Below are 143,599 nucleotides of genomic sequence, written 5' to 3'. Positions count from 1 at the left end.
ACCTTTTTGGTTCTTTTATTACTAATAAAATGTTATTATGATCAGACACATGCTGTATATGACTTTAATATTTTAAATTTATTGAAACTTGTTTTATGGCTCGGCATATGGCTTAAATTAGTGAAGGTTACACATGCACTTGAAAAGAAAATGTATTCTTCTGTTGATTGGAATAACTTTCTATAAATGCCAAGTAGGTCAAAGTGATTGATAGTGTTGTTCAAGTCTTCTGTAGTGCACTGATTTTCAGTCCAGTTTTCCTATCAGTAGTAAAAAAGGACTATTGAAACTATAATCATGAATATGTCTGTCTTCTTTCAGTTCTGTAAATTTTTGCTTAGCATGCTTTGAAGTTGTTATTTGTTGTGTACATAAAATTGTTATGTCTTCTGGATGAATAGACTCATTATGAAGTATTCTTTTTGTCCCTGGTAATATTTCTTGTCCTAAATCTACTGTGTCAGAAATTAATGTAGCCATTTGAGCTCTCTTATGATTATTTTTAGCATGGTATACCCCTCCCCCATTTATTCTTTTACTTTTAACCTATAAGTTACTTGTTTTTATCAGTGTCTTTATAGTGTCTTTCTTGTAGACAGTACATACATGGTTTCTTTTGTTTTGTTTTCTGTTTTTAATCAGTATTGTGCTGAAGCATGTTCATATTGGCTCATAAGAGTCGACTGGTTGATTATTAACTTTATAGGAATTTTGCAAGCTGGTGGATGTCATGTTGCAGCTTGAACTTGGCCATAGTGGGAGTATTTGCACCACATAAATCAGCAACTGATACAAATTAGGACTTGTATTCCTCCAGGGAGCTGGTTGTTGAGCATTTACCAGCAGCCCACTGATTTTGCTTTTTTCCAGTCTGATGTTATCTGCCCGTAATTTAAACACTTTGACTATTTACATTTATTGTAATTATCAACACGATTATGTCCAAGGCTCTCATCTTTCTATTTATGTCATATTCTCTCTGCTCTCCTTTCCCCTCTTTTCCTGCCTTACTTAGATTATCTTTTAGTATTTCATTGTATCTCCATCCCAGGTTATACCTTTTTTAAAAAAATTTTTTGGTTTCTATAGGGCTCATTATACACATTTTAACTGATGACCATCTAACTTCTTTTTTTTTAATGGTTTTAATTGATTTTTCTTAAAATAAATTTATTTACTTATTTTTATTTTTGGTTGCATTGGGTCTTCATTGCTGCACATGGGCTTTCTCTAGTCGTGGTGAGTGGGGGCTACTCCTTGTTGTGGAGCATGGGCTCGAGGCATGCAGGCTTCAGTAGCTGTGGCACGTGGGCTCAGTAGTTGTGGCTCGCAGGCTCTAGAGCACAGGCTCAGTAGTTGTGGGGCACAGACTTAGTTGCTCCACGGCATGTGAGATCTTCCCAGACCAGAGCTTGAACCTGTGTCCCCTGCATTGGCAGGTGGATTCTTAACCACTGTGCTACCAGGGAAGTCCCAATGGCCATCTAACTTCAACTAAGTTTATGCCTTTTCATGTCTACTATAGCCACTTTGCAATAATAAAAATTTATTTCTCCTTCTCACCCTGTGGATTAATATTGTCAGATATTTTACTTCTTTAAACTCCACAGAACACTATAATTTTTTGCTTTAAACAGTAATTTATCTTTTTAAAAGTCAAGATGAAAAGGGCCTATTTTAAATTAGCCCACATATTGACCATCATTGGTGTTCTTCATTGCTTTGGGTAGATCTGAGTTTCCTTTGATACCATTTTCTTTCAATTTGAAAAGTTTGAACATTTCTTAGTACAAGTCTGCTGGCCACAGATTCCCTCAGCTTTTGTTGTCTTTAAAAGTCTTTATTTCCCCTTTTAAAGATGTCTTTTCACTGTCTTCTATATTTCATTGTTTTGATGAGACATGTAAGATAAGTCTTACCTTTGTTCCGCTGTATGGAAGGTGTGTTTTCTTATGCTGAATATTCTTAAGATTTTCTCTATCACTTAGTTTTCAAGAATTGGGTGATAATGTGGCTTTTTGTTTTTGTTTTTGCTTTTGTTTTGTTTTGTTTTCCTCTTAGAGTCTGTGAGTTTTCTTGGATCTGTGAGCTATCAAACTGGAGAAATTTCAGCCATTATTTCTTCAAATATTTTTTTGACCCCATTTCATCCTCTCCTTCTGGGACTCCAATTATACATATGTTACACTGCTTGATTTTGTCCTTCAGATCACTAAAGCTTTGTTTATTTATCTTTTCAGTCTGTTTTCTTTCTCTGTTTCAATTGAATAATTTCTACTTCTATATTTCAATTTCACTGATTCTTTCTTCTAAAGCATTTAATCTATGGTTAAACTATTCCAGGGAAGTTTTCATTTCAGATAATTTATTTTTCAATTTTAGATGCTTTTTAATATCGTTGTTTCTCATTATTTTTATATCTCCCATTAAGCCCTTAAGCATATTTATGATTACTGTTTTAAGGACTTTGAATATTAATGCCACCACCTCTGTGATTTCTGGGTCTGTTTCTATTAAATAAGTTTTCTCCTTGTAATTGGTCACTTAGTCTACTTTTTCATGTCTAGTAATTTTTATTTGATGCTAGACATTTTGAATATTACAATATTGAGTGCCTGTGTTTAGTTATCCTTTAGAACACTGTGAATTTTTCAGTTTCAAAGCATGCCAATTTTTCCTCGAGGATCTTTTAAATCCACTCCCTTCTCTCTATTTCTACTGCAACATAACTGGGACAGGTCCTCATCAACTAAATAATACCTTTCTAAATGACAGACTGTGGGAGGAGGCTGAGTGACGGTACATATATCAGAAGAACAAGAATACCTCTCAATGATCAACAGGGCTCTTCAATTACAACCTTTCTACTCCATATCCTGTGCCCTGGGCACCTAAAGAGCTTTATTAATCCCCTTCACCATACTCTCTCTCATCTCTGAATCTTCCCATACACTATTCCCTTTCTTTGGCCCACTCTTCCTTTCCACCTCTTACCTCTAACCATACTTTGCCTCCAAACTTCTACTCATCCTTCAGTTCTAAAAAAATATTCCTTCTTTCAAAAAAGTTTCCTTCCCTACTTTTCCACAGATGAGGTTTGATGGCCTGGGATTCTTTCCCAATAGAACATTTCTCCTATTACATGGTTTTGTAACTGTCTGTATCCTCCACTAGATTCTAGGATGAGGCTCATGAACCCCATGTATTCATGAGCTGCTATAATCACTATCATCAGTGTTTAGCACAGGACCTGGCACTTGTGGGATGCTCAATAAATATCGGTTGCATAAATGAATGTACAGATGAAGAAATAAGGGTTATGTTTACATTGAATGCTCTTGGCCCCATTAATGGAAATAACAGAATCAGAAACTTATAGGAAGTCAGAGTTAGAAAAATCCTGAAGGAACTTAGTCTAATTTTCCATTTGGTGCAGCCATCCCCTTGCCTCTCCCTAGTAAATGGTCAGCTAGGCTGTGTTGAACCCATTCAATAATGGGAACTTACTCTTTGTCATGGCAGCCTGTTCCATTTCTGAACCGTTTTCCTGTTAGAAATCACACAGAATCTTCTGCATAACTTCCATCCATTGGCCTCTGTCTTCCCTCAGAATCTGTGTAGACAAGTGTCCTACATTCCAGTGATAGCTGTTAAGTATCCAAAGACTTCCTGCATCTCCCAAGTCTTCTTGATAATGATAACAATGACCGCTATATCAGCTGATATTTATCAGGTATTTACCTTCTCATTTGAATTTGAAAACAATCCCCCGAGATAGTTCATATTATGAGTACCACTTTAGAGATGAGGAAACTGACACTCACAGGGAGATCACAGAGAGAGAGATGCAGGAGTCCCAGATGTTTGAGTCTCCTCAGCTCAGGATCTAGACTCATGAGTAATGGAGCCTTCAGAGGGCTCCAGCTCCAACTACCATCTGACTGCAACCAGGTGAGAGACCTGGAGGGAGAACTGCCCAGCTTGAGCCCAATCCACGCTCAGCAGAGTTAGAGATAAAAAATAGAATGATGACACGTGTTTTTAGCCACTAACTTTAGGTTGGCTTCTAATACAGCAATAGACAACCAGACCACTGACCTCATCTCTTGCTGACCAGAGTCAGGGAAGACTCTGTACGCTCAATAGATGTCACCTGTTGCTCTACCATGGCCTCCAGTGCATCTATTAGAGTGATGGGCACTGTACCTCAGACCCAATGTGGTAGGAGTACAGGACAGGGGTGGACTAAACCCAAGTCAGGGCAGGTGTTACAAGAGAGGAGTTGGAAATAAGAGTGTTCTGAAGGAGGAGGAATTAGAGTTGAGCTGTGCTTGGAGAGTTATTATTTTTCCTGGGAGAAGAACAATCTAGGCTGAGCAAACAACTTAATGCATGGACCCCAAAGAATAAGTCATACCAGGGGGAACAATGCTTTGTTCCCTGGGGTTGAAGCATAGGACAAATGGCGAGGGGGCCAAAAAGACTGGGAACATGAGGAGGAGCCCATCCAATGTGATGTCTTTTGAAGGACAAAAGCAGCTTCCTATTGGCAGGATATATCCAGGCTTTGGGCACACCTTCATTTCATTCTCCTGTGGTTTATCTCACCCAAGTGTCAGAAACAAGAGGAATGGCCCCACCACCTTTTCTCAAGAATGAACAAGGGATTTATGAGATGCTAACAGAAGGACTGCAGCACTAAAGGACAAAGCCCTGTTTTGGCCATTGTTCCATGACATTTCCAGAAGTTGACGTTATAAGGTCTTCCTTAGGCAGACGCTCCTTCCGTGCGTGCTCAGCCCAACATCCCATACTGTAGGCGGGGTGCTGTGGGGTGCACGCCTGTGCTTCTGGAACACAGCCAGGAAAGAGTAAAGCAGGGGAAGGCTGTCTCTCCCAGGTGCCCAGCAAGGGTCCCTGAGTGCCCAGCAGTTTGATTTGCATGTTTTCTGTGATGTTTGATCTTCTTACACCCATCACTGGCCAGAGCCTAGAATTTAATGAACAGAGAAAAAAGAAGTCCATTTTTGGTGGTGGGTTTCACCTTGGTCAACCCTGAAACAGGGCACAGATGACAGTCAATACCTGTAAATCACTGGCCTAACCATAAATAAATTTGGACCAGAAAACCTAGGTGCAACTGAGAAGTGAGAACCCACCATCAAGGGAAGGTGGAACATACCCTTAAGAGAATTAGGCTTTGTCTTCCATTGAATAAAATAAACCTTCCCTTGGGTATCAGTTTCTAAAGGTCTGCTTTTTCCTAGGCAAGAAGTGAATTCAAGAGCGTCCATCCCCTGAGTGAGCAGATAAAATGAAAACCCAAGCCTTCCCTAGGACTATCACAAACACAGACAGCAAATGAGTTTGGGAGCTCTGTGAAGGCATTTGGGCCAACAGAGATTTTGTGCAGAAAATATCTGAGGTCAGATTTGTGATGGGTGGTGAGAAGAGGTGAGAGGGTGGGCAGACCAACAAGAAGGTGATGCAAATGGATGGTTGAAAGGGCAGCAAGGCTTGACCAGAACAACATGGGAAAGATAGCGGGGGGGGGGTCTGATCCATTACTGCAGAAACAGGAAGAGCTATGGGGAGAACCGGCTTTCCTAGTGATGAGGACTTGATTTCTGGGTAGCCCCCTTGCCTTCCTCAGTGTTGGGCACCCCCACACACTGCTCAGGTCCCTGTCCTCCTTCGACAGAACCCACCCCAAGTCCTTCTTCACTCATTGACAAGTGCCTCTCCTGCCACCGACCCTCCAGGCAGAGACTGGCATCACAGTTGGGCAATGGGCTAGATGTGGGGCCATGGAGGAGAGCCTGGGAGAATGGCGTCCTCTGGTCCTGGCTGGGGTCCTGGTGTCTGCTTTCTCCCGGACCACAGCATAAACCATCCACCCCCACCCACCCCACCACCTTTGAGACTTGTGCCTGGAGCAGCCTTGTGTGTGGACATATTCCAGCATGGACATCTGGCTTCCTGGCCCCAGATGGTCATGGAGACGGCTCTGTGCTCTGTCCCTCCCACCTGCAGATCCTCCCCGCGGGCCGTGGGTCAGCCTCGATGGCCTTGTCCCCTGGCTGACTGCTGTCATGTCTCCTCTCCAACCACTGGCTCTGGCCCCATTTCCCTCCAACCCACTGTCCGTGCCCTTTTATCTCAAACTCTGCTCCATTCACATCAGGCCTCTGCTCAAAATCTCCAGTGGCTCCTCAACACCTGAGAAAGTGAACCTGCTCCAGTGGGGTACATCTGCTTCACCTGGGACACTTTCAAAACCAAACCCATTTAGTCTGAATGTGAGCCTCTTGTCCAGCACTGAGATGGTCTAGAGCAGGACCAGACTGGGAAGGATGCTTCAGTCTGGCTTGAGCTGGTGTCTCTCATATTTCCCAGGCTGTATACACCCCCACACTGACCTTGGGAGACAAGTCCTATTGCCTGTTGATGTTCAGAGGAAAAGCCCCAGCTGTGACACTTCTTGCCCCACCAAGACCCATGGGTGTCTCTGCTCCACACGCCCTGCAGCCTGCCTTGAACTGGTTTCTAGTTGAGCAGAACTCCATGTTGCCTCCTGCCCTCTCTCCCAGGCCACCTCCTTCCAAACCTGTTTCCTATGTCATTGATTCCAGAATGAGATGTTCATTTGCTCTTTGAAAATAACATTCAGAACCATTTGAACAAGCCCCTTCAGCTCAGATGAATCACAGGGGACAGAATGAGAGCTCAGAGCTGTATTTCATTTACAGGAGCCCCACTGTCCCAGAAAGCACCCAGGGCTTCCCAATTGAAATACAGCTTCCTCCTTAATTTCTTTCCACAAGCCCCCTGCCCACTGCCAGCTTGATTTAAGCGTTAATTCATTCCCAAAGTGAGCAGCATCTGCCAATCGTTCTCATTATTTTTCTGCATAATGTTATCATATATAAGGACTTGGCTGAGGGATGCTCACAGCCCAACCATTACTCACCACAACACAAGGTCTAGAAGCCCAGCCAGAGTATGTGCTACAGAATCAGGTGTCTGCTGCATTCTTCGAGTGACTGTGGTGTGATTTCTTCTCTCCTAGGGAGAACAAAACTCAACCAGATGCCCATGATAATGTTTCCTTATTATTATTTTTTCTCCACGACCCAAAGCAATCTAGTATAATGGAGGGGGGGGGTCCCTTGCTGTTGTGGGGAGGATGTGAAATAATTCAGTTCACAGACTGAACAATATCAAAGCACGACTTCAACAGCATAAAGGTGAAGTGTTCTCAAAACACTTGGGTACTCTCCTGACTCAGCTGCTTTCAGTGATGACAGCCCCAGGAAGCCTGCTGGTATTAATAAGATGCACTGGAGGTGATTTGAGGTCCTAGAAAGGTCTAGCCCATGTCTATAGCTCATTTAGTGTCATTATCCAAAAAAAAAAAAAGTGCAATATCTTGTAGTTTTCCAGTTCTAGTTTGTGTAGAATGTTCTCAGCCACCGCACTCTGGGTGATTGTCTCTAAAACTACCAGCAGTATGTCTACACACTGCTTCTTCTCAAGATGTGTTATCAAGACAAAGAGACCAAGTGAACTGACTCAGCATCTCCAGCACCAAGGAGAGCTCCGGGGACCTTCTGGGCCGGGGTTTGAGTAGAGTGGCAAGCACCAGCCTAGGACCACTGCAGACTTGCCCTGCACCTCAGCATCCCCTGAACCTTCTCACCTCTGCTTCCTGCTTTGCCATCTTTGACCACAAGCCTGGAAAATCACAGCCTCGAAGGCAGAAGATTTTGCTGCCTCATTTCTGCCAAGTTCAAAGCTGAATATTTAGGAAACGCAGAGAGAGCTGTGGAGAAGAGAGAACATAAAGTGCTGGGTGCAGACAGATCAGAGGGGAGAGGGGTACTTTCCAGTTCAGGTACTCACATGCCAAAGGTGAGTTCAGGGAGAGACGAAGGGAAGAGCCCACTGGATCATGAGGCAAAGTCGCCCAAAGCTTCTCTCGCCAGGAACGGTGCCCCCCTTCCCTTTACCAACGCAGCAGACACTCACGGGGACACACTACAGATGCTGTAGGATGAACCCTCCATCAGGAGGTGTGGGGCTGCCAGGAAGACGTGAAACAGAAATAAGGAATCACAGATGCAAAAGAAGGAAAAAAGAGGCAACTCTCTGCCTTTGCAACTGCCCTCTGTGCAGGGAGTTATGTATTTAGAGTTCCCCTTTTTTCTAAGTTTTATTACCACATGTAATCCTGACAGCTGCTTCACCTTTATCTGGCAACCTGAAACCAAAGCAAAACACTATTCTGGGGACAGTCACTTTAAAACGAAGTCACTTCTTTCAAAGGCCAGCTGGGCTTCCAGATAGAAAACCAGCTGCCTCAGAATTAAAAGGTGATGCCTCCACCAGACTTCTGTCACCAACCGCCCAGATTATATGGGGGGAGGAGAAACCTGAACCTTCCTTCTGGATTTACCCCTCCCAGCCTCTAGCTCCTCACTTTTTTTAGGGACAGATACAGGACAGGGAAAAATAGGGTTGGATTCAATCCTAGTGACTACACCTCACTCTGATCTCCCAGTGCTCTGGGCTGAATTCTGTCTCCCAAGTTCACACACGATGAAGTCCTAAATAACCTCCAGGATGCCAGGATGATACCTTATTTAGAAATAGGATCACCTAAGCTATGATAAGTTAAAATGAGGTCATCCTGGAGCAGGGTGGGGCCCTAATCCAATAGGACTGGTACCTTATAAAATGGGGAAATTTGGACACAAAATCACACACAAGGAGATGCCATGTGAGGACTGGGATGATGTTTCCACAAACCAAGGAACCACCAGAAGCCAAGACACAGGCCTGGGGTGTCCTTCTCCAGAGCTTTCTGAGGGAGCATGGCCCTGACAACCCCTTGATTTTAGACTTTCAGCCTCCAGAATGCTGAGACAATAAATTTCTTTTGTTCCAGGCTACTCAGTTTGTGGTACTTTGTTCCAGCAGGCAATAACCCAGGTTAAAAAGCAAAAGCCAAGAGAGATTGATTCAAGATGGCAGAGTAGAAGGACGTGCTCCCACTCCATCTTGCAAGAGCACCGGAATCACAACTAACTGCTGAACAATCATCAACAGGAAGACACTGGAACTCACCAAAGAAGATACCCCACATCCAAAGACAAAGGAGAAGCCACAATGAGATGGTAGGAGGGGTGCAATCACAATAAAATCAAATCCCATAACTGCTGGGTGGGTGACTCACAAACTGGAGAACACTTATACCACAGAAATCCATCCACTGGAGTGAAGGGTCTGAGTCCCACGTCAGGCTTCCCAACCTGGGGGTCTGGCAATGGGAGGAGGAATTCCTAGAGAATCAGACTTTGAAGGCTAGAGGGATTTGATTGCAGGACTTTGACAGGACTAGGGGAAACAGACTCTCCAAATTTGGAGGGCACACATGAAGTAGTGTGCACATCGGTACCCAAGGGAAGGAGCAGTGACTACATAGGAGACTGAACCAGACCTACCTGCTAGTGTTGGAGGGTCTCCTGCAGAGGCAGGGGTGGCTGTGTCTCACCGTGAGGACAAGGACACTGGCAGCAGAAGTTCTAGGAAGTACTCCTTGGCGTGAGCACTCCCAGAGTCCACCATTAACCCCAACAAAGAGCCCGGGTACGCTCCAGTATTGGGTTGCCTCAGGCCAAACAACCAACAGGGAGGAGGGAACACAGCCCCACCCATCAGCACACAAGCAGATTAAAGTTTTACTGAGCTCTGCTCACCAGAGCAACAGCCAGCTCTACCCACCACCAGTCCCTCCCATCAGGAAACTTGCACAAGTCTCTTAGATATGCTCATCCACCAGAGGGCAGACAGAAGAAGCAAGAAGAACTACAACCCGCAGCCTGTGGAACAAAAACCACATTCACAGAAAGATAGACAAGAGGAAAAGGCAGAGAACTATGTACCAGATAAAGGAACAAGATAAAACCCCAGAAAAAAAACTAAGTGAAATAGAGGTAAGCAAACTTCTAGGAAAAGAATTCAGCATAATGATAGTGAAGATGATCCAGGACCTCAGAAAAAGAGTACAGGCAAAGATTGAGAAGATGCAAGAAATGTTTAACAAAGATTTAGAAGAATTAAAGAACAAGCAAACAGAGATGAACAATACAAAAACTGAAAATAAAAATACACTAGAAGGAATCAATAGCAGAATAACTGAGGCAGAAGAATACATAAGTGACCTGGAAGACAGAATGGTGGAATTCACTGCTGTGGAACAGAATAAAGAAACAAGGATGAAAACAAATGAAAACAGCCTAAGAGACAACTGGGCCAACATTAAACGCAACAACATTCACATTATAGGGGTCCCAGAAGGAGAAGAGAGAGAGAAACGACCCGAGAAAATATTTGAAGAGATTATAGTCCAAAACTTCCCTAACATGGGAAAGGAAATAGCCACCCAAGTCCAGGAAGCACAGAGAGTCCCAGGCAGGATGAACCCAAGGAGAAACATGCCGAGACACATAGTAATCAAATTGGCAAAAATTAAAGACAAAGAAAAATTATTGAAAGAAACAAGGGAAAAACAACAAACAACATACTGGGGAACTCCCATAAGGTTAACAGCTGATTTCTCACCAGAAACTCTACAAGCCAGAAGAGAGTGGCATGATATATTTAAAGTGATGAAAGGGAAGAACCTTCAACCAAGATGACTCTACCTGGCAAGGATCTCATTCAGATTTGATTGAGAAATCAAAAGCTTTACAGACAAGCAAAAGCTAAGAGAATTCAGCACTACCAAACCAGCTCTAAAACAAATGCTAAAGGAACTTCTCTAAGTGGGAAACACAAGAGAAGAAAAGGACCTACAAAAGAAACCCATAACAATTAAGAAAATGGCAATAGGAGCATATATATCCATAATTACCTTAAACGTGAATGGAGTAAATTCTCCAAACAAAAGACACAGGCTCGCTGAATGGATACAAAAGCAAGACCCATATATATGCTGTCTACAAGAGCCCCAATTCACACCAAGGGGCACATAAAGACTGAAAGAGACGGGATGGAAAAAGATATCCCATGCAAATGGAAATCAAACAAAGCTGGAGTAGCAATACTCATATCAGATAAAATAGACTTTAAAATAAAGAATGTTACAAGAGACAAAGAAGGACACTACATAATGATCAAGGGATCAATCCAAGAAGAAGATATAACAATTATAAATATATATGCACCCAACATAGGAGCACCTCAATACGTAAGGCAACTGCTAACAGCTATAAAAAAGGAAATCGACAGTAACAGAATAATAGTGGGGGACTTTAACACCTGACTTACACCAATGGACAGATCATCCAAACAGAAAATTAATATGGAAACACAAGCTTTAAATGACACAATAGACCAGATAGATTTAATTGTTATTTATATGATAGTTCATCCAAAAACAGCAGATTAGACTTTCTTCCCAAGTGCACACAGAACATTCTCCAGGATAGATCAAATCTTGGGTCACAAACCAAGCCTCAGCAAATTTAAGAACACTGAAATCATATCAGACAATTTTTCTGACCACAATGCTATGAGATTAGAAATCAATTACAGGGAAAAAAATGTAAAAAACACAAACACATGGAGGCTAAACAATACATTACTAAATAACCAAGAGATCACTGAAGAAATCAAAGAGGAAATCAAAAAATACCTAGAGACAAATGACAATGAAAACACAATGATCCAAAACCTATGGGATGCAGCAAAAGCAGTTCTAAGAGGGAAGTTTATAGCAATATAAGCCTACCTCAAGAAACAAGAAATATCTCAAACCATCTAACCTTACACCTAAAGGAACTAGAGAAAGAAGAAGAAACAAAACCCAAAGTTAGTAGAAGGAAGGAAATCATAAAGATCAGAGCAGAAATAAATGAAATAGAAACAAGGAAAACAACAGCAAAGATCAATAAAACTAAAAGCTGGTTCTTTGAGAAGATAAACATAATTGATAAACCATTAGCCAGACTCATCAAGAAAAAGAGGGAGAGGACTCAAATCAATAAAATTAGAAATGAAAAAGGAGAAGTTACAACAGACACTGCAGAAATAAAAAGCATCCTAAGAGACTACTACAGGTAACTCTATGCCAATAAAATGGACAATCTGGAAGAAATGGACAAATTCTTAGAAAGCTATAACCTTCCAAGACTGAACCAGGAAGAAATAGAAAATAAGAACAGACCAGTCACAAGTAATGAAATTGAAACTATGATTAAAAATCTTCCAACAAAAAAAATTCCAGGACCAGATGGCTTCACAGGTGAATTCTATCAAACATTTACAGAAGAGCTAACACCCGTCCTTCTCAACTCTTCCAAAAAATTGCAGAGGAAGGACCACGCCCAAACTCATTCTATGAGGCTACCATCACCCTGATACCCAAACTAGACAAAGATACTGCAAGAAAATAAAATTACAAACCAATATCACTGATGAATATAGATGCAAAAATCCTCAACAAAATACTAGCAAACAGAATCCAACAACACGTTAAAAGGAACATACACCATGATCAAGTGGGATTTATCCCAGGGATGCAAGGATTCTTCAATATACGCAAATCAATCAATGTGATACACCATATTAACAAATTGAAGAATAAAAACCATATGATCATCTCAATAGACGCAGAAAAAGCTTTTGACAAAATTCAACACCCATTTATGATAAACACTCTCCAGAAAGTGGTCATAGAGGGAACCTACCTCAACATAATAAGGGCCATATATGACAAACCCACAGCAAACATCATTCTCAATGGTGAAAAACTGAAAGCATTTCCTCAAAGATCAAGAACAAGACAAGGATGTCCAATCCCACCACCATTATTCAGTATAGTTTAGGAAGTCCTAGCCATGGCAATCAGAGAAGAAAAAGAAATAAAATACTGCAAATTGGAAAAGAAGAAGTAAAACTCTCAGTGTTTGCAGATAACATGATACTATACCTAGAGAATCCTAAAGATGCCACCAGAAAACTAGTAGAGCTAATCAATGAATTTGGTAAAGTTTCAGGATGCAAAATTAATGCACAGAAATCTCTTGCATTCCTATACACTAATGATGAAAAATCTGAAAGAGAAATTAAGGAAACACTCCCATTTACCATTGCAAAAGTAATAATAAAATACCTAGGAATAAACCTACCTAGGGAGACAAAAGACTGGTATGCAGAAAACTATAAGACACTGATGAAAGAAATAAAGACGATACAAACAGATGGAGAGATATACCATGTTCTTGGATTGGAAGAATCAATATTGTGAAAATAAGTATACTACCAAAGCAATCTACAGATTCAATGCAATCCCTATCAAATTACCAATGGCATTTTTTACAGAACTAGAATAAAAAAATCTTAAAATTTGTATGGAGACAAAAAAGACCCTGAATAGTCAAAGCAGCCTTGAGGGAAAAAATCGGAGCTGGAGGAATCAGACTCCCTGAATTCAGACTATACTACAAAGCTACAGTAATCAAGACAATATGGTACTGGCACAAAAACAGAAATAGAGATCAATGGAACAGGATAGAAAGCCCAGAGATAAAGCCATGCACCTATGGTCAATTAATCTATGACAGAGGAGGCAAGGATATACAATGTAGAAAAGACAGTCTATTCAATAAGTGGTGCTGGGAAAACTGGACAGCTACATGTAAAAGAATGAAATTAGAACACTCCCTAACACCATACACAAAAATAAACTCAAAATGGATTAGAGACCTAAATGTAAGACTGGACACTATAAAACTCTTAGAGGAAAACCTAGGAAGAACACTCTTTGACATAAATCACAGCAAGATATTTTTTGATCCACCTCCTAGAGTAAAGGAAATAAAAACAAAAATAAACAAATGGGACCTGATGAAACTTAAAAGCTTTTGCAAAGCAAAGGAAACTACAAAGTAGACGAAAAGACAACCCTCAGAATGGGAGAAAATATTTGCAAATGAATCAACAGACAAAGGATTAATCTCCAAAATATATAAACAGCTCATTCAGCTCAATATTAAAAAAACAAACAACCCAATCCAAAAATGGGCAGAAGACCTAAATAGACATTTCTCCAAAGAAGACCTACAGATGGCCAAGAAGCACATGAAAAGCTGCTCAACATCACTAATTATTAGAGAAATGCAAATCAAAACTTCAATGAGGTATCACACCAGTTAGAATGGGCATCATCAGAAAATCTACAAACAACAAGTGGTGGAGAGGGTGTGGAGACAAGGGAACCCTCTTGCACTGTTGGTGGGAATGTAAATTGATACAGCCACTATGGAGAACAGTATGGAGGTTCCTTAAAAAACTAAAAACAGAATTACCATATGACCCAGCAATCCCACTACTGGGCATATATCCAGAGAAAACCATAATTCAAAAAGACACATGCACCCTAATGTTCATTGCAGCACTATTTACAATAGCCAGGTCATGGAAGCAACCTAAATGCCCATCGACAGATGAGTGGATAAAGAAGATCTGGTACGTATATACAATGGAATATTACTCAGCCATAAAAAAGAATGAAATTGGGTCATTTGTAGAGATGTGGATGAATCTAGAGACTGTCATACAGAGTGAATTAGGTCAGAAAGAGAAAAATAAATATCATACATTAACACATATATGTGGAACATAGAAAAATGGTACAGATGAACTGGTTTGCAGGGCAGGAATTGAGACACAGATGTAGAGAACAAACGTATGGACACCAAGGGGGGAAAGCGGCAGGGGGGTGGTGGTGGTGTCATGAATTGGGAAATTGGGATTTACATATATACACTAATATGTATAAAATGGATAAAGAATAAGAACCTGCTGTATAAAAAAATAAAAATAATAAAATTTTAAAATTAAAAAAAAAAAAGAAAGCAAAAGCCGAAAAAGAAAAAAACCAGGGAACGGGGATCCTGCACTTTGCTGCTTGGGATGCCACTGGTGATGCAACCATTGTCTCCTGACAGAGTTGGTGTTTTAAGGAAGATTGTACGGTCAGTCCTGGGAGCCAACCAGTGGCAGACCAGATGTGTTGGAGGAGCAACACCCAGTCTATTAAAAGTTACCCTCTGCAGAAAGAAGGTCAACTTTAACTCCCCTAAAGCAGGGTTTCTCCATGTCGGCATTATTAACATTTGGGTCGGATCATTCTTTGTCGTCCTCTACCTGAGAAAGGTGTGGCAGCATCTCTGGCCTCCACATGCCAGATGCCAGTAGCACCTCTTCCCTAATTGTGACAACCAACAATGTCTCCAGGCAGCGTCCCCGTAGACCAGGAGACTAGTAGGATCTAGAATCCTGTGGTCTTTTCCAGCCTGGGTGGTTCGTTGAGTTGCTTTTGTGGTAGACAAGTGTTCATATTTGCTGAATTGACTTCCTCTTGAGGGAAGTGATGTGGGCCCTTAGGTCCCCGTAAACATCTTTCCCTGCCCTCTCTACAGTTAGTGGTGACAGTTGCTGAAGAAACCCTGTGTCACAGGCCATGTCCCTCCAATGCTCCAAGAGGGGGAAACAACTCTAGCCATCCTCTAGCGCCAAAAGGTTTCTGCTGGGCTTACACATTTGGACACCCATCATGGTCAGCTCTACCAAATGTATTCAGCTATACTGAGACCCCATATTTATGTCCTTGGCTTCAGCTCAAAGGCAAGGGCTATACACACTAGCAAATGGACTCTAAAATCCCAATTTCCCCCTCTCACTGGTGAGAAAATTGAGTTTATTTTGATGGCATCCAGGCTGTTGATTTGTTTATATCAGTTAAATGACCAAAGTGGTATTGTTTTTTCTGCTTGTTAAAGACAGTTACGTATCCCATTCATCAATGTGTCTCAGGGAATTAAGCCCCTCACAGACTGAGGAGAGGTCCTCCCTGGGGAGTCCTTGGTCACCACAGCCATCTGCAGGCTCACAGCCTCAGAAGCCAACGGAGGATCCCAGGGGTGAGTGAGGACAAAGACAAAGGCACCGCTCCGAGAGGAGAGGGAATGGAAGCGCATCTGTCCCTGCTGTGCTGGATGAGGCAGCATGTAAATCACCTGTGGGTCCTGCAGTGGGCATGGGGTGGGGGGTGGGGGAAGGGTGCCACCTGCACTCCGGAGCTAATTAGGGGGGAAGGATGCTCATTCGGATTCGAAAGGAATCCTCTACCCCTGCTTCCAATCGTTGGCACATCTGCATCCTTGAATGTGTTTTCCTTCTCAGAAAAGATGGCCGAGACCTCATTTCGCCAACTCCGCAGACCTTCATTTGGGGTCCTGAGGTGCAGGTCAGCTCTTTTGTGTTGCCTGATCCCTGGGACCCCAGCTTCCTGCCCCCTTCTCTCCTGTCTTCCTGAGGCTGGATGTTGGCCTTGGCAATGGATGTACCTAAAGAGGGGCCAGGAAACTTAGCAGCAGGTGAACTGCGCTGCAGAGATGTTTCTGGAGGTCTGTGAGGCCATGGCTGTAGGTGGGCAGATGGGGTGAGGCACTGGGTTCAGCTCGGCCCCACCCCCTGGGCTAGGGCCCTGCACAAGCCAGGTGAGCTCCTGGTATCTTGGGACAGCTGATGGTGTGTAGGACTTTGGCAGTGTGTTCAAGGGATCCCCAACGCTGAGACCACAGCAGGTGTGTGGACAGGCGCTGTCCGAAGAGGAACGCTCTGGGCTTAGAGTGTGATTTCCTGAAAAAGAAAACGGCCTTAATTAAGGTCCCTGCTTTCTCAGACTCAACCAGAGAGCCTGCAGCCCTGGGAGCAGGGAAACCTCTGTCACTGAGGCAAGGGCATCCTCTTTGAATCCACATCAGTGAAGCAAGACCCATGCCCACCACCAGAGCAGAGTTCAGCCTGCATCCCCTGAAGGTGAGGACAGGCTTTTCAACCTGGGTGCTGTGGACGTCTGGGTCTGACTGGTGCTTTGGGGGCCATCCAGTGTGTTGTAAGATGTTTAGCGACATCCTAGCTTCTACCCACCAGAATCCAGGAGCACCCCCTCCACAGCGTGACACCAAAAATGTCTCCAGACATTGCCAGATGTTCCCTGGGGGGGTAAGACTGCCCCTGATGAAGAACCGCTGGGCTGGTGGCAGGGTCCGTACTCACACATCATTAGCCTGATCTGAGCCCGTCTTCTGCCTCTGTAAACTCTGTGTGTTCTGTGTGTCCCCTGGCTCCAAGGATGGAGGCCCTTCCTTGGCACAGATAGGCACACAAATATAAGCTTCGTGCCTCTTTTCCTCTCGGGGGCAGTTTCCTCTGCAGGAAATCTCTGCAGATGTGAGCTGGACTCAGACCGTCCACAAAAGCACAATGGGGAACCCCCAGCCTGCTCTTGGGGGCAATTGTGGTCTCCGGTACAGTGTTGTGAGACTGTCCCCGTTGGCACAGACTCGGCTACAAGCAGCCCAGGACCCACACCCGGAGACCTGGAAAAGTTTTCTTTGTGGTTGAACTGGGAAAGAATTGGTTTGGAAATAATGAATATCCAGGGAGGAAATCTTAGAATATGTGAACCATGACATAGACATGAATACCCATATTCTTAGAGTAGGTTTCAGATAATACTGTTAAAAAATAAATAAATAAACAAATAGCATTTAGAAAAAGTCATTTTGAGGTCACGGCCTGAACTAATGGTGATTCTTTTGTCTCTTTTTTTTCATATTATGTTTTTTTTTTAATAGCAACATCAGAGTACTAAATATACAAAGCAAAGTTGATATAGGTGCTGCATTGACAATATTTTCCGAATTACATAGTTTTGAAATACAGAAACAACTTAAAAAAATCTGGAATAAAAGTTCACCTGTATGGAAATCACACCCAGCCCCCCAACCCCCACCCCAATATATCATGTAATTTCTGTTTATTAACATAATTATGAGATGCATTTAAAGAAAAACACAACAATAAACTACAATAATTTGTTTCAGGAAGATGATATATAAATATGTCTATAAGGACAGTTGAGGCATAGATATATATGTATAACACTTAGAGAGAGAGGCTTCTGTTTTTCTGTGGAAAAATAACAAGTGATCCATGTAAAAGTATAAATAAACAGTAAACAGTTTATTGTATCAGAAAATAATTTAGGAAAATCAAAATAAACCCAGTGTTTCTATACATGAGTGGGAGGAGGGGAGAAAAATAAAGTTCTAAAACATTCAACTTAACAGCTGTGAAAATGAGCCAGGGTGGCCATCACCATTGACCTTCTTGTCCTGTGGTACAGGTTCATGGTTTGTGAGTTTCCTAGTTCCATGGGTGAGCTGGGGAAGAAGAGGGAGAAATGTTTCCATGTTTAAATGTATGTACTTAGACCTGGTGAATTCAAGTGTGGTTCAATTACACGAGGGGTATCGCAAAGAACATGGAGCCTTCTGGTTCTCAGGTCTTTGACCCTCAGATAGATGCCCCACGTGAAAAATCCAGCCAAGAGTTTGGATGTTCCTCTGAGTATTCTGTGTATACCTCCCAAACACCCAGATGTGCCCAGGGGCCCATGCTTGATGATGGATGTGAAAGCAAAACATCCAAATGGTTGACTGCATTTTCCACTTAGTCATAGAGGCATTCTCATGATCAGTGAAGATTTGAGTCCATGACAAGTTACACTGGCAAAGATGTGCTCAAATGCTAATTGGACTAACTTTTTAAAAAACATACATTGGAGCCAGATAGGTCAACCATGCTTGCCATGGACAGATCTCTGCGACTTGCTCTCTCTCGCTCAGCCCTTCATGAACAGGTTCCACTGAATTAGACAGTAATTGAAGGGTTTCCGATGTTTCCCTTCTGTTTGGTTATTGATATTTTCTAAATGTTTTCAGTAAACATTTATTCCTTTTGAAAAAAAATATAAAAGACTTCGGAAAGATAATCAATGTGTAGTCTCACATTTCCTCCAATGTCCAGTTTAATGCGTTCTGGGTCTAAGTCATGTTCAAGGGTTTAACTCATGTTCAACAGTGCATGTGTAGAGAGACAGAACATCAGTTAATCTCTTGTCGATCCATGTATCAATCACGAGTTAAGTAAACTTAACAAAGTCATTCAAGGTCAGGTGAGGCTTGGCTGTTGTTCTGCTTTTCCTTTAAATAATTTTAGCTAAAGGTTAACTGTGTTCTGGGCTCCATCGCCCACCATCTTTTTTCTCCAAGGGGGGGCAAGAGGAAGAAAGGATTCCAATGGGTTTGCCCAAAAAAAGCAAAAAAACAAACAAACAAACAAACAAAAAAAACCCCACAACACTCTCTAGTTTTTAAGAAACCAATTATCCAGAACCCAATACTGATTACAATATTTTCCCGAAATCTCAACGTTTCATTCCCAAACTTTGCAAGTTCCCACATCTCTTCTCCCCACTACTGGAGAACATCTCAGGGAGCAGCAAATGCCATGGACAGTGCTCATCTTCCCACCAAGCAGAACACATAGGCATCTCTGAAACCTTTGCTGAACCCCAAGCCATTCCATGTCATCTTGTGCTGGGAATTCATAAAAGGATCAAATTTATGGTCAGTCGACTGAGAACTGATTTCGTTCAAGTCCTTTCACCCTTCTGGCTTCAGAGGAAGCAACCCAAATGCATATGAAAAGCAAAAGAACAAAAATAATGAAACAAAATGTGTTTTCTGTAGGTCACGACAGTTCGACTCAAGGCGTGTGTGGCCACAGGTGGGCTCTGTAAAGCCTGCTGATTTTTCAAAACCAGCCACCCATCCCTGTCTTTAAGGCCCTTGACTGGCAGTTGTGCTTGTATGTGGAAATGGCACAATACTTAACAGTGCCTTAAATATCTCTCCTTTCCAGAACTTTCATGTCAGTTCATGTCTACTTGCTGTAAGTTCATCATGAAAAAAATACTCACGTTGCCTTGTAGACCTTAAGTTGTAGGCAGTCTCAACAACACTTGATGTTAGAAATCCATACTCCTAAGGGAGAGATAATACAGAGTGGAGTCCAGCCTAAAATAGCCTTTGGAGGCAGAGGGAGAGAGTTCTTTCTGGTGGTAGCCGCTGTCACAGGAAACCTTGTCAAGAACAATGCTATTGGTTCACTGCTCTACTGCTACGTGGATTCCAGCAACATAAAACTTCAGAAAAACCCCTCTCTCCTACTCCAATTAATCCCCCAAAGGCTGGAAATTGGGTTTGGGGTGTCACAATGGCTTTGAAAGTGTCCCTTTTGGCTTGGGACAATGGTGGTTGTTCTTGTAGTTTCCTGCATGGTGACTTGAAACAAGTGTATCGGGGGTCCTCAGAGAGTTCCCCATCCCAGACTTTTAGTGGCAACAAGTCTTCATGGTACATGATGATGCCCAAAACTAGAACTTAGGATTCGTTTCTCCCATGAAAAAAGTTCTCCCCACTTCTCTGGAAACAATAACTTGCCACATTCAGTAAGACTGGCATGAACAGCCAGTTCACCAATCCAAAAGCTATAAACATCAACACTAAAGAATTTATTGCAGAATTTCAAAAGTCCAACAAAACCTCACCAGTGTGGACAGTCGAGTTTGGGTCCACATACGAATGAAGCTTCTGGGGAGTTATTTGGTGTTGCAAATATTTGGGTGTCGTTAAGAATCCAGCTCTCCAGGGGATTCTATTTTTAAGACAGAGACCACCTAGGACAAAATTAATTAACTTTATAAAGAAGGGTTTCCTACAATCTGACCTTCTCTTCGTCTACTCCATGACTCAGCAGATATTTTACTTTGAGATTCAATATAGGAGCAAGAGTTAATTCAGCCCCAGGGGATGTCTTAGCAACCCTCTCGGCTTATTCTATTAACCCATTTAATTTATGTGCTCCATGGTACATGTGTGATCTGATTCCTACCTACATGGAAGAGATAACAGGGCCATTTACAGGTTCACTGACCCTTCCCCCACTACTCACTAGCTATTTACACTCCCCCCACCCTAAGTGTTTCTAAACATTTGTGTCCCTCATGGCAGGGCCGGCCCAGTTCATACCCCCCTCTTAAGCTGAGGCCGTTCCATATAAGACTTAGATTTATGGATTCATTCAAAACTACTCTCTTGATTCTATGCCCAGTAACTCTTGGAGCATTTAACAGGGAATCCATCAAGTGGGAAACACAATGGGGCTCCTGGAAGGATTGATGTTAGCATTCCAGCTCCAACACAGGCACATATTATAACCCAGATGACCATTCTCTTCAGCTGCCTTTACAGTTGGGTGTGGGCCGTGCACTTACAAGTGTGAAGTGTGGACCTGTCGCTGTCGTGGTGTCTGGGAATGCATGGAGAGAAGGCCCTCGCCCCCAACCCCCCTCTGTCCACGCACTACTGCCTTCAAGAGCCCACACAAGCGTCTCACCTGCCTTCTCCTTGCCGTTTTATATTCTTGGCCCCGTTGTGTGCACAGCTTTCTCATCGGTGCAGACTAGCTGTTGAACCTACTCAACTACAGTGAAGCAGAGTGGAAGGGGGTACGTGTGAGCCCACCCCCCTACCCCGGGAGGCTGGCTGCTCTGGCGGCGCTGCTCCCCTGACAAAGTGCAAATGTTACAGCTGCCCCTTTGGCATAAAGAGAGACTGGGCCCATAGTTAAATTTCCTACTTGCATGCTCACGTGATGACCGATTTGAACTCTGGAGTTTGGCTATAGTAGGGTTGCTGGTTGGTATCTTTCTAGAATCATTTGTGGTCCAAAGAAGCTCAATCTTTCTGTTTGTTTAGTGGGTGGGGTGATCTAAAAAGATTGCTTCTCTCCCTACACCTCTGTTTAGCCCACTCTTTACATTCAAATGCAAACTCGAAACCCAGAAATGCAAAACTGCCCAACCATGCCTCACAGTTTTTGGAATGAAGGGCTGGGAGCATATTTCAAAATGACAATCAATCATTTAAGACCTGGATGGAAGCCCCAAGAATAACGCTGAGTGTAACTAACACAGAGATCTTGGCTCAGAGTAGGCGAAAAAGCACAAGTTGGGAAGAATAATCAAAGATTCTCAGATGGTGAGAGTTTGGCTCATTTATGTGGGCTGTGCTATTTACATTGGAAAACAAACAAACTATCAAAAAACAGTACGGCATAGGAAATTGACAAACTGCACCAAAGTAACCACTCCAAAATTACATGAATCACAGCATGTTTTGGAATAAAAGCAGATGTTGTTTAAGAAGTATGTTACTGAGTATGTTCTGTATTGAGGTTGAACTTTGGAAAAGGCAGCTGCCTTCTCTAATGAGGAGGAGTGGCTCTCCCTGGGGACCCTGGTGTCCAGTGGGCCTCCTCTCTGTCCTTGAATTCCTTTGTCCTCCTTGAGGCTTGGTTGACCTAATGGTGACTTGACAACCTAGGGATGGGGAGGGGACCTGGGAGAGAGGGGGACAGCCATCCAGGAAGAGACCAAGTTCATCACCTGGGTGATATACCTCATCCTGGTCCCATCTCTCTGTTTCCCCTGTCATGTCACTCCTTGCTAGAATGACTGAGGGGTGGAAGAACGTGTCATGACTAGGACATCTTATTCCTTGGCACTGCATTTTTATCCAGGAAATAAGAGTAAGGCGTTCTTGCTCCCTCAATCCCAGACTGACCTTCAGGAAGCAAGTGATGATTTCCCAGTTGGAAATGATGGCCAGATGAAGAAGCCCAGACAACTCCCATTTCTCTTTCTTTCTTTCCTATGATTCTGCTCTGCTGCCTTCCTATCATTCATCGTTCTCTTGAAATTATTTTGTTTGCTCTGTGTCAATTGTCTTCCTCTACCTGGCATAGAAAGTAAAACCCACAGGGGCAGGACCATGTCCATCTTGCTCCTCACTGATCACCAACATGGCAGAGGTTCAACAAGTCTTTGTTGAATAAGCAGATGGACGGATTTTCAGCTAATTGCAGGAGCCACAAAGAGATGTTTCTCTCTTAAGTGCATATGCGAGTAGTGCCTTCTTAAAGAACTCCCATGCTGCAGCAAGAATGAGAGCTGAATCTCAACAGAACTCAGTATCTTTTCCCATCCTAACTTGTGCAATAGCTCCTTGGAAGAGCCAGGGTAAGAGAGCCCAGTGGAATGTCAAGACTCAATTGGGCTGAGATCTCCCTGATGAAAGAGTGTCAAAATGTGGACAAAGAAAAAGTGTGTACGGATGCCGTTTTGAAATGAGAGGTTTGAGAAGATCCAGCCTGACCATAAGAGAGCTGCTGGTCCCAGCCCTGAACCTCAGCCCTGGTTCCTCTTATTATCTTCCAAGATAAGCATCTTGAGCTACTGATGATGGTGAACCATCTGGGAGAAGAAGCAAAAGAGATGGAATATCTCTATGGGCGATAGAGTCAAATAGAGACCATACAGGGCAAAAGTGTCTATTTTCTATTGTGTCCATTTCGTGAGCTAACACATGGGAGTGGACATCCACACACAGAATTCCTGAAGACCAAAACCTGTAAGGAAAGTTCTGATTGGTGTTGAAATGTGGCCGAGAAAGAGTAACAAACTTGTCAGAAGTAAGAATGTTTGAAGAGGGCAAGGTCCCTGTAGTAATTACTGAATTCCTGGTGGTCAAATTCAGAAAGGTGGCGGGATCTGCTGATGAGTGTAGGTTTCTAAGTTTAAAATGTTCCGTGGAGGACTGAGATGAATGTCTGGGAGTTGAAGGCAACACAAGAAGTCCACCCGCACTCAGGACTGGGAAGGACTGGAAACACTTCGGAGAAATCATGGCTTCCTAAGTGGCCTCTCCTTGGACACTGCTGGACTCTGAGTCTGGTAGGAAAAGGTCAGGAGGCTTTCCTGATCTTGCCTGGAGCATCTTCCCCTCGGCACTCAGAACTTGTAAACGAAAGGAATTACACCCGTTATTTCAACCAGATAAAAATGGCATCAAGTACACATAGAAGTGATTAAGCCTAGAAATAGACTTGACCACACAGCAGAGAGTTCCTGAAAGCCAAGCCCAGTTGTTTTAAAAGTTTTAAGAGTCAATAGGTAGGCAAGGGACAGAGGTGATGTGCTGCCCAGGGGCTGATGATTGTGGGGTTTCAGACTCCCTGAGGGGATAAGATGGAGGTGGACAAATCTTTGGGGACCTCACCAAACAATAGGTGAGTACCTTCCTTTGAGTACCTTTCTTGAAGAAGAAAAAAAAAAAAGCTAAAGCAAATGTAAGAACTGGGGCTCTGGGGCCTAAGAAGTTACAGCTCTGAGGTTGATCACAGAGGGATCGCTGATGGATTCTGAAATCCAAGGAGCCAAGAAGAAGGAACACTGACGGACCCAGGACATCACCCCAGGGCTGAGGAAGGGTAGCCGGGCCAAACTCATCAGACACAGATACATACAATGCTTGGACACGTGTACACGGGGCCTGATTCAGGAAAAAACCCCACGTTGTATCGTTTCATAGACTTGACTGTGGGTGGAGCTGAGTTTTGTAAGCCTGCTCACTTTTCATTTGCTGTCTCCTAGTATAGAGATCGTGTTTCCAGGTAACCATTTAAAAAATAAAATAAAACATCTCTACACACACTTCCTCCATCATCATGAAATGGTAGGCTTCCCCAAAGTGGACTTGTCTTGACAGATGTTAGACTTCCCGGTGGGGAACTGCAAGTGTGGCTTGTCTGGTGGCCTTATGTGCGTCCCCCAGCCCTGCCCTGAGCACGAGCCAAGGGGCTTGTGTGTGTGTGTGTGCGTGTGCGTGTGTGTGTGTGTGTTGGGGGCGGGAGGGGGTCGTTATTTTCAGGTTCCTTCGAAAGCTCGGTACCACCCGGGGCTCAGGCATCCCGAGGGCAGCCCGAGGTCCGGGGAAAGGGCCGAGCTGCAGTCAGAGGTGACGCAGTAGTAGCTGAGCTGCATCCCTGCCAGGAATCCCAGGCTCTGCTGTCGGTGGTAGAACAGGCCCCACAGCTACCACCTCCGTCTCAGAGCATCCGACACAGAGCGGCAGGTCCCACGGCCCTGAAGGGTGCTGACAGCCCTCAGCTGGCACTCACACCAAGCTGTGCTCGCCTGAGTCAGGAAGGCCCCAGAGCCTCCCTCCAGCGGGAGAGTGACCGGAGGATAATGAGATGGGTGAGCTGGATGCCGGGTAGAGAGTGGTGCGCCGTGGAGTGCCGTGCAGTGAGTCTAGAGCCTGGAGGCGATGGATGCCAGGGGTGGATGTTTGCAGCGTCCTGTTCAAGCTTTGGGGGCAGATGGGGAATGACAAAACGAAAACCAAAAGTCCAACTTTCCTACTTTTTGAGCAGTTATCACCAATACCGATCTTAATGGGTGCGACAAAAATGACGTTTTCCCTCCACTGGCATCATTTTACTCTCCCATATTTCAAAAGGTACCAAAGCCAACTTTTCAAGCACATTTCAAGGTGTTGCAGAGGGAGCCTGGTGGAAGAATCAGGTCACCGGCCTGACCAATAAGTGGGAGGGGGGTGGGGGGAGTTAGTTCCCTGCCTGCCAAACTGGTCTGTGGCATTGCAGGACCTACTGGTGAAATCACTCATAGGGGACAGGCCACATGCACCGAATCTGGGGTCCCCATAAGGAGGGCACGCCCTTTGTCTAACTGGGAAGCACGAAGCCCAGATGGACCCCCCATCCCTTACAGCGCCCCCCCACTAACCGCACGATGGGGCATCAGGGCGCCTTTGTAAGCTGAGGGCTGGGAGGGAGTATTTTCAATGAAGTGTGTGGTTGGGATCCTCTGTAAAGAGACTCCTGTCTGGGCCCCTATTTCCACTGGGAGGCTCCACAGTAGAATTCCTGATGGCAGGGCACACAGGTTGACCAATGGGAGCCGACAAGAGACAGCATCTTTGCCACCATCTGCACCAAAATTTAAAGTCACTCTTGGGCTCAAGAAAGAGCAGGCAACCTCTGAGTGCCAACATGTGGGAAAGAAACGCAGAGCTCACTGACCCAGGGATCCAGTGCTCCTTGCCTAACGAACGGGGAGCTCACATATTTCTGAGTTCTGCTCTGACATATGCACACACATTACAAGGATATATTCCTTTAATTTTTGCAACTGGAAAATTTCTTTAATTCGGTCTATGCTTGTATAACACAAAGATGGCCAAGAATCCACCAGCCCCCACCAATCTGACGCTCAGGCCCATCTGTAAGTGGCCGGCCACACACGTGTGCACATGGCTATTAGGTAGCTTCTTCAAACAATTCAATGAAAAAAGATTGTATTTATATGTATATAGATTACATATATGTATGTATGTATATAAAACCATGGCATTCTTCATTCTGGCCCAAGATAATAAATCACACATCGCGCCACTCACCAAACACCTAGCAAACGCAGGACATGCCATTCAAGGGCCAGTTGGCGTGCATCAAGGCCACCTGGCATGGATGGCAATGGGACACCAGGTCACCAGGAAGAAGACGCTCTCTCGCGGAACTGCATTTCCGATGTATGCATATATATGTGCGTACGTGTGTGTGTGTATGCGCGTGTGTGCCTGTGTGTGAGTTTGCAAAGTAGAAAACACCAGTTCATTCTGTTCATACTAAGCATGTTAAAGAAATCAGATTTTGTAACCGAGAACACATTTTTTCTTTAAAAAGGAACATTGAAGGTCTTCAAAAATTGCTACAGTACAAAAAAGGGGTGTGTGTGTATGTGTGTGTGTGTGTGTGTATGTCTGTGTGTCTTTATATATTTATATATGTACATTAACCAGAAATAGGAACTCTATCGGAAGAGATGCCCACTCCTGTTTTCTGTAAGATTTCTCCTCGTGGTTCGCTTGGCTTCGGCTTTGTCACCAAGTCTCTCGGGTCAGTACATGGCACATAATGGTATTATTGGCACAGGTTCAAAATCGCAGTACAAATCCCAGCTTCCGGTGTGTCCTCCTGCCCTTTCTCTGTCTCCAGCTCTTTCTCTTGGATCATCTTCTTTCTGTTCCCCAAAGAAGCTCTCGGAGAAGGCAGTTCCCCATAGGCGTCGGCATTTTTATAAAAATATATTTGGCCTATAGCGTCCTGCTCTGTGAGTTCCCCACCGGCAAACAGAAGTGGTAGGTGGGGGGACCCTCCCCTTAGATAGTTTAGTTTTAGGTTTTGTGTTTTTTTGTAATTTGTAATTTTTTTTTTTTTTTTACAGGTTCACCAACGGAATCCTGCATGGAAAGAAAACAAGGAGAGATTAAATGGCAGCGAGCCGAGGGCAGGAGGTGTCTACGCGACCCCTCTGAGCCTCCGTCACTGAGACCCAGGTGCACGGCTCCCTGGCTAATGACACCCAAGTGTCCTGGGGATGCCAAGGCTGTCTCACTGAACCTGGTCACCAGGGGCTGGTACACACGCTAGGAATCCCGGGGGGAACCTCGTGTTAACTACGGTAACTGATGGAGTGGTCCTCCTGCCTGCGTGGGAGGGGGTCTGGGCTTCACGAGAGGGCGCTGGGCCCACCCCCAGCATTAACTCATAAGGGGTGTGGCACCCCAGGCCTGCAGGTGACTGAATGCATCCAGCATCCTGCTCGCTCCCTTTCCAGCTCCCACCACCACAGGCAGAGGGACCGCCAGCTCCGCAGAGGGAACCCCAGCTCCACAGAGGGGCTATGGGAAGCAATGGAGTCCATTTCAATCCACTGCTCAGCTGGACACTCGCTGAGGCTGGGACTCAGGAGAGGCTAATGGATTGCATCAGAAAAACCACCTCCCGGATCTCCCCAAGAGGTGATCTTGCTGGAGAGAGAAAAAACGTGAACCACCATGCTTGCAGGCCAAGTCAGCGGGCTGCAAAGAAGCCGGTGGCTCTTGCCCAGCCTGGTGGTGCCACCTCGGAAAATGGGGACCCCAGAGTCATCCTGCCTCAGTGACAGACCCCTAAGTCAGCATCCCCCAGGGAGTCAGAGAACTACAGCCATCCCGGGCACGGCCAGGTGAGTCGGGACGCCCCACAGCTCGGGCCGGAGGGGCTTTGGCTCAAAGCTGCAGCTCCATTATGAGGATGGGGCCATGCCTCTCTCTGCTGTCACTCAGAGCCCTCACCTGCACCCACACTGCAGGAAATGCGGACCCTCAAAATGGTATAAAGAAGAAGGTCATGGCACCCTTCTTCTAAAGAGACTAGGGGGTAGGGCTCTTTCTCCTGAATCAAATAAGCCCCCTGGGTGATCCTCGACAGGACAGAGGGCTGAAGGGCATCCAGGTGGGGGGACACACCTGCAGCCCGCAGGACAGCATCTGGTCAGCACTGACTCCGTCATCTTCTCCAAGGACATCGGCCTGCCAAAGTCTATTCCACGTGGGGAGGGGTGGCAGTGCCTGTTCCCTCTCCAGGACCCCTCCCAGTCTGGACGAGGAAGGCAGGGCCCCTGCTCATCACCTTGCCTTGCCTTTTACCTCTAAATGACACCTGTTTGGACAACTCCAGGAGGCCAAAATGGGGCATCTACTCATCTCTTGTGGGATGGCCTGCCCTGCTGTCAGCAGGGGTGTCATCACGTGTGATGAAACGGACATCCCGTCAGATGTGTGCTGGACCACTTTCGGCAGCATTACTCCAGCTGTGCACCGGCCCCTCCCGCCCCCTCCGCTCTCTAGGATTTGGGGGTGGGAGGTGGTTAAAACAGAGAGGAATGTCCCTCTTGTATGTCTGTTTTCTAATCTTTGGAAAGTTAAAAAAATGTGGAGACAAATCCTATGTGATCCCCCCTTATATGTGGTCCCTAGAGTTGTCGTGGAGATGAAGAGTGGAATGCTGGGTGCTGGGGGCTGGAGGAGTTACTTAGTGTTTAAGGGAGACAGAATATCAGTTTGGGATAATGAAAAGAGTTCTGGAGATGGATGGTGGTGATGGTTGTGCAAGCAATTGTGAATGTACTTAATGCCAGAGAACTGTCCTGTTAGAAACAGTTAAAATGATCAATTTTATGTTCTGTGTATTTTACTACAATTTAAAAATTTTTAAAAATACATTGAAAAAATATGGGGACACTAAAAGCTGGGCCTTGTGACCATTTGCCCTGTCCTGGGACAGTCTCCAGTTTGAGCTGCTGCCCGCTGTCCCAGCAGGATGACCACCGCGCCCCTCTCCACCCTCAGACGGGTCCAGGGTGGGACCGTGAGCCACAGGGCCTCCTTCCCTAAGAAGGAAGGTTTCCTTGAGAACTGTAGCCTGGGGCTGCTCTCCTATCCTTTCTTGTGACCTTAACCAGACAGATCAAGGAAGGTGCTGCTTCTGCTGCTTCCCTGGGGCTAGCGTCTCCCAGGGGTTTTTCCAAACAGATATTATCTGTCGCTTAAAAGTCTTCAGTGCTTCTACAGTGGCTCCTCAGATTCTTCAGGACAAGGTCCCGCCCCCTCTTCCCCCATCCCTCCCTCTCCCTCTCCCCCTTCCAGGTGGCACCCTGGCCTCAAATCGCAAATCTCCTACCTGAAGTCCCCCAAGTTTCTGCTGATGGTCACCTCCCTGGGGAGACCTTTGTGGATACCCCCTCCTTTCCTAAACGTAGTCTCTGTTTCATTTCTGTTACAGCATCGGTTCTATGGCTCCTCAGGCACAGGACGACCTGCACTGGTTTGTATCTGAGCATGTATATGTCACATGTCACCCAGGTGTCACAGGGTGCCTGCCAGGTCCACCTAGGTTTGCCCAGGTGCCAGCTTGGAGCCTGGCCTGGGGAGAAAAATCAACACTGGATGAAGAGAAGAGGCGTCTCTGTAAAAGGAGCTTTGTCCTTATCCCCTTATCTGCCTGGAATGACCTTCACATGTTGCCTGCCTGGGAGGATGGATGGAGGGGCTCCTGGGCCACATGGGGGCCAAGCCTTTTCCAAACCTTCCAGCATCTGCTTCTATCTGGCATCTCAGGATGAAAAAAAAGGAGAGAGAGAGAGAGAGAAGGAGCGATGGCTCCAACTCCGCGCCTTGAATTGCCATTGGAACAGCAGTGCTGGCTTCCTGCAGAGGTGACTGTCCCCTGCAAGAAGAAGGAGGGGTCTGAGGCTACCTGGCCATCTCCCAGGCCTGCCCTACATTCCAGCTGAAACCCTGCTGCTTACACTCAGCTCGTGGGGGAGGGCTCGGGTTTTTCTGCTCCAAAGGCTCAGAGCAAGAGCCTCTCAGCCTGGCAATAACCCTGGGAGGGGCGGGAGGGGGAGGTGCATCCTGCTTGGAGAAGGGCACCGGCGAGGTAGTGTACCCGGCGAGGGTGTGCATGCAAGACTCTGGGCCAGAAAGAAAAGCTGTGGCTGCTGAGAGATCTGAGCGATCGGATCCAGGATGAATTCTGACTTGGGAGAAACCAGTGCCCTCTGCTGCCCAGAAGGGGATGCGCGGCTCCTGGGCACCGCCGGGCTGCGAACCACACGGGGGGTCCTGGGCTTAAAGATCAGCATCAGCTTTTGCAGAACAAAGAGAACTGGCAGAAAGCAGCAAGGCCTCCTGGAGCGTGGAGCCTCTAGTTAGTTTCTCCACTTCCCGAAAAAATCTCCTTCCCCACCTCCTGGAGCGTGGAGCCTCTAGTTAGTTTCTCCACTTCCCGAAAAAATCTCCTTCCCCACCGGTTTCCTTGGTGCCGGTTCTCAGCTTGGGGAGACAATGGTTTCCAGGAAGGTCTGGATGTTGCTTTGAAGAAAATGTTCCTTTGATTTCCAGAAGCTGGATATTCTGTTAATGTATTTTTTAGAACAAAGTGGGAAGGCTCAGGTGCGTTTTCTTGTTTTTTTTTTTTTTTTTTTAGTTATATCTTTGGCGTGTTTTTGAAAATAATAACACATGATTTATTTCTCACTTGCTTCAGATGCAAGAGCTTTTATGACTTGTCAGGCTGGGCTCAGAATGAAGTGGCCTTGGCAAACGGGAAGATCTGAACACTGGTGAGGTTTTCTGAAGTTTACTCGCTACATGAAAAATGACAGGAAATTAGCCCAAGAGCCAATGGCAGTTGTGTGTCCAAGGTCCCTTTCTTCGGAGCAGGAAAGGCCACCTCATTTTGTCTCGTCCAGAGCATTCAATCAGGCTCCACCACGGAGGGGGTTTGAGGCAAGAGTTTGCCGGAATCTCTCGTAGAGGTTCAATCTAGGCAAACAGGCTTAACTTCTGCCCAGGCTGGGTCACCTGTGTTCACAAGCCCCGGCATTGCTGTCAACCCGCCAGCAGGGAAGCAGACTGGGCGGGGCTCAGGTCCCAGATGTACGTGTGGGTTAGCGTGAGCATGCAAGAAGGTGCGGTAACAGACGGCTGTAGCATCATTAAAAATGCATCTGGAGAGGCTTAACAGTTATGCCAGAGATAAATATCTCTGCTGGCTCTTAGACCTTAATTGAATGTTTTAGTATTAATTGCTATTTATTTAAGGGACAATAAGAACCCCAGTAAATCTGAGCCGTCTTCCTGGCTCTTCACCACTCCATCTTCATGTCCAGGCACTAACTGTAAGCATCAGGGATACTTTGAATCCAAATGCTTCCCTCCCAGTGAGTGATAAACAGTCCGTCCGAGGCACAGCCAAGGGACATGGAAGCATTTATCAAGGACTAACAAGGCTGCTCGCGGGGTCCTCCTGGTCCATGTCTGCGGGAGGAGATGGCTGGAGGGAGCCGTTGCCCTGAGTCTGCAGGCACGGTGTCTGAGCGTGGCCAAGCTCCCAGTAAGTCCCGTCGCCTCTTCTCACCTCCCCAAACCGCCCACCTGAGATCCACGTGAGTGGGTTGAACTCTTCCAACACAGAGGTGCCCCCTCCTGTAGATGGGGGTGGTCCTGAAATAGCTCCTCAGGCGGAGTTGGGAAGTGGGGTCCAGACACCTTCCGGAGAACGTGGTCCCCGGGGTCATCTAGGGTGGCACATGGGGAGAGCCTACCCCACTCCTTCTGTGCCCCGTGCTTCTGGAGAGAGAAACAGGCTAATGGCACAGGAAGGTCTTCTGGAGCAAAGACGTGAATAAAAGCACTTTTCTCTCCCCCAGTTTGATTTTCTTTTAAAGCCAGGGAGGTGGCTCCACATGCCGATGTGAAGGAGGAGGTCCCCGGCCCAGGCTTTCGGAGGCTCGGGGGCTGGCCTCCCACCTGCTATGTCCCTGCCCTGCAGAGTCAGGCTGAGTGGCCCCAGCAGGGATGCCAAGGCAGCTGGAAAGCCCACCCTCATCTCCCACAGCCCAACCCTCGTCCCACTTGGGGTCGGGCCGGGGATGGAACGGGGCAGAGGCATCCACGGGGGATGGCAGTCAAGGCTCTCTGGCCGGTGGTCGGAGCATGGCCCTGGAGCCAGGTGACCTGGGGTCACGTGGCCCTACCACTTACAACCTGACTGGCCTCAGGCAAGTCACGTCCCCTCACCGGGCCTCAGTTTCCCCTGTAAGATGCACTGCTGAGAAGACCGAATGAGTCTCTAGACATCAAGAGTGCTCCAGTGAGCTGCCATGTGAATGTCCCATTAGGGAACTGTCCCCACCCCACCCCAGTTTGGGGCTACCTGGAGTGGAAGGCATGTCCACCTCCAGGGCCACAGGCCCGCAGCTCTTGGAGGAAGAGAGCAGAGGTCTTTGATGCGCACGGCTGGCATCTCCCAGGTCAATGCCTTATGTGTTTATGCATTTTTGAAATCCCGACAGAGATGCTGGTGCCCACCTGGCCGCCCTGCAGAGGCCTCATCAGGCAGGCACGAACTCTGCAGCTAATAGACAGGCTCCCCATCGCTGGCCTGGTCAGAACTCCAAAGGGAGCTCACCCGTGGCCTTAATGAGGAATCACATCCAGGCAGACAAAGGCACAAATTTCTGGTGGTTGAGCCATGCCCAGGGCATCTGGCCCTTGAATGCTGGGGACAGACCTCCTCTTACCTGCCTCACCTGCACATCTCAGCAAAGGCCTTTGGGTGGGGAGGGTCACTTTCCCTTTTAATCTCATTATATTCCTTCATCCATCAGCTGAACATAGAGCTAAGTGGATCATTTTGGCTTTGGGACAGGAAGTGAGGGCTGGAGATTTGATTTTGAGCAAAGATGCAATTCACTAGGGCTGGGATTAGGAACTGATTGATTCACACCTGCTTCTCAAAGCAGCTGGGCCCCCCGACCCCAGCTAAGTGTTGCAAGCAGAGGCCTCTGAGGGTCCCATGTGCACCCCAAAAAGACACCACCCTCGCCCCAGGCCCTCCCCTGACTCTGACAATGGCATTTTCCGCTCAGTCCCCGTATCAGAAGATGAGCAAAAGTAAGGAAAAAAATTTTTTAAATATCAATAAGCCTAGAAATTGGGTTCCCTACTCCTGGAAGGGATCTGATGACACATTTAGAAGGAATATCTGGGGGGAAAAAGATGCTCTCTGTGGATGAGCAAGATGTCATCCTTTGAAAAACCTAGCATCAGAAGAGAAAAAGAAAAAAAAAACAAAAACCCTGGTCGCCTCTATTGACTGTGCATCCAGAATGTGCAGTCATGGGGTGAGATGCTCTTCCCCCCAGCAGCTCGCGTGTTTGGGAGATTCGGCACAGAAGAAAGCAATTTAACGTTAGCATCAAAGTCAATATCATTGAAAGCAAACCAAATGTTCCTATCCAGCAGAGCGTGGAAAATTCATCCTGTTTTGGTACCGGTCCCTGGCTTCAAATTAGTAGATGTCTCAACTCTTCACTTTCTTTCTTTATCATTTTCTTTCTTATCTCTTATATTTATATTTCAAAATTGTATTTTAATTCCACTCTGTGTTCTCCCACCCCTCCCCGCCATGTAAAGACGTGATGGAGGCATGACGTCTGCCCACTTGGCCGGGGCCCTGATCTCTTCTCATTGCGGGAAATGAGAAGTGTACTTGTAGCTCGTTTCCAGACCTGGTGTTCCCTGCCCTACAGGCCATCCTAGGGGATGCAACAGCACTGACGGAAATGGCCAGGGTGCCAAGCAGGGGGTTCCTGAGTCTGTTACTCCCTTCCACCAGGACATGGGGCATTTCTAACGAGTGCAGCAGAGAGACCACAAGCCCGGCCCTCTGGTTTGCATCCAGAACGGTGATGCCCTTGGAATTTCACCTGCCATGTCCAGAAGGGCTCCCAGTTATCCCAGAGGCGAGACGGGGGTGGGAAAGGGGAGGCCAAGGGAAAATCAATCAAGGTCCAATAAAAGAGGTACATACCATAAAACAGACACATGGCGTCTGCCCTGCCCCCAGGAGGTAAAAAAGCCTTCGGCCAGTCAGCAGGAGATTTCAAACCATTTCTCAGACACAAAGGCCACAGGAATAAGATGCCGGTCAGAAGAAGAGGGTCTGCAGCAAGCAGAAAAAACGGGCTCACGAGGGCTGGTACATAACACCCGACAGGCAGGCCGGCTCAGACCTGTGGCAGAAGACTGGCTTCTCGAGTTGAAAAGAACCCCAGGAAGGTGATGCTCGGCCTGGACCCACTGGCCTCCCCTCCCTATGCTGCCCAGGGCTCCCTTCCATCCTGGAAGGCCTTGGAGGACATGCAGCCTGAGGGATCCACACATGGGAGGAATCTGGTGCTGAGACCCACAGTGGTACCATCTCCAGATTTCAGTTTTTGATTTCCAGGACAATGCAAAGCTCAGGGTCTCTGCCTCTGAGGGCAGAGATTCTACCCACTTTACTGCACATTCTAGAGAGGGCAGGGCCTGATGCCTAAAAAGCGCCCCGCCCCCCCCCCCCCGCCAGGTGTTTCATCCCCTTTGAGACCGAGCTACCATTTCCCAAGGCCAGTGGGAACCAACAGAGCATCACCTTCAGCCCCAGGGCAAGAACCTGTCCCATCCAGTGCTTCCACACCAGCCAGCTATGCCCGCCCTGCACGTGTACAGGGCTCTCCTAGGACACAGGGGCAGAGAGAGAGACATAGCGAAACACCAAGACCCATCCACTCCCTTCCCCTCCTTCCCCCAAAGCCTGAAGCACTGGCTGGCCAGGATTTACATCCAGACAGGTACACACGCATTCAATGAAATGGTTTGAAAATCCTTCTGCCAATTCTTTGTGAACTCGTCCTTCTGGACGGCTGGAGTGCAACCCACGAGCTCCCCAAATGCTGTCGAGTAAAAGCAAAGTCGTTTAGAAGGATGGTCTGAGGTTTCTGCTCTCGACAATACGGCAGAGTCTGGTGTGGAGACACAAAGAGAGGAGAAGCAGAAGGTGTTTAAGGAACACCCACTCGCTCTCCAGGACGGGACAAAGTGACATTAACTACGGGCAAAACAGCTGAAGGTCCCCCCGAGTCTCCTCGACCTGGGTTCTGGGAGAAGCCCCGTGTAGGGCACCTTGGACAGTGTCTCCAGCCTCCACTCCTGCCACTGACTGTGGGCCCCTCAGGTCAGTCTGGTGTCCTGCTCATTTCTTCCTAAGATCTTTAAGTTATTGGAGAATTCTTTTTCTTTTAATTTACAAAATGATGCATGAGTGTGTGCTCACTTTTAAAAAAAATAGCTATTGATGTTTTAATCTAATTCCGGATAAACTTTCAGAAGCTGACTCAAGGGTTTCTTAAATAGTCCCAGGGATGGTTTTAGAGGCATGTCTTCTTTGAGGGATTACATATGATTCATAAAAAAGAGTGTTTAATAACCAGGAGTCTGGTTGGTATTTGATATTTTTGCTGCTGACATTTTAGTGATGGGGGTTCAGAGATATTGACCAGGGAGGGACCGATCATGATTTGTTGACATTTGGGAGGCTTGAGACTATGAGGCTGGCTTTGGATTCGGCACCCCATAATGCCCGCTCAGCCTCCACCATGCGGGATCCAGGGCCGGGCAAGACAAGTCCATCCACTAAGCGCAGGGGTCTGGAAGTGAACCCTGGCTGCTGGATGTCTTAGCACCATTTTATGTCTACTGTGCCCCTCTTGTCTCATCTCAGCAAACTTAGCTGCCTGTGTTTGCTTGGACCATCACAAAGAGATGGGAAGGCCGCCTGACACAGATAAACAGCCCCTGCATCCCCAGGAGGGGACAACGGCCGGGTCTGGCCCAAGCCTGTGCTTACCGGTTCCCGTTAAACGTGGATTTGTACTCCCCGGCCGGGTGCAGCGTCTCGTCAGTGTACACGGGCACAGACGCCCGGACACACTCGTGCGAACACTGGAGGGTCTCGTTATAGGCCGTGAAGATGTCCAGGCTGCTGGGCACCCGGCCGGGCGTGAAGTCCGTCAGGTTCTGGCAGCTCTCCTCCTGATGGTTTGTCTTCCGCTGGTGGCTGTTCCTACGAGGGTTCCCGCTCTGGGCGCAGCTGGAGGAGAGAGAAGTCAGGGTGGGGGTGGGGGGATGGGCAGATGCCGAGACCCACAAACATCTCCAGCGCTTACACTGTGGAACCTTTATCTCCAGGCATTAATTATACATCATTTAATATTAAATGGTAATTCCCAGCCTCTTCAGAAAGATCAACCACAATCAAGCAATCAGCTCTTTTTTCAAAAAAAAAATAAAATAAAATTTGAATTTTAAATGCGGCCATTATTGCAGGGAGCATTAGAAGGTAAGGGGTTGACCTGTGTTATCGGAGAGCGGAGGCCTGGTTTGGCCAAAGAATGTCAGCTGGGCAGAGGTGTTGACTCAGTTTCCCCAGGAACACCTGGATGGGATGGAAACTGTGATGGGTGCCCACGGGGAAAGCCACGTGCACAGGTCGGGGTGGCCATCGTTCATTTGGAATGGACCATGCAATTATCTTTGGGGAGAGTGAAAACTGGGGAACCCTTATCCTCAGCCCCTCCTCTGCCCAGGCTCACAAGTTGGAAATGAAACTGGATCATCGGGATCTATGGAGAGAACTGTGCCTTGTGCCCCGTGGGTACCCACCTTAATTCCCTGTTCTTCTGGACCACAGAGGCTTCCAGACGCTGTGTAGACCAGACACGGGGGTCCCACCTTTGTTGGCCAAGGAATTTGATGGAGAAGGTACGTAGGGACCCCTCCCAACCCCCGGAGGGGCAAGTTCACAAGGATGGAAGGAAGTGCTATCCCCACAGAGGAGGGAAGAGAGGAGGAGATGGGGGGTGCCTCCTCAGGACACCAGTTCTCCTCCTTTCCCCCCTTCATGCTCACAGCCTTTGCAAAGCGAGGGGGCTCTGCGAGGGGCGGGAGTGTGAGCCCGTCTCCCCATAAATTGTGTTAACTCCCTCCCTTGTCTTCCCAATGAGAGAAATTCTGATTGCTGGTGGGGAAGATCCACCCATAAATGAAAGTAAGAAGATGGATGTGAAAGCCAGGGGACACCCCCAAGGTCATGGAAACCACTCATCCACCCCCCTGAGTTGTCCTTCCCAAAGGACTCTTTGAGGGTTTGCTGTAAACCCAAAAGTGTGGGAAAACCAAGAGGAAGCTTGCCTGCCTATTACAAAGTCACAAAGTCCGAGGTCTCCTTCGGGGGAGGGGCTTTCCCTCACCAGGATGGCCAGTGGGACTGGACCCGCTCAACACCCGTGTGGTCCAGGGCTCCGGAGCCCCTTCTCTGGACAGCCAGCCTTGCCCAAGATGCGCTGTTGGGAGCTCACAGTGGTCCTTGTCACCTGCCCCAGAAAGTGCCCCAGGTCCTGGGATTGCCGGCCATCAGGAGCGTCAAGGCCTTTCTGGTCTGTTCTGGGGTGAGGCCACTCCCCTCCCCATCCTCTCTAATCCTGGAGACCGGCTTTCTCTTGCATTTCCACGCATTTCTGTTACTTGGAGGCTCCAGGGCAGCTCCCTCCCATCAGCCTGTCTGACTTCCTACCACTGGTCAGCAGGGGGATGATTTGGGTGTATGATTCTACGAGGGCCGCTCAGCTTCGATGTTAACAGGAGCCTTGTTTGCTGGAGGAGTGACTGCAGGCAGACAGGGGCCTGGGAGGCGTGCGAGCAGCAGGGTCAGCCAGAAGCTCCCTGATTTTCCCAGGGGTGTAGCAGGTGTGTACACCCAGCCAAGGCCAACCTCAAAGTAGGCCAATTTCCAGGAGGAAATAGGCAAAGACAGGCCGCCTGGAGCAAAGCAGTAACCTAGTTCAGCAGACACAGAACGGCTGTGAGAAGAAGGCAGGAGAAAGAGACCAGGACAGCCCAGGACAGGGAGGGGCAGGAAGGGACCCCACCCAGGCTGCTGGTGGGAAATAAGGAGAAACGCGCTGGGAGGGTGACATTCAAAGGGGCACTGGGATCCAAGGGATGGGCTTTGGAAGCAGGACACCTGCTGCCTGAGGAACTAAGTCAAGGAGGCCGGGCTTGTGTCCTGCAGAGAAAGCCACCAGAAGGGCAGTGTCAGGGAGCGACACCCTCACCAGCCAGCCAAGCTGCCCGGGGCAAAGGTGAGCGGGTTTAGCAGATCAGGAGTTGCATGCTGCTCTCCATCCCAAACAGAGAAACAATTCCCTGGGCTGTGAGCCGAGATCGCGTGTGAAAAGTAAGGACTTTTCTGTGTGTGCTTCCCCGGGGACCCCTACTGATCCCCGTTTCCAGGCCAGAAGGGCCGAGGATCCTTACCAGTTTTTTAAGACAAGAGTTGTAATCAGAGCAGCTATGACCATGATGAGGGAGACGGTGATGGTGATGATCTGATGGACCGCCAAACCTGGAAACAGAGAAAGGGGGAGGGGGGCAATGAAACCAGGGGCATGAGATGAAGGGGCCCAGGAAGGGGGGGGTGTGGCGACCTGTCCCATCAACCCGGCTCTGAATCCCATCATGTGCACACACCCTGGCAGGGGGCCCACGTTGACAGGGCCTGCCAGATGCTGTGGGTACCGGGGCTGCTCTCACCTGGAGCCCAGGAAGGGAGGCCCCAGCCTGGCCTCTCTCAGTCCCTGAGCTATGACCCGGCCCCTGGGCAGCTGTGTCCTTTCTTACACCTGCCGAGCCCTTCATCTGGCACAGGTAAGCACTGTCACCCCTCCTTTCTCTCCTCCCAACCTGGGTAAGTTCTGCTCCTCAAGTCTGGGCACCAGGGCAGCTGACCTGCAAGTGGGAGCAGGGTTTGGCCAGACCCAAGTGGAGCCAGGATGGCCCAGGATTTACTGGGATGGTGGGTAAGAGGGACATGTATGTTATAGACTCAGGCACTTATATAGACTCAGGCACTTGGATTAAGGGGGAGCATCTTCCCCTTTCCAGAATACTTTCCAAGAATTTCACTCTCAGATAAGCTTCCAGGGAATAAAAGATCCAGGCCCAGCAGTTGATGCTTCCCGAAGTCCCAGAAGAGGATCTGCAGTCTGGCCTCGCGACTCCGTCTCCACTTGTGTGTGTATACGTGGTGGGGGGAGGGGGCAGGGGAAATGGCAGGACAGGGACAGCAGGACTGGCCACTCCAGAAGCAGCCAGAGCCCTGACCGAGAGCTGTCTGCAAACCCCACACGAGGACCAGGATGGCAGAGGACAGGAATTCTCTCCTCTGCACCCCTCCTCCTGCATCATCTTTCATCAACCACAGATGCAGAGGGAGAGAGAAAAGACAGGCCGGTAACACCTCTGGTCCCCTCCCTGGCTAGCTTCCTGACAATTCATCTGTTACATCCTTTCTGGGACGTGGACACTAGGGCTGAATCTGCTGGTCAGTGAGGGACACTTGAAAGGTCCAGGGCTCTGGCCCCACCCTCCTTCCGTCAGCAAGAACCACACCTGAGGAGCTGGGGGCTAAAGGCTGTGAGGGGCTCTGCAGAGACCCCTGCAAGTGGCAGCACCCTGCTCCCTGGGAGTGCTGACTCCCCACATTGTTTCACCTCTGCCATTTGAGCGTCTGTCTCTCTCCACTCCTGACATCCATGTGCAGAGGCCTACCCATCACACTTGAGAACCCGGCGTGTCCTGGGGTGAGAACACCGCGTGTGCATGGTCCAGTGTGGAGGGTTTCAGAGTGTAAGATTTTTCTGGCAGCCTCTCAAGGACACAGTCTCACAAACAGGTGTTACCTCTCTATCGAATATGATCCACATGGGGGGAGTTGTTAATAAATGATTCAAAATTGGCATGACCAGAAAACAAGCTTTCTCTTCCTGGCAGCCTCTCTTCCAGGCTATTTCTGTTTGTCCCAAGGAATTCCCTTCCTGAGTCCACAGGATAGGCACCACTCGGAAAACTGGAGAAAATCCATGAATGCCATGGGCCTCCCTTCATTCATTCTTTTATCCATTGATTCAAGAATAATTTATTGAGCACCTATTGCATGCCAGTCAGTGACAGTTTTGACTAACTCAGCCATGGTGTCTGCCCTCAGGAATAGATTCTCTGGTGCCCATTTTTTAAAGTGGCAATGTTCACTGTTGGTTCTGGCCAATGGCTTCCCATGCACCTGTGCCCAATATGTGGCATGTACTATAAATCTCTGAGCCAGCTTGCCTTCCCTCTAGGACTGCCAAATCAGCTTGCCAGTGGGGCTGAAAACTAGTTATGCCAATAGGGACCACCCTCAATCTCACCATGAAGTGCTCACCTGCCTCAGTGATCTCTATGTATTTACCAGCTTCCCTGAGACCCAACTCAGACTTTGTTGGCAGAGGGAGGTTGAAATGGATGTGTCCAGTTCAATGGACAACCAGGAAAGATGGCTGCTCAGTCTCCCCTCACCCTCCATCTACACAATCCTTCTGGTCCAGTCAAGAGACGGCCATGCTGTCATGAAGAGTACGTGCTCATCCTGTGTTTGTGCTTCCTGTGATGAGAAGGAGGCTGATGATGGTGATGGTGATTATGATGGTAGTGATGTTGATGATGGTGGTGATGACGGTGGTGATGATTATTATGATGGTAATGAAAGTGGTGATGATGGTGATGATGATAATGTTGATGGTGCTGTTGCTGATGGTGATATTGATGATGGAGGTGGTGATAGTGGTGATGTTGAGAAAGTGGTGACGATGGTGATGGTGATGATGGTGGTGGTGATGATGATGAGGAAGATAAGGAGGATGATGATGATGTGGTGATGATGATGATGATGGTGATGATGGTTGATGGTGGTGATGATGGTGATGATGGTTGATGGTGGTGATGATGGTGATGATGATGGCAATGATGATACTGATAGTGATTATAATGATGAAAGTGGGAATGATATTGCTGCTGCTGATGGTGATGATGATAATGGTGATGGTGGTGTTGCTGATGGTGACAGTGATGATGGGAATGGTGACGGTGGTGATGATGATGGTGATAGGATGCTGGTGATGGTGATGGTGATGATGGTGGTGATACTGATGGTGATGATGAAGGTGATGGTGATCATAATGATGTTGGTAGTGAGGATGGTGATCATAAGTACGCTCAACAAGTATTAGCAATTGTCAGGTGTGTTATTATCCCATTTATTCCTGGCAACAACCCTCAGAGGCAGATACAATCATCATAAACCATGGAAGTGAAAATCATCTGGGCAAGTTTGTGTAAATTCCTTGGGTCATATAGAATGTGCTGGTTCCAAAGCCCATACTAAGAGCAGTAGTACTGTACGATTTTGAGCTCAGACTTTGTTCATCTCAGTTTTGGGTTTGATCTGGGGTCCTTGCATCTTCCAAGACAGAGGCTGGCACCTCTCCCCTTCTATATTCTTGAGGAGAATAATCTTCTAAATTATGGAGACTGGTGCTTGAGCCTAACCACCCCTTCCATGGATAGATCTCTTAAGGAGTGCTCCAGGCTCATGCCAAAAGCCTCTCAGCCATCTTGGCAGGTCACACCCCCAAACTCCATGGCAAGAACTAAACCATTGTTTCTTGGGCTAAACATGCCATCTTCTAAGTCAGGACAATTCAACATCTATGGAGTGTAAACGAGCACACTAAATGGGAATGAGCCAATAGGAGTAGGGATTTGTCCAACTTCAGGCCAAGCCCAGCTAGAGGAACTGAGAGTTCCCTTGGAAGAGCAGGGCACTCTGTGGTCCATGCCCTAATGTCTGCAGGGCCAGAGAAGGCCCAGGCCACCACCGGATTTCTGACCTCACATCTTGTTACCCGGGGAATTCTTCTGTTGAGTTGAGTATTTGCAGTGACCAAAGTCCTTGGAAGGGAAGTGTTCCATGAGCAGCTGTATCTTAGATGTTTAATTCTCCCCCACTCCCTCTGTGGGTGAGGATGGGAAAGCATTGATTCTCTCCTTCTGGTGGATGAAAGAAACTGAGGCCCAGAGGGGAAGACAGTTGGCTCAAGGGACCCCCTCACTGACGACTGCAAGAATAGAAGACCAGCCCTTTGCCTGAGGTTCTCATGAATCTTTGAAGCCCTTAAGAAAGAGCCAAATCTTCATCATCTTTATATCCACACCTACACCCCCCACCCACACACACACATAATGCCTGACACAGTACCTTACAACAGTAGCTGTGTGGCATATTATTAAATTGATACCGGAAAAGTAGAGAATAAAAAACTAGGGGAGCAGGGAGAAAGGTAATGACATAATTCCAATATCTGCCTTGTTCTGGAAGTCCTTCTCCTGCCTTCTGTGTGAAATTTCTCCATAGGACTTGCCAAGTTAAAATTTGGAAAAAAATGATATGTAGGATAATAACCAGCTAGGATCATCTGGGCAGAAATACAACAATAATATAACAGCTATGCTCTCTGGAAAGACTTCTCTATGCCTGTCTTCACACCCGTGATCAATTTAATCCACTGCCCATCCTGCAGAGCCAGGACGCAAGGCAATTCTCTACACTGGAGTTCCAGGGAAAAATCAAACATCGAACTCCAGATGAACAAATCTGTAACCACATTCTTGGTAATAAAACTGGTTAGAGGCAAACTCCTTACTGCTCCTCACGTACTTTTCTTGCAAAGCAAACAAACAGCCTTGTGCTTCCACGCCTGGCCCATGCGTTTTGATGGGTCACTGGGAGCCAGGCATAAGGAATCGATGGCTACAAGAAGACCCCACAGACTCCACAGTCATGATGGTTGAACAAGGACCGGGTCTTCATGTGGTAAGAATGATATTTGTAGGAAGCAGATTGGAAGATGGAAACCCTGTAAGGATGCCTCATCTTTTCCTCTCTTTGGGAGGTCGCTCCTAAGAAGATAATAGAACCACTCGTGAGAAGTTGGGTAGTGTTTCAAGCATCTGTCCTATCCTTCAGGCCTCCCCAGATGCCAGGAGTTGTTTCCCCATCTTTGTAAGTCCCTTAAGTTTGTGTGGATCCTGGGTAGGCAAACCTTGACATGAAGAGCCAGATAGTAAATATTTTAGGCTTTGTGGGTAGTATGGTTTCTGTTGCAACTTCTCAACCCTGAATAAGAGAAGCCGTGGGTCATAGGCACACCAATAGGCATAGCTCTGTGTCAATAACACTTTATTTACAAAAACTAACAATGGCCAGATTTGGCTCATGGGCTATAGTTTGCAGACCCTGATTTAGGTGAATAGCTGAAGGTGGTGTGGCTGATCAATTAAATAGAAGTATAGAATCTATTTTGAATGATTGGTTAAAGCTGGGACTCAAACTCCCAACTTTTGGTTCTGTAGAACCTTCCTGCTCTACAATCAAAGGTCTACAGTCTTCTGAGACCTTCACTGGCCACTGTCAAGGTAATTTCAAAGACAGCCAAGCCTCCGTTTATCAAGTGGGTTCATAACAACCAGCAGTGGGCAGTTTCGCTCTACTGGGTATGTCCATGTGAAGCCAGTTTGAGAATAGATCTCTGTGTGATACTCAATAACAGGATTCTTGATTTTTTTGGAGAGTGAAGATCAGGGAGAGTCTTACCCATTGAGCCCCTCCAATGGCCCTCAGAAATAATTCAGCTATGTGTCTATCTCAATTTTTCCATTAGGGTTGAAAAGAAACCTCATGTGTGTAAAAAGACAGTAAGGACCTACTGTATAGCACAGGGAACACTACTCTGTACTCTGTAATGACCTATATAGGAAAATAATCTAAAAAAGAGTGGATATATGTATATGTATAACTGATTCACTTTGCTGTGCAGCAGAAACTAACACAACATTGTAAATTAACTATGCTCCATAAAAATTAATTTAAAAAAATGTTCAGATCATAGACTCCTTGAGTTGAGAGAGACCTTACCCCACTGGTCTGCAGACAGGGCTTTCCCTGCCACAAATGGGACTGTTCTTAAGAGGGCATCCTCCAAACTTCTCTTCTTCTTGAAAAATTTTTCTCAACACTCACACCTTCAACACTCACACCAGTTGTTCCCTCTGGTCAGGTCTTTGGTGCTCATTAAATAACGCAGACAGGAACATCTGTGCCATAAACTTTACTGATCCTGGGCAAGGCCACCCTCGAACAGCCTCTGTGCCAGCTGTTGGGTGGGCTGTGATTGGGTTGACAAGGTGGTTACCTTAAGGGAACGTGCACCCTAGACCCCTAAGAAAGGGGAAAAAACAACCCACTTTCTCCTCTCCACCTTCCAAGGTCAATATTGAATTAATCTTCAAACTCTTTGCCATTCAGACATGGTTCCAGAGCACAGAGCAAGCTGTGTGGGGAGTCTTGCTTCCCTTTCCTGACAGGTGTGATTGTTCCTGCTAATTTAGGGGTTCTTTCTGCTCCTGGTAATTGCCACTGTATACCAATGTGCTAGGAATCAGCTGCCATGCAGATAATGAAAAATTATACCTGGAATAATGGATGACGACAGATGGATTACCAAGCGCTGCATCAATCAATAGGGCTTTTATGGTTATATTTGTGGTGGTTTGTAATAAGATCAGGCCCCGAAGATTGATGGGGAAATTGGTAATCCATCTCTGGGTCTGGATGAGTTTCTTATTAAATGGAGCCAAATTAACTGTCTATGTCAGGAACCAACCCCTGCAGGACCTTCCCTCCAGTCCTGGAGGGATGGCGTGGGCTCATCTGGTGGTAGGTACCCTCGGATGGAGGGAGGAACAAGGGCCTGGTATTGAGGCAAAGAGATGGCATTTCTGGGTTTATAGTGGCTCATTTACAAAGCAGGGCTCTCGTGCGCCTGCATTATGGAAAGAAAGACCCATTGACAAATGCATCCAAGAATGTCTGTCTCCAGGGGTTGGACAGGTGACAGTGAGTGCCTGCAATGCCAATTCCACCGCAAAGAGACCATTCCTTTCCCACAAACACTGCAAAATGTTGACTGCACAGGACGTCTTTGACAAATGGTCTCTGGGAACATGGTGAAGCTCTCAACGTCCATGGCTGGACAGGCGAGAGGCCGGCCCCATTTTCTTGAGGAAGAGGTACCCCAAGGATGAGGGGCTCTTTCTGAGGCAGTTGGCCACCTGGGGGGTGGGGGGTAGGCTGTTGAGGGAAAATGCACCTTCTCAAACCGGGGCATTCACAGAAAAACAAGGCCACCTGCTTGGTGGCGGGGTCACAAAGACACCATTTTCTGAGTGACCCTGAAGAGCCTTCCACGGGGTGAGTGATGGACATGCTTGAAGCCAAGACTCTGCTGAGATGATGTGTCCACCCATTGGAAGTCCCTCCAGCCTAGGGCAGGACGTCAGTGGAGAGAACACAGGCTCACCCAGGAAACAGCTGTGCTGACACCTCAAGGAATCACCCCATAAGGACCTCAGGGCCAGGCTGACGCCTTGGTCCTCGGCCAGAGATGTCTGAACATGTCAGAAGGCACAGGGGATGGGGGTGGTCCCACTGGCATCTAGTGGGTAGAGATCAAAGATGCCGGCAGACATCCTACAATGCACAGGACAGCCCCATAAGAGAGAAAGATCTGGACCCAAGCATCAAATGTGCTGAGGCTGTCTGCTAACAGGAGAAATGCGTGAACAACAAGAAACGGGCACCCACTTCTCAAACCCACGTCGCACTATCTGAACTGACTTCCCCGGACACCATCATTGAGGTAGCATGAGGTTGGTGGGTCAGAAACATCCTGAGATGACACCCTCTGTGGCTGCAACGTGAGAAATATGGTCCTTTCCCTGTTATGCCCCCTCTTCTCCCTCCAGCCCCATCCTCACTAATAACAGAGATGGGGCTGGGGGCAGGGGTGCAGGACTGACTCAGGGGCCGCAGAGCCAATCCATGCAGTGAAGTGACTCTTGTTGGCAGTGATGCCACCCGTGGTTCTCAGTGAATTAGTTCACATGCAGCTCAGCAGCACCCCATGAAGTGGGCACAAAGATGCTACCCATTTCCACAGGGAGGTTGCACAGTGCAGCCTGGGAGGTCTCCAAGGCCACTCTCAGGTTCAATAATTCCCTAGAAGGACCCACAGCATTGAACAAAGCTGTTATACTCCAGGTATGGTTTATTACAGGTAAAGGCTACAGATGAAAGTCAGTGACGGGAAGAGTCCAGGAGAGACCAGGAGCTTCCCATCATCCTGCCAGTGGAGGCATGGACAGCACTGATTCCTCCCAGTGACCATAGTGACCACATGCAGGGGATATGGCTGGCCAGTGAAGCTCCCCTGAGCCTGGCTGTCCAGATTCTTGGTTGGTGCTTGGTCACATCCACATGGCTGACTTCCCACGTGGCTGGCCTTGGTTTCCAGCCCGTCCAGAGGTCGAGCTGACACAGTAGCCCAAGGCCCCCACTGTAAATCCCCTTATTAGCATAGACTGTGTGCCCAGTCCAAGGTCCCAGGTCAACAAAGCCCCTTATCAGGCAGGACATTCCAAGGGCTGAGAGGTGACCTGCCAGGAGGTGGGGTCAGGAAATTTCCTTTGAGCAAGCTTAACCCTTTATGCACACACAGCCGAGACTCAGCAAACATGGGACTCGAACCCAAGCAGGATTTCTTCGGGCCTGTGCTTTTAGCTGCTCCCCTGCATAGCCCACTGGAGAACCGCTGTCTTTTCTCTGCATGCGTTGGCCAGTGGTCGTGGAACCGTGGTCCTGGGATAATGACATGCACTCTGCTGTCTACAGCCTCCAAAAGGGATTTGAAGTTAGATAACGTCCCCTGACATTAGGCTCAACTAACATTGTCCCATCCCTGGGTTGGCCACATCTGGGGGCAAGTTCCTCAGTTGAGAACTTCCTTCGCTTCTGGAGACTTGAACTTGAGAAGCCAGTGCTGCAGATGAGGAGACGGAGGGATATTGGGGCCTAACACGGTCACACGGCAGCCAGATCCAGACCCCAGCGGATGCATCCAGCTACCTTCACTCTTCTCAGCACTGTCTTCTCAGCCAAATCTCAGCTTTGTCCCTTCTCAGCCCGAAGGGCAAGCTCTGCCCATTCAGACCTGGGATCTTAGGGAGGGTGGGATGCGGGGCACAGAGAGCTTGGGAGAGCCCACTCACAGGCAGCAGGGTTTGCTCCACATTATGGGGCTGAATTGTGTCCCCCCACTCAAAATGCAGATGTTGAAGCCCTGATCCCCACTGCCCTAGAACATGACCTTGTTTGGAAATAGGGTCGTTGCAGCTGTAATTCGTTAAGATGCGGTCATGCTGGAGGAGGGTGGCCCCTAATCCAATATGACTGGCGTCCTTGTCAACAGGGGACATTTGGACACAGACACACACAGGGAGAAGACCGGAGTGATGCTGCCACAAGCCAAGGATCTACTGGAAGCCAGGAGAGAGCCCAGGACGGATGCTTCCCCAGCGCCTTCCGAGGGAGCACGGCCCTGCCAACACTGCCCACGGTCGCACCTTTCAGAAAGTGGCAAAGGCTCGGGAGGGTTTCCGAACTGGATTTAATGGCCATGCACGTGGGTCACCCATGGAAGCCAGGCCCCATCCATCTAGCTGCTCGCTCGGACTCCGATTCAGTGGGCAGCAGCAAGCAGGATGCTGAAGGGGGCCCAAGAAATGCGCCCCCAGCCTGGGGCCCTGGCCACCCCCAACATGGGGGTCAGATCTGCTAATTAATGACAGCATTGTTTCCGGCAAAAAGGCCAGTCCCCGAGGGAAATGCAAACCATGCAGAGGGGATGGAGTCCTAAACTTCCAGGCGGTGTGCACATCAGGGCGTCTTAAGTGTGTCACCGTCCCCACCTCTCCCGTGTTGTTTGCTGATCCTCCCCCCAGAGCGTGCAGGCTCATATAGGTACACACGTGCACACGCACACAGGGCATGCACACTCACGTGTGCGCGTACACAAGCGTGCGTGCACGCACACACACACACACGCTGAATTTATTGCTCATCCCATTGAAGAACAGAAGCAGCTGATATTCAGCTTTGAGCTCAGTAGCCAATATGGAAATGATCCATTTCCTTCGCTGAACTCCCAACAGCATTTGAATATTTTAACAAAGGATGGCAGGCTGGGGAGGGGCGTGGGGGGGGCAGCTGGTGGTATTGCCTGATGCTAAGGAGAGGTGGTGCGGTGGGGGGTCAGGGGGCTGTGGAGGGACACACACGGTGCCCCACCAGCCAGCGCTTCCGAGAGCACAGGACCTTCTGCCGTCAGAGCGGCATGGTCCCGGGACCCCGGCAGCCAGAGCTCTGGGTCACACGTGTCAGCTGCAAAGTCTGTGACTAGATTACTCGCCATCAGAACTAGCACCTACCATCGGGACGGAGTCTATATTTAGCCCATAAAACGGTGACTGGCTCAAACCTCTAGGCAAAGAGTGAGGCCTGCCCACCCACTCCCCGTAGCCACCCTCACGATGCCACCTGCACGTTCCCGTTTTGCAGGCCATGCGCCCTGCGCTGCCAGGGCTCCGGACCAGGAGGTGGCGCACAGTAGGTGTGTGGAGGATAGTGGCTCACATCCTGGTGATCGTGACCCCGGAGTCTGGGCAGAGGCTCAGGCTGCCTTCCTGGCACAGGAGAGGGCTGGGCATGCCGGCTCAGAGCATGGCCCAGAACAGGCTCCCTATAAACGTGCTCCAAATAAACAGAAGGACCAGTGCTGCATCCGTATCAGAAAGCCCCAGGGGGCCGGGAGAGGTGGGAGGGATAAATTAGGGGTTTGGGATTAACATATACACACTACTATACATAAAATAGATAACCAACAAGGACCTACTGTATAACACAAGGAACTCTACTCAATATTTTGTAATAACCTACTATAAGGGAAAAGAATCTGAAAAAGATTTTATATGTATATATATATATATGTATGTGTGTGTATATATATAGTCACTTTGCTGTACACCTGAAACTAACACAACATTGTAAATCAACTATACTTCAATAAAAAAATAAATAAAAGAAAGCCCCAGGATGTTCAGAGATACCACAGCCTGGTTCCCACTTACCGTCCAGTCCCAGAGGCTTTAGTTCCACTGATCTTTTTATTTAAGGCTCTCTTTTAAAATACATTCCCTGTGCTCCAGACACCTCTCCAAATCAGACAGATGGGGCCCAGACTGTGGGGTATTTACCTCCCTGTGGTGTGTGACCTTGTCCCCTCCCTATTTTCAGTGATGTTTCAGCGTGTTGACCGTGGCCCAGGACAGACATGCCTGTCTGGTGGCTCCATCCGAGAGGAGCAGACCTAAGCGTGGCTCTGCAGTCAACAGGCAGATACCAGGCGAAGGACAGAGTGAGTGATTCTCAGATGCCGGCTGGGTACTGGAGGGGGATTCCGCAATCCCAGACAGAAGACCCCTTGCCGGTCGGTGTGTCACAGGTAAAGACAATCATGGGACAGGGACAGGTGTAATAATGAACTCCGCCACGTTTGGACCTGGCTGGACTTGCATTCCGACCTCAGCTCTGGAGCTTCGAGCCTCCTACCTTCGGAATTGCTCTGAAGGTTGCGGATGACCCACTAGCCTGGTGCACCCTGCAGTGTGGGTGCTGCCACTGCTCCTGGCCCAGGGTCTTGGGTACAGGAAAGAGCGTGTCTGGGACTTGGCTCTGAGAACATGATTTCAGATGGAAGCTGCCCGCTGCTTCCTGCATCCTCCAGGGTCACTCATGAGAACGCCTTCTGCGCTCAGGCCGTCAGGGGTTGGGGGGAACGCTGTCATTGAGCAGTGGCACGTGATGTGCCCTTTGATGAGCGAGGCGGGATGGGGCCACGACTCTGTGCTTTGCCTGTAGGACTTCAGACAGCCACCCATTATTTCCCTGGTCCCACGCAGGTCCTGACCGTCCCCCAATGAGACAGGATTGAAGGGTGACACCTCATCTGCAGACGGTACCTGCTAGATAGGGAAGTGCCACATGTACATTCAGGGGCTCTTTATTGAGGACCTACTATGTGCAGGCACTGGGCTAGACACTAAGCTGCAGCTGGGGACAAAAGCAGGTGTGTCCCCACCCTGTGCACACTGCAGTCAGAGACTGAGGGGGCAGGTGCCACCCAACACGCTCAGAAGTAACTGCATTGCTCTGTGACAAAGGCTCCAATAACAAGAGGTACCATGAGGGCCTATCATGAGCCAATCCAGGAAGGCACAGAAAGGGCCCCCAAGAGACTGAGACCCTCAGACTAGCCCCTCGGCTGTGATGTCACCATGGTGACACCAAGTGTTCCTCCCTCCCTCCATCTTTGTCACTTGGAGTGCTCCTGCCACTCCCAGCCCCCGATATGGTGACCTGCCCCAGCTCTCACCTCTGGGCTGGGCCAGTGATGCAGCAGAGGCTGGACATGGGTTTATGTGCGAGGCTGGACATGGGTTTATGTGTGAGGCTGGCTCCTTTGCATGTTGTTGCTGCCATGGGACTATGCCCAGGACACCACTGGGGGATGGGACACAGGTGGAGCAGAGCTGACAGCCTCAATCATGGGATGGAAGCCAGCCCAGATCAGCAGAGAGAGCAACCCCAGCCATGTGCACGAACCCCAGGAATTTCCTGGTATGGTTGCATTCCCTGAGGTTTGGTGCTGTTTGTTATGTGGCATCTCTAGAGCCATGGCTAACTGATACACTAGATGAAGAGGGAAGGGGATGGTTCTTCCTGGGAAAGAGGAGGAACTGCATGAGTGAAGGTCAGAGTGGGACTTCCTGGGAGGTCTTGTGGCAGGAGTGATGCGGGGGATTACAGGTCCCTGAGGGGTCTGGTCGTTTCCAGTCCAGAGCTCAGAGATCCAGTCATCTGAGATGCTGCACCTAATGCTCACAGACTTGTTCACTGTGATCACGTCCCCGACAACTACTTATACATGAGCCTCAGGCTCTCCCTTCATGAACGCCAGGCTCTGACACACAGGATGAAGGGTGAGGGCATGGGAGGATGGGTTTGATTTGCTTGGTAGAGAGAAGGGTGAGGGAGGGGGCCGTGGGCCTCCTTAAGGCAGCCCACCTGAAGGGACCACACTGCCTTCCCCAAAGGCTCTTCTCCATGTTCCAAAAAAGCAAGAATTCTGTGCGTGCAGCTTAGGCCCCTCCTAGAGATTTGTGACGCACAGGTTCGATCATCCTCCAGAAAAGAAGCCAATTTCAGAAAGCTGGTTTAACCCAGCCTTCCCCAGATGCTGAGGAAACTAAGTATCCATGTAACTCGACAGAATGTGGGCTCAGGAGAGGAGCACGCACCCCGTCCTGTGGTTCTGCTGCTTCTCCAAATCCTGCTCACTTGCTGCCGCACCCTCGGCGGTCAACAGACGTTTGCGGATGGAGACAAGGAACTCAATGTGGGAATCGCTGATCCGGGGGGACGATCCTTGTTGCCTAATCTTGGCTGGGACAGGCTTCTGCTTTGGAGATTAAAAAGCCAGAGAAGAGCTGTCCGGGATTCCGGTCCACGACAAACCCGCCCAGAGCATCTGGAGCACAGGGTCCCAGGCTCCGAGCCGGGCAGCCATACATTCAGCCCTGCCTGAGCTGCTTTCTGCTTGCTTCTCCTGGTTTGGGCCCCGGCCTTGGCCGCTGCTCTATTTCTACATTGAGAGTCATCCCATTCCATTGATGTAGGGAACAAAACCCCATCTGTGACAGCCTTTCTGCGAGTTCTAAGCCAAACTTTCAGGGTTAGACTGAGCCTGAGGGGCAGGGTGGGAAGGTCTGGCCCAGTCTCCTTGGAGCACTGTGCTAAGCTTGCAAACAGAGCCCAGCCCGGAGGCCCAGTTGGCTGTCAGGTCTGCCTTCAAAATCCACTGACAGTGTCATCGGAGCCAGCAGGAGAGAGATGGTTATCCCCAGGTTCCATTAAAACCTCTTTGTAGCCAGAAAGTTTGGGGAAATTCCAATGCAATTTTGATGGGGGCGGTGGGGGGTATTAGAGTGCAGGGGAAAGGCATGCACTCCCAGCACCAGCTGCCCACTTTTGAAAAGCTTCTCAGTGGGGAATATCCTTAAATCCAAATAGCCGCTGCTGCAGTCTTTATGCTGCTAACTACCATTCTGTGAAAACAATAAACAAAGAGCCACATTTAAAGGCCCCCATACCACCATCTCCACCCTACAGCCCTGCCTGGCCCTCCCGCTGACCTCAGGTGGTGGTCTGATGCCCCTCGTCCCACCAGGATGGGAGCAGGCCATGCCTTAGTATACTGCAGGGAGGGGCACTAGGAGAGAACCACACCCACCCAAGGCAGGGCCACCTGCCAGTTCTGCTGGGAAGCACCTGGCCCAGGTCGGGCTAGGCCTCCCTCTGCATCTTGCCTCTCTGAGGTTGCTGCAAGGTCAGGACATAAAAGGCCCAGGCAGTGATGGCTTTGGGACCAGTCCCCGTGATGCCAGGGGAGCAGGGAGGAAGCCCTGATGGTGGGAGGCCCAGGGGAGGGGAGGAAGAAGGAAACCGATGGGAAAACAGAGGTTCTTGGCTTTGCTCTGGGGTCCCTGCAACATTCCAACTCATGTTCTCAAGACAGGCTTTCAAAACACAAGCCTGAGACCCCATCAGAGAGAACAAGCAGAAACAGAAAAATGTTCAAGTTCAGTCTGTGAAGTCAGAAGCCAGGAATTTCCTGAGAGTTCAGAGAACAGAAAAGGCATTATCCTCCCACCCCACCCCCAGATGACAGCTGCTTGGAGTCAAGGAGGCATCTGTGGGCTACAGACATAACAGAGGCTGAAACCTTCCAAGGAGGATGGCCTTCCAGAAAGGTGGTAACCCGGCTTCCAGTCTCATGATTGCAACCTCGCTGCCTGAGGAACAGCCTCTAAGCAGGGGTCTGCAGACTCTTCCTGCAAAGGGCCAGACGTTAACATTTAGGCTTTGTGGCCCATACAGTCTGCATTGCAACCATTCACCTCTGCCATTGTAGCTCAGAAGCTGCCACAGACCAACGCAAGCAAACAGGTGGGGCTGTGTCCAAAGAAAAAGTGGACACTGACATTCACATTTCAGATAATATTCACATATTATGAAATAATATCTTTTTGATTTTTTCCCAACCATTCAAATGTGTTTTAAAAAAATATTCTTAGCTCCTGTAACGTACAAAAGCAGAAAACAGGTAGGGTTTGGTCCACAGGCTGTAGTTTGGCAACCTCTAGTCTAAAACTTCAAATGATCTCTATAGCTTTTCAGATACAATGTCCAGCATCTAACACAAGATTACCAGACACTATAGGGGATAGGACCCAATGCACAAAAATCAAGAGAGAGAAAAAAAAAAAATAACAGACAGAAAAAGTAGTCTCCTAGAATATCCAGGTTTTGTAGTTATCAGACACCACATTTCAAATAACAGTGACTAATCTCTTATTAAAGAAAACAGATTACAAGATGGAGCATTTCAAGAGAGAACTGGGTAAATACTAATATCTTATAAATAAAGAAGGCATATGAATAATTTATATATTTATGTACAAATAATACATATGAATTTTTTTGAAGAAAACAGAATATACTCCTGCTAATTCCTATGTGATTGACCTTGGGCAGTTCTTGCTTCCTTTTGGGGTCCTGGTTTCCCCATCTGTGTAGTGGGGAACTAGGCCTACATTGTGGTCCCTATCCAAATGTTCTTCTGAGCCTTGACCTTGTACCTTCTAGGGGGTCAAGAAGGATGAATAAGGAGGCTTTGGGGTCCCCATTTCTGTTCACACTGTACTGCTCCCTTTCAACCTGTTCTCCATACTGGTGATAGTAGATTTCACTAAAAAGCACTTTGAAAATTTTGGGTTGATTAGTGCACAAGGGCCTTTCCAGAAGCAAAGAAGTAAGATTCTGTGAAAGGAGGAGATGCATGATCTTCAGAGGCAGGGATGGGATGATCAGAAAAGGCCATGGAAAAGGACCTGTTGGGTGACCAGAACGAAAGCCATGTGGCTAAGGAGCCCCCAGGTCACTGTTGGCAGGAAGTTTGTGCAAAGGGCGTGAGGAGCCCTGGGCAGAACAGGACCCACTGGCACCCCTGCATCAGGATGTGTCGTCCCCAGCTTTGCAAGGTCTCCCTCTACCCTGAGGACCTAGCCTTTGTCTCATGCCTTGAATTCCACCCTTTAGCTCCTGGTCTTTGACAGGCAAACCCTCCTTGGAAGACTGAACCATTCAGGTGACTGTGATTGTGTGGGGCATGGGGAGCGTGGGAGGTCAAGGTCTTTTCTTAGCGACACAAGGGATTCAGAGAAGCAAGAAAGTCCTGGGTCCTGATGCACCTGGTGATATCGAGAAGCTGAGGAAGGATGGGGGCTGACCCTCATGGAGAGCTCCATGCCAGAAATTGCACCAGGCTCCTTCCTACTTAGCCAGTGTAGACTCTACCACATGACAGTCAGTCCTCCTTGTTTAGCACCTGCTATGTGTCAGGTGGACCACTTAGTCTTCCCCGCTCTGCAGGATGGCGAATACAGGGCACACAGAGATTGCATGGGAGCCCTCCCTGGCCAACCCTGGCAAGTCTCAGCGCTCTGATTGCCGTCTCTACACTGACCGTGCTGTGGCATCCTCTCTTACCAAGACCCCTCACCTTCTACATTCTTGCCTCTGCTGGGATCTCCCTGGGGAAGTCCTGAGCCCCTCATGCACAAAACAAACCTGTCCCTTCCTTGCCCATCCATCTCGGTGGACGACCTCCGTGTCTTCTGCTCCTCTCCCTCCTTCCTGCTCCTCCTTTGGTCACTGACACACTGTGGCTTTACCTCTCGTGTATCTGATGGCGTCTCCTCCGCCTACTGAGCCCTGCACTTTGCCTGGTGGCTTCCCTGGCTAACTCGCCCTGTCTCCCTGCGGGCACTGATCACCATCCAGCAGGACAGCAGCAAGCGGGGGGCGGGGGTAGGTGTGTGCGCATCAGGGGCCAGTGGGCGGCCGAGTCCAGAAACTAGGAGGTCCCCGTCCAACCCCACAGCCACTGTGTCCAGAGTCACCCATGCACTCAGCTTCTGCTCAGGCCAGGCTGGCGTGTCAGGGCCCAGGGACCGGCCCTTATCACACAGGAAGTGGGAACACATTTTTCAGAGAACAGGGATGCTTTTCCCTTGGGTTTTGTTTCCACGGCCTTCCGTCCTCCTGGGTGAAATACCGTCCTCTGGGCTGCCCACGAGCCTGCTCCGCCCTTCAGAGGAAAAGGCCAGGTCCAGTATAAAGCTGGGGAACAGACACCCCAGACAGACGGGCACAGCCGTGAGTGTGAGCCGTGTCCAGACTGGCACACCCTGGCGGTGGGCTGGTCCCCGCCCCCCTGGCTCCTGCCCACACCCCCAGGAGAGAGCGCTGCATCCCAGGCTCGTCACGTGACCCGATTTCTGGAACTGAACGGAATCAGAACACTCGTTCACGGCTGCCCCACATACTGCGCTGGACGAAGCTGGCAAAGTCCTTCTCTCTCTCTCTATCTCTGTGTCTCTCTGTCTCTCAGAAGGTCAGACCCCTCCCTCACTTCCTTTTGGTCCAATCAGACTTGACAGCAGGGGTCCTCTCACGGTGACGGAGGACGAGGCTTTTCACAGGAGGTTTGAGGCTCCCTGCATGCCCTCACCCTTCACCGTGGCACGCGCCCCACCTCAGCCTCCCCCAGGGACCCGCTACAAAGGATGGGGCGGATACCTCCGTCCATCAACACGACGGCTGCCACGTGTGCCGTCCACTCCAGGTTTACTGGAAAACCACTTTAGAAGTTACAAGGATGATGAGGTCAGCTGTCGGGTCCCTTTGGTCACCTCCCGTCTCCGTCTTTAGCACAAAAGCCTGGAGGGCAGTGAGGCCACCAGGCAGCCCTGCCTTGATGGCCTGAAGTGTGTCCACGCCTCCAGTGTGTCCCCCTGGTGCACACGGGTACACGCACAGGCAGACAGGTGCACACACGCACAACACGCACGAATCAAAGTGAACAGGATTGAAACAACAGAGCCCTTCGGGCTGCACTGTGTGTGGTGGTGTGTGCCTGGAATGTGACACAGGTTGAGAAACGGTGCTACAGGCTGAATGGTGCCCCCCTTAAAAGATAGGGTGAGGTCTGAGCCCGCAGTGCCTCGGAATGAGACCTTATTCGGAAACAGGGTCATGACAGATGTAATCAGCTATGAGGGCACACTGGAGCAGAGTGGCCTCTGATCCAATGTGACTGGTGCCCTTACGAGAACAGGCGAGGGTGCACAAAGACACACAGAGAGAAAACGGCCACGTGACCACAGAGGCAGCGATCAGAGCGATTCGGCTCTGAGCCGGGAGTCACCTGGGAGTGGAAGAGGCAGGATCCTCCCCTAGGGCGCTCGTAGAGAGCACAGCCCGGCCATCACCTCGATCTTGATCTTGGCCTCCGGGCTCTGAGAGTCCGTCTCTGTTGTTTGAAGCCCCCCTCGCCCCAGCCCCATCTGTGGTGCTTTGTCACGGCAGCCACAAGAAACTAACACAAACAGTGAAGGTTGGATTCTGGGCTCAGGCAGCCAAGTGCCCACGGAAGGGGCTTCTGGAAAGAGGCCCGGGATGGACCTGACACAGATATGCTCGTCTGCTGGCAGCACGGAGCAAGCCCCTGCTACCCTTGGCCCCATATGCAGACCCTCCGTCCCAGCAGCACAGTGACCACAGGGACACAGCCCCTCCCAACATGGCATGGGGTGACCCAAGGCCACCAGCTGCCTCATCAACCAAACTCCCAATGTGGGGAGGCAATTTCTCGAGCTGGGGAGCATTTCCAGAAGCCAAGCTGTGACCAACCAAACGACAGGCAAAACAAATTCTGGGGTTCATTCCGTTCAACCACTACCACCCAAGCCGGGTGCCCACTGAGCTGCAAAAGAAAGGAATTCAGTGGAAATAGTTGATACCAAATGTGCCGATTTTCCTCTGAAGCCATAAAGCCTATTTTCAGTCGTGGTGTGAAATCAGCTTGCTGGCAGACTTGGAGCGGTCAGTGTAGGACAGTTTGGGTCCTTCCACAGCTACCCTTTGTGGGGTCATGGCTGCATGCCAGGAGCTGGGAGGCCATAACACATAGTAGTGCTTCTTCTTACAACAATGATCTTACAGAGTAGGTGTAGTGGGTTGAATAGTGCCACCCAAAGGTATATCTAATCCTAAATACCTCTGAATGTGACCTTATTTGGAAACAGTCTTTGCAGTTGTAGTTAGTTAAGGATCTCTATCATCCTGGCCCTAATCCAATGACAGGCATCCTTAGAAAAGAAAGGAGAGGGAGATTTGGGACAAACGAAGGCAGAGGGAAGAAGCCACGTGAAGACAGACGCAGAGATTGGAAAGATGCAGCCACAAGCCAAGGACCTCCTGGAACCCCAGCAGCTGGAAGAGGCAGGAAGGATCCTCCTCTGGAGCCTCCGGAGGGAGCCCAGCCCTGCCCACACCTTGATTTAGGACTTCTGGCCTCCAGAGCTGTGGAATGGTACTTTTCTGTTTATTTTAAGGCCCCCGGTTTGTGGTGACTTGTCACAGCAGACTTTGCTGTCTTCGCTCTGTGAGGAGGGAAGGGAGCTGGTCCCGGTTGCCAGTTGCCTGGGACATGGGAGAGCCCGTGTTCAGACTCAGCTCAGCATGATTTCAAAATCCATACTCTCTCCACAGGTCCTCAAGTCCCAGCCGAACGCTGAGCAGGCCACTCGCCCAGCAGCAGAGGGGCGTGGGGCAAGGACTTTCTCTAAGAGAATGAGTTTCCCAGGAAACTGGGAAACCTCTGCTGTTGGACTCCCTCTAAGATGCACGAATGACCCGCCTGCTCTGGACTCGGAACCAAAAGTAAAAGGGAGGGATGCTTACACTTTTCAGAGGCAGCGTTTCGTGCCCCATCCTCTGCGCTCCACCCGGCGCTCCAGGAGCTCCAGGACATGCATAATTCATTCCTGGGCATAAATCAATCGCGAGACACGCAGCTCACTGGCAGCGGTAGGGTCCCGGCAGAAGGAGGAGGGGCCCCCAGAGGGGAGCCCCCTCACACTCCTTTCTCAGGGTTGCACTTTATTATTTCCTAGTCAAAGCACCCGGACCTGTACCTGCTGTCAAAGTAGGAAGGCAGGGGCTGCGATGCCCCCAAAGGTGTGGAGAGAAGCCCAAGTTTCAAAATAGGGAGAAAACAAAGAAGCCAGGACACCTGCTCCCAGCTCGGAAGAAGGAGCCCCAATCGTCCCTGAGCCGTTTCCGTACACGTGAGCTAAGCGGAAGCCCCGGCACAATTAATTTAGGAAATTGTCATCCTAGACTCTCCAACAAACTCCAGACCTTGGAGGGTCTCCGACGACCATTTGTTATCATTACACATTGTTATTTAGCCTGATTGCCTGTGATTATTCTGATTATTTCAATTCCAGCAGCGGAGGGGAAAGGCAGCTGCAGGTTCCACTGGGATTGCCTCCTTTTTTCCTTCCAAGGAGACTCTGAAGTGTTCTTTCCCTGGTGTGGTGGCACCAGCTCAAGGTGGGGAGATGGGGTCTGGATCCCCAGGCCCCACCCAGGTCCACCTCTCCTGAAGTTCCCGTGACCCACGTGTTCTGTTTCCTTTGCTTTCCCACCAACTCATGGTGGCACCTCCACCCTCGGGCAAACCACTGTGCTTGGCCTGAGGCTGCAATCTGTCTTTGTGTGGGCACAGTGTGTGTGCACGCATGTGTGTGCTGGTGCACGCGTGCCTGTGCGCACTGCATGCCTCTGGCTGGGCACACCAGTGTGCACGGTGCGTGTGCACACACGTGCCTGCATCTGCATTCAGATCCGCACTCCCCTCTCTGCGCAGCTGGGGCAGGCCTGTGTCCTTCTCCAAGGGCCCTCAGCACCATGCTCTCTGATAGAGTTCAATAATTGCTCTGCTGATTGATTCATTGACCTTGGACAAACCACTTAAATTCTCAGCCTACTCATCTGCCAGAGGAGAAAATGTGTGAGAGTCCTTTAAAAATCACGAAGCATTATACAGATATAAGGATTATATTGGGGGCTGGGAACGGGAAGAATGGCTACAGCCAGCAATTGGGAGCCAAGGCTCCTTCTGGGTCTAAACCCACATGCACGTAACTGCCCTGGACAAAGTTACCGAGGTCCTCAAAGGGCCCATTTGGTCCACACACTCTACTGTTCCTCGGGGACACAGTGGCGTTGATCGGAAGCCGTGTGTCTCTGCACTGTCCTCTCCCCCACTCTCCTCAGCCCGTCCAGACAGATCCCAAATAAGACAGCCAATCGCTTCACCTCCCGTCCCGTCCCGAGCCGCAATCCAGCCTCCAGAGCGCTGGGGGGACTGTCCAACACGCTGCAGCCCCGCCTTCTCCCGTAATTATACCATCAAGACTGAATCAGCTCACGAGCATTATTGAAATCAGGAGGCCAATTATTCCCAAATCAATTTTGAGTAGGTAAGTCAGGAATTGTTCTTGGCGAGACCTCCCATAGATGGGGTTGAGACAACCTGACCTTCCCTATGCAAATCCGCCCCAGCTGCCCAGAGCACTTAAAGGTTCAGGTCAACACCTAAAAGGCAAACTCACTGGGGAGGAGTGGGTGGGGGAAGAGTTAGAGGGAACCATCCGGGCCCACCTATCCCGAGCTCCCTTCAAGGCCTCAGCATTTGCCCGATGGCCTGCTGCTAATGAATGAATGAGCGAATACACAGACACATGGGAGGGTGGGTACGTGGGGAGAGCAGGCATAGATACCTGCGGTTTCCATAACATTGGTTTTCCCTGTTTTTCCGCCCTTGCTGAGCCCTCTTCCCCTGATTCCCTACCACCTCAGACACCATCTCACAGCCCCACCATGGCCCTCCTCCCCCAGCCCTGCCTCTGCCCCACCACACACAAGTTCCTGGCGAAGCAGTGCTGGGTTTCCGACCTCTGCTTGCACCACCTCTGTCCTATGCCCTGTTGCCCCAGCGACTCTGATGACACTCTGATAGCCCAATAATAAGAAGCCCAAATGACCCCATGGGTCCCGCAGCAGAGAACACATTTCTTCTTTCACAAGAGCCTCTCGTACCTGGCCTGGGGCAGACGTCACTGGGGACGGGGACGACACTGCAACCACCGTGGAGCCACATTTCAGGACCCCCGAGTCACATTCTGGAGGCAACTATGGAACTAGTATGGGGTCTCCGGGCACACGGGACCTGAGGGGCAACTCCCAGAACATGCCAGCACACCGATCTACCCTTTCAGGTAACTGGAAACTAGAATACGGTCCAGAGGGACAGTCGTCTTTCCCATCATTGCCTCACCTTTTGTTTGTTTTTTCCTACAAGGATGCAGTTACCAAAGGAAACAACCCATGTGGGAATGGCCTCTGAATTCCAGGGCTTTTAGAAAAGAGTAGAAGTATTGTCCCTGGCTGTGCTTTAACTGGGGATGGGTCACATTGTTCCCCTTTATGCCTTATGTTGATTCCAGTGGCAGGAACTTTTTTTCTTGTCTGCTTCTGTGTGCACATATGCAGGGAGAGGCTTGGGGATGAACTGCAAGAGGTGATAGGCTTTTGGATTTAGTTATTTATTTTACTTTGCGTTTTGAAACAATTTCAAACTTAGAGGAAAGGCTGTGAGGACAGGACAGACACCTATGTGCCTTGTGCCCAGAGGCCCCAGCCAGCTTTGCCGATGGTCCCGGCACGATCCGGTCCTGGACCACACATTCCATGTGGTTTTGGCTTGTGTCTAGTCTCCTTCAATTGGGAACAATTTCTCAGTCTTTCCTAGATTTTCGCGACCTTGGCATTTTGGAAGCTAACAGAAAAATCAGGCATTTTGTAGCATGTGATTTTGATTTGCCCGACGTCTCCTCCTGAGTTGTGGATCTGGCAGGGGGGTGGGTCAGGGGGAATCACAAAGTGAGGCTGTGTGCTCCGTGACTCCTATCTGCCAGAGCAGAAGTTCCACGTGTCCCCTCCCTGGTGGGGCAACTAGGACCACTGGGCCCAGATGGTGTCCGCCAAGCATCTTCATTTCAGTTACTTCTCCCCCTTTGTGAAAATAAGCATTTTCTGGGAGACAATTTGAGATGGAAAGTCCCATTGTTCTCCCAACTTTCACCCATTCTTTTTATGGTCCGTCGATGTTTCTTGCCTATATTAATTATTACTGTGAAGGTGGCAATTGTTTAATTCTGTCATTCCTTCTGCCTTTATTAGCTGGCATCCTACCGTCAAGAAGAGGGGTCTCCTCTCTTAATTTCTTTATCCACTCAGTCACCCCTACTTTATTCAACTGGTTATGCCATCATTTCTTATTTTGTACCCAACATTGTTGCAGATTCGGTCAGTGGAAGCCCCTTCAAGCTGGCTTCTCCATCTTTCAGACACATCCCTGTAGCTCTCTGAGCACTTCCTTACTCTCTGGCACAAGGTGTTCCAGGCCTGACTTGTTCCTTCCCTGCCCCAGCCCTGGAATCAGCCATCTCTTCCAGGAGCCCTTGCCCTTCAATGGAGAATTCAGGCCAGGGTCTTGCTGCTCCTGGGGCCCCTTAGCTGGGGAGCCAAGAAACATCTTCATGATCACGGGGGAAACCATGAGTTTGCACCAACCCCTCCACAGTGGGTTGAATAGCCCCCCCATTCCTATCTACCCAGAACCTCAGAATGCGACCTTATTTGGAATAGCGTCTTTGAAGACGTGATTAAGTTAAGATGAGGTCATACTGGGAAGGGGTGGGGGCCCTACATTCAGTGACTGGTGTCCTTATAAGAAGAGGACATACAGACACACATGAGGAGATAATGCCAAGGGAAGACAGAGGCAGAGGTTGGAGGGATGTGGCCAAAAGCCAAGGAACAGTGGGAACCCCCAGAGCCTGGACGAAGCCAAGAAAGATCATCCCCCAGAACCTCTGGGGGGAGCTCGGCCCTGCTGGCCCCTTGATTTCAGACTTCTGGCCTCCAGAACTGGGGGAGAATGAACGTCCATTGTTTTAAGCCCCTGTCCCAGTTTGTGGCACTTTGTTGCAGAATCCCCGGAAAACCAACACACCCTCCAAATGCAACCCACACCTTCAGATCGTCCTCACTATCCCCCTTTCCTTATCTGCGCCTCCTCCTCCCCAGGAGAAACTGGGCTCCCAGCACATGCTTGCCTGTCTACTTAGCTCCATCCCGTGCAGGAAGCCATCTCTCAACCCCGCCAGTCACTGCCCTGCTCTGGCGCCCCCTTGAATGGCCTCAGCCACGTGCATTGGCAGAGGGACTTCCCTTTATTTGTGGTTGTAGAGTCTGACGGCGACTCTGCGGTTAGAACCTCCAGAAAGCCTTTCTGTTTCCCATGCTTCCGACGAAGGTCGGGGCCAGAAGCAGGACACCCTGGTCCTCACCCTGTATGAAGCCGTCAGGTTTTTTGTTTTTTTTTTAATTTTTAAAAAGTTGTGATAAAAATACACATAACATAAAACTTATCTTCACCATCTTTAAGCGCACAGCTCAGTGGCATTAAGCACATTCACACTGTTGTGCAACCATCCCCACCATCCTTCACCAGAATTTTCTTATCTTCTCAAACTAAAACTCTGTCCCCATTAAACACTGACTCCCCATCTCTCTCTCCCAGCCCCTGGCCCTCACCCTTCTATTTTCTGTCTCTATGAGTTTGATGACTCTAGGGAAGCCATGTAAGTGGAATCGTACGTGATTCGTCTTCTTGTGACTGGCTTATTTCACTGAACATACTGTCCTCAGGGTTCATCCATATTGTAGCAGGCGTCCTTCTTTTTCTAAGGCTGAATAATATTCCATTGCATGGAGGGACCAGTTTGTTTATCTGGTCATCCATCCATGGCCACTTGAGTTGCTTTTACTTTTCGACTGTTGTGAATCATACTGCTGTGAACATGGGTGGACAAATATGTCTTTGAGTCCCTGCTTTCAATTCTTTGGGGTCTCTGCCCCGTCAGATCCTGTTCACCTTCCAAGTTGAAGGGATCTGTGCTCTGCATGGGGACACCCACACTGGGGGAGGGTCTGCATTAGGGGATCCCTACACCCCAGTAGATATCCAGGTGCCAAGGACGCAGGAAGAGATGCTGGACTCTGGTGGGGAGGCAGAAGGAAATGTGCCTTTGACCAAATACACAACTCAAAGTCAGAGATGAGTGCCACTGTGAGCCTCCGTGCCATCCAAATACACAACTCAAAGTCAGAGATGAGTGCCGCCGTGAGTCTTCGTGCCGTGAGGAACAGAAGTCACATGTACAGAAGAGGCTGCTGCCTCCTCCCCATCCTTAGATGGCTTTCTTCTTTTTTTTTTTTTTTTTTTGGCTTTCTTCTTTTAAAAATATGCTCTGAGGGTCATTTCTGTGCAGTGAGAGAACACGGAAAATACCAACAACTCGTGTGAAATACCAGCCAAGATGACTCAGTAAGAAAAAATAAAATGCAAATTGATCTCTGCCTCTTGGGAACTGATTTAAGAATCTGCTCAAAATCAAATTAACTTTTTGACTTATTTCCCCAGAAAGCTCAGGAGGCAGCAATGAGACCTCAGGTGAACACTCACCCAGGAAACACAGGGGTGTCGGGTGATGGAGTCACCTGATTTCCAGGGCCTGTCACCTGGCTGTCGTGTGTATGGAGGGGAGAGGCTGTGCCGGGATGGACCGGTTCCCCAAAGCTGGCAGGACCCAACCCGTGGCCAAGCAAGATGCATTTGCTTGACGGGCACCTCGGCTGGCCCCCTGTGTCATTCCACTCCCGGTGTGCACCAGCAGTCTCAGGCTGGTGATGATGGAGAATCTGTCCAGCCACAGGGCTTTCGTGCAGGTCCTGCCCGTCTTCACTTCCCCTGCATCCCTGCAGCGGCACCCCTACCTGGCCTCCTGCTCCTGCGTCTCTCCTGAACACAGCAGCCAGAGTAAACCACGAGAACAGAGGTCGGATCTCATCGCTCTAACCCTCCAGGGCCCCTCCTGGTCTCCGGATCCCGGGGAAGTGCTGCCCGTGGTCTGAACGCCCTGATCTTCCCCTCCGTCCTGCGCACTCTGCCCCCCTCCCCACGCACTGGCTCTTCCACCTCTCCGAGGACCCCGTGCTGGCCCCATGCAGCCCCCAGGGCTCGCCCCTTCCACTGCCTCCTGGTGACCCCTAACCACTGCACCCCTCCCCAGCCACACTGACACCCCATCGGAAGGACATTCTTCTTCTGTAAACTCAGCCACGGTGTCCGGTGTCCTGCATGCTCACCGTGGTTTGCAATCATGCATTCGCGTGAATTCCTGTATAATCCCCCTTCCTGGGCTCCCGCCTAAGGAGAGCAGGGCCCCACATCTCCAGGGCCCATCACGAGGCTTGTGCATAGTAGGTCCACAAGATCTGATTCTTGGTGAATAAAGTCTGTGCTCCCTGTTGGCTTTGACCTTCTTCTACTCCGGGGCAGACGTCCTGGCTCCAGGCCATCCTAAGTATGATGCTGCAGTGATTCTAGGACCCTGGTGTTGGGTCTAACTGCACCTCTGATAGATGACAAGGAGAGAAACACCACTTTTAGGGTGAAGGAGTAACATCTGTCCTCAGTACTGGGTGAAACCAGGGCTAGGAGCTCTTGTGTCCTCAGGCGGGCTCCCTGCACATAGTAGGGGTCTAACCAGCTCTTGGGACGTGGGTTCTGGGTTCCCCCCAAACACACACGGCACCCTCGACCTCGAGTTCATGGCTTCCTCTTTAGGCCTCTGGGCAGAATTATATTTAGGTGGCTGGCACTTCTTTCCTTCTTCCCAAGCCCAGGAAAATGGGCTTCGGGGGGCCGGGACCCAGCAGCCCGGACCCGACTCCACGCGACAAGCTGAAAGCCACGTTGACAACAGTGTAAAGAGAGAACAAAGCGCCCGCCCCTGCCAGGTCCAGGTCGTCATCAATACTTGCAATTTATGGGCTTGGCCAGGGCGCTGGGCAGAGGCCAGGAGAAGGCAGGCCTCCCCCCTTACCCCAACCTGTGGCTCTGCCTTCCAGCCCCTCCCCGCCGGTGCCTGGGCTCCGACCAGAGACCCAGGGGCCCACGTTCTCCATCCACTTCCCGGCGGTAACTACAGGCTGTTAAGGGACAGGCACCTCTCAAGAAGCAGCTCAGACCATCCCCACTTTGCAACGATGCAAAAACGGGTAATAACCCCATTTGCCCAACACCTGCACCGCTTGGGTCTACCTGGCCTACCCATTCCTTCCCAGGATGCTGGATCAAGCGAAGCTCCTGCTCGACAAGGGCCTGCAAACGAGCCCTCACAGGACAAACCACCAGGCCTTGTTCCACACCCAGGACCTCTGGGACACCCGTGTCCCTGCAGAGACCTAGGCGGATCCCACCTGAGCTCTGCACCCCAAATTCAGAGGGGCTCCCCCGCCTGTACCCCCAGTGCGCACGGCTGGGGGACAGGGGGCTGAGCGGCAGGGGTGCGCTCTTCATTAAGAAAATCCTCTGGGAGATCGATTTTTAAAAAATTGACTGGAGGAGAGAGGAATAAATTAGGAGATTGGGATTGACATGTACACACTACTATATATGTAATAGATAACCAACAAGGACCTACTGTACAGCACAGGGAAGTCTACTCGATATTTTGTAATAACCTATAAGGAAAAAGAATCGGAAAAAGAATACATATACATGTATTTGCTGTACACTTGAAACTAACACGATACTGTAAATCAACTATTCTTCAATAAAAAATATTTTAAAACAGGGCAAAAAATTCCTCTGTTCGTTTACTTATTTGATAGATACTATGGAGCACGGTGGGTGCAATTACTCTCGATATGTTATATAGGGTGAAAAAAGAAAGCGCTTATCAGGGCTCTGCTCGGAAGGGGCTGGGGGCTAACTGGGGAGGGAGGGCCTCGTTCCAGGCTTCTTTTGCAGTAATTTCTGTAGCACAACAGGGAAGGCGACCTGAGCACAGAGGGAAGGAAGAGACTGCTTCTGGCCACACGGGATTAGAGAGAGATTTGTGGAAGGGGAGTGTTTTGTGGCCAGTGGCTCTGGAACAGGGCAAGTACCGGAAGCAGAGGTAAGGCCCTGGGAAGGAGGAGGGCCCCTGGAGGCCACGTGCGGAGGTGACCACAGCCTTGAACGCGGTTAGGGAGCATGGACTTTTCTCGTATACAGTGAGGAGCCGTTGATGATCCCTGAGCAGGGGAGTGGCGATGTCAGACCTGGCCCCTGCGTGCAGACTACGAAATGTATGGAGGTTTATGAAATGTACGGAATAAACCCCCTTACAGTTCCTCCCGTGTGCCAGGCGTGTTCTGAGCACTTCCCGGGTATTCACTCCTGTCGTCCTCACAACACTATGAAGCAGGCATTTTTCGCATCCCAGTTTCACAGGTGAGGAAGGTGAGGCACAGAGCAGTCAGGCATTAGAACAAGGACGCGGCGGAGCTGGTTTGCAGACTTGAGGAGGCTTGGCCCTCTTCTCCTAAGCTCTGGTTCCCTGGATTGGCTGGGGGTGGCCAGGGCAGAAGACAGAGAATTAGGGCCTTTAGGAGACAGATCAGGCAGAGCCAGCCACTGATCCAGAGGCACTGGGCGGCCGGCCCCCCAGCACAACACGCCTGCCTTGGAGCAGCACCTCCCGGGCCGTCTGCGGGCAGGGTGTGTGGCGTCTGCGGGCAGGGTGTGTGGCGGGTGGCAGACCCCTCTAAGGCAGAGCCCCACCCCTGGGTCCCCAGCCGGGACCCTGCGTGCCTTACCCCATCCCTTCTGGGAACCACCCATCCCCCTCTCCCAGAAGTGAGAGTCAGGACGGGAGACAGGCTGTCGTCTAGTCTGAAGTGATTTGAGCCCAGACTGCTCCTCTTGGCCTCTCCATCTAGCAGTAAGGACCCCTGGATCCCGCGGAAGCCTGGGGGAAGCCCCGCATCCACTGACCAGCTGAGCTCCCTCCACTCGCCCAGTGAAGACGGGCGGCAGCTCAGACAGCAGACGTGGACAAGCCGACTTGAGACGGGGACACGGAGGGAGGGGGGGAGGTGCGCTCGAGGGCCCTGGGGGCAGAGGATGCCCCTGGACCTTGGAACCTGCGCAGAAGGAGGTGAGAAAGTTGTCCCCCTCCCCACCCCACCCCCACCTCTGGCTCCTCCTCAGGGCTGCCTCTTTCCTTCCTTCCAAGAACGCCCACAGAGAGCTCGTGTGCTGTACGGGGCATCACCCCTGTGGGTCCCTCTGTCCAGTGGGACGTGAACTGAGATCACGTGACAGCAGGGCTGTCGTTCGTTCATTGCCCGAGGACATCGGGCTGGGTCCCCAGGCAGCTGGGGGAAGGGATGGCGTTTCCCAAAGCTGATGCAGGGGTGTTGCTATGTCGGGGTGCGGGGGCTTTCCTGCCCCTCTCATGCGCCTTTAGCCCCCTCCCTTTCCTCAGATGCTCTAACAGCCTTTGCTGGGACCTCCCGGGGCCTGCACCTCCTGGGGAAGCAGCAGAAGCTGCATTTGGGCTGCGAAGTGAGCAGCTGAGAAGGGGCTTCCCAAGAACGTCGGAACAGGTCAAGAGGAGGGGGCAGGCCAGGGCCCCACGAGGGGGGATGGCAGGGAGGGAGGCTTAGCCAGGCTTGGTCAAGGGATGGCTGACTCCATACGTGTGCGTGCTCAAAGGTCCAGGGTGCTGGGAACAGCAGGCCTTTGGGGCCAAGCAGTCTGTGACGGTCACAGACTCCTTGATCTCTTTTAGTCTCTATTTCCTAATCTGTGCTATAGACTCCAAAGAGTTGTTGAGAAGATTGAAGGAGATAAAGCCCGGGGTAGTGCAGTGCATTACAATAACATCCCTGAAGCCTGGAATCCTGACTCCATCCCTTATAGGCTGTGTGACCTTGGGCAAGTCACTTAACCTCTCTGTGCTTCTGTTTTTGCCACTGCCGAATAAGGAGCAGAGGAGTGTCTGTCTCCCAGAACTGCTGTGCCTCTTTCAAGATTTAATTCAAGCCAAGCACTTGGAACCTGGCTCTTGGTGGGTATGAGATACATCTAATTATTAAGAGTGAAGGCAGGAGTTGCAAATTGACCCCCCTTCTTCATTTTCTGGGGCTCAACTCATGTGTTGCTTTCTTCTAAGAAGGTGCAGCATCCCAGCTGGTGCCTTTCTTCCTCCCCCCAGGACAAGCGCCTGGGGTTCAGGAGATTTGCTGGTCTGTATGTGGATTTTCACTGTCATGGTTGAAAGGGCCTTTTGCAAATTGCTCCCGTTTTTCCCTGGGCTGAGCCCAGTTGACACTTGGACCTGATGGGTTATAAATGCAGCTAATTGGAGCACTGGCAAGGCCCGGCTCGTGCGGCACAGCCCTCGCGTGAACTGCTCCGTTCGGCTCTCCCCCCATCTCCTTTGATCCACACTTTGTAAGGGCATCTTGCCCTAGAATTATGAGCACAGAAATCAGAGCAAGAATCTTCCGCCTTCTATTTCTGGCTCTGACACAGACGATGGCGTGTGGGCAGATCACAACACCAGAATCTTCTCTGGCATCTGGGAAATAGCACAAGTCACAGTGGCCTTGTCCGGCCCTTGCCCTGCCACCAAAGGGGGCTGGGGGAGGCTCATCCCGGACCACTCAGGGGCAGGTCAGGACACCCTGGAACTTCCCCACAGGTCGTGCCCAGTGGATTTCCTGTGCTTGGGAGCAGGATTAGCTCTCCTCGCTCCGTTCTTCCAGAACAATGAGAACAGGCTTCTCAGAACATGGAAGGCAGCTGCTCAGTTGTATTTGGTTCCCACTGGACTAGTCACGTGCTTCATGAGGACGGGGGCAGAGACTATTCCGACGACTATAAAGGTCCCAGCTCCTAGCACAGAGCCAGGCGCTCTTCTGGTTGGCTGAATGAATGATTTATTGAATGAAAGAACAAGCAAATGGGGTTCGCCTGGGCATTTTCTCCCTACTGGATGACCTGCTTCTACGCCCAAGATCTGGAGACGATAGTTCTCAGGGCAACTGGGACCTTGGGCAAGTATAGACCCACATCTCCCCAGTGGAGGCAGTCTGAAGGGAGCATTTCATGTCCATGAAAAAATAAATCAAGTGAAAACCCTGAGCCAAGCTCCGTGGGGCCCTGCTGCCTCCCAAGGGCCTCCTGAGAACGCAGGGGAGATGATGACGGCACACTGTAACTCACCCAGAGTTCAGCATCCGTTACCCACGTGCTGAGGGAGGCCTGGCACGGAGGTCATCCCATTTTACAGATGTGCACACAGAGGCCCAAGGCCCCAGGCCCACCCCAGGTCCCGCAGGGGGCCAGCAAGCTATCTCAGTCCTGTGCTGCTTCTACGAAGCTGCTCTATACCAGCTGGCATCGGGCACCGTGGGGCACTCGGGGTGGGGGTGACGCTCTTGTTTATAGAAAGTTCTAGCATCCATGAGGCTGTCTGTGGGCAGAGCGTAATTCGGAGTGGACTCCCCGAGGAGTCCCAGCCATGCATGGCACAATTTCCTGGGCTCCAGGACTCAGGTGAAAGCCGGTGGACCAGAGCACCAGCGGGAGCAGAGCTGCCAGGCAAGGAAGCTTCCCTCCAGCATCTTGTGCTATTCCTCCACCCCACCCCCTCCTGGGAGGCTGGATCCTTGCCCGGGTCGGCCACGTGACACCCTAGCAGGGTCCTAAGACGAGATGGCATTAGGGTCCCCTGGACCTGCACGGCCTCTTCGGTACACTCTGACCCCAAGGGTCCTACATCACCATGCAGCCCCCTTCCTCAGCCTCTCTGGGGAAGAGGGGGACACAGCTGTCCCCAAACCTGTGTGTTGAGGGCCCTCTGAGCAGAGGTTCTGGCTGAAAGGCTTGTCCTTTTACGCTGGGAGGCTGTGGAGATGCACCTCATTGGCCCCAAGAGGGAAGGCACGCTCACATCGCTCCCTCCCAGCAGGGCCTGTCTCCCTAGAGGGCACGTCCCACGGCCATCCCAAGGCTCTGGGGGTTCCCTCTCTGTTACTATCACAGCTGAGATTAGGAGGGGATGCCCTGGCCTCCAGGGAGGGGTCTTGGAGGATGGGCAGCGTGGAGAGGATGCTGCTGGTGAAGGACCTCCCAGACCCCGTCATGGTGAGTGCTGAGAACCCTGGCCCCCTAGGACGGATCGGACCCGAGAAAAAGGGGGGGGCAGGGCACCATCCCAGAGCCTGGCTTCGGCTTTTCTCTAGAAGCTGCCAGCCTAAGAGGCTACTGTGTGAGCACCTCTGCCTTTGTCCCAAGGCGGCCAGGAGCCTGTAGAAGTTGGTCCTTCTGGAAATCCAGGCAAACAGCACCCTGTGTCAGAGTGAGCTTGCCCCGGGGGCCTCCATATGCCACCAGCTAAGCTTTGGGGTCACGGTCCCTTAAAGCACCTGCTTCTTCCTCCTTCTCAAGCTGACTTGACATGATGACTGGCTGACCAGGCCCATGGCCCCTCGGCCTGCCTGCCTTGCCCTGTACTTTCCTTTTCCTTTCCTTCAGCTTTATTGAGGTATCATTGACAAATAAATTTAAATATATATTAAAGTGTACAACAAGATGCTTTGATATCCTGTACTTTTCTTAGCTCTCGGGGGGCACTTAAAATGCCAAGATGAGGCTGCAGCTCTTCCCTGGAGATGACATCTTGAAAGACTCTGAGCAAATGTCAGCTCTTCAGTTACTTCAGAAAACTGAATGTTCTCATGGTAAAAGCATCTGCAATCTCCTTTTAATTTCGGAAGCTGAATCTATGAGTGAGATTAAGAAGAGATACCCAAGGGAGAAGGACATACTTTCTCCTTGGAGGAAAAGGAGGAGTGCAGGCAAAGTTTGATCCAGCCAGGGAGGGGATGAGACCTGCTCAAGGACCAAGCGTCAGAGGGGGTCTGGAGTGTCTCTTCTTCTCTGTGCAGCTTTGGATGTCCAGCTCCACCCTGCCCCTGACAGGTGCTCCAGAAATGCTTGTTGCTTCAGGAGGGTGGGGCTGCCTCCATCTGGCAGGTGTGGGCTCAGCATTGCAGGACAGAAAGGGCTGGTGTTTTCCTCCTGGGGAGATGCGTCCTCCCCTCTGGCTCTGGCCTGAAAGGCGGGCCTCAGATTCTGCGGTGCCATCTCCAGCTGCAGAACGGGGAGGCCCCGCATCGTTCCTGATGTCTGGACCAGTGGGAAACATGGCACACCTTCCAGGAATTGACATATCCAACAGGGGAAACAGCGGCTGGTGTTTTTGCTTGTCTTTAAAATTTGTAAAAATGAGACGAGATCAAGAGGAAGGTAAGCGTTTTCCCATCATCCCGCTTCTTCTCTAGGTGAGCTGCAGATTAATCCCAGCTTCTGGAACAGCTGTGCCAAGCTCGCTGCCTAGAATTCTCTTTCAGTGTCTTGTAGAGTTGTTTTTCCCCCAAAGTCAAAGTCAACAACAAAAGCAACCTTTACAAGAACCTCTGCCCTAAACACGCTGCAGACACGTCTCTCTTCCTCCCCGTTCCTCCTCTGATAGGACGTTAAATAATCCACGTGTGGTCGAGGAAAACTTCCGGAAACTTCTGTCCTCAGGGATGAAGAGCCCCTTCCCTCCACAGCCATCTTACCAAACACCCCCTCCTCAAGGATTTGCTCTCATGGGGCTACACAGACAGGAGAAAGGAGCTGTATTTGGTTGACAATGGGGGGAAGAAAGAAGGGGGTACTTTTATGGGTTGAACTTTGTCCCCCCCCAAAAGAGGCTGAAGTCCTAACCCTGAGTACCTGGGAATGTGACCTTATTTGGAAAAAGGGTCTTCGCAGATGTAATCAAGTTAAAGATCTCAAGATGTGATCATCCTGGATTATCTGAGTGGGCCCTAAATCCAATGACAAGCATTTTGAGTGGACTTGTGTCCCTCACAAAAGCTATGTTGGAGTCCTAACCCGCAGGACCTCAGGATGTTCCCTTATTTGGAAATAGGACTTTTCAGAGGTGATCAAGTTAAAGTAATGCCCAGCCCTCATGCTCCAGCTGGACCACCCAAGTGCCCCGGTGAGCGTAGTGACACCCATGGGGACACAGACCCTGTCGAGGGTTCCTCCCACTCTGACTGGCTCCCCTGACACAAGAAAATGGAGATCTTGTCAGTGTGGAGGTCAGGAGCCAGGCCACTTATTCATTCACTGGAGGTGCTATTTACAAGTGGGAAGCCGAGATGGCTGAGTGTATTAATTAAGGATCCATCTCTAGGTGTTGATGCGTAATTTATTTCAATGATTTTTTCCCCCAGGACACAACAGAACAATGGGCTCCAAGCTGGCCAGGTCAAGAAGGAGCAGGAGACTGGGGGCAGCACCCTGGGGTCCTGCAGCCCCCATGACCATCAGGGGCTGATGGGGAGATTGACGGGGGTCCTCAGGACAGAGGCGACAGGCCCAGTGAGGCTGGTTCTGATGACAGAGAGACCACAGGACAGTGGGCTGGGGGAGGAGAGGGTCCTGGGCCCAAGGTGGAGAGGAAAACTCCATGAGGGGATATGGCCCAAGATGGACGTTTCCAGGAAAGTTGCTTCTGTGGCAGAGCTGGTGCTAAAATCTGTGTTTCAGGGGAGTTGAGTGAGTTCACTGGGATGGGGCACTCAATCTCACGGCCACGAGGAAGTGACGCCTGGAATGAGCTGCATGTGGGCCCTTCCCTAGTCGGGCCTCCAGGTGAGCACCTGGCCCGGGTGTAGGAGGTAACCAGGAGCCTGAGAGCAGTGAGACCTCTGCTCCCAGCTTGACACCTCTGGAGCCCAGAGCCCATGAGACCCCGAGCAGAGGACCCAGTGAAGGACCCACAGAACTGACAAGTAGGTGGTGTTCAGCCCCTGAGTTTGCAGACTTTGTTACACAGCACAGCTGACTATTACAGCCTGGAAACTGGGATGCCTGTAAGTGGGTCTGAACGAGTGAGTGCATAAACAAATGACCATCAGGGTGATGGGTCCAGGTGGACCATCAGACATGAGGCCTATCCTTCCACGGCCAGGGGTACCCCTGCCTCAGCCCATTCAGAGAGAAACATCAAGCCCCTGGAAACTTCCATCTTGGGCCACATCTCCTCATGGAGTTTTCCTCTCCACCTTGTGCCCAGGACCCACTCCTCCCCCAGGAAGCTCCTGAGGGACCGGACCCCAGGAGGCCTCCTCTCTCCCCACCACCCTCCCGGCTGCCAGGTTCTTAACTCAGGAGCAGAGAGGTGCCTGTCCACCTCGGGAGGATGGACATGGATTTAAAGTGTCCCGATGGTGATCAAGATTCCAAGGATAAACTGCAGATGGGAAGAATCAATATCTGGGGATCTGGGCACGAGACTTCAGGATATCCCAGGAGTGTAAAGCCTCCCTGCCGCCCTCCACCTGCTCCAGGTGGGGCTCTGCCTTGCATGGCGCCCACCCCATGGAAGCTCATGGCAGTGGCAGGGTAGAGTAGAGTGTGTTCATTGCCTGGAGGCTTCAGTTTTCCTCATAATGGACTGGAGGCACCAGCCCGTCCTCAGCTGCTGGCCGAGAAACCAGAGGAGCCGAGATGCTGCTGGCCTTGCATCTGGTCGCCCTCAGTGGCTCACTGTCTCCTGAGCCTCTGGAAACAGTGCCCAGCCTGATGTCCACTGACGTGTCAGCCCTCCACTGGCCAGAGGTGCACCCCAGTCTTGCCAAGCAGGCAGCTGACCACTGACCACTGTTTTGAATGCAGCACCAGCCCCGGGCCTGGGGTCCACACACCCTGAATGTCCACCCATGTCCGGGGACAGAATGTGATTTCCAATAAAGCCTGGGCCTCAGAGGGAAGACTGAGGGACTCGTTTCTAAGACTAGGTCCGAGTCTCAGCCAGGAGCAGGGCCAGTCCTGGTGTGGATTAGAGAAGACTGTTAAAGGGTGAGCTCCAGACGGCCATTCTGTGGCTGGCAGGGCCTCCAGCCTCGGGCAAGGCTCCCACGGAGGAGAAACTGACTCCTACACCTGGAAGGGGCTGACGTTTGCATCGGCTTCGAGGTGGAAGGCAGCAGAAAGAGCCTGGGATGCTCTGTGAACTTGGTGATGTTTTCCCAAGAACCGGTTTGACTGGGCAGGTGGAGGCTGCAAGGCCCTGTTAGAGGGGATGCAGGAGTTGGTACAGGGTGGCAGCTGGGATGTACTCTTCCACGTCTGCTGACCCGCAACCTAACCAGGTGAGGACAGCAAGGTTACCTCGCCAGGTGGGGGGCCACAGGGGGGGGCCGGGTCATGCCCGTGTCAGTGTGGACAGAAGCGGGCTTGCACATTTGGGGGCAACTCTCCCGTGGCTGCTGGAACTTAGAGAAACGTCCAAACCTGCTCTTGACCAGGACCTCCGCATCCTCCCCACTTCCCTGCACGGCTCCGGTCCTCCGCCCCGCTTCTGCCCTTCCCACACTCAGCCTCACTCCTGCCAGGCGGCCTCCGCACATGCCCCTGGAAGGCTCGGGTCCACGTCTCCCACCCCCAGACACCTCCTTCCCACCAGCTCACATGCCCCACCTCCATCCGAGCTGATCTCCGCGTGCACCTGCCGACCGTCTGTCCACGCCTGAGGGGGCACAGCCTCCTCTTCACGCCCCTCGGGGACACTTCCCACCCGCGCTGGCACAGGTTCTCAAGTTAAAAGGGGGGGGGCATCATTGGGAAAAGCAGGGCTTCCCAGACCTGCCTTCCCCTTATCACCTCCGCTCTCTCTACCGAAGCCCAACTCATCCGCCCTTTCCACTGAGCACAGACGTCGGCCTCCAGCCACCAAGGCCAGCCCCTCGTCCTCTAAGGACTTTGCCTCCACAGTATCTCTGTTCTCTCCCTACCGTGAGTTTTCATTCTCTGCTGGACCATTCACGCTGGCAGGCAGTGTGCCTGAACGCTCCCTCGTCACAAACAGCAAAACAAGACAGCAAAGTCCTGTGTCACCTCTGTGGTCCTCTCCCCTCCGCTCTCCCCCTTCCCTTGCAGCCCGCACTGCGCAAAATCTCCAGCTCTACCCTCCGCCTCTGCTTGCTCGCCTCCCCTCTCCCCCTAATCCGCTCCACCGGGGCATCTTCTCACCAACCCTCCAGTAGTCCACCCCGGACACAGGACAAGGGGGACGGTCCCTTGGTTCTCACCTCCTGGCCTCCCAGGAGCTCTGACACTGGACCATGTTCTCCTCCCACTCTTTCTCCTTCTCTCCCTCCTCCCCCCTCCCCTCCCCCTTCCTCCTCCCTCTCCCCCCCCTCCAGGCTTCCATGTACCACCCTCCTGCTCCGGCCCCCTCCTCCTCTTCCTCACACCTCCCGGACTCCCCAGGGCCCTGTGTCCATCCCCTTCTCATGCTATCCACACTCCCTCCAGGTGATCTCAACCCTCCACACCCAGACATTGGAGGGCTTTGAGTCTACACCCCAGGCCAGACCTTCCCCAGCTGCAAACTCACAAGTCCAGAAATCCGCAGACGTCCCCACCTGGACAGCGCACACGGCAGCTTGACCTCGACACGGCTAAAGGGGCTGACATTCCTTTCCAATCTGTGCCCGCCCACGCTGCCCCGTCTCAGTCAAAGGCACCACTTTCAGCTGAAGACACGAGCTGCTCAGACCCAACACTTGGAGGCCTTCCAGGTTGTTCTCTCTCCTCACTTCCCTGTCCGATTCTTCAGTAAGTCCACCACCCCCAGCCTCCCCTCTCCGCTGGGCTGCCTCCATCACCCGCGCTCCTGTCCTTCCCCTACGGTTGCCCTCCAGGAGCCTCTGCGGGACCACGGCGCTCTGTTCACCCCATTACGCTCAGGGTAAAACCCAGAGCCCTTACGGCCGCCCCCAAGCACCCCACGACCTTGCCCCAGCCACCACTCTGACCTCCCCGACTCCAATTCGCGTGACCCGCCCACCAGAGCCCTTCTGTCACTCATCACATCACACGGTTTCCTTTGCCTCCACCTTCCATTTCCCCATCATTCCCTCCTTCTCATCATTCGGGTCCTCGGGTGGGAAGGCCTGCTTCCCCGGCCACACTCACCCACCCACCCCGTGTGCACCCTCCTTGCACGTGTTCATACATGGGGTTTCCTTATTTGTGTTTGTACGTGTGTCTGTCTGTCTGCTGTCCCTGGAGGGGACAAACACCGTGTGTGTGTGTGTTGTCTTCTGATGTCACTGCAGAGCCTGGAACATAGTAGGTGCTCAGTAAACACTTGAACTGAATGAACAAGTGAGTGAATGATGATCTACAGGGATGAGGCCAATGGGAGCTCAAGCATTTTGATCTCTGACTTGCCTGTGAAGCTCAGTTTACACAAAGGAAACTTTCTCCAAGCCCCAGTGGCTCCCAGGGCCTCTGAGCAGCTCTGGCCTTGTAGGGGAGGGGCAGTGAGGGTTGGGCTAATGCTCTCCCCCCACAGGCCTGCCTACCTCTCCAGCAATGCCAGGACTGGGGGCAGATGAAAAAATCTGCAATTTTCCCTGCCTCTGCAGGAGAAAATCCCCAGGCACTGCCAACCCCAGCCAGAGCTAATGAAAGCTCCTCCCATTGTAGTGGGTTCAATGGCAGCCCCCTCCAAAAGATAGCCATATCCAAATCCCTGGAACCTGTCGATATGACCTTATTTAGAAAAAGGACCTTTGCAGATGTAATTACATTAAGGGTCTCAATATGAGACCATCCTGGATTATCAGGGTGGACCCGAAATCCAAAGACGGGTGTCCTTATAAGGAGAGACACAGACACAGAAGGAATAAGCCATCTGAGGACAAGGCCGAGATTAGAGGGATACGGCAACAAGCCAAGGACACCGGAGCGCCCAGCAGCTGGAAGAGGCAGGAAGGGTGCTCTCCTAGAGCCTGTGGAGGGAGCCCAGCCCTGCCCACACCTTCATGTTGGTCCTCTGGCCTCTGGAACTGGGAGAGAATGAACTTCTGTGGTTTTAAGCCCCCCCCAGTTTGGGGTGATTTGTTGCTGCAGCCTCAGGACACTCACGCACAGAAGAAAGCTTCTGTGTGTGGCACGCAGGCGAGGGCGAGGCCCAGGAATGCCTAGGACTGCAGCCGGGACTCTCGGGGGGCATCTTGGAATGTGGGGACAGGTCGGGTTGTCACGATGACTGGCATCAGCTGAGTAAGGCTGCGATGTTACCCGCCCTGCAGTGCGGGGGGCCGACGTGCTCCCCCAGGGACGGCCCCCTGTCCTGTGTGACTGCGAACGTCCTGCCACACATTCAGGCACATTCTGAATGCTCTGAGCCCGGAGACCTTCCTTCGCCTCCACGTACAGACCCAGAGTATTCTTTGCATGATTTCAAGGAGCACCGATGTTTCCCAGAATGCAACCACCACGCACATCAAAAGGAAGCTGTATTATTTCTGTCCCCAAGGTTGCAGAGAGCTGCTCACCATTTCAGAAAGTCACCTGCCCTCAAGGCCCAGAAGACACACCTGTCTCAGCTCATGTTGGCATCACGTTCATGGTGATGCCCCGGGGTGGGGGTGGAGGGTGACTTTGACCACCTCCTTACGCTTCCCAGTGAAGATGTGCACAGACCAGCCTTTATCATAAGTAACCTTCCTCTGTGTTGCCTCTAAATCACACTCAGGGCACCACACAAGTGTTTAGAACCACTGCTTTCGGCAGGCTATATTTTCTAGGAAAAGGTGCGATGGAAGTGAGTTAAGGGAGCATTTGCAAATGTGTATTCGGAACTCGGGCTGTGCGTCTGGATGGTCAGGGGGCCTGCCCTAGAGCCCCGGCACTTCCTTCTCCTGCCCTCGGGCACCCTCCTCCCAGCCCAGCTTTCTCCAGCTGCCTCTATCCTCCGGGGTGGCTCCTCCTGCCCCGTATCCACAGAGGATGCCAGTGCCCTCCTTCATGCGGATGGGGGATAGAGAAGAGGACCCAGGTGTGCGTCTCTCAGGGGCTCTGCCCTCGGCCCAAGGACACACCCCTGGAGTCCTGGCCAGGGCCCTAGCTGCTGGCCTTTCTGGGCAGCGTGTGAAAGCACACCGTGTGGGCATCTGACCCTTCCACCCCCCCGGCCTAGGCTCTGCTGGTGGAGACCCCCCGCTCCTGGAGCTTCTTGAAGGCCCAAGAGGAGAGGGAAGGTTCTTTCATCACTGGACCTCACATGTGGCCCAGAAAGTGCAAGCAAATAAGACAACCGGCTTCCTCTCAGACTTAGGACCCCTGTCCCCACCTCACTCAGGATGTCCTGAAGCTTCCGGCAACAGGGGTGTGTGGTAGGGAGGGTCCCCCCGGAGTCACGGAAAGGGCCCTGGCCCGGGGGTGAGGAGAGCTGGGTCCGGGTCCACCCGCCCCCCGACTCCTGATGCCTGAGCCTCCCTCAGCATCAGCACCACCCCCTGCCCCCCAGGCCAGTTCTGAGAACGTGGAGAGCGAAGCCGAGCATGGAGCATGGCAAGTCCTTCCTGGGCTACTTATTGGGGGAGGGTTGTGTTCCAGGGGGGTCTGGAGAGAAGCAGGCTGTCCTCGTGCAAAGGATGCTCCAGCTCATGACCTCCCCTTGGTGTGACGCCCCCCAAACCACACACGGGGCTGCCGATGTGGCTCGTTAGGGGCTTCTGCTGGGTTTCCGGGGTAGGTCTGATTGCTGAAAGCCTTCCAGGGCAGAGGAAGGTCGCAGAAGAGCTAGAACAATTCTGGCTGGGTACCTGCACATCCTCATCCTAATACCTTCGGGGAGCATTTGAAGGACACAAAATAAGTAGCACTTTCCCAGCACTGGTGCCATTCCATCCCCCAAGGTAGCCACAAAAGGAGGAGGACTCCGTCATCAGCTCTGCCCCGGCACTGCTGCAAGCTCCGCGCTCCACCGGGGTCAACACGGTCAAGTCTCAGGACGGCCTCGCGAGGTGGAAAGCATTTCCCAGTTCTGCAGGCAGGGAAGCCGGGGATCCCCGAGGTCACGCGCACAGTCGAGGACACGCCACTGGCCCACAGGCGGGCCTCCAGGGCCTGGGGCAGGTCCGGTCAAGGCAGGGGCTCTCCCCACCGGCCCCAGCTTTGTCCCCCACACAGCTCCCCAGACAGACTCGGCATCCCTGCTGCCAAAGGAAACTTCTGGAAAGGGAAGCTGCATCCTCTATTGTCACTGATTATCATCTCCTAACCACAGACTTCAGGGCAGAGAGTCGTTGAGCCATATCGAAAGCAAAGACCGGAGGTCTGGCCTTCCTGTCTGACCACGTGGCCCGTCCATCACCCGGCAGTCGGGGCTGAGTCTCCGGAACTGGGCAGGGAGCTCTGGGGAGCCCTGACCTTCACTGGGAACCTACCTGCTGCAGAGGTGACGGCACTGTTTCTTCCCCAGGTGTAATCACCTGGGCCCTTTCACGTTAGTCACTGTAACCCAGGACCACTCCTGGGCAGGGGCGGGGGACAGAACGGGTGACGTCTCACCCCAAACAGAGGCTCTGAAACCCCGTCTCCAGCAACCCTGCTGACCCCAGAGCCTGCCTGCGCCCGGGAACTGCTGGGCCCACTGCCTGGCCCCCCGGCTGGCTGGCAGGCTGTTGACGCTGTAAGCGGGGAATGCCAAAGCTCTCCAGGGCTCTCCTTTCACTGATGACAGAACAGGAGGGAAACGGCACCAAGGCCGTTCTTCTGGGGCTCAGCAGAAGTACACATGTCTCTCACATTGCTGTATCAGTTCAGAGCTGGACCAGGGACCCCAAGGGTTTTCTCTTCCAGATCCTGTTCTAGAGGTGAGAAGACAGTCCCGGGGTCACCCCCACCCCGGGCTCCCTCTACCAGGCAGGCCTCTGGGCTTCCAGCAGCGCTGGCCTCCCTGGCCTCTGCCACTGTTCACCCTCCCCGTCCATCAGGACTCTCCTCATTCGCCCCTCCTCCCCCATCTGTGTTTCCAGAATAACACCTGAGCTATTATTGCCTATGTGGTGTTTGTGACATTTCCTCTCGCGTCCTTAACTGTCATCTGTCTCTTGTGCCCTTCCCTGTCTGGCTTTCCCAAAGAGATTTTTAAGCTCCTTGTAAAGAGGGCACAGGGATGGGTTTTCCACCCCCTGGCCCCTCCCCGCCCCAAGGTGCAGCATTTAACGTCAACTGAGGAGTGGATGGTTCGCTGTGCAATTGATCAGAAGCCAGAAACTCTGAGACCAGTTCTCTTAACATAGTCAAATAAAAATTCTAAAAATGATGTTCTGTCTAATATTTAATTTCAACACTTAAAAATCATTCCCCTGTGAGTGGATGAAACCATATACCACCGTATCTCAAAAGCATCTGCGAGCGCGGTTCCCGTGGAGGGGAGATGCATCCTACAGGGGTGTGTCTCCTGCAGCCCCCCAGGCCCTGGATCACCGGAAGCCCCACCGGCACCCTTAGAGGACACTGGTTTCCAGGTAGAGGAGGCATCAATTCAGGTCTCTTCCTGCGTCTTCTGAGGGCCTGGGGAGGACAACAGCCCAGGGTGGGTGGAGGGCCACCGCTCACAGGTAGAAAGCGCAGGGGGACGGCCACCACGGTTTGGGATAAGAATTAAAGACACTTCTCGATCCCAAAGTGCTCTCAGAAGGGGAATGAGGCCCTGAGGGAAACAGAGAGCTTAAGAAGTACTCAATGCAGTAAGTCGGAGCAGGAAGCATGTGAAGGGAATAAAAGGAAGCCGGTGATAGAGTCATCTCCAGGAGAACCTGAGGCCGGCTTTAATGAGTCAGCTCATTTATCCACTTGGTGTGAACACAGCTTTGCTCAGCAAAGGCAGGGGAGCGCTCAGGGAGGCTGGACAGGTCCCGGTGCCGTCAGCAGACACACACGATCCCGCCTGTGGCCAGGACGGGTCACCCTCCAGAACCAGAGCTGGCAGGACAAGCCACACCGCATCCATACGGGAAGTCCCAGTGAAGACCCCAAAGACCAGCCTCGCTGTCTACAGACTTTAGGCTGTTTAGGAAAGCTCCACAAGCTCACTTGTTCGTTGATGCTCTTATCCCAATTAAGCCACTCAAAACTTCTGAAGTTCGTGAGTCATTTGCCTCAAATATCTTTAAGTTAAGGACGGATTCATTTCCCTGGTAGCAAACACCCAGCAAGGTAATTAAAAGGGGCTCTGCATTTAAACCGCCGTCGCAGCTTTAAACAGAAGGGAAGGAGCGTGTCTCTCTCCATTACATCTGCTTCTCTCTCCCTTCCCCTCCGATCCCGGCATTTAGAAACTACTCCATCATCATGGGACTTGATCCCAAGGTCTCCCCGCTCCCAGTTCAGGTCATCTGACCATCAGGGTGAGAGAAGACGACACCAGCCCCTCCCACCAAGAGGACAGTGAAGGCCCCCTGGTGACAAGGACAAAGCAACCTGGAAATCATCCTTGGAAACACGTGAGTGGATTCCAGTGTAAAAATTACCAGACAGAACTGGGAAGACATCTGAGCCATCACATCCTTGAGCTGCTGGGTGTCACGAATCTGTGATTGATCCAGATGGGGACAAATCTCGAACGACAAGGGGGACCCTGGCCCTCCTGGGCAGTGCACCTTCCCGGAGTTGTGAACACAGGCAGGTGGGGAAAGCGTCAGACGTGTCTGTGCAGGCAGGAGCCGGGGGCCAGCAGGCAGGGTCGAGGAACGTCAGGTCTGGGAAATCTTTACTGAGCACGAACTGCAGGCCAAGTGCCCAGGAGATCCCGCAGTGGGCAAACGCGGGGACTGAGACCAGCTGGCTTAAACTGCCCACAGCTCCCTTTACGAGGCTGAAGATTAAAGCCCAGGAAATGACTTTCCGTTTCTCCGTTTTTCTCCTGGGAGACACTGTAATTCCAGACTCAGAACACAACCAGCAAGAGAGCTGTCACTGGAGAACAAAGCTTCACGGTGGGGAGCCCTCTTTTCCCGACCTCAGGTGAAGTGCTGACCGTCTGACGCTCAGCCTCTGCCAGCACCGTGTGAGGCTGCAGCTCAATGCCTTGGTGAAGGCCTGAGCCAGGTGATTTTCCATCCCAAGCAGTTCCTGGCTAAGCATCATCTACACCTCTGCTCGGAGCACCAAGGTCAGGGATGAGAGTGTGGGACCTCATCAAATGACCTCACCATGGAGCAGTAAGCCGGTGACAGCAAATCATCACAAGGACAATAATCATCACTGTCATCACATCACCAGCATCACCAGTACCACCAGCACCATCATCTCCATCATCATGATTACCATCGTCTACATCATCTCGATCATAACCATCATCATCACCATCATCATCACCATTTTCATCATCACCACCAGCACCATCATCTCCAACATCACCACCATCATCACCACCACCATTATTTCCATCATCATCATCATCATCATCATCATCATTATCATCATCTCTATCTTCATCACCACCACCATCATCATTATCGTATTAACAGCAGCAAACACGTCCTGAGGAACTTTTATGTGCCAGGCACTGAGCACCTGGCATGTACTATCTCACTGAATCTGTACAACATTATGAGATTTTTAATTCTGTAATTCCCACTGAGGCACAGAGATAAGAAGCAAGCTGCCCAAGTTCACACAGCTAATACAAATGAAGCCAGGAATTGGCAGGCAGGCTGTGACACTCTCAACTACCACACTAAAACTAGGAGAGATTTTCCAACCACTTTACATGGAGCGTGATTCCTGCTCCATGTCGAATGGGCCCTTAGACAATTCCAGCAGCTTTTCCATATAATGTTAGCTCCTGACAGATTTCAGAGTGCCCCAAATCACCAGCCACCTGCCCTTTCTACACCCACCAATGCCTGTGCTATGGACAGACAGGAAAGTTTAGACATTCCCCTTCTAAACATTTCTCTACAGAAGCAAAAATAAAACAACTTCCCAAATCTGATTCCAAAGACACTTCTTTGGACAACAGAATTGACTTTTCAAATTCTTCATATCACTTCCTAAAGCCTTAATTCCAGACTTTGGGGCACCCCCCAGCTGTGAGTGGGCAAATCTGGGCCTGTTTGTCCTTGACACCTGTAACCCTCTCTTCAGAGTCACTCTTGCTGGGTATAAAAACATCTGGCGCGGATAGAGGATTCTTAGTTGCCAGGCATCGTGTTTTGTACTTGGGGTTGATTTATTGAGACTTCACAGCAACCATTTAGGAGAGATATTTCTAAACTTTTACAAATGAAGAAAATGTAGTCAACAGAGAAGAGAACTTTCCCAGGGTCAGCCAGCTACGTGCAGCAGAGCCCAGATTCACACGCAGATCTGCAGCCTGGAAGCACGTACCGCTCACCGTGGCATGCAAGGCCCCCCAGACCACAGCTCTGGGATCCCCAAGACCACCCTTGCTGCCTTAAATCCTGTCGGAGAAGTGTGAGTAGCAGTCATACTCCAATGAGTTGGGGGGCCTAGGTCTACATCTGCTGACTAAGGGGATTTGCAGGACCCCTGCCTGGGCTCTCAATGCCCTGGGGCCTGGATCACTTATGTAGGACCAGCTGAGCTTTCATGAGCCCGGTTAGGGACATCGGCATTTCCTCTCTTTCCTTGCCTTGAACTCGAAGCTGAGGACCACTGGCTGCCCCTACTCAGCATCCAGCATCACTTCCCAGAATGAACATTTCTCTGCATTAGAAACAAACACACATACTTTCCCCCTTTTAAATTTGTTGTGCTAAACAAATTAATCTAGCAGCAGATTATATTATGAAGAACCATAAATCTTTTCCAAGATAAGCATCTGTCAAGCTGAATTAGCAATATCCAATGTACTACGAATTAATTTGCTAAGCCTTATAACGCTGTCCCGGGCATTTAACTTTAGTAATAACAAATGTAATTTGGAAGAAATGGTAACTCGTTTTCTCATCCATGTCTATATAGTACGTGACGTAGGCAGAGGAGATGACAATAAATGAATGCACCACTAAATTCTATTATGATGATGGCTTGCGAGTTTATCGAGGTAAAAACGAATGCTTTATAAACTGCTCTTGGGCGCCTGGCACGGAGAAGATGAATGGCAGGGACTGTGTGTCTCCAGATCCCAGAAGGGGGCTATGTGGAAGACAGCTGAGGCACAGCCCTGCAGACCCTCTCTCGTGACACCCCCAAGCTCACAGCCTCCGTCCCTCCATCCCGGCCCCTGGCCCCTGGCGTTGAGATGGAGCTTGGCTTTGCTTCCACAGATATGTTGCTCTCTAGGGAAGAATCACGCAGAATAAAAACTGCAGTTCTCTTATCCAGGTGAAGGAAGGAAGTAGGTCATGGAACAAAGGCCACCTACTCCATGGAAACCTGTCCAACTACTGACCATACCCTGCCTGCCGGCCGGGATACAGAATCTGGTGCACACACAGAGTGCAAGGGACAGCATGGCAACCTGGCTGCGGAGGGACCCTGGGGAGCAGTTCTCTCTGTCCTCTGGGTTCTGCAGAGGATCCGTGTCAGGTCCAAACCCTGAGGAAGTGGAGAAGCAAGCCGGGGGTGGAGGAGGCTGCACGGTGCCCCCACCCCTTTGGGCTCATGCCCTGGAATTTGCATCCTGTTTTGCAAGTCAGCAAATACTGCTGCTAGTCTAGGATGTGCAGGCACGGACACAATCTGTAAACCTGGGAGTCATGGTGGGGCATAGGGCCGTGGCTTGTTCACAGAAGCCAAGGATGCTGGCAGTGGGTGGGAACACAGGGGTCCAGGATTCTGGCTGTCCCCTGGCCGGCCTGAAGCTGGGTACATGCAGCAGGCTTATCAGTGAAGGGACAAGCTTTGGCCTGGGAGATTTTCAAGGACTACTCCTTTCGAAGCAATTGGAGGAGTTACAGGAGGAGAGAGAACAACAAAACGACGTTGCAGCGAGATATTCCAAAGCCAAGAAACGCTAGTTGTCTACACGCACCTAAAATGACACGGGCAGAAGAACCAAAGCCACTTGTCTGATCTCCATCCTCCAAACACCTCCTAACCCACCTTCAGGGACAAGACACCCCCCCAGCCTGAGTCAGGGCGCAAAGCCTCAGCTAACACCACAGGAAGTTCCTCCTGATACAGGGCCTCAGGCTCTCCTGCTGTTTAAGGTAACTGCTAATTCTAGGCCAGTCTGGCAGTTGCCCCTCCTTAGGGCCATACCCTTGAGGGTTTTTGAAGACGCCACATACCCTGTCTCCATCAGCAGATGTGCCCACATCTAACTCCCAGGCTGGCCCAGGAGCTGAAGTTCTGCCATTGAGGAAGATGTTTCCCTGTGTCTGGTGGGGCTCAGACACCCCTACACAGGCAGGGTGGGTACAGTGCCCACTTCAGGTCCACCTCTAAGGAGAGACCCGCTCCCTGCTCCGTTCCAGCAGCTAGAAGAGCCTGGCCCTTCCTTGCAGAGCACAACCCAGATTTGCCAGGACATATACATGTGCAAGTTCACAGACACACAGCGCCCCATCTTCCCCTGAGGGGCTATGGCTTTAGGTTCCCTGCTGGGAAACGAAGAGTCTCACAAAACAGCATTCCCCGGGCACAGCTCAGCATCCCTCCTAAGCCACACCCCCCCAAATATCCCCCCAACCCAGCCCCAACCAGAAAAGAGGTGGGCGTACCTGAGGTCTCCCCCAGAACCCGCGGGGGCTTGCTGACTTTGCCACTGTCTCTGCTGGGACTGGTGGAAGGCTCCGTTGTGCTTACCCCAACCGGTTTCCCACTCCTGGGGTCCAGGGGCTCAGTGACCCCTTGAGTCTGCAGTGTCACGGAGGTGGCCGTGGTGGCTGTGGCGGTGGCGGTGGCGGTGGCCACAGCTGTCTTCCGCGTTTGGAAGATGGAGACCTTGGTGGGGCCATAAACGCCTGGAAATGTATTGGATTCCGGGGCCTCCTCCTCCCCCGTGGGCCCCCAGGCAATGAACTCCGTCTCCGTGGTGGGCCTGCTGCCTCGGAAGTCAAAGCTGTTGAAAGCGGGCCCCTGCAGGTGCCTCTTCCCCCGCCGCAGGAGGGCCTGCTGGTCCGTGGGAGCTCCACTGCCCCCCGCAGAGGAGGAGGAGGAGGAGGAGGAGCCCAGGGAAGGGCTGGATTTGGCAGCAGCTGGGGGCTTGGCCAGCCCCGCCTTGGGCCCCAGAGCGGCCACCTGGTCCCTGGGTCTGTGCGCCCGTCGGGCCCGGGGGCTCAGCATCTGCCCGTGACTGTGACCACGCTCCAAGCGGGGCGGCCGGGGGCTCCACACGGGCGCTGGGACCCGGGCGGGCTGTCCGCTCTTAAAACTCCACACGCGGGGCGGCCGGTGGGGCAGCCGGGGCAGCAGCCGGAACTCGGGGCCCGGGCCCAGGGACTCACACGCGGGCAGATCCAGGGCGAGCTGAAACATGGCTATAAGGATCCAAGCATGGCTTCCTAGAGAGCAGCCGGGCCAGCGGATGAACATGGAACTGCGTGGGAAAGAGAGAAAAGCATCAGTGGGGGGGCCTCTGCCTGGGGGGCTCTCTCCACCCCCCACCAGGACGAGGAAATGCTCTTCTTGTAATAAGCGCTAATCCCAGCTTCCAAAGGGGAATGAAACCCTTCATCAGTTCACTTCAAAGGCCGACTCAAGCGCGGTCTGTTAGCATCTTAGAAGCACAGGCCAAACCACATGCGCTCAGGACCCGGCTTCGCCTCCAAGGAGCTTGCCTGCACATGGCCGGCTGAGGACAAAGCATCCACTTACAGGAGGGAAACCGAGTCTCCAAAGCCCCCATCTGTCAGCTGAAGAGATGACCTCACGGGCCTTCCATCCCCGCTTTGCTGTGACCCTTAATAAAACGGAGGCACCGAGAGGGGAGGGAACGGCAGGGCTGGAACGTGGTCCACACCCTGGGTCCAAGGACGGGCACTTCGCTCTAGGTCACAGACGTTCGCAGTCCGCGGTGGGTGACGCTAAGCCTGCAGCCGGCAGGGCCGAGGTTTGGAGGGACGGGGGTTTCAGCCTGTGGGGCTTCACGTGGAGCAGAGTCCCAGCATCCACTGCTCCGGGCCAGGCCCCGCGCTCTGCCAGCCCCACCCTCTGCCGCCTCGTATCTCAGTTGAATGTGCCGATTTGAAAGCAGGCTCATGGCCTCAGATGCCATTACACACACACGGGGAAAGCTGCTGGTTTGTGGCCTCCTCTGGATCTCGCTCAGGAAAAGACACGCTGCAGGGAAGCTGAAAGTCCATCAAGGCGCCCACTCTGCCCAAGTGCTCGTTCTGTTGACATTTTTCTCCCGTGCAGGTGCCCTTGGGAGCCCTGTCGTCCACCTCCTCAGCGCAGGGAGGCTGGGGTGGGCGCACCTGCACGGCCTGGCGAGGATAGAGCCAGGGGGGGATGCAGTGCACATGGAGGGTGGGGGGACCCGGGCCCCGCGCCCTGCCGCTGGCTTAGGGAACTGAGGACCTGGGACAGGCGCCCTTCAAAGTCAGAGCTCGTCACCAAGGCCACGTCTGGAAATTGACACGAAGCCAGAACTTAGGGACGGTCGCAGGTGGGGGTGGGAGAGCATGTGCTTTGCACTGAGTCGCCAGCCCAGAAACACTGTGGAACCAGGCCTGGGGAAGCGGAGTTTGGCAGGTTTTCTTCCAAGGGTGTCACGTGACTTTCAAAGGGACTGAGTCAGTCCATGTCTGTGTGAGTGTGTCCACGTGCCTGGGGCTGACTTTTCCCTCACTGACACTTAGGAACGTGCTGTCCCCCCGGCATGTTGAAAGGAAGAAACTTGTATTAATGAGCACTAATTGCTGAAAAGGACAAATCCTCAAATAATAAGGCCCCAGGTTTTCAATCAGAAGGCAAGTGCTTGACTGCAGAAATTAGGAACTGCTCATCATGCTAATGCCTCCGCACCAAGAGGCTGCCGGTGTGCGATTTCTCTGCACAGCCAGCCCCGCGTGGTGCAGGGACCAGGCCAGCCTCGCTGCACACGGAGATTTAGGTCGGCGCAAGGTGCCCCCAGGCGCACACCAAGGGCGGCTCCTCTGTGGCCACAGGTGGCTCAGTGAGGGGGATGCCGTCGAAGCTCAAGTTCTCCCACCTCTCTGTGCATTTGGACGCGAGTCCAGCCCTCAGGGAAATGAGATGCTGCTCCCCACAGGTGTGGTGCCTCGGCCTGGGGGTCACCACTGGCCACCATCAGGTACCACAAGGCACTGCTGGGCACCCCCAGGCCTCACCAGGTTTCACCGTGCCTGAGCACCCCGAGGCCTCACCATGTCGTCCCAGGCTTCACGAGGTCCCACCACCTCACCAGGCCTAACCAGATCCCTCCAGACCCCACCAGTTACTACCAGGAACCCCCAGACCTCACCAGGTATTATCAGGTTTCACCAGGTAGGACCAGGTCCCACTAGGCACCACCAGGCCTCACCAGGCCCCCCCTGGTACCACTAGGCCTCGACAGGCATCCCCAGGCCTCACCAGGTACCCCCAGGCTTCACAGGGCACCACAGGTCTCCCTATACCCCACCTCCTCACCGGGTCCCACCATACCCCACCAGTCACCACTAGGCTCCACCAGCTACTACCGGAACCCTCAGGCCTCCCCAGGTACCTGCAGACTTCACCAGGCCTCACCAGGCCCTCCCAGGTACCACAGTCACACCAGGCCTCACCAGGCCCCACCAGGCATTACTAGACGCCACCAGGTAGCACCAGGCCCTGCCAGCCAGGCTGAATGAACAGCAGTCACGCAAACCTGCCTGCCGCCACTACCTGGAGCAGCGTCGCCCCAGGAAATTAGAACCGCCGCCCCGGAGCCTGTGCCTGCCTGCGCCGCACAACTTCACATGCAGGACACTTCTGCCATTTTCCACCAATCATCAGCTGTAATTGGTTACCATGGAGACCCTTCTTTCTCCACGCCACCCAGCTGTTATGCAGAAAAGCCAACCCGTCGCAACAGCGGGGAGAGTTAGATTTGTTTTTCCTCTTCAAGTCCATTTTCTTCCTTTTTGAACTGGTAGATTTGTTCACAGAGGGAAAATAAAGAGGCAGGTGAACAGGTCAGGACAGAGGCTCCACCCACACCCAGGAGCCAGGAAAATGCAGGGCCTGGGTGGGGGAGCAGAGGGAGACCCTCCCATAGGGAGGCCAGGGACCGATTCCGCGGCCTGCAGGGGACCCATCATTGGTCTCTCTACAGGGGTCAAAGGCCCCAAACCCTCCGCTCTGTCACCAGGCCTGCTGCCTCTGTGCGCAATCTGGACCTTCCCGCACTCGCGTGGGGGATCCCCTGGGGTGAAGACGCATCTTGGTGGGAAAGGATTCAGCCACATCTGTGAGGACCACGTGAGGGGCGGCCAGTGACCTCTGTCCTCATCCCTCCAGCTGGTCCTGAAACCAGGCAGGACCCCAGAAACACTCTGCAGTGTCCCTCTGACACTGCTAAGCACAGGGCTGGGAAGCCCCCAACTCCACTCTCGTTTCACGGTTAAGAGGTTCTTGGAGGACCACTCACAGATCCTCTCACCCAGGAAGGCATCCACGGTGCCATCAGCCATTTTTCAAGATGGCAGAGGACCCCACACATCTGCAGGGGAGGCCCTCAGAGCCACTAACCATCAGAGCCAGCGGGTGACATGCCAAGGAGGCCAGGCCACGGTGCAGGCCGAGTGCGGCCGGCTTCCCCAAAACTCTGGGGCATCCACAGACGCTTTACGAAAGTGCCACCGCTTCAGCCCCACGAGGATGGCTACAAACAGAGGGACAATTCCGAGTGCTGGCGAGGATGTGGGAAGACTGGAAGTCTCGGGCATCGCTGGTGGGAATGTGAAACAGTGCAGCCATCAAAGAGTTTGGAAGCTCCTCAAAGTGGACCCAGAAATTCCACTCTTGGGTGCAAAAATGCGTACACGAACGTTCGCAGCAGCATTATTCATAACAGAGGAAACTGGGAACAGTCTCGGTGTCCATCAGCTGATGAGTGGGTAAAGAAGGGTGGTCCAGCCCTACAGTGGAACGTTATTTGGAAAGAAGTGCTGATATACATTACCATGTGGATGGACCCTGAAAACGTCACAAAGAAGCCAGTCACAAAAGGCTAAAGGCTGTATGATTCCGTTTACAAAAAATGCCCAGAAGCAGTCAATCCACAGGGATAGAAAGTAGATTGGTGGCTGCCGGGGGGCTGGGGGCAAGGGGGGTAGCGAGTGACTGCTAATGGTTACAGGGTTTGCTTTAGGGGAGATAAGAGTGTCCCGGAATTAATGGTGGGGACAGTTGCACAACCTGGTGAATACATTAAAAGCACTGACGTCTACACTTGAAAGACGTGGATTTTAGGGTATGTAGTTTAGATCTGAAGGCGTGGATGTGTGCCGGGGTAGTGGGTAGACAGACTTGGGGCACACTGCATTGCGTCCCAATCCTGTTCTCTGACCCTGGCAGGTGGGAGGAAAGAAAGGATGCTGGGGCCAGAGCCGGCCTTGGCAATGGACGTGCAGTGGAGACTTCAGATTCGTCCACACGATCCTTGCTTGAGCGCTCGGCTGCCGTGTCTACACCCCGTGACAGACGGGCCCCGGATGGCTCCCCCCCTCGGCAACATCCCAGCCTAGACTTTCAAATGAAGAACAAAAGCCCCCAGCCACCCCCACCTGATTGCTCCCAAATTGGGAACTACTGCTCCATCCCACTTTATTTTCTAGTTGGCAGCCTTTTTGCTTCTCTCCCTTTTAAATTTTTATTGAAATCTTTTTTCCCCAAGAACAGTTTAATAAGATTCAGCAAATTGAGATTCAATTTGATACCTTCTGTATATTTTCTTCACTGAAGAAAATCACTGTCAATTAAGGGAGACAAAGACATCTCTTCCACTTAAGGGTGCGCTTTGCTCCGAGCAAGGAGTTTGCAGGGCTGCCTTCTGCGAGCAGCTGGTATCCACTTGCCAGAGCACTGGGGCTGGGCCGGAAGTTTATGCAGGAGTCTGCACGGCCCAGAGGCCATCCCGGAATCTCCAGGACAGGGCAGAACCTGAGAGGTGTCCGACAGGTGGCCGGCCTGTCCCAGCCCTGCCACTGGCAGTGACAAGCACCCCACGTACAACCCCAGCATTGGGTGACTGAGGAAGACCCCCACCCGTGATGTCTCTCTTGGGCTTGCCATCAGCTTGTTTGGGGGACAAGCCACAGTGGGAACAATTCTGTTTGAGGTTGGCCTGAGCATGGGCTTGTTGCTTCCACTCCGCAAGCCCCAGGTTTCCATCCTTATACGAGATGGTTGGAGCAGGTGGCACTGAGGTCTCCTCATCTTCTAAGAAGAACCGTGCATCTGTGATCAATAACGGACAGGGTACAGCCTGAAATGACTCCGAGGACACAGGTGGGACAGACACACATGTGCTTCCTCCAGCACAGAGCTGGCTCTGGGGGAGTCCCTGTTCCTATGTGGACGTCACGAACCCCCTGCAGACATGGGCATCCCTTCACCTGGGGCCCCTGCTGAGTCTACCTGCCCCTCCTCAACATGATCCTGTGTCCAGACGCCTCTTGATCCCACCCCACTTCTGTTGGTTTGTTTGTTTAAATAAGCTTTTCTTTTTAGAGCAGTTTCAGATTCATAGAAAAATTGCACAAGGGCACCGAGAGGTCCTGTGTACTCTTCTCCCAGAGGCCTCGATGTGAACATCCCACATCACCATGGGGAATTTGTCAAAACTAAGGGAAAACACGGGTCCATGATCATGAACCAAATTCCACACTGTATTAGGGTTTCACCAGTTTTCTGCTCCAGCATCCCACAGAACATTAGTCATCACGTCTCCTCGGGGTCCTCTGGGCTGTGATGGATGCTCGGACTTGCCTCCTTTCGATGACCTTGACAGTTTTGAGGAGGACAGATCAGGTAGTCTGTAGGCTGTCTCTCTACTGGGATTTGTCTGGTGTTTTTCTCTTGGTTAGACTGGGGTGATGGGTTCTTGGGAGGAACTTCAGAGGCGCAGCCCTCCTGTCACATGGTATCGGGGTGCCTGCTGTCAACACGACCCACCTCTGCTGATGACCTCAGCCACCTGTGGTGTCCTGTCTGCCAGGCGTCTCCACTGAAAAGTGATGACCCTCCCCTTTCTGCACACTCATCTTAGGAAGCAGGACCCCAAGCACAGCACACACTCTGGGGGGAAAACCCACTTTGTTTTTAACTCCTCAAACCTCACCAGTTTTGCAGTCAAGCCATGGAATGGGACAAATCTAAGGAAGCCACTGTCCCAAACGAAGAGGATGGTGGGTGACAGGCAGGACTTTCCCTTCCTTGAAAACCTACGTTCCAAGTGCTTTCGGGGTGTGGGCTGGCAGTGAGAAGCTGGGGTGCTCCAGCCGTGGGATCTCCACTCAGGGAGCTGGAGGGAAGAAGTCATGAGATTTGCTCTCAGGACGTTCAGAGATACCCCCTCTCCTAGAGCCTGACAGACAGAAGCTGCTCTTCGCAAAGACCAGAGAACAAGGGGCGGCAGGCTTGGGGTCCAGGATGGATGGAGGAGGCAGCAAGCCGTCTGAGGACAAATCCTGGACCCCAAAGCTGTGGCTAAGGGGAGACGGCGGCCACACTCAACTCTGACCTTTGGGCAAAGTGAAACTCCCAGTAGGTGAGCCTTTGTTTCACCACCACATCTTCTCCTGACAGAAGGCACATCCCACCAGGAAGAGACATTCGGTTCTAGGTGAGAAGGGAGAGCTTGGGGCCTGGTGGGGGAAAGGTCCTGGTATCCCTGATTCTGTGTTGCCCCAAGGTCTCTGCCCTGGAGAGAGCAGGACGCGGCCTTCCAACACCATGAGATATCCATCTCCCCCCGCCCTCTGTATAGGACCCTCTGGTGCCCAGGAGCCCTCGGGGGGGCCTCTTTCCAACCCGTGTCCCCCCAGCCCCCCATCACCAACAGGACAGTGCAGCAGGGGCTCCGGCTACATTTCAGGAGCAGAGACCCACCCTCCCCTCTCACGGACACAGGTGGCTCAGCCTCTATCCCCCCGCACCAGCTCAGGAAGGGAGCAGAGCACGCGCTTTCTTCTGGAAAGCAGTAACTGGTTCAATTTTCCTAATGAAACAAACGCAGCCGTGAACCACTCGGCTGGTGCTCCCAGCCCGATGTCACTGTGATGTCCTGTAGGAGCGGCTCCGCACTTGGCCCCAGGACCCGCGGGGATTAAAGCATCCCTCCCTTTCAGGAAAGGTGCTCTGGGTGCCTAGGTTTTGGTCATCCGTGGCCCCAGTGGATGTTGGGCGCACACGTGGTTTCTGACACGGAGAAGGAGCGGTTCAGGAAAGAAACCTCCAACATGACCAGATGTCTCTGGCTACTCTCCTTTCCGGAACGTGGGGTCAGCCCCGGGGGCTGGGGTCCTCTTGACACCCTCCTACTCCTGGGTGCCTTGCAGTGGGTGAAGCACAGGGAAACCAGTCTCCTGACAGACCCCTTTGTCCTGGAGCATCTGTGGGTGGGTGTCTTCATCCCAAACCCTCATTACCCAGGTGTGGACAACAAGAGACCCACAAACGAAGGGGCCTGGCTGGGGTCGCCACGAGTCCAGGACGCAGGGACTTATGATCTCTGTGCTCAGAAACTAGGTCCCAACACCCCTAGACCTGTGGGGACAGGGACACACTAGAAAAAGCAGAGCAAGAACAAACCCGCTATAACCTGTAACCACGGTGACTCCACTCCCTGGACAGTCTGCACAGAGGCTCCGCCCACGGGGAGGCGGCTGGGTGGGTGCTGGACCTGAGCAGGTGGGATCCACGCCCCTGGATCTCAACCTCATCCAGCCGTCAGGGCCCTGCAGGTCCCAGGGAATTACTTCACAAGCTCTTGCGGAAGACGATAAGCCCTGGCACATCAGTGATGCTGTACGGTCCTTGCAGTGCATTCACACCATCGGTGCTCGCACGGGGGCAATCATGCCTCCACGGGATGTTCGGCAAGGTCTAGAGACATTCCTGGTTGTCAGCAGCTGGGGATGGAGGCACTGCTGCTGGCATCTAGTGGGCAGAGGTCAGGGAGGCTGCAAAACATCCATGTGCACAGGACAGGCGCCCACAAAGACTTATCCAGCCCTAAAGGTCCACAGGGCTGAAGCACACAGATGGTCTGCTCCTCCTGGGGCCTGGTGAGGTGGGAATGACCATCTTTATCCCCAGGAGGAGAGAGACTTGGAAATGACTAATCCACACAGGCTCCAGAAGCGGCCTTGTGTGGTGGTGACAAGCCGACCTTGTGTGGCTACTTGATTTCCAACCTGCTAGCCGCGTGAGCTTGGGCAATCAGTGGAACCTCTCTGAGCCTCAGTTTCCCCACCTGTAAAATGGGGTGAACGTGGGTACCCACACCACAGTGTGTCACGGGGACTCCATGGTGAGTGCTTTAGATTCAGCTCCCAGCCGTGGTCCCTCCGCTCCCCCCGTGGCTGTGGATGGCACCCAGGGGCCCATCTTCCTTCCCCGGGAGCTCCGGAGGGGGGCGTCTGCAGAACTCGGAGCACGGGGGCTGGTGCTTACAGGAGACTGAAGGATAGCAACGCGCTGGCATTCTGGTTGCCTGGGCAACGCGCCCGCAAGCATTCCGGAGGAGTGAAGTGGTGACAAGCGGTGGGTGGGTAGCCCTGTGGGTGGGAACGCTCTCTCCCCAGGAGTGGGGAGCAGGGCTTCTGCGTGTCTGATGCTACAGCCCCTGCCGACGTGACCAGGTCCCCACTGCCTTCTTGCAGCCTTGCTGCTGCGGGACAGCAGGCAGGCCGTCCAGGAACGGCAGCCCCCAGCCACCAAAGTGCCCCCAGCCCAGCTGGTCCTCTCGGCTCAGCTACTGACCCCCCAACATGGTGTCTGTTCCCTCTCTGGGCAGCACCCAGAATGTGACCGGCAGCTGCCCCAGCAGCTGAGGAGCATCCTCGGGTCTGCCAGCCCGCCTTGTCAGGTACCCTGGGCCATCCCTCCCATGCTTCCTCTGCAGGTGGGGGCAAAGGTCTGAGACAGGCCCCCAGCATGAGCTGGTCCATCCCGGGGTCCAGCCTGTCTTCTCCATATCTCTCTGGGCAAAGGCAAATAGACATGAGCTGGGTGAGAATCCTGATTTCAGTAACCATCCCCACCACCGAAGCCAACTCAGAACAAGGTCTAGAAGACCCTGGAAAGGCAAAGTCAATTCTGCAAATTCCCGCCAGTGGTTCTCAGCCCAGGCCTCACATGAGGACCACCTGGTTGGGGGAAAGGATGGTTACAAAACTCTGAGCCTCAGCTCCACCGCAGCAGACCCACTAATCAGCATCTTTGGGGAGGAGGCCCAGCATCAGTAACGTTTTAGGAAGCTCCCCAGAGGCCTCCAGGGTTGAGAGCTGAGGAACGTCTCCTGTTCCTCACCGGGACCCAGTTTAATCCTGTTTTATGTCCATTTTTAACAAGAAATATAGGATGGGTTCGGCGGGGCAGAAGGGATGCTGTAGACCAGTGACCCTTCAGCACACGGGTCCCGGGTACCATGGGCCAGGGCTGTCAGGCCGGGAAGATGCTCATGGGAAAGTTCTTACACAATCATGTGAAGAGATAAGGGCCACGGCACAAATGCATATTTATGGAAACAGAGCTGATCATGGACAGAAAGGACTGAACAGAGCTGATCATGGACAGAAAGGGCAGAGCGGGTGCCAGAACCATCACCCACATGGACTAAGCACCAGCTCTGCGCGGGGCTCTGGGCTTAGCGCTCGACACGAATTGGCTCATGCTGCTCGCACGGTAACCCTCTGAGAAGAACGGCTGTTACTCTCATCTTGCAGAAGAAAAAAAAGCACAAAAATAGTAGCTGTGTTTTTCTCTGGAAAGAAGTCTCTTAAAAATACAACTGAAAGCAGCTGATGCTGAAGGAGATAAATATTCAGCCCCGGAGGGAAGTTGGTTCTGGGAAGGATGTGTTCCTCCAAGGTTTCAGGTTTTGAGAACTGTCCCATCGCCTCTCCGGCGCTGGGAAACATGCATTCCCCATAGAGAACATTCGTGTAATCTCAGACACCACTCCTGATGATAGATGGCTTGTTACTGATAGTCTTGTCCCTAAAAAGTGGACTCTAGAATAAATGATGCCAGCTTCCAAAGCACCCAATGAAGTTCCTCCTTCTCACGGGAAATATCTATTTCAGTTGTGTTGTTATTGTTACATCGTATTTAGGAAGCTCGTTACACGTGCCTGGCACTTTGTAAGCCAACCAAGAAGGGTGGAGAACAGTGGAGGCATGGCTGCTTCTCAGAGTCTCAGAAGCAGGGCTGTCGTGGGATCTGCAGAGATAACGAAAGGATGCCCTGATGGAGGTGGGGAGGGCGGGGCATAGGGAAGGAAGAGCGAGATGGCTGAGGGAGAGCTCTGGGGTCAGGCGGATTTGGGCCGAAAGCCCAGCTCCATCACCCGCTCACCCAGCGTATGGGCTGGGGCAGGTCCCTCCACCTCCTCTGGGCACTGTCTCCTGAGGTGCTCATGTGCCCATCTTGTGCAAGCAGGAGGGGGGGAGGAAAGACAATGACAAGATGCTGGCAGAGCTCTCGGCAAAGGGCCCAGCTACGTGGCTTAGGAGTCAAGAGGAGGCTGGACTCAGGCCACAGGAGGCGAAGGCAGAGGAGCTGTGTGTCCAGGGACAAAGAGTAGGGGACCTCCAGAGGAGCCCCAGGGACCAGTTCAGGCTGTGACCCCCTAGTTCTCTCCAGTGGTCTCCAGGCCAACCCTGCCCATCTCTGACCTCCAGAACCCCCGGGACCATCCCTTAGGGAAAGCTGGGGCCACTGCTCAGAGGGGCTCAGTGTGGCTGAAGCATGGTGGGTCCTTGAATATCAGAAGATAACCTATGAGGAAGACAAAATCGATAGTTTAAGAGTTTGGAGTGGGCATTACGAAGGAGGTGAAATTACAGAAGAACCTGGAGAGGTCTGGAACCTCCCAGGAGGCTCCGGTGTTGGACCAGGAGCATCGCACAGAGGACGGATGACAACCGTCAGGCAGCTGGGGAGGGTCCCCTGCAGCCGATGGGGGTGGGGGGAGGGCAGATGACCTTGAAGGTCCTCCTGAGTTTGTGAAGGGCAGATTTCAGGGAGGAGGGAGAAGGAGGGTCCTCCTCACACAGTCAAAAGCAGACCCAGCCCACTTGAGGGGACCCGGGGAGCCCGCAAGTCCTCAGGCAGCAGTCTCCACGCCTGGCTGCAAGCACGTTACCATCCTCAGTCTTTTGCACCTGAGTGTAAATGAGGCTGAGGTGAAACGGGGCCTTTGCAGGGGATGGAGGGACCCATACGGTGGCCTGCACGGGGTACAGGGTCCTGAGAGGGGGCCTGGGGGCCAGGGGATGGTTGCGTCTGTGGATGGGGGAGAAAGAAAATGGTAACTTGGAAACGAGCCGGCACTGCCGGAAGTCCATGAAGTCATCTGTGCAAATCCTACAACGTAGGTCACGGTTCTGTCTCCACTACAGCAAGCTCCTGTGTCCCCATTAGGGGGACTTTACAAGAACAGAGGCTCTGCTGCCGATACCCCACCCTTGCCCAACCGCACCGAGAGGGGGAGAGCCTAGACCCAAGTCCCACTGGGCTGTGGGCGAGGCCATGGGAAGTGCCAGGCGTGATGCTGGACAGCCAGGAGCCGAGCCTGGGCCAGCCCCCCGGTCCCCGTTGGGCTGGCCATTTACCCCAACCACACCCCCCGAGAGAGGCAACCCCACTCCGCCACGTTACCCACGAGGGGATGTACGTTTCAGAGGTGTCGGCGCGCCTGCCCCAGGTAACCAGCCAGTGGGCGGTGCCTCGGGAACCTGACACACGCCTGCAGGACTCGAGCCCACACTGCGGCCACCTGGCCTCACCTCCCCCCGGGCCTGGGTGCAGAGTGAGGAGGCCAGGCTCCAGCCAGCCACGCAGGAAGACAGAGCCGGGGGACATCCTGCCTGACGGACGTCTCTGCTCTAACCACCGCCATCTACAGCTTCCCAGCCTCAGCTTGAACACAAACGGTGATGGGGAACTCACTACCTCCACAGAGCACTGAGCGGGTGTAGGGTGGGGGCTTGGGTAGAGATCCTCCCCGGGTCATTTCCACCTCCCACCCCAGCTGTCCTGCTGGGAATCAGGACTCTTCCGACCCCCGAGAGGCACTCCACGTGCAGGCCACACAAGCCTGGACCACACGCGCATGCACACATGCACATGGACACACACAGACACACACGGACACACAGGTGAACATGTGTCCCCAGCCATCCCTTTTCCAGTTCACCCAATGTCCCCTCCTGTGGCCCAGCTGTGAAACCCGCCATCCCGGGCACCATCTCGCCTGAATCTCCAAGTCGAGTGTCCAGAGCTCGTCTGCAAACACAATTTGGCATAAAGCTGATGGGGAGGCCACCACTGGCAAGGGGACAAAACACTCTTTGGGGAAACGCTTCCCAGAAGAACCCAGCAGAGCTGAGTGTCAAGCTTGGCAGACGGGCTCTGCCATTCACCAGCTGCCTACCGCTGCCCCGCAAGCAATGTCTCCTCTTGGGGTCAACCTCCCCCCTCCCCGAGGCCCTGTTATAGGCCGAACTGTGTCCCCCCTCAAATTCATACATTGAAGTCCTGACCCCAGTATCTCAGAATGTGACTGTATTTGGAGATGTGATCTTTAAAGAGGTAATTAAGGTAAAATGAAGTTATAGGTGTGTGATCTTAATTCTACACGACTCCTGTCCTCAGAAGAAGAGATCAGGACACAGACACACACACAGGGACAACCATATAAAGACACGGGGAGACGACAGCCATCTACACGCCAAGGAGAGAGGCTTCAGGAGAACCAGCCCCGCCCAAACCTCCAGGACTGGGAGAGGACAAAGGTCTGTGGTGGCCGTTATGGCGGCCTGAGCTGACCAGGACAGGGACCTCTCTCTCTTGCTGCTCCCGCCCGGAGGGCTGAGGGCTCAGTGCCTGCGGCGGGTCCTCACTGTCACTCTCTCCTGGGGATCCAGCACCACGGTTCCAGATACTGTCCCTGCAGGTGTCACTCACAAGCACAACCCCCCCTCACAGATCTGGACTCAGCTCTCCAGCCCCGGGCCTGACCACCCTCACGGCCAGCTCACAGTAGAACTCAGCACAGCCCCTGCTAAGCCCCTGCCCACCTCAAAACGGCACACCCATCAGCTCACCCGAGGGGCACCGCCGTTTACCAGGTAGCACAGCCAGAACTCTGCCCTCAGAGCCCGCCGCCCCTCCCCCACACCAGACATGTGCTCAGCGGGTCCTGCCCATCCCTCCCTCCTGCGCAGGGGTTCTCAGCTTCCGCACGTGGACACCTGGGCTGGACCACTGTTTGTGGGAGGACGTGTCCTGGGCACTGCAGGACGTCCGGAGGCACTGCTGTCCTCTATCCAGACGATGCAAATGGCACCCCAAAGCTGTGACAAGCATTCCTGACATGGTCACACGTGCCCTGGGGTCGCAGGTGCCTAACACAGGTAGGCAACTCCCTCTCTCGGCTCCCCGGCACCCAGGGCATGTGCGGTCAGCCTCATTTGGAGAAAGAAGGGCCCCTTTGCAGCTGGTGGGAGTGGGGGCTCTGGTGCTTCTGAGGGTGTCCTCTGAGCCGTCTCCTCCCCACCACCTCGAGGAAGCCATCCACGACTACCTCCCACCTTCCTCTCTCCCGAGTTTCCTCTGAAGCTGAGTCCATCTCCCCCAGCGCCTGCCCATGACAACCAGTGACCACTGCCTGCCCCCCCGGCCCCACCCTGTAAAGTGGGTCTCTGCATCCCGCCAGCATCACAGAGGCTTCTTGGGTTTCTTCAGACGCTTTCTCCCCATGAAATGGGAGAGGAACAGGACCCCACCGACCTCCCAGAGTCCTGATGAGGGGGGAAAACTGCAGCCTGAGGTGGACGCTTATTGAATTTGATATTAATTACGCTTTAATACTAATGTTAACTGTGTTTGTTAGTTTTTGTTTTTATCCAATTATTGCACAACCCTTGATTACACAGCTACAGTGATGGGCGCTGGGGATCTGGAAACAAAGAGACAGTGTCCCCACCCTCTCTGATCAGTGCACACCTTAGGGCCTAGCTCACAAATGCACGTTCATTCATTCTTTCATTCTTTCATTCATTCATTCATTCATTCAGGGAGCAAACAAATAAATGAATGGATGAATGAATCAGGAGCGCGCAGTCCACTTGGAAAAACAGGGGTTTTACCTGACAGATAACCCAGAGGCAAGGCAGTCAACCTGTTGGGGCAGATTCAGCTCTGTCTGGATGAACCTGGAGGGCTGCTCAGAGGAGGTGACAGGTCTCTAATGCCGTTCGACGTTTACCAGGGAGGGGAGATGAGGAGAACAGAAGGAATGCCATGGCTTGACCTCCGGGGTCCACTCGGGAAGGCCCAACAGCAGTCAGGAGGGCTGCTAAGGAAAGTGCTGGGGGTCGGGGGCCTCCCAGGACCCGTGTCCTTTCAGGGTGTAGAAAACCCCTCTCAACAGTCACCGAGCACTTCGCCTGGGGCAGGGGTGGGGCTGGGCTCTTACATTCACGAACTCAGTCAGTCCCCACGATGACCTGATGATGGAGGGACAGCCGGCCTCCCCAGCCTCAGTTTCCTCATCTGCACATCGGGGGGAGGTGACCTTCCGGGTGCACGCGGTTCAGACCCTAATGGCCCTGGGGCACCACGGCTCTGCTAGCTGCCTCATGGGTGTGGAGGGTGAAGAGATGCCCTTGGCGAGTGATTCCTGGAGGAGGATTTGGGGAGCCACGTTGAAGCCCTGCAATCCCGGTGACCTCGTGTGGTGGTGGCTCCCAGCCCTGGGGTCCCCGGGGTGTGGCTGCTTTTCTTTTGACCAGGAAACTCTCCTGCTCCCTCGGTTTGTTTTATTCCCAGGCAGCCCTTCCTTGGGACCTGCCCAGCAATGCAGTGAAAAGTCACCCTGACCGTGAATCACACGGACGCACTTCCCTCCAGCGGCCCATGCCCATCGCCTCCCAGGTGTGGGTCTGGGGTCAGCAGGAGGGAAGGTGCTGAGCGAGGACGCGGAGGAGGGGAGAGGGCAGTGTCCCAGGCACAGGAGAGGTGACCCAAGTGCCTGGCAGCCCTCTTCTCAGGAGGGACAAGCGCCAGACACCTCTGGGGCTCACACAGTCCAGATGAATCAGGAGACCCGGCACCCCACCTTCCTCCCTGGATCCCCCTTGGCTGGCCCAAGACTGGTGCCCAGTAACTCCCCGGAGCTCTGCTGTGTGCCCCACCCTCTCAGGGCACGTGGGCAGCCGAGGACCGAGGGGGCAGAGGAATCCATCCACCCACAGCACCAACCCCTGCTGACCGACCCGCACCATCCACAGACCCCGGGGGATGAACCCTGCTGCCCAGAGGGGGACCAAGGGAGGTGGCCAGTGGGCCCTGCCCAGCTCCGGCCTGAGAAGGATGGGGGAGGGAGGCATGGGTGCTGAGAGCGGCTGGACACTCCCAGCCCTGGGCAGGAACAGAGTCACACAACCTGGGGACTCTCCCCTTCCACCAGAAATGGTTCAAGGACCTCGAGTGTCCAGAGAACTTGCAAAGTCCCATTTCTCCTTGTGGACTGTGCAGCCTTGGGCAACGGTTTAAGCTCTCAGCGTCCCCACCTGTAAGACGGACAGAATGCCTTCGGTGAGGAGTAAATGGAACAAGGTCAACCTGGGATCTGGCCTGGGCGTATGCTCCATCAATGGGGAGGAGCCGCCTCTCTCAACCAGGACTGCGTCCGGCGCCCGCCAGGCCCGGCGGTGCAAGTGCGAACAGTGCCGTCCTGCACCCGAGGGCCTCCTTGGGGTGCCCGGGGCAGCTCCCGGTTGCAGACCCCTGCGCACGGGAGGATGCAGCCACGGGGGCAGCTGGTGGCTGCTCGCTGGGCCCCCACCCTTAAAGCAAGAGGTCACACCCGTCATAAAGCGTTGGAGAGCTCTGGACACCTTTGCAGACATAGCTCAGCACCCCGGACCCCGGAGGTGAGGGCAGGGTAGTGGCCAGCCCTGCCCAGGGAACAATGACAGGGGCCGGAGCCTGGAAAACTGCGTGTGGGGGGTCTTGTTGGGTACAGTCCCTCCTCGGGCCTCCCGGAGGAACTTGGGCACACTTCTGTCCCTGGGCAGTGGGGACGCCCCCCCTTGACTCTGTGCTCCTCCAGGGAAGGGCCGGGTCCTGTTTGTCTCTGTCAGGCAGCAGGAAATGCATCCATGAGTCTGCAGGGGTGCACTGGGTGCCACCTGTGCCCAGAGCTGGGGAGGTTCTGTGTTACAACCTGGGGCAGCGGTGAAAGCCGGATGCTGCCCTCGGGCCAGGCAGCCCCCCTGAGGCAGGCACCCCTCTTCTCACTCGAAGGAGAGGAAGAACAAAGCTCTCCTCTGACTTGCCTCTGCCGGGGGCTCCCATCCCCTCACAGGGATGCTGCCGGCCAGCCCCGTTTCTCCGTCCCTCCTCCACCTTTCACAGCTGCCCTTCACGGAAGCCCAGCGCTTCGCTGCGTGGAAAGCACATGGTCCTTCGCGCTGACGCTGGACACTCACAGCCCGATCACGTCTCAAGGCTGAGGACGCTGAAGCTTGAAAGCCAGACTCATCCAGGTGCAGCCCCCACAGAGAAGCAAATCCAAACCCCAGGTCTCGGGGGCCCTGTCCTCAGCCTGCATCCTGGTGGCTTCCTGCCGCCACCCCTTTCAGAGGGAAGCTACCGGAGGGCCTTCGGTGATGGAGGGTCTGGTCCTCACCCTGCCGTATGCGCAGAATCTGCCGGGAACGCCCTCTACCTTCTGCAGGGAAGGTGGGCTGGGTCTCTGGTCCAGCCTCCACCCGCTCATGGGGGCTCCGCCAGGCGCCACTCACTCTGCCATCAGCTCGGGAAGTAGGAAAGTAGGTACTTCAGGTGTAACAAATCGCTTGTTTGGCTGTTAATCGGGCCACCCTTTGGCAAGGGCACACAATTTAACCGCCTCAATCAGTTGAATTCATACTGGGAGTGCTGTTCTGATTTATCGGTAATTGTGTCTGAAACCTCTCTGGGGCAGAAGGATGTCGGTGTGTTTCTCTCTCTCTTTACTCCACCAGGAGCTGTTCTGGACACCCCGTTCCCTCTACGTGGTCTCGGGAACCCCCCATGGGACCCCTCTACGTGGTCTCGGGAACACCCCATGGAGAACAGAGAGTGTCCTGGACCAGGGCCGCTGTGCCAGGTCAGCCAGGAGCCCTAGTCCCCCCCAGACAGATGGGGTGACAGAGGACGGGGACCTCGTCTCCCACCCCACTCGCCAGGGAGCCTCAGACGCCCATGGGCCCGAGCCCCGACGAGTCTTTCCTCCTCTGACGGGTGTGTGCGCCCGCGTGCCCGCTCTGAGCGGGGGTCCTCGGGGCCTGCAGTGCCTCTGTGCCTCGGTCTCCCCATCTGTAGAGGGGAATGATGCTCTCGGGGACGTCCCTGCACTTTGGGAGTTGATATGATCCCAGTACGCAGGTCATCTCCGCAGCGAGGAAAACAACGAGAGAAAACATCGAATCGGGGCTCTTTTTTTCCCCCAGAATTCTATTCTCAAGTTAATCACTTGTTTGTTTTTAAGTGAGAAGCTACACCTTGAGTGTTTTCACTAAATGAGTCTATGTTTGAATGTATTTTTAAATTTCTCACATGTTGCATTTCACCTAAGGACATCTCTCTCTCTCCCTGTTTCTCTCTCTGTCTCTCCCTCTCTGTCTCTTTGTCTCCCTCCTTCCCTCCCACCCTCCTCTCCTTTTTGGACCCACAGTCCACCGATGAGCTAACAGACATCAGCCGGACCAGCTCCCTGTTGGACCCTCCCGGGCCTCGGCCGGCACGTGCCTCTGAGACCCGGGCATGCTGAGCTGGCCCAAGGCCTGGCCAGACCGTGGAGGAACCACTTGCTCAGAGCCTGAGAGTGATAGGGGTTGGGCAGCCATGCCGCCTCTCGGACCATGCAGACGTGGTCACTCTGCGAGCATGTGACGCTCCCACGGCTCGGCCAACACCCGGGCCACGCGCCATCGACCCCCACCCGGTCTCCGCACGCCCCACATCCGGCCCTACGGGTCTCGCGAGGCCGCTCTCGGGCCGCCCCTCCAGCCTTGTGCAGCAGAGCCCAGCCCCACCACCCTTTTCCCGTCCTCACCACCGCTCCTGCATCCTCTGGCCTAGGCGTGAATGCCTCTTCCTCTGAAGGCCCTCCTGCATCCCCGGGAAAGGCCGGGCCCAGAGAAACCTTCTCAAGGCACAGCCCTCGTCAGTACCCACTTAGAGCTGCATCCCTTTTCTTGGCCGGGGGCCCCTGAGGCTCTGAGCTCTGTCCTGGTCTGTATCCCAGCCCCCCTGATGCCCAGCACACAAGCATCAGGTGGGTGGATGGATGGATGGATGGATGGTTGGGTGGGTGGGTGGATAGATGGATGGACGGAAGGATGGATGGATGGATGGACAACACCTGTGTCGGTCCCTCTGTGGGGTGCCTCCCTCCGTTTTCTGTCTGCACTGACCACCCCGGTCCTGGGGGTGAATGACAGCGCCCTTCTCTGAACGAGAGCCATGTTCATCGCATAATTCAGTTCAGCATTTCACAGCTGTGGCCCAAGCGGTTATAATCCACACATGAACGTTCTCTCTTCTTAAAGAGGCCTTAGTTATGGGGGACAGAAACTCCCGCTATCATGCCTTCAAACTTTGTCCGCTCTCTGCCCCACCTGGTACCATTTAACCCTTGACCCCCACCGTCCGAAGATAAACGCAGATAAGACGTTAGGCCCTTCATTTCCAATCAAAAAGGAAACCAAGACTCAGGTCCACCACACAAACCCCAGGGGTTCCGGCCCCCATCCAGAGGCTGCCCACCAGGCTGCCGCTACCCAGGCTGACCTCACACGGGGCCTGATGTGCTATGGCTGGATTGGTGCAGTGCGGCTGACGGAAGGTGTGCTGGTGTTTCTATACTTTTCCACGTTGGGTTTAAGGGAAACCTGTTTCTGAACTTCAGCTGAGACAACAGATAATTTTGGGAGAGACTGCAAAAACGATCCATGGCTTCCCTAAATTCCCCCAGGATTCTGCTATATGGTGAGTGACTAGTCTGAGTTTACTTACTGAGGCTGAATAACTGCCCACGTGGATTTCATGAGGTTTCTAAGCACTCCATCCTACCTTCTCACTCTGATCGTGGCTCTAAAAGTCAAATACTTTTCTATGTTTGTTGAGTGGATTCTACAAACAGAGAGAGGAGAGAGACAGACAGACGTTCATCAGTCTTTCAGGAAGAAGATGCCAAGCTAAAGGTTGTGGAGGGAGGGTGTTGAGTGGATTCTACAAAGAGAGAGAGAAGAGAGACAGACAGACGTTCATCAGTCTTTCAGGAAGAAGATGCCAAGCTAAAGGTTGTGGAGGGAGGGACCAGGACTCCTGGGTCTTGTCACCATCCAGGTTCTTGGTCCTGATACACCCTGGGTGGGGGCTTGCTAGCAGGGGATCTGGTTCACGGATGACGGGCAGCTGCCCTGATCAGCTCAGGGCAGGAGCGGACAGCAAGGATACTGGTCCAACTTAGGGACACTACCTCTGTCGACCCTGATCCCTCTGCAGAGGCAGAGACTAACTTCTGCTTGGACACTGAAATCCTAAAAGCAGGGCTGATACAGCCAGTGAGTCACACTGAGGGACCACAGGGATTGGTGGCTGCTGGAAGGCCAAGGGGACACACAGACCAAGGGGTTCATCTTGCCCAGAGCCAAAGGCTGTGGCCAGTGGTCCTGACTGCAGCTGGGAAGAGCAGATAAAACATTCCAGAAGGATGGTCTGTCCACGTTCGCATCTAAGTGAATCTCCTTTTTTATCTGCAGGCTTTGAGATGGGCAGGATAGCAGCGAGGGGATAAATTCCTACTGGTGCCTCCTGACCAGAAAGGCTCAGTGGGGACCCGGCCCAGGCTTACCTGCTCCCTCAGCAACGGTGAGGGATCTAGGAGGATTGGGGTTTATCATTTCATTTACTTACTGAGGCTGAATAACTGTGCGTGGGGCACTCTTTTGGAAATGGGGTTATGCTGGGGGCACAAAGGAATTAAGGGTTCACACTCTCAGGGAAGAAAGAAACCTTGACCCCAGCCCTGCTCAAGGTTCCAGGTGCGGGGAGGGAGATGGTCATCAAGGTTTGGAATCTGGTCCGTGAAGCCCAACAGTCCTGGGCTGAAGGCCAGCTCGCCTGCTCGCTTCCTGGGCCAGCCACGCAGCCTTCATGCATCTGCCCCTCTGTGGGCCTCAGGGTCCTCATCTGTAAGTTGCAAAGGACAGAAGGTGCCTGGTAGGGTTTCAGAAGGAACAGAGATGATGGATGCAAAGTCTCCAGCACACAGCAGGAGCTCAGTGTGACAGGCCTGCTGCACAGGCTGAATGGTGCTCCCCCAAAAGAGATGTCTGCCTCCCAACACCCTGAACCTGAGCATGTGGCCGTATTTGGAAAAGGGGTCCTTGCAGATGTGACAAGTTAAAGACCTGGAGATGAGGTCATCCTGGACTAGCTGGGTGGACCTTAAATACAGTGACAAGTATCCTCGTAAGAGAAAGGCAGCAGGAGATTTGGGGTGAGGAGGAGAAGGCCATGTGGAGATGGAGGGATATGACCACCAGCCCAGGAATGTGCAAGACCACTGGGAGCTGGAAGAGGCAGGAAGATCTCCCTTAGAGCCTCCGGAGGGAGCACGGCCTTGCACACACCTTGATTTCAGACCTCTGGCCTCTAGAACTGGGAGAGGATATATTTCTATTGTTCTGAGCTCCCTAGTCTGTGGTTATAGCAACCCCAGGACACTCATACAGGTGTGATCACTTGATAAGGGGGCACTGAATGGAGGAGACCCTCCCTACCAAGAGTTTTAAGGAGGAAGTAAACATGAGGCTAAATTGTTTCATCGCTTCAGCAACTATCAACCATCAGCTACCTGACACGTGCTTTTGGGGTAAAGACCCCAGAGGCGCAGAAAAGGTCCTGAGATCCAGGCTACAGTTTGGGTTTTCCTGGGAAAACAGGAGGCAATCCCTAAAGAGAGGGATTCTATCAAATGTGGTGTGTGTTTCAATGGCTGCCTGGGTCCCTGTGTCTGTCACCTGACCCTTCCTGCCAGCTCCAGCCTGGCAGAGGTTGCAATAACCAAGCAAACAGACCTTCAGCCCTGTAGCCTCAGGTTGACCAGATGGCTGATGGCGGACCACCCACAGCGCCTGCCCCTGCAGTGGGCGGAATGCTGGGGTTGGGGGGCAAGGGGAGGCCCCACAGTGCACATTAAGAAGGCACCAGGGTGCGGTCTTCACCGCCTGTCCGTCCCCTGCCTGGGGAGGGGGCTGCAGCCCCAGAGTTCCTGGTCTTGGGAAGGAGCGCCTGCCAGCAGCAGCTTGAAGACGGAGATGCCGTGTCTGGTGACTTGTCAGCATTATTAGTTAGGATCGTGGCTGCCACCAAACTCCCACAAATTGTGAAACACAAATTGTTAGCAGCTTGAAGACCATTTGCAAATAAACCCCGGCAGCGAGGCATTAAAAGATCCTCTAAATAAGCATCTTCACGCAAGGCAGTGAGGTAGGAGCTTGTTTATACCCTTTTCTGCTCGACACTTGTTCCATCAAAGGAGGCCTCATGCGGCCTGTGGAGGGGCTGTGCAGGCAGCACCTAGAATGCAAAGATCTGCTGATGTTTCCTACGGAATTACACAAATGGAACCGCTCTTTCATTTTATGATTGAATTGGGTAATGTATTGATGGTGCAGGAAGAACCAAGGTTACGTCCTTGTTTTTCATGATTTATGGGCTGCGAGCATTTCGCAGCTCCTTCTTCTGGACACAATCGCGCTAACACGGGCCTTCGGAACCCAGGAAGGCTGGCTGTCACACAGACGCGGGATGGCGGTGGACAGGCTCTCTCGGTCACTATCACGCCCTGCAGAGAAGGCCTGCTAAGAGGGGACACTCTGGCAGCAGGAGGCTGGCTTGGTCATTCTGCTTTTTCCCCCCTGCCATGATGACTTACAGTGACAGAACGCTGAAGACAATTGCCTGGGACCAGGTCTGAGTCCATCTCCAAGGCCACCAAGGAGCCCTGCTCTCCCAAGGAAGAACCTGGCTGGCTCTCCAGGGGCAGGTGAGCTCACGAGATGGTCTGATCCCCCCTCTGTTCAATCGTTGTACCTGCTCTGCCTTTACTAGCTGCCCTTAGACAAGTTGATATCCCCGTGCCTCAGCCTTCCCATCTGTGAAATGGAGAGATGCCCGACTATCTCCGATGGTTAGGACGCAGCTCTGTTTGGAAGCAAGTGATGAGCCCCAGGTGCCTGCAAAACCTTCTCATCCCAGGATTCTACCCAGGAAAGGCAATGTATCTGGAATGTCTAAGAAGCAGGAGGGAAAGAGCTCCCTGAAATCAGGACATACAGGGCATTTGTTCACGTTGCTCCCTCCCCTCCCCTCCCCTCCCCTCCCGGCTGCTCCAGCCCCTCCAGCCCCACCCTCTGCCCCCCACAGGCAGGCCACTGAGCTGCCCTGGGTCTTGCTCCCCTGAACTCTGCCTCCTGCAGCTCATTAAGCTGATGGCTGGGAAAGCCGCGCTCACAGAGGTGGCAGGCAGCTCCGTCGCCCCAGGCACGAGGCGGTCTCCCGGCCCACTCCTTCCCACCTGCCCTGTGAACTCTTAAACCTGCAAGAAATGCTGAGCCAGGGGCAAATGAAACGGAGAACAGTTTCCACTGAGGACAATTATCAGCTCTTTAACAGCTGCCCCCGAATAGCCGGGATGCACTCCCCACCCTGCACACGCGGAGGGAAGCACATTTTCTGAACCCTGGAGCTTTGCAGACAGGAAACTAAATCTGTCCAATGAGCCTGGCCAGCCCAGCCCTTGCACACCCAAGGGCCCCGCCCTCCCTGGCTTTATGGGCTGCTCCCCTGGGCTCCCCGCCCACCCCGCATGCCCTCCTTGGGCCCCCAGCCCTGTGCATCCCGCTCTCCTGACCCTTCTCAGAGGCACCTGTCCAGGTCCCACCCGGGGCTTTCCCAGGCAGGGATGGCCTTTCCTGCCCCTGTGACCCCATCTGTACCCACTCCGGAGCTGGCACAAGGCAGGGACCTCAAATGGCAGCGGAATGAATGAGACAAAGGGTGAGTGACAACTTCATCTCGTCCTGAGTCTCATGGTGATTTTGCAGCTCTGAGGCCGGAAGATGTGCAAGAGCCCCCCAGGAGGACCAGGGCTGCAGTCACCCAGTACAGGAAGCCACGTCCCCCACAATGCACCGAGAAGCCATTTCCCACATCTCTTTGCTCTCCTAAGTTCGTGGAGTCACCTTGCCTTCCGCACACACCAAGGTCACAAAAGACCCACTGAAACGGAACGGACCGGCTCCGAGGCTCTCAGAGTGGGTCCCTGGCGAGCGGCACCAGCATCACCTGGGAACTGGTAAGAAATGCAAATTCTCAGGCCCCAGTCCAGACCCACGCAATCAGAGACCCTGGACCTAGGAATCTGTGTTTTCACAAGCCCTCCAGGGATGGGGGTTCCGAGCTCTGCGGCCGAGTGGGAATGCCAGCGGCCCTTCACGGAACAAGGGCTGCAGGCAGGCACTGTGCATGGCACTGTAAAGGCCTTAATTGAATCCTCTTGTGCCCCTAAAGGACAGATGCTGTTACTAACCCTCTTCTACAGATAATGGGAATGAGGCACAGAGAGGGTGATTAATGCACCTAAGGCCACACAGCAGGTAAGAGTCCAGATTTGAGCCATCTGACTCTCACAATTAATGCAGAACTGGGTCTCTGGCAGGTGGTGCAGGTGGAGCCCACACACCGCCCACTGGGCTTCACAAGGCAGAGGGGACCTGGCTTGACAAGGGGAGCTTGACAACGATGCAACCTTACTCCTTACAAAATCATCATCGTCACGCCCCCGTCCAAAGCCCCATGAAGGCTCAGCATGGCTCTGGGTGCTGTGTGGGTGGGGAGACAGGAAATACACAAGGCACCTTGGGTTTGAAATCACACAAAACCAAGTAGATGCTCTGCAGGCACCCAGGAGCCACCTGGGAGAAGAAGCTGGGAAGGGGCCCCTGACAGCCAGGGCTGGGGCAGTGGGGACGGGAGTTGGCCTCTGAGGGCTGATGTGGCCTCGAGCCTGGAGAGCAGAGGAAAGGTGGTCCAGGTGCAGGCACAGGTGAGGGTGGATCTGGGCGGGGTCGAGGGAGGGAACTACACGGGGAAGGTGGAAGTAGGACAGGTGGCCAGGCTGGACCAGGGCACGGGCGGAGCATCCCCGAGCAGGGAGAGGCCACTGTAGCAACGAAAACCTCAGTAGTGACAATGTGTCACCGTTCACAGAGACCCTCATCAACCAGCCTCACACCCCTGCAACACCAGCACCTCCACTTCCACGATCCTAAGACAAAAGCTGCCTGCACGTTTAGCATCTCCGAATCCACGGCACCACAGCCCTGATGGGCCATGGTGTTACCCACGGACCCTCAGCCAGACTCCCTAGATGGATTCCAGCCCTGGCCCCTCCTGGCTGTGTGGCCTTAAGAACTTACCCTCTCTGTGCCTCAATTTCCTCACCTGTAAGACATAGGTCATCACAGGGGTGCTAAGGACTGACCAGCATGTTGTCCAGCACTCAGCAGGCTGAGAGATGCTGTCACCACGGCTACCGTCACCCTCATCATTTTGCAGGTGGGGAGATCCGGGCAGAGACCCTGACAGACTTGCCCGGAGTCATGAGCTGACAGTGTCCCCCCTCTGGTCTGTCAGATCCCAAGCACACGGCTTCCTGGTCGTGGCCTGCCTCTCCTCTGCAGGGGACACAGCCAGAGGTGCCAGTTCAGGATGTGGCATTTCTAGAGAGGCCTCTTCTCCACACCCACGATGGGGCGCAGGGATTTCTCAGAATGAGGAGCTTCTGCCCCGGGATCGCCTCTGTGCAGCCATGTCCCCTCTGCCCCAGCTGACTTGTCCGGTGAGGAGTGGGCAGAAACGCCTGGCGCAGCCCTGCCTCAGGCCATCCCCAGAGGCCCTGGCGCCTCTTCCTGGAGGCCTGCCAGAGGGGCAGGCACGGCTGCATCCCGGCCTGACTCTGGCAGGCGCTTGGCCTCCTCTCCTTGGCCTGTGGCTGGCAGACGGGGATGCCACCAGCGTGGCCCAGTGGACACCCCTCTCTGTTGCAGTCTGTGGCAATTTTGCACACTGTCCGCGGTGCTGAAAACGCGAGCTTCCAAGGGGCTTCACCAGACAGTGCGGGCATTCAGCAGGCTGCCGGTTAACAGTGGGCATTTCATCAAAACGTCTGAAATAACACTTGACGTTTGTCCAGTCTAGACAAAGGGATTTTGTATGAGTTTGGCTGTTTAATCTAAAAACTGCACCTGTCTCTTTGATTTATTTAATTCTTCCCCTCAGAATTTTAAGCCAATAACGGGTGCTGGAAAACACTCCATTTGAAACAGAACTTGCTCAGAAGTTTATCTTCACAATGTTTCCAAATCCACCCGAATTCTAATGTCACAGACCTATTATTTAGCTCATATACTGTATACGTTGTAAGACACTAGACTATAATTCTGCAGAGAAATGGTCCATTTCTACTCCCCTTCAGCCAAAAGTCCATATAAAAACACATCTAGAAAGATGCTTGTGCTGGAACCCAAGCTCCTAAGTAGCAATGCTACAGTGACTTTGCATTCTTACTGGGGTAGAAACAAATTTTATTTGTCTAGATATAAAATCCCCAGTGCACCTGAAAATACAGCTGTAATTCTCCATCCCCAGGTGGCCCTCTCTGCCTGGCATGTGTACCAGCCTCGAGGATGGCTTTGCAAGGGAGTGAAATGGACAGTGGGGCCTGGATGGTGGCCAGAACCAGGGCCAGCAGGGTGGTGCCTCCATGCAGTCCCATGATGGTCATTCACACACGAGCATCTACTGAGGAGAAGGCCGTGGGCCCAGCAGACCCACAACTGAACTCCTTCCTAGATTTTGCCTCCCAAGGGGGTAGAGTGGGATAAATAGCATACCCCAAATTGATGTCCACCTGGAACCTCAGAATGTGACCTTATTTAGAAATATGGTCTTTTTGAAGATGTAATTAAGATGAGGTCATGCTGTACCATGGTGGACCCAAAATCTAATGACTGGTGTGATGTGTAACTTTATGTGTCAACTTGTCTTGGCCAAGGGGTGTTGGCTAAATGTTATTCTGAGTGTGTCTGTGGGGGGGTTTCTGGATGAGATTACTATTTGGATCAGTAGACTGAGTAAAGCAGATTGCCCTCCCTGCTGTGGGTGGGCCTCATCCAATCAGTTGAAGATCTGAATAAGACAAAAAGGCTGAGTAGGAAGGATCTCTTTCTACCTGACCTCTTTGAGCTGGGACGTCAGGCTTTTCCTGCCTTTGGACTTGAACGAAAACCTTAGTTCTTCTCTGGGTCTCAAAGCTTACTGGCTTTTGGACTGGAACTTACACCATTGGCACCCCTGGGTCTCCAGCTGGCCGAATGCAGATCTTGGGATGTGTCAGGTTCCAGAGTCACGTAAGCCAATCCCTTATAATAAATCTCTTTTTATGTGTGTATACAAATACATATATATATATGTATATTCTTTTTGTCCTGCTTCTCTGGAGAACACTAATACAACTGGTGTCTTTATAGCAAGAAAGTGAAGGCACACAGAGACACAGACAAAAGTAAGCCATGCTAAGACAAAGGCTGAGATTGGAGTGATGCAGCCACAAGCCCAGGAATGTTAAAGATTGTCAGCAACTGGAAGAGGCGAGGAAGCATTCTTCCCTAGGGCCTTCAGGGGGAGCGTGGCCCTGCTGACACCTTGGTCTTTGACCTCTGGCCTCCAGAACTTTGATATAATAAACTCCTATTGTTTAAAACCCCCGCCTTTAGGGTCCTTTGTTATGGCAGCCCCAAAAAACTAATCAGCTGGTGTCACTTATGATCTGAGGTTCCTACCAAAGAGTCCAAGACACGAGGATCTTTCATTCATTCATTCACTGACCCATCAAATATTTAGTGAATGTCTGCTCTTTGAACGTCTCTGTTCTGGAGTCTGGGGACACAGGATACAACTCTCTGACCTCGTGGGGTTTACATTCTAGGGATAGGAGACAGGCAAAACACAAATCAAGTAAAAGGTATGGTGGACCAGACAGTGAAGAGGGCTGTTGAGAAATGACTGCCTCAGGAAGTGCGGTACAGAACACTCAGGAGGGTGCTGTCTGAAGTCAGGCGGTGTACCTTTAAGACTGGGAGGAGCCGGGGATGCATGGCATAGAGCTGTCCCCCAGGGTCCTAGTCAGCCGCTTGTTCTTGGCCTTCAGGGGTGAAACACGTATGGGTGTGCACACTTGACCTCAGATACCTGCTGTGTGTCTTTGGGCAAGTTACTGAACCTCTCTGAGAATTAGTTTTCCCAGCTGTTAAAAGGGAATGATGATAGGGTTGTTGTGAGTATGAGATGCTTCAAGGTAGGTGCACCTTGCCCATCGTCCTATTATGTTCACAAATGTCAGCAATTATTTGGAACCCCCAGCAGAGCAGTTTACCACAGCGGTGGACCATCCTCATGGTCTCTGCCTCCTGGTGTCCATGCCTTATATAATTCACTCCCATGAGTGTGGGTAGGACCTGGGACTCTCCTCTAACCAACAGAAAGCAGGAAAGGCGGTGATGTCGCTTCCGGGATAGCATCACTTAAGATTTAACATCCCTCTTGCTAAGGGACGCTCCCTCTCACTGGCTTTGAAGAAGCCAGCTGCCACGTTGCAGGCTACCACGTGGAGAGGGCCACAGGGTGAAGGGTCGACAGTCAGCAAGAAATGGAGCCGTCGGTCAGGCAGTCTTCAAGGAGCTGCAACAGCCAGGGGCTTGGCAGTGGGTCCTTCCCCAGGTGAGCCTCAGAAGAGAACACAGCCCCAGCCTACAGGTGACGACCGCCTTGCCCAGAGCCCAGCTAAGCCAGGCCAGGCTCCAGACCCACAGAAAGTGGGGAATCATACATATGAATTGTTTTAAGCCACTGAGTTTGTGGTGCTTTGTTATGCAGTCATGGATAACTAATACAAACACTGCTCATCTTTAGAAACAGGCTGGGCCCTGCAGTGCACAAAGCTGGGCCAGATTCACTGATGTGAGTGATACACACACTTTCTGTTCCAGGCACCTTTCTACGTGATTCAGAGATACACACTCTTCCTCAACTGAACCCGCAAAAATCCCACGAATTGGGGGTCACAGGGAAGATTCATAAGGGAGAATTTGATGTGGCCCCTAGTGCTGAAGAAAGGGTCATCCCTTTACATGTTGCAGGAGATGCTTCAGTCGGTCCCACTGGGGGCTGCTGAAGCCACCACTTACTGGTTCCCTGCGCTGAACGACACTCACCAAGCCCCCTACAGGAAGAAAACCCACTATTCAGGAGAACAACAGAAGTACCACACTCCACATTTATATCTTATATTTGGCCATGCAGCATGGCTTGAGGGATCTTACTTCCCTGACCAGGGATCAAACCCAGGGCTCTGGCAGTGAAAGGTTGGAGTCCTAACCACTAGGCGGCCAGGGAATTCTCTAATATTTCTTCTTAAAATCAGTGAATTGGCATTCTGATTTGAACCAGTAGTTAGCTCCAAGGACCACCATGGACAGAGGAAAAAAGTGGTTCATTTTCAGCATTTATGGGATGGATATATTTACTATTGGCTCTTAATGACCCGAACATGTACTCACACATACATTTTTTTTTTTTTAATTTCATGTCGTTTTCATTGGGAACATTGGCTGGTTCCTTCTTACGAGGCCAGTCTCTTCCACCCCATGTGAATCTCCGCCAACTGACTTGAAAAGAGTTTCTCCTGCAAACCACAGCTTCACACCCACTGCAGGCCAGCTTTGGTTTCAGATGTTAGGTTCTTGGGTTGTTTTTCTTTTTAATCCTTCTTTCCCTTCTTAACCCCCTCTCTGTCCTCCACTTGGCAAAGCAGAGTGGGTCAGGAGAGGGTGGGGTCCCCTCTGGGAAGAGAAGAGAAAAGCCACTGGCCATCTCCCGTGGAGACCCTCCTCTATTTGAACAGCTCACTTACTACAAATAAAAGCAATTAATCTCAGCAGCAGGCTCGACAGGGGATGCACACACCAGGCAGCCTCTCTATTAGGGGAAGCAGGGGCATGAGGTCAGAGTCCTCAGCCTTTGGGAGCCCAACAAGCTAGAAGGCGCCTGAGGTCACAGCCCATCCCGACTGTCTACTGGGGTCTCCCCTCTGCACCGTCCCTGCCACCTGCCACTCAGCCGGGGCTTACACGCCTCTTCTAGCGGGGAGCTCACTCTCTCTATGAGCGGGTGATTGCATCACTGGACACCTCCTGCAACAATGACGTCATTGTTTACCTTGAACTAATCTCAGCCACCCTGGGACTCCTGCCCACGTTTCCGTCCAGTCACAGGGTCCACACATGCTCCTAAACAGCCCTGCTGACTGGGAACCTCAGCTCACACAGCGCAGGTCCCCTCCTGACTCTCCCAAGCCTTCCCTCCTCCTAGATGAGCAAACCGCTCCAACGTGCCCATGTGTTCAGTCCGTCTATCACTCACCTGTCCACGACTGGGTCAACCAACCCCGTGCAGACACCCGCTGAGGATGCGCCAGGCCTGTGCTGGGGGCTGGGACCCAGCAGGGGTGAGACTGACAGAGCTCTGCTCTCCTGGAGCACCTGTCCCAGTGGAAGGAGCCAGAGGGTCAACGAAGCCACGTTAGGTGGTCCCCAATATCCTACAAACACGGAACTGTGGGATGGGGTCTTGGGGGGGGCTTGGACACGGACGGCCAGGGACATACGTCAGGACAGAGGTCTGGGGGTGAGAACAAACAAGCCAAAGAGAACGCTGGTTACTGGGACCCTCCAGATGGTCGCTTCTACTTCTGGAAAGTTCTCTCCATGGTTCTGGGTGGGACAGGCTCAGCCTGGTCATCTCTGTGATGGAACAGGAAGGAGGGTGGTGGGCATGGGTCAGGGTCTCTGCAGTCACCTTCTGACCTGCCTCCCGAGTGTGGGCAAGACCACCAGCAGGGCTGCCTCTTTGCAGGCAGAGCCTGGCACCGTCCTCTCCACGAAGGGCCGGGACAGGTGGGCGGGGCTGGGAGGGCACAGCGGTCGGTCCCAAGAAGCCAGGATGAGTCAAGAAAACAAAAGTGAGCTGGTGCTTCTGCAGGTGGAGACTTTTACCACCTCCCTCCCTTCCCCACCAAAATCGAGCCCCAGCCCCCAGGGCTGGGCAAAGGCCTAACCTCCTACTCACACCCAACAGAAAGCAGCTCACAGTGGCAGTTTTGTCCATTGCTCTTTTTTTTCTTTTAACTTCTGAAGCCAACACCACTGCATCTATATTACCCACTCTTAGCAAATTCAATAATGCAATACCCCCATTGGCATCTAGAGGCTAAAATCCTCACATTGCTCTTTTCTGGTGCCTGGCCCTTGGCGAGACACTGGAAGACAAGGCCTGTTTGAGGGCTGTGTCATCCCTGAAACCCGGATGACAGACGCACAGGGGACCCAACGATCCCCGGTCTCCCTCCCTTGGCCCATCTGTCCCACCCCCAGATCAATGTCCAGGGAGTCTCTGGGCTGCAGTTCCCAAGAAACGGCCTTCCTTCTTCTTTCTGATGTGTGTATTATTTGAAAGCGGACTTCACAGGGTCCCTTTACTGTCTCTGAGAAGGGCTGGTGCATTAGTTGACCTCGGGGACCCCAGGAGGACAGAAGCGAGGGTCAGTCTCACCGGCCAGCTGGACCGGAAACTTCACATACGACGGTGACGCAACAAGACTCATCTCGGGAGCCAGTAGCCTCTTCTGGAATTCTTTGCCAAAGTTTGAATTTGTCGTAAATAAACTCAATTTTCACTCCCTTCACACAAATCATCTTTTTTTGGAACTGGTTTAAAAAAAAAAAAAAAAAGATGAAGAAAAAACAAAAAAGAACCACGAGCAAGTGCATAGGAGATGAGGGAATCGGAGGAGTGTGACTGATACACAGGCACCAAAATGAAACGAGGCGAACACATGGTGTCCACTGATCTCTGCAGCACGAGAACCAAGCGGCAAAGGGTCCTCTCCTGAAAGAGGCCGAGCATCCAAAAGCCACAGAGGAGGAGGGGGAGCAGCGAGTGACCGACAGGACTGCTGTCCCTGGGCAAGGACACAAGCTTCCTCTCCAGTGCAAGTGTCTGAGTCCCTGCAGGAAACGAGGCAGCTTTGATGCTGTTTCTTGCAGCAACTTCACTGGACACCCCAGGACGTCCTGCTGATTCAAGGAGAAACCATTCTCCATCTGTTATTCCGCCCAGAAGGCCTTCGGGGCAACATTTAACTGGCTTTGGCTACACCACTGTCCACAGTGGGATTATGTGGGACCCTCAGACCCCAGTGTAAGGCACGCTGTGTAGTAAAGGATTTAACCATGACCAAGGAGGTTTGCCCTTTGCCTATGGCCACTGGGAGGTGGGTCCAGGCCCTGGGAATGTCCTGCCTGATAAGAGTGTCTGTGTTTTCCTGGGGGCTTGGCCACCAAACAGTCTAACAGTCTGATTTGGGGGGGGGGAAGGTTGGGCCTCACAGTATCTGCTTGACCTCCCAAGGGACTGGAGACTGAGGTCAGCCACGTGGGCAGTCAACCAGGTGTATGTGACCGAGCCCCAGAGAAAACTTTGGACACCAAGACTCAGGTGAGCTTCCCTGGGGGACAACACTCCACGTGCACTGTCACACACTGTCACCAAGAAAGTGAGATGTCCTGACTCACGGGGAAGGGACAGCTGGGAGTCTGTGTTTGGTTCCTTCCTGCACTCCACCCATGCATCTCTTCCCGTGGCTGCTTTTAATCTGCATCCTTTCCCTGTAATAAACCTTAACTGTGAGTATAAGAGCTTTTCTGAGTTCTGGGAGAGCCTCTAGCAAATTACTGAACCTGAGGGTGGTACTGAGGACCCCCAAATGCTGCAGTTGGTGTCAGAAGTGGGAGTGGTCCTGGGACCCCCAAACACCGGACCTCACATAGGAAGTGACAGTGATCCTGGGGATAGCGCCCTCTGACTCTGCATAAGCATGCTCCCATCGCTGGCCCCTGAGGGGCTCAGGAGAGGGACGGTGGCTGGAGAGCTCTGTGTCCTGCCCCCTCCCTCCTGTCCTGACGCTCTGACACCTGGGCCCCATGGGGAAGGGAGAGCGCTCCCCAGCCTGCAGGAGATGCTGGAGCCAGCACCCCAGACAACGTCTCCATGGCCACATGGCAACATGATTCACGCCCTGTGCAGAATCTGTGTTTGAAAACGCTGAATGTCAAGAAGGAAGAGCAGAACTAGGCAACGAGACAGAAATAGGCACATGCAGATGAAAGGAGGCTTTTGTTTGCACAGAACTTTCTGCCAGAGACCCCGAAATATGGAGATGGGAGGCAGAGGAGGGTGTAGCCTGCTTACTCCACCCTGTCCCCTGTGCAGTCAGAACTGGGGCTCTGCAATCTTCTCCTCAAACCTGAGCCCCGGACCAGCGTCCAAGAGCTTCTGCCCACTGTGTGCAAAGCCCCGGCCAGCTGCCCTTCTGGTCAGAAAGTCCACCCTTGTGTCTGACTTCAGTCCTTCACTCCACTGCCAGCACCTCTGCTTTCCCTCTGACCTCTGAACTCACAGCAGGGATCAGCAAACTGTTTCTGGAAAAGCCCATAGAGCAAGTGACTAAGGCTTGTGGGCTGGGTAGGGGTCTCTGGCACAACCACTCAATCCTGTTCTTTGTAGCACAAAAGCAATCACAGACAATACGCAGGTGAGTGGGTGTGGCCATGTGCCAATAAAACTTTATTTATAAAATCAGGCAGCAGTGGGATATGGCCCTCAGACTGTGGTTTGCTGGCCCCTGACCTACATAATAGCTCCTAAAGCCCAAAGGTTCTCACTGAATCCTCTCTCCAGTGCCCTCTCCCTGCCCACTGTCCTGAGCTGCAACCCAGGCTCTCAGCCTGTTTGCAATCTCCAGGACTAGGGCAGCCAGATTTAGCAAATGAAAATACAGGATGCCCAGCTACATTTGCATTTCAGAAAACTAACAGCTCTTTCTTAGAGGATATCTTGTGTAAAACTTGGGACATACTTATACCAAAAATGCATTTGTTGTTTGTCTGAAATTCAAACATAACTAGGCATCCTGTATTTTACCTGGCTGCCCTACGTGGGGGCAATGCAGTTCAATGCAGTCCATGAAGGCCCCAAATTCTCCACTCCTGACTCAGGAGTGGAGCCTCTCCTGAACCAGTAATTCTGAGAAAGCCTTAGGAGAGGGAAGGAGAGAAAGGAAGAAAGAAGGGGATGGGGAGAAGACAAGAGAGGAGGAGTGGGGCAGGGGGAAGAAAACTGGACATCAAGGACACCTCGTTACCTAAGTCATTTGTATCAGTCAGCTACACTGCGTAACAAATTGCACCTGTACTACAAACTTAGCAGCTTGGAACACCACAGAACCTCAGTTCTGTGGGTCTGAGTCCAGAGTGGCGTGGTTGGTCCCCTGCTCAGGGTTGCACAAGCTCACATCAAGGCACTGACAAGCTGCGTCCCCTTCTGGAGGCCCCAGGGAAGGGTCCTCTTTTGAGGTCACTCAGGCAGCCAGTAGAATCCAGTCCCCATGGTTACAGGACTGAGGTCCCTGTTTCCTTGATGGGTGGTCCTCTCCATATCCACACCATGTCACACCCTTCTAATGGTTTGAATCTCCCTGCTCCCCTGCTACATCTCTCCATCTTTCTGTCTCAGTATTTAGGGGCATGTGTGGTCACACTGGAGCCACTTGGATAATCCAGGATAATCTCCCTATTTTAGGATCAACTGATTAGTGACCTTAGTTACCTCTGCAAAGTCCCCTTTGTGTTCAGGTGGTGTATTCAGGGCAAAGCATCACATCATAGTCACAGACCAGGACCTGCTTGGGAGCCACAATTCTCTCCCATCACCCACTGGGACATACATCACTGGGGACCCCGTAGTGCACCAGACAGACACGGCCCCTTCCCTGGAAATGACCTTGGAGAGAGCTGGCATTTGCAATGGAAGCACCTCTACCCTGGGTTCCGGTCCCCGGAAATGGCTGCTTTGGGGGTATCTGAGGAGTTTCTGCCAGACATTCTGCTCCCAGACTTTCAGGCTTAGAGGCTTACCATCATCGGAAGTACAGTGCAGGGTCCCAAACAGAAACAGACTATATCCCAACACCATATGGGCAAAGCTCCTACAGAAACAGTCTTCCATAACTGCAGAGCCCCCAAGACTGGAACATCTGACTGTGTGTGGCCCTGTGGCTCCTGAAGGTTCGGCTGTTTCATTTTTGTTCAATGTGTGTGGAGCCTTTAATGCTCCAGTGATTTGGGGTCCAATAGCCTTGGTAACATTTGGGAGACAAAAGGTCTAGCCATGGAAGGTCCGCGTGACCCCGACTGCCCCCTCCACCCAGTACAGACATGGGCTCCACGACAACCCCCCATCATGGTCCACACCCGGGAGACAGCCAGTACTTAGCTTAAATTACATGTCCTAACAATTCCCAAGCAGCTCAGAGAGCCTTAAGCCACAGAAACCAGGGATGGTGGCTGAGGGGTTCTGAAAGACTCCACCAAATGGGGAAGGACAGTGCTCTGGAGAGCTCACTTCCAAAAGTAACATTCTTGCCGCAGCACCTGAGTGCAAGTGGGAGGTCTGCACTGCAGGTCCCCACCTAGACCATCACAATGAAAGCAGGCTCTAACCAGCTTCCCTGTGAAACTCTGTGTTCCCATTAATTACATTTTCTGGTTACCCACGGATTCAATTTTGTTCCGTCTGCAGATCTACAAAAGCAGGAAAAATAATAGGCCAATACCTTTTAGATTTAGAAGCATGGCTAACGAGGTTTCCATGTCATCATGTCAACGTCCTTGTATGAACGGGGATATGACGTGAGCACAGAATCGGGAGGGCATTTGGAGAAGGACTGCAGGGCCTGGGAGAGGTCCTTCTCCTCCACCTCCTGGGCTGTGATCGGGAAAGGCGGGCCGGTCCTGAGCCCTTGGCCCCGCACCTGTTCAATGGGAAGACCCAGGTTCCGACGCTCTGATGGGCATGAGTGTTAAGAAAGACGGTGCATTCATGCTACGTGATACATCGTAAGCTCCTGGTAACAGTTGCCTGCTGTTGCTATTTTTTATGAAGGCTGTCATCCTTGTATCAATATTATCATCACCATTATGCTTTGGACCTCAGTTTCTTCCACTATAAAATGAGCAAAATCACCCAACTTTATTCATGACTGTGAACAACAAGGGAAATGATGCATGGGATGTGTGATGCAGACTCTAAAATACCAGCAAGTGTTACTATTACCATCACCTCCACCGAGGAGGAATGATGAATAAGGTTCAGGACATTTTCTCAAACGATCTCCGTGCCAGGACATCCCTTAAAAGATGTTTTCCTAAAACTTAAATCCCCCTATTGACATGGTGGGCTGTTGTTTGCTTTTTCCATTCCTCCAAAAGGGAGAGGGCAAAAGAACATTCTGGAAAACGATGTTCCAGTTAATTTGGGATTGTTCCTGATCTCACACTTTTTCTTCACACGTCGCCCAGCAGGTTCTTAGGATTGGAAACCACAGATGGATGAGGTCGGGTGGTGAGACCTTCACTGGGTCGCTTTTCAGGGACCTGGGCACTGGACCAGAGGGGTGGCAGTGTCCCAGGAGCCAAGAGCAGAGTGGACATCGCACTTCTGTGCTAGCAAGATGCAGCTCTCAAGGAAAGGCAACAGGCTCAAGAAGGCGGGTCATCACTGGGGAAACTCCAAGTTCACAGCCCATGGCTGGGTCACAGAGGTCCCACCTAACTGCGGGATCCAGGCTGGCATCTCACTAAAAGGATAAACGTCGGCTCAGGTGTTTTTCAGTAGACCACATGGCTCAGCTCTGAGGTCCAGGAAGAGGGGAAAGCAAAAGCCACTGAGAATAAGATTCATCCCAGGGGCAACTGCTTTAATCCACTCCCCAAATGGCTCATAATCCCTCTTTAGTGTAGAGCTTATAAAAAGTGCTGCTTCTCACCCGAGCCTCTCCCCTAGGGATGTGTTAGGAGTAAAGATGAAACAGCTGCTCCGTGCCCAGGGCTCCAGCACTGGGACCACAGGCAAAGCGGAAACCTGGCTGCTCTGTGATGGGGCAGGGGTTGGGGTCGGCTCTGTCACTGGGCTGCCAGGCGCTGGGCTGTGTTTTTCACGCAGTGACCATCCTCCCAGCCCCACATGGGGTGACAGCCCCATCCTTCACATGAGGAAACCTGGAGGGACCATGGGAACTGCTCAAGATCACACAAGTGGTGCAGCTATTTCCAACCCAGGCAGGTGTGGATGAAACTCGTGTTTGGGAAGTGCTGACACGTAGGCACACACCCCAAAGAATCGAAAACAGGGTCTGAAACAGACACTTGTACGCTCACGTTCATAGCAGCACTATACACAATAGCCAAAGGTGAGACAACCCAAATCACCGCCAATGAACGAATGGAAAACAAAATGTCGTCCATCCATACAATGGAATATTATTCAGCCATAAAAAGGAATGAAGCACTGACTCAGGCTACATTTGGATGAGTGAGAGAAGCCAGACACCAAAGGTCACATACTGTATGATCTCATTTATATGCACTGTCCAGAATAGGCAATGCCATAGAGACTGAAAGCAGATTGGTAGTTGCCAGGGGATGAGGGAGGGGAAATGGGGAGTGACAGCTAATGGGTACCAAGTTTCCCTTTGGAAGATGAAAATAGTTTGGGACTAGCTAGTGGTGACAGTTGCACAATATTGTGTTTGTACTAAACGTTACTGAAATGTACATTTTAAAACAGTTAATTTTGTTATGTGAATTTCACCTCATTTTAAAAAAGAAAAAGGAGTGTTGGCTGAGTCTGGGTCCCTCCTGTGAAATCCAAAGATTCCCTGTGGCCACTGACATAAATTCTACCTGCTTGTGACTCAGTAGGACTCTGGAATTCCTACACAAGAGGGGGTCTTAGCATGATGGGAGGGGCTGAAGGAGATTATGGAGGGGTCTGGTTCGAAGTCCACCCTTCCCATCACCTCTAGGAGCTGCCATGGACATCAGCCCTGGAGGCACCCCATCTCCCAGGTGGGGGCTCCCGGCTTCAGGACACGCACAACACACAGAACAAGAGAAGGATGTGCTGTGCTGTCCCCGGTGTCCCCCTCCCAGGACTGGGGCTAGACAGCTGGCTGCCCGGGAGTCTGGTCAAGTTCCTTTGCTGACTTTGCAAGACCTTAGGAAAACTGCTTAACCTTGCTCTGCCTCAGTTTACCCATCTGTGAAATAAAGCTAATGATGTCTCCTGACCTTGGAGAGCTGTTGAGAGATTTTGTCAATTAAAGTTTTTGAACTGCTTGGTAGCTGATGGATGAAAAGGGCAAAGATTTGTTAATTGGGGATTTTCACGTCCACTGATGCCTTACACCCACTCCCCTACACAACACACACGTACCACACACACCCCACAGACCCAGATACAAACACACACACACACCTACATGTACACACCCCTACGCACATAGAGACACACAAAGACACACAAAACCTAACATACACCCCACAATCATAGACAGACACACACACACACCCCACAACACACAGACCCCCGCACACGCCTATATACATACCCCCCACATACACACACCCCACACAGATACACACCTCCACCCACACACCTACACACAAACCTACACACACCCCAGCTCTCTCCTTAAGCTACTTTACGAAGAGGGCCTTCATCTTTTCTGCTACACAGGTTTGGACCCACATGTGGGCAAAGGAAGCAGCCACCGCAATGACATTATTTGAGGAGGAACCAATCCCCCAGTCCTCCCTTTCCTACTGGAAATTTCCACCTTGACTAGGCACTGTCGGCTGGTCACCTGGCCCTGCCCACTCCCGGCACCTGTGCTCCTCCTAGGGGTGGGGGGGCATCCTCACAAAGTCACTGACCCTTAGGTGCCCCCAGGCCCCTGGCTGTGAAGCACGTGCACCGTAAGTGCTCCTTGATCAACAGCAGCCACCCTGCTCCCTCTGTCTGGATACACCCTCCTCCTCCTCCTCCTCCTCCTTCCAGATGGGGGCCAAGTGCCACCTCCTCCGGGAAGTCTTCCCAGCAGCTCCTGCTTCTTCCTCTCGGCTCCTGCAATTCCACCTGCACCTCTGCTCCCGCTCTGATGAAAAGTCCCTGCAGGGCCAGAGAGGGTCCCTTGTCTTTGTGGCCAGCACAGCACAGCACCAGGGGCAGGCCACCATGCCTGCTGAATGAAGGCTGCAGGAGAAACTCTCCCTCGGCCCTGTCAGGCTTGGAGCCAGCCTGAGCTGCGGTCCTGGGGCAGCACACCCTTGGGGCGCCACGTTGAGGCTGGTGCGACAAAAACACAGCCCTGACCTCCCCGGTGACCCTGGGGACGAGAACCTGGGAAACGGATGCCAGCTTGAGCCTCAGGTTTTCTAAAGCGTCAGGCTTCTGTGAAGAGACTCAAATTAGCCTGAAAATGCTAAGGGAAGGAGGAAGCTGGGGACAGGGTAGTAACGGGCAGTAAATTAGCCCAGGGCCGGGCTTTCATCAAGGGCCTGCCAGCGCCCCCCCATACCCGCCCGGTGTGATACCACAGCACTACGGGCCGGCGCCTAATGGGGCCATTCCATCAACATTTTCTGGGATTTTGAAATGTGGTGTCATAAAAATAAACATGCTTACTCTTGTCTTTGCATAATTGGCTCCCTAAAGAATCCTTGCATTCTGAAAGCCACCGTGTCCCTCGGCAGGAAGCACAGCTTTTTTCAGCATCTGGGTACAGTCCTGCATTTTCTCTGTACAAAAAAGAGGGGGGTGGGAGGAGTGAGGGAAGCAAACTCCTGGGTGGATCCTTCCCCCTCATCACAATGTGCTCCTTGCTAAGCATGAGAACGTGGTCTTCAGCTGGTCTGCAGGCTGAGGCTTTTGTCACAGTCTGGTCCCATGGTTTCTGGAGGTTCCTTGTAAGTACGCAAGACATAACCCTACGTAGTCACTGATCCTTATTTAGAAAAGTCAGTTTTGTAAAACAGTGGCTGTGCACCGATGAAGCCCATCGGCCATCCCCGGGTAATTCCTGGCCTAAGATGGCTTTTGGCATCAGTTTGGGAGATTGGATCCACAGGAGAACATTCACTTTTGATCATGGGTGCAGCCAGGCCGGGCGGGCAGTGACGAGACTCGTCAAAGTGAGGTGTGTTATCCAGGTGCTCGAACGGGACCACAAGGGAGCCCAGCGGAGCTTCACCCAAAGGTTCATTTAAGGAAAGAGAATCAGGTGTGGACTCGCCCTGCTCCATCTCCAAAATCACGGCTATCTCCCAGGACCATCCTTGACCTGTGTGAGGTTACGTTCCCAACCCACCCCCAGTAGGTGGGCGTGGTCCGGAGGTTCTGCAGCCAACACAGCAAACCCAAAAGCTCTGGACCCGCCCTGTCTCTTTCATCTGAAATGATAGCTGTGGTTGGAAGATATTCCATGAGGGTGGATTTCCCTAAAATGGCACCACTGCCCCACTAGAAGAAAGCACAGGATCCCAAATAAGCACAGCTGCCCCCCTTAGGCTGCCTCAGCTACGCCGGCTGAGTGCAGGAGGATGCTTTGTGGTGGGGAAGCGTTTTGCAGGACCACCTGCCAACCCCCTCCCCTCCACCCCCAGGCCACAGGCTGCCTCCGTCCAGCCATGGGAGCCACCCCCAGGCCAGCTAGGAGCCCTTGCTCTAATGAGTCAAAATGTTCCCCTTCACAGTAGCTTTGTACCAAGGCAGAATGGAAAACTTTGTCCTGGTCTTTATCTCGCCAAAATGCAGCACCCTGGGGAGACACAATCGACACTCAGTGAATGTGCATCACATGAAACAGGAACAAATAAACAATGGCTTATGTGTAGTCAGCTCTTCTCTTCAGAGCGAAGGGAAGGAGCAAATCCAAAGCCAGAGGTGGAATCCCTGATACCTGGCTTGTGCATTTCCACTAAATGAATAACACACCAAGGGCTTCTCTGACCCCCACCCCTGCCAAAGCATTTACATCGATGGCTACAAAGTAGATGGGCCGGAGAAAGAAATGCAAACAATGTTCACAGCAGTGTTATTTGTATCAGCCACAAAGTCGCAACAAGCCAAATGCCCATCAAGAGATGAATGGATAAACCAAGTGCGGTATGTCCAAAAAATGGAATGCTACTCAGAAATAAAGAAGCCCACAACGTAGACAAACCTCAAGAACACTATGCTAAGTGAAGAAAACCAGACAAAAAAAGTCTGGTTCTGTTTAGAGGAAATGCTCAGCACAGGCAAATCTATAGAGCCAAAAGTCAGATGAGGGGTTGCTTGAGGCTGGGGGTAGGAATGGGATTAACCGTGAAGAGTACAAGGGATCTTACTGGGGGGAGGGGGGGAAATGGGCATGTTCTAAGATGACTACGATGATGGTTGCACACACAGTAAGTTTACTAGAAGTTTAATTGTATACTTAAAATGGGTGAACGTTATGATACATAAATTATACCTCAATAAACGCACGCACACATGCACGCGGTGGTGGGCAATCCTTTTTATCCAGACTTCTAAGTTATGTTAAACCCAGCTTTCTCAGTGTGGTCATTCATTAATTCCCAGTTTAATTTCACAAGAGCTTTCAAGAGAGGCTTCCTTGGATTTGGTGACATATTTATTTTTAATTATTAAATAGATTGAATAGCTGTATCTGTGGCACAGGTATGTTTTCATCAATGACATTTTATGAATTCTTTGCTGCAAAATCATCTCTCACTTAGACTACAAAACTTTTACCTAAAATTGTGGGTGCCTGAAGGACTTGTAATGTCAGAGTCAGGGCTAGATCCACAAAGCGCTGACCTGACATCCCAGCATCTGGGTCCTTCTCGGCTTTATGTTTGGTTTTGTTTAAATCTTATTTTGTTTCTCTCAGAAGGGCAATGTGTGACTTAATTAGGGGAGTGAGGAGATTTTATATAAAACATGGGAGCCATAGGGGACAGTGGGAAGAGCATGCATGGACCCTGGAATCCATGAAACTTGGATTCAAATCTCAGCTCCCCCACTAGCCAGCTGTGTGACCTTGGGCAAATCACTTAACCTCTCTGAGCTACAGTTTCCTCCTTTGTAAAATGAGAGCAGCAACACCTGCCTTGCAGAGTCGTCATGTGGATCCTGAGGACAGACCAGAGGAAATGGTATAGATTGGCTGGGTCACTTAGTGCAAAGCCGAGTTATGGAAAGGTCTGGAACTACTGTGTTTCAGTGCTTCCTAGCTGAACATAAAAGGACAGAAAAAGAGAAGTAACAGGTCTGGTTCATGGCATCTCAGAGGCTCACAGTCAAACCTGACATAGAGTTTCCCACTGCATAACCCAACTTCATTCCACAAGCATTAATAAAGCGCATATGTACGTACTCACACACACACACACACACACACACACACACTCCAGTTCTTTTATCATAAAGACCAAATGAAGTGAAAACAGCAAAGACACAAACGAACACTGTGCCTTCACAAACTTGAGGCTCTTGTCTTACTGATCTAGAAACAAGAAACCAACTGTTCTTGTGTTTCCTTGGAGCATGGTCTTGATGCCACCCTATGTGCCAGGGCAGGAAAGTGGGGCTGTCCCCAAAAAGGCTGCACTATTTTCAGAGCTGACCTGATTTATGTAAGGATCTGGACAGCTCTTCTTATCCAATAATTATGTACCAGGTCATTCATTACTGTCACTGGTAAAGGATCTCATCACATTAGCAACACCGCACGTTCATATGCTGCTGTATTTTGCATGCTGAAAAGTGTGGCAGCATCACAACAGCAAATTTGGTAATTTTTTTACCCCTTTCCCCATTTCCACATCACCTATGACTGTCATTAAATCCAAATACATGGTGCCTAAAGAGGGAACACACACACACACACACACACACACATCAGATGTTAACCTTTGACAGTGAGGTAGAGAATACTAGTTTAATGAAACTTTTTATTTTGAGTTAATTATAGGTTCACAAGTGCTACAAGACATAACACAGAGAAATCCTGTGCACCCTTACTCAGTTCCCCTAGTGGTAACATCTTATAACACCACAGTACAATGTTATAAGCAAGATACTGACAGGGGTGCAGTCAAGACAGAAAGCTTCCCATCACCACCAGGGTCCCTGAGGTTGTCCTGTTATAGCTATTCTCTTCCCTTCTATATCCCACTCTCTCTCTAACCCCTGACAGCTAGGACCGTGTTCTCCATTTCTATAATGTTGCCATTTCAAGAATGCTACGGAATCATCATATAGCATGTAATCCTTGAGGTTGGCTTTTTTTTCACTCAGCGTAATTCTCTGGAGGTTCATGCAAGCTGTTGCATGCACCAATAGTTTCCTCATTTTTATTGCTGAATACTATTCTGTGGTGTGAAGGTACCATGATGTGTTTAGCCATTCACCTCCCTTAAGGGCACCTGGGTTGTTTCCAATTTGAGACTGTATTTATAAAGAAAGCTGCTATAAACACTCACCTACAAGTTATTGTGTAAACAGAATTCTTCATTTCTCTGGCATAAATGTCCAAGAGTAAAATACTCAACTGTATGGCAGCTGCATGTTTAATTTAATAAGAAACTACCAAAGTGCTTTCTGGAGTGGCTGTAACATTTTACCTTCCCACCAGCAGTGTATGAGGGATCCAGTTTTTCCACATTCTCGCCAGGATTTGGTGTCAATATTTTTAATTTTAACCATTCTGGTAGATGAATAGTAATGTCTCATTATGGTTTCAATTGCATTTGTCTAATGGCCAGTGATGCTGAACATCTTTCCACATGCTTTTTTACCATCTAAATATCCTCTTTGGTGCAACACCCCATCATGGCTTTACTTGTTTCTAATTAGATTGTTCCATTTTTTTACTGTGAGTTTTGAAAGGTCTTCATGCATTTTGGATACTAGTTCTTTGTCAAATATGTGGTTTGCATATATTCTCTCCTCCTCCTTCCCTGAAGCTTGTCTTTTTATCCTCATAAGAGTCTTTCACAGAGCCAATTTTAAAATTTTGATGACGTCGAATTAATCAGTTTTTCCTTTTATGGATTGTGCTTTTGGAGTCAAGTCTAAGAACTATTTGTGTAGCCCCATATCGTTCAGATTTTCTCTTTTTTTTTTCCCTGAAAGTTTTATAATCACATTTTACATTTAATTGTGTGACCCATTATGGGTTAATTTTGTATAAGGTGAGGATTTTTTTTTTTTTTTTTTTTTGGCTATGAATGTCTTTTTGTTCCAGTACCATTTGTTGAAAATGCTATCTTTTGTCCACTAAATTTGCACCTTTGTCAAAAATCAACTGTGCATATTTGTTGGAGTCTATCACTGGATTCTCTATTCTGTTTCATTTATCTGTATATCTACCCCTTCACTGATACTACACAGTCTTGATAATGGTAGCTGTATGTCTTACAATCAGATAGACGGACCCCTCTCATTTTATTATTCATTTTCAAAACTGTTGCAGTTATTCTAGTTCCTTTACGTTTACATAAAAATTTTAGAATTATCTATATGTGCAAATATTTTGCTGGGATTTTGATAAGAATTGTGTTAAACCACTATATCAATCTGAGAAGAAGTGACATTCGTACCATGTTGAGTCTTCCCATCCACGAACATGGTATGTCTCTCCATTTATTTAGACTTTCTTTGATTTCCTCCATCAGCATTGTGTGGTTCTCAGCATACAAGTTGTCAGCATAAGTTTCGTTAGATTTACACTGAGATATTTCATTTTTTGAGCAACTGTAAATGGTATTGCATTTTTTCATTTCGGTGTCCATGTGTTAACTGCTAATAGATAGAAATACAATCCATTTTTGTACATTTATCTTGTATCCTGCAACCTTGTTGAATTCACTTATTAATTTTAGGAGGTTTTTTAACAGATTACGTGAGATGTTCTATGTAGACAATGATATCCTCTGCAAATAGGAAAAGTTTCATTTCTTCCTTTCTGTATGTCTTTTATTTCCTTTTCTTCCTGTATCACACTGGCTACAATTTCCAACATTATGTTGAATAATAGTGGTGAGAGTGGACATCCTTGTCTTGTTCCTGGTCTCAGGGGAAAAGTGTCCAGTTTCTCAACATTAAGTGTGAAGTCAGTGGTAGTTTTTTATAGACGTTTTTTATCAAGTTGAGGAAGTGCTCCTCTTGCTTTTTTCTAGGAGTTCTTATCATAGATAGGTGTAGAATTTATCAAACACATATGATCATATGATTTTTCTTTTTTAGCCTTTTCTTATGATAGGTTGCACTGATTGATTTCCAAATATTGAACCATCTTTGCATCCACGGAATGAACCCCACTTTGCCATGGTATACACTTCTTTTTATATATTGCTGAATTTGCATATTTGTTAATATTTTGTTAAGGATTTTCTTGGTCTATTTTCACAAACCATATTGGTCTATAGAATTGAGAATGTTAGTTCTTGGGGTTTTTTGTTTGTTTGTTCTTTAATAGCACTTTCCTGCTGCCAGAACTTCTCCACTGAGACCTTCCCTTCCTCCAACCTAAGCATTCTTTTTTAAGGACCAGGGATTCCATGAAATAGCATGAAAATTCCATGCAGGGCCCTGGTATACTGTGGTCCATCAATCACTACTGAACTCCTGAGATCCCACTCCTGGAGACACTGGTGATTAGTCCTTCTTCACCCTTCTTTTGCTAGAATCTTCACAACAGCTGACAAAGCATTATGTCCACTTGAAGAAGCTGCACCATTGGATTTGGTCAAAAGAAGGCATTTGATCTGCAATTCAGTTGCCCCAAAGTTCCCTAAGATTGAATTTAGGGATCTTACAATGAACCTGTGCCCTGCTTAACTATATCTGTGCATTCAAAAAGATTTAGATGAGATCAAAATGGGAGCTTTCTCAGAGCTCAAAGAGTTTACCATTTAATTTAGACAGAGCTCCCAAATTGTGGAATTGTCCCACAATACAAATTCTTTATTTGTACTGTGAAGGAAAGGATGACCACTCAGGGCACCTCAGCAAAGTACACTCTCTTCACAAATCATGCCCCACTGCCAGGAAGCCGTGCCCAGTGCTGAGGCCTTGCACTTAGTAGGTGCCCCATCAGTGTTTTCTGAAGGCACAGAGTGGGCTGGTCAATGCAAGGGCGCTCCCTCCAAATCCCTTCAAGAGCCCCGTCACACCCGTGCAGCATCGGTAGGCAGCCCACCAGCCCCAGTGGAATAAGCTTCCTCTCTGCACATTTGTCAGAAGCCAGGTCCTAATGTGGTGTGTTCCAGGCTTCCTCATCCAGACCCTCAGTCTGGTGAACATAGCAAGTTCCCTCCTACAGGAGTTTTGTTTAAAACCTGATCTCTTCACCTGGAGTTGGAGGTCCTGATAATAAGTGCTTTGATGCCCACTGGCCCCTAAACTCCCCAAAGACACACCCACTCCACCCACACCACACACACATGCACACATACACACACACACACTTACTTCTACAAAGTTCCTAAAGGTCTTCATTGAAACCAGGCCTTGGTGATTCACCATCTCTCCTCCTCCCATGGGCCCGAGGTGTCACGGACTCTCAGCATTGGTAACAGATGCTGGGGGGGCAGGAGAGAGGATGGAGGCCCCTCCCTCAGGTCAGGTCCAGTGAATGTGCGCTGCTGGAGCTAGGAGGGGCCACCAAGATGTCTGTCACCCCAGGGTGTGTTCATTCCAGTTGCTGGCTCTGGGGCACATTTCGGGAACATCCCTCCAGGAGGTCAGCTCTCCTTTCTGACAGGTGACATGGCTTCTGAGTTCAGCAAGCTCTTTCACTGGTCTTTCCTCTCCATCAACTGACCCCGGCCTGTGACACCTCTGTTACAAACGCCCTCTTCAGTTCTCCAAAAGCGTTTCATTACAGTATGCGACCCCGGCCGGTATGAAGGACCTGCTTGCACAGCCCAGCTCCCTCTCCAGACCGAGGGCCCCTGATGGCAGCAGCCACTGCCCCTGCCCCAGCTCATTGTTCTGCCTCTGGCCCTGGCACTGACCTGGCACAGAGCTGTCATCAGCAAACACCCACTGTTGAATTAGGAGGGCTGCTAGCCAGACTGGCTCTCCTCGGAGCTCTTACTAAAGGAGCAATGGTGCCAATATCACACACTGGCTGGGGAGGTGGTAGTCTCTAAACATTTACTTTTCTCACTTCTGAATTTCCATAGGAAAACGTCCAATATGACAGCTTCTTACCCACGGGCCCATTGAGCCCACTAAAAGTTACTAGTTTAGCAGGAGATGTGCTGTGAAAATAAACCACACTCCTGATTTCCAAGACTTAGAGCAGCGTAAGAACACAAAATGAATCCTCATTAGTACCATTTTAGATTGACTACACCTTGAAATGATATTTTGCATATATTGGAAAAATTAAATATGTCATTCAAGTTGATTTCACCTGTTGTTTTTTTTTTTCTTTTAATGTGGCTACTGGAAATTTTCAAAATACCAATGTGGCCCATATAGTATTTCTACCGAACAGTGCTAATCTCTACTCCGATAAGAGTATTTTTACCCCTGCACTTATTTCCCCCTCCGTTATTGGAATGAGGGGCCTTTAGGGGCAGAAACCCACTCATTTCCTGGTCTGCACGGCACCTGCTCAGGGTCAGGCAGCCCTGGGTGCTCAGGAACTGAGGAATAAAGTAAATGAGTGATATGAGTGAATGCAGAGATCAGGGCATTTCTCTACGTTTTACAGACATTTACAACAGACATGTTTTCTGGACTATAGTCATCATGCTATACATGACATCCAGTACATGACATCCAGTAAATAAATCAGTCCTTCCCAGGACTGATTTATTTTATTACTGGAATTTGTACCTTTGACCCCTTCACCCATTTCACACACCCCCACCCCCACCCCCACCCCTACCCCTGGCAACCACCAATCTGTTTGCTGCATGGCATATTTGAAAGTTGTTGAGTAGAACTCAAAAGTTCTTTTTTGTTTGTTTTTTTATTTTTTAATTATTTTTTTAAATTGAAGTATAGTTGATTTACAATGTCTTGCTAGTTTCAGGTGTACGGCAAAGTGATTCAGATATAGATATATAGATAGATAGATAGATATTCATTCCTTTTCAGATCTTTTTCCCTTATAAGTTATTACAAAATGCTGAGTATACTTCCCCGTGCTATATACTAGGTCCTTGTTGATTATCTATTTTTTTTTTTGATATTACTTATTCCTCACCCTGTGTTCATTTAGCCTCTTTTTTCAAAATTTATTTATTTATTTATTTATTTTTGCCTGTGTTGGGTCTTCGTTTCTGTGCGAGGGCTTTCTCTAGTTGCGGCAAGCGGGGGCCACTCTTCATCGCGGTGCGCGGGCCTCTCACTATCGCGGCCTCTCTTGTTGCGGAGCACAGGCTCCAGACGCGCAGGCTCGGTAATTGTGGCTCACGGGCCCAGTTGCCCCGCAGCATGTGGGATCTTCCCAGACCAGGGCTCGAACCCATGTCCCCTGCATTGGCAGGCAGATTCTCAACCACTGCGCCACCAGGGAAGTCCCTGATTATCTATTTTATATATAGTAGTGTGTATCTGTTAATGCCAACCTCCTAATTTATCCCTCTCTTCCCCAAAAACGTTCTTATCTTAAGGAAAAAAATCTGTAACTATGTGTACTGATGGATGTTAGCTAGATTTACTGTACTGCTCATTTCATATGTATGCAAGTATGGAATCATTAAGTTGTTCACCTGAAACTAATATAATGTTTATGAAAGTCATACCTCAATTTTTTAAGAAAGCATGCATATTTTATCCAAATACAGTGCAAATTCCATAGCTCACATTTAAGACAGGAGCAGACATGTCAAGGTGTGTATGTGTCACTAACGTTCCTCAACATCCTCCACCTGCCCACCTGGACTCACACTGACCAGAACCTTCTCTTTCAGGTGAACTAGCCCTGCCCCTAGTTAGTCCCTAGTAGGTACGTAAACTGTCCCAGTTCCCCAAGAAAGCCGACGGGGAGTGGAGACCTCAGCCCACTATAAGGACAATAAGTTTGCCTTTTGCCCCTGATCTGCACCCCCGTGTCTCCCGGTCCTCTCTTGGTGATACCTTAGTTCCTCCATCCCGCTACCGTACCTGTGCCACCTGCCTTCATGTTCTCTTCCCTTCTACACCCACCTTTCCTCTCAGAAAGTTACAAAGTAGATGCCCTCGCTCCTACTGAACTGGTAATAACTGAAAGCACTCAGTGGGATAGTTTTTCGTGAACATGTCTACATTCCACTTGTGACTAAATCTCAAGCCAAATGAATGAATCTCTAATGGTGGAATTGTGAGCACTAGTAAGTGAGGTTAAAGAAGTACTATATTTATTGGGGGCAGGACAGAGTCTCAACCTAAGGCCAGCCCTGGCTGGGCATTCCTTTCCTGAGTCTCAGTTTGGAGTCAGGGATGAGTAACTACAAGGGCAAGACTTGTAAAGCAAGGGCACTGTGCCAGGCAGCAAATTGACTCATTCACAGCTCCTGAGCATCGACTAAGTGGCAGCACTCTTCTCAAGAGGTGATGAAGGATGAGACAGTCCCTGCCCTCACGAGCCCACAGTCCACAGATCGTCCCTACTGCCAACGAGGGAGCCTGAGCACAGGTGCACCACTGCCAGCTGAAGACCCTGAGGTCACACACAGGCCTAAACACCAACTCCTTGGGGAGGACAGGCAGGGAGGGCTCACTGGCCACACGGTCCAGGCTGCTGTCCATTCAGGGCTGGAAACGGTGGGAGAGCAGACGCAGCAAGGTCTACACACCAGCCCTCCTTGGCCGGCCACCCGAGAGAAAGTGCACCAAATGGCAGAAGCCCCAGTGAGTGGACAGAACCAGCACGCGAACGGTGGACGGGGAAGGCTGGAGCACAGATGGACCCCGCACGGCTGCCACCCACCTTTCTTGGGTGGGAGGGGAGAAAGAAAGAAAGTGACAGCCTCTTGCAAAGTGCACGCATGGGATGGAAATGCAAATACAAGCCCCAGCCCCTCCTCCCCCAGCCCCCTTGGTGCTGCAGCAGGACCCTGTTCTTTGCCAATACACGACACCCTGGTGGTACCCAGGTCAGTGGGCTGGGGCCGACCGGGCGGGATGGATGCCACCGTTCCCGCCGCCCTCTACTCCGGCCTCTCTTTGGGTCACGTTGGAGATATCTGTCAACTATGAAGATCCCCACAGATGGATGGTGGGTTTCTGACCTCTCACCATCCACAAGGCCCTTTCCAAAGAGAGAAGCAACACTCACCACCTAGCCACTGCCTTGCACCTGCTGGGGCATCCAATTAACTCGGCTGCTGCAGAGGCTGCTGGGAGACAATTTGGTGGCCAGCCCCTGCTCCCTCCCCTGCCCACCAGCAGCAGTAGGGGTGAGTCCTGCACGTTCTTCTGTAACCAGGACCCAAGGGCCCCCAGAGCTCTGACATGGGTGGACTGCAGCCTCTGACTTTCTATGAACTGAGAGTTAATCCAAGGTATGTAACCACCACTCCCCACTGGGCGGCCTTCTGACTCACTGGCTCCTTAGAATTCCAGGGGGTCTCGGAGAGAGAGAGAGTCAGGGGGCAGCGGGGTCTGTCTACTCCAGCGGCAGCGAGCCCTCCTCCTGCCTTCCCCTCCTGTCTGATTGGCATCGGCAGGAGAAACCCTCTCGAGCCAGACTTCAAACATGAAAATCTAGATCAAGGATATATTTGGCTTTCCAAGCTAATCTCTACATCAATTTGGTCTCTACTGAGTTGTAGCCCTTTGAAGAAAACTTGGCAACTACGTTTGGAAAGCAGATGACTCTTACATAACCCCAGGCAGGAGCCCAGGGGCTCTGGGAGGCTCAGCAGTGGTCGGCCGGGTCGGGGTTTCGTGTTCACCCACTTCATCGTGACCCAGGGTGCAGCTCTGACCCACCATGCTCTGGGCACCCTGTGGTTTTCCTACAAAACAGCCGGGGAAATGAAGGACTGAGGAAGCACCACCAGCCCACACCTGCCAAACACCTTGATGGTGCCTGGGTCAGTGGGCTGGAGACCATAAGGGCGGGATGGGATTCCACCGTTCCCGCTGCCATCTGAGGGACCCCATCTAGGAGGATGCAGGATGTGGTGGGAAAGCAAACTGCTCCCTCTCCAGGGACCAGGAGACAGGCATCTCAGGGAGGTGTGGAGCTGTCTCTGCTTGCAAGCTACCTTGCCCTGCTCCTCACTTCTGCGCCCTCTTTGATGCACAGAAGAAAAGGAAGCAGATGATTAAAAGAAATCAACCGAAGGGACAGGCTGGAAGGAGCGCACCGCCCCCTCCTCTGCTTGGACAGTGGATCCCCTGGGTGGGGGTGGGCGTGAGGGGAGGGGGATGTACCCGCGTGGCAGGAAAGATGTGAGCTGCCTCCGAAAATGGTGATTAATTCCAGCAATATTGTCCCGGATGAGTATCACGGCCACTGACACTCAAGGGATTCCAGTGGCAATCAATTTGGTACCAGCAGCTGGAAGTGGGCACGAGCCGGGACTGACCAGGAGGGCAACGTCTGTGGACAGAGCCTCTGACTCCATCCTCCAAAGCCTGGATGCACAGCCCCAGCTGCTGGAGGACTTTACAGGTGGGGATGGGGACAGCCAATCCACTGGGACTGTTCACTGAGGCCTGAACGTGGTACCCCGTGGCCGGCAGAGGCCTGGGGAGCTGTGAAGCGCCCAGTGAAGGAAGAGAGTCACATTACGTTGTTATAGACCCACCCCCCAGGCACACCCAGGGCCTTCAGAACAGAAGGGGCGACAGAACCTTAGGCTGGAAGAAGAGGCAGAGGGACAGCAAGGGACACAGCCTGGGAGGAGCATGGCACCAGCTAGCCTTTGCCCCCCTGAGGACACCTCAAGGCAAGTAGTGTCTTGCAGGCTCCAAGCCCCAAAGCTGCGACGTGGAGGGCCATGGCCTCAGAGCCCACTCACAAGCAGACAGCCAAACTCCAAAATCTGCACTGCTTGCTGCGTAAGCATCCCCTCCAAGCTGCTCCTAGAACGAGCTCCGATGCAGCTGGCCAGGCTCCGGATCCACCTTCAAGAGGTACCTTTATCTGAGCTGATAGACGGTATTTTTGGAGCTTTGCTACAACGACCACCAAAAAGGCATAAAAACAGCTCCAAAAGACTCAATCTGTTCCTCCTCCTTGGAAGAAAAGGCTCCACGCACAGCTCATTTCCAACACAGGAGCAAAAATCCAAGCCCAGACTTTGCCTCGGAAGTCAGAGCTGAGAGCCCTCACTCAGGTCCTGCCCAGAACTGCCTTCTGTCACCTGGGCCCCAGGTTCCGTGTTTGCCTGACCTAACCAGGCCTGAAGCCGGGCAGCAGGACGCCCAGCGTTCACCTGGGGAGCCATGGAGGGGCTTGGGAGCAAAGGTGACGGGCTGTGTTCGGGAAAAAGCACATTACCAGGTCTCAGGCAAGCCATCCCTGGTTTTCAGTGACTGTTACCCTGTGCCTGATGGGATGCGAAAGCACAGACCCTCCAAGCACGGCCCCTTCTCCTGGCCAGGGGATGGCTCTCAGACACGACAGAGCTCTCTCCTGTCAGCCTCCCAGAGAGGTGACAGCCCGTCCTCAGAGGCACATTTACAGAAAATCTATTGTGCTAACACTGAAGGGAAAAAACCAAAAGGTCAAACTTCAAAATCACCAACAGAACTATTTCCTAAAGCAAAATCCCAAGTAGATCTCATTCGGGGATGCTTTAGAGGAACTGTTTTAGTGAATTTTGAACCCGCAGAGAGGTTTTTTTTCTGTGATATTTACTCTCCTCTCTCTTTATCAGAATGTACTAATCTTTCAATCTAGCAAGTTAGTAATAAAAAAAGATGTCGGTTCAAATAACTTGCCGGCAGTCAATCAGGAAGGTAGTGCCAGACAGCAGCTCAGGAGGCATCTGGGAGCTGAAGGTGCACCCCCCCCTCCTCCACAGAGCAGGGACCCCTTTGATCTTTCCAAAGGCCCTGGGGTCTGGCTGAGACCCGGGAGGCAGATGGCAAGGCACCTGGAAGGGGTCACCGGGGCAGAGCTGCCCCCGCTCCATTTAGTCTGCGTCCCAGAACGGCTGAGCCTAAACCTTATCTAGTCTGAGCACAGGACATCGATTCAGGCAGAGCCAGTATCCAACGCAATCCGCTTCAGGATTAACCTTTTAAAGCCCAGCCCACTGAACACGACCCGGCCACCAAGACAAGGAATGCCCCTTTCCAGAAAAACGCCAATGATAACATTTGACAGTTTTCACTAGATGTTTTAAACAGTCTTTACCCCCAGGAGTGGGGAATTGTCTCATAAAACAAGGGTAGCTAGGAAACGCTTGGCGGGCTCCGTCCTCTTCCAGTTTCTCAAAATCAGGACGCGCATTTGATTCTCCCTTCAGCTCGCTCCCCCCGAGCTTTTATCGGGTGTTGATGGGGGCGGCTCAGGCACCGGCTCCGGCAAAGACCGGCCCCTTTCTCCCCAACGCAGGAGCGCAGTGCATCCCAGTGGACAAACTCGAGAACGGCACGCTTGCTTTCCCTGCCTCCGCCTGTGTCCTCCTAGGTCTCGGATGCAATCCGGGACCCAAACGCACCAGCTCCGCGGAGCCCCCCGGCAGGAGGGCGACGTCTTGGAGGCACTCTGCCCCGCCAAGGGGACAACTGCCCTGCCGGGTCCCAGACCTCTCGAGGCAGGGGCTGAAACCCGAGCACCACTGGCAGGCAGATAAAGTTTGCCGAAAAGGGTCTTCCTGGGTACCCCCACCAGGGGCTCCGAGCTCCAACCCCCTCTTCCAGCCGGCCCTGAAGTCCGGGACACAGACAAGCCCCCGGGGGCGCTCCCGGGGTGTTTGCCTGCGGGGGGGAGGGGGTGCCCGCAGGGAGTGCCCGCCCGCCCTCCCCCAGAGCCCCAGCGCCTCCCGCCCCAGCTGCCCGCCAGCTGTGCGCGCCCGTCGGGCCCGGAGGTCACCGGCAAACAGCTGGATCGGCAGCTGGGAGTCCGGCAGGCCCCTGCTCAGTCAGCCACGGGGCCCCGAGGAAGGGGAAAGGCGGGCGGCGTGGCTATCAGGCTTTGGTTTGCTCCAACTCCGCCTGGCAAGCTCTCGCCGGGAGACCGGAACCCTGGCTTTCCCAGGCAGCCCCGGCCCCCGCCCTGGGCCCATGGCCCGCCGCGCCCAGCGGCCCGCGCCTCGCCTGGGCCCTGGGGAGGAGGCGCGCCGGGGCGGCCGGCCAGGACACTGCGCTGCTGGCGCCGGGAGCCGCGGGTGCGCCCGGCCGGCCCCAGAACCCGGGAAACTGGAGCGGGGCGCCCCTGCCCCGACCCGGACGCGCGGAGCCCAGGAGAGCCGCCGCTCCCGGCGGGGCCACGGGGCTCAGAGCTCCGGACCGGAGTCCCGACCCGGCTCCAGGGGCACCGGCTGGCCGTCCGCGGGGAGCGGAGAGGGGGTCCCTTTATTCGCAACACCGAGCAAAGCGCCGCTTCAGCCCGGCTCGGTACCCACGCACCCGCGCGCCCACACGCTCCCCGGCGCCGGCCGGGTTGCTCACCTGAGTCCTAAAAGCTGTTGAATCCACATGATCACGTTTCGGGGAGCAGAGCCTCAGATCTCGCTCGCCCCGGCCATCTGCGCGGCGCCCGCGCCCGCTCGCTTCCGTCCCGCGGCGCCGGTCTCCGGCTCTCGGTCCGCCGCCGCCCGCTGCCCGCCGCCCGCCGCCCGCCGGCCGCGGGGCGCAGAGCGAGTCAGAGCGCGGCCGCGCGGGGCTCCATGCCGGCCGGCGCGCCGCCGCCGTTGGGGCGCATGGTTCAGGCGGGGCGGCCCGCGGGGGCGCACATCCTCCGGCCCGGGCGCGGAGCTCGCGGCCCCCTCCGGGGGCGACGCGGCGAAGGCGGCTGCGAGGCGGGGGCGCCCGCTGCCGGCCCGGAAGGGGCGCGCTCCAGCGCCGCGGCCGCGCGGCGAGGGTCGGGGGAGCGGCGGCTTCGCCCTCCGGGGCGGCGAAAAGGGAGGCGGGCGGCGCCGCCGCGCACGGTGCGTGTCTCGCGGCGCGGCTCTCGCACCGGCCCGAGCCCCGCGCCGAGGGGGCGGCGAGGTCCGGGGGTGCGGACAGCGGCGACGCTGGCGGCCGCAGGTTCCCTCCGCGCGCCACCGGGCCGGGGGGCTCTGCTGGGGACTCCGCTGCCGCTCGGCGCCGCTCAAGTTGGCCGGGGGCTCCGTCTGAGCGCTCGCTCCGCAGACGGCCGCGGCGCGGGAGGCCAGCAGGAGGCGGGCGCGGGAGGCGCGCGGGGCAAGGGCGCCGTGGAGCGCGGGGCGTGGGGACGCGCGGCGGCGGCGCCGCGCCGAGGAGGCGCGCGGGGATCCCGGGGCCCCGCCGCCCGCGCCCACCGCGCCCGCCGCAGAGCCGCCCGCGCCGTTTGGCCGCCTCCCTCCGCGCGTCTGCCTCCCCGCGCGCTCGCCCCCGCCTCCCCGAGCGGGTCCCAACTCCGCCCGCCCGGCCCGGCTCACGTCACCCTCTTCCCCGCCCCTCAAACTGGAGCCCGAGTCCCCTGACCGGCCCCGGCTGCCTTTCGCCGCCCCGCCTTGCGGTGGCCCGCCTCGCCGCACGGGGCTGTGCCCGGCCCTGGTGACGCCGCAGGCGGGGCCTCGGCCGCCCCTTCCCCAGCCCCGGCCTCGTCCCGGTCCCCACCTTGGGAAAGGCTCGAGAGAGGTCGCTGGCTCGGATTGGACCGCTGGGCGCCGCCGGGTGGTGTTGCCACGGTAACCGGAGGGCATGCGAAGCGGTTCGAGGTTCTGACCCGGTTACCAGTGCGCCCAGTGCACCGGGAGAGCTGGTTTTGGGCAGGGGGCGTTCCCGAGGAAGCACTCGGGGGGCGCTTGGGGCGGGGGCTAGGAGAAAAGTTTCCTACTGGCGGAGCTGCGCGGAAAAGGCCGCGGGAGTCTGAAGGAGGCGGGGAGGGTCCGCTGCTCGGGATTCCTCTCTCCCCGCGGCCTGGGCGCGTGCCTCGGGCCCTGGCGTAAGAAGTCTCTGTGTCCCTGGTCAGAGCTTCAGCACCTTCTGCCCCCCGCCCAGCCCGGTCGGTCCTGCATCCCGACGCTGCAACAGGCCCCGGGCTGGGCGTCCGGCAGCCGCGGCTCGCCCGACTGCAGCTGCTGCTCGTCCAGGCCCTGGAGGAGGACTCCCTGCGAGTTCCAGGACGCCGCGCCCCAGACTCTTGGCCCCAGGAGTTCCCCTGGGCCTACCTGGTTAGGCTGTACTTGCAAGGCCTTGACTACAGGAGAAAGGGCCCTTGGCGGGGTCCCTTACACTGAGAGAAGTGACTACAGTGAAACTCCTCATTGAAGGCCAGACCTGCTGACTCCGTGGGAAGCCGCGGACAAAGCCCTTTCAACTCTCAGCGCCCCCGAGGGAGGTGCAAAATCAGAGGCCTTAGAAATCAGCTCTTGTGCTGCAAGTGTGGATGTGGGGGTCCGGGGAGGGGAAGCGAGAGGTGTTCTATGCAGGTGCCTCCCCCAGTGAAGCTCTATAACCGCCCAGCCCACGTGAGAGACCCCCAGTAGCAGGAGAGGACTCCCTGGGGAGGGCGTTGTGGGGGGGGTGGGAGCCGGTTGTGGGGCGGAGCCAGGCCCAGCGACCCTGGACTCACAGGCAGGCCCTTCATCCCTGAGCCTCTAGGTCCTTGAGAGCCGTAGGGGTCTCCTCCACCCAGGCAGGAGGACAGAGGGGGACGACCTGCTTCCCCGAAGGAGAGGGGCAGGGAACAGGGAGGTGTGGTGGCCAAGTCTTGACCCGGGCAGCCCAGGGGCCGCTGTTCCCTCACTGTGGGGCCCTGGGCACATTATCAACCTCTCCAGTCCTCAGTTTTCACGTCTGTGAAATGGGTTCCATAGTCCCTTCCACACAGAGGTTTTTGTGGGTGTTAAATGAGATTGCCTCACACACAGTTTCACTATTATTGTCCGAAAAAGCAGCAGGCTGAGTCAGCACTTTGCCTACCTGGCCACTCCTGGCTGGTCTTCCCCTGGAGCCCTCTCCCTCCCTGAGGGCTTTCGGGGGCAGATCCCAGAGGGACGTCCTGGAACAAAGGGCTGAGCCCCTGCAGCTGGGAGAGAAGCGGTGGCCTCACTGCTGCCACCTAGCGGGACGAGGGTGGTTGCCGCACCAGGGAGGCCCTTCCAGGAGCCAGAATAACCCTGGAGGATGCTGAGGGGCCGGGTGGGCCTGGTGGGACCCCGACCCCCTCTACTCCAGGCACCCCTTCGGCAGCCTTGTGCAAACCCACGGACCTTGTCTCAGAACGTTTTTTAGTGCAGAGACGAAAATGCACAGGATTTTTAGGAAACCAAGTGTATTGAAACACATTATCAAAATATTAAAACACATTTTTGATATAGCAATGTACATTCTTTTTATCATGTTAGGGAACGAATTGCCAGATCCAAAACGTGCCACAATTTGGGTGTCCGGACACCTAGCAGTAACAGTTTGGGCTGTCCACGATCGTGGCAGTGTACGAGGGAAATGGCTGCAGTTTCTGTGTTTAGTGGTCACTGGTGTGTCACACCACCTCGCTCTGCTGCCTACATTTATAACGAAGAAACGTTGGGTTTCGGATGTGATTTTTTTCACCATCCAAGTGAAAAGACTCCTTGAATTCTACCCACTTACCCTGGAGGATTCACCAGACCTCAGGTAGGAACCTCTGGGTTGATAACACAGTAAATAGAAGTGTTTTCGGGAAACAGCTGTGAGGCCAAGCAGTGACAGAGTCAGGAGGGGAAGTCACACAGCAGAGGCGCAACAAGATAGCCCTGGCCGCCTCAACCCCTGGGGGAGGGATGTTGCCCTCCACCCCCACCCACAATAGAAAGTCGGATTTAGGGCAAGGACCCACTAGTTTCTATTACCCTTGGGCACTGGTCACTCCAACTCCTCCAAAGAGAGCGACCGTCTATTATTCGGTCTGTTTTTATTTTTTCTCTTGATGCGAACATTGTCATTTTTTACAGGCTGAAATATAATAAAACCACGACATATTTCACCATTAAGGTAACTGGTTTCTTGTACTTGGACAGCATCTCATATTTCTGACCGGTTCATTTTTCTCCTCTTTTGGGAATTTGGGAAGGAGAGTGTAAGTCATCACACGCACACACACACACACACACACACAAAGCCTACCAGCTTCAGCAAGTGCAAAACGGAAGTTTTCAGACATACCCACTGTGGAAAGATCACCTGGTCCCCTACCAGGAGAAATCTGTGCCCAGGAACCTGGAATCACAGGCTGGCCCCGGCCCTCCAGGAGTCCCCTCGCCTCTGCCCTGCCCTACTTTTCCAACAAAGGAGCTGGCTGACCCCCCAGGAGGCTCTCTTTGAAGCTCTCTTAGGCCATTTACCTAATGGCCTTCACAGACTTGACTATTTTTAAAACCCATCCAAAGCCAA

At 52.0% G+C, this 143,599-nt stretch overlaps 1 protein-coding gene across 1 annotated transcript; it reads right to left on the bottom strand.

Moving 5' to 3' along the window:
• Nucleotides 1-34,107: 34,107 nt before the first annotated feature.
• On the bottom strand, nucleotides 34,108-139,834 carry AJAP1 (adherens junctions associated protein 1). Its single transcript, XM_036872963.1, has 5 exons — nucleotides 139,706-139,834; nucleotides 85,507-86,324; nucleotides 38,433-38,520; nucleotides 35,965-36,207; nucleotides 34,108-34,239 (listed from the first exon to the last, which is right to left on the bottom strand). Exons 1-5 carry the CDS (start codon nucleotides 139,732-139,734, stop codon nucleotides 34,167-34,169), a joined length of 1,251 nt encoding a protein of 416 aa, XP_036728858.1. The 5' UTR covers nucleotides 139,735-139,834; the 3' UTR covers nucleotides 34,108-34,166.
• Between the last annotated feature and the right edge of the window lie 3,765 nt (nucleotides 139,835-143,599).

Source organism: Balaenoptera musculus, chromosome 1 (genome assembly GCF_009873245.2).
Source record: "Balaenoptera musculus isolate JJ_BM4_2016_0621 chromosome 1, mBalMus1.pri.v3, whole genome shotgun sequence".
Classification (NCBI taxonomy): Eukaryota; Metazoa; Chordata; class Mammalia; order Artiodactyla; family Balaenopteridae; genus Balaenoptera; species Balaenoptera musculus.
Note: the sequence above shows the minus strand (reverse complement) of the source record. Positions and strands in the feature narration are given on the sequence as shown.

Excerpts from the sequence above, each read along its gene's own strand:
- AJAP1 (XM_036872963.1), bottom strand. The coding sequence starts at position 139,734 with ATGTGGATTCAACAGCTTTTAGGACTCAG. Across the intron at positions 86,325-139,705 it reads CAACAGCTTTTAGGACTCAG|TTCCATGTTCATCCGCTGGC; the intron begins GTGAGCAACCCG and ends TTTCCCACGCAG. Across the intron at positions 36,208-38,432 it reads ACTCTTGTCTTAAAAAACTG|CTGCGCCCAGAGCGGGAACC; the intron begins GTAAGGATCCTC and ends TCTCTCCTCCAG.